Raw genomic sequence first — 144179 nt, forward strand, 5'->3', positions numbered from 1 at the left:
CTTGATCCCTATTATCAGATCTCCGATCTGAGTATCATGATGTGCAGTTTTGAGGTTTAAATATAGAAATGGACCCTAAATGGCTCTGAGCCAATAAACGAATACCCAGGAAATTGGCCCCTACTGTGACGCCAGTGCAATTACCAGGAGATGCACAGCAGGGGATTATGATGCCAAACATTCCTTAAACTAGCCCAATAAGCACTTTTTCACCAAAAAACAGGAGATAGATGTACCTAATCATATCCCAATTCAAGGATACACATGTGATAATGTTGCATAAACGTAAAGTATATAAATGTTTGCAATCCAATATGGGCCAAACGAAGAGGCCACAACTATTGTTTATGGTACCATACCGAACATCACATCAAAATATACACTCAACAACATAACCATTACTTGATGCGGTTGATAATGGTAGCAGCGTTTTAGGACCGAGCATCATATCGAAATAGACACTCAACAACATCACGATTACTAGTTGAGATAGTTAATTGTACCAGCATTTTGAGATCGAACATCATATCGAAACAGACACTCGTCAACATAAAAATAACTAGCTGAGATTGTTTATGGCTACAGTCTACCATGACGAAACATCATATCGATACAGACACTCATCGACATAAAATAACTAGATGAGATTGTTAATGGCTACAATCTACCATGACCAAACATCATATCAAAACAGACACTCATCAACATAACAATTACTGGCTAAGATTGTTAATGGCTACAGTCAACCATGACCAAACATTAAATCAAAACAGACACCCCATAGCATAACAATTTCTGACTAAGATTGTTAATGGCTACAGTCTACCATGACCAAACATAATATCAAACCAGACACTGAACAATTCCACGATTACTAGTTGCGATTGTTAATGGTACCAGTTTATTAGGACCAAACATCATATCAAAACAGACAGTTAACAACACCACGATTACTAGTTGAGGTAGTTGATGCTACCAGTTTATCAGGACCGAGCATAGTATTGAAACAGACACTTATCAACATAACGAATACTAGATGAGTTTTTTAATTGCACCAACCTATTAGGACTAAATACCATATCAAAACAGACACTCCATAGCATAACAATTTCTGGCTAAGATTGTTAATGGCTACAGTCTACCATGACCAAACATCATTTCAAAACTAACACTCATTAACATACCGATTACTCGCTGAGAGTGTTAATGGTACCATTATACTAGTAATAGGACCAAATGTTTTCTGCACGACTTTTTGTACATATTTGTAAGCATTACGTACATAAGAGAAGCAACGAAATTTAAGTAAGAAATATTTCGGCAATCACAGGGATGTCGGATGGAAAGGGTTAATTCACTTGAAACGAGTTATTCAATTATACACGTGATTGTTTCCAAATATCGGTTACGAAGCTACAAAGAAGATTGCCATGATGGGAGACACTGAGGTGATGGCTTGCCGCTCCGAGGATGATGGCGTAGAGGTGCAGGAAACAATACTTGTAGTGATCAAACAATTAGACAATTACCAGAAGCAGCACAGTTAATGAACAAAACAGATAACTGTTCACATAAAAGGAAATAAGCACTAAATGTACTTGCTACCTTTAAACAAAGTTATGAACAGGTTTTATATCCCTAAATATAATAACTTCAGGTCAAGCAAGCTTATTGTCTACGACATCGGTTGTGGAACGCTGGTATCACCTTACTTCGATGTTGATTGCGGACCACGGGTATAACCGTCAGTGCAGTTCACGCCGGAATGGTGGAGACGGACTGGCTGGGACGGACATTGGCCGGGAATTCCTAGACAACAAAATGTGGCAGCTAGCTATTCGTTTCCTTTAAAAGACCCATAGGTAAGTGACTGCTGTGCAATTATCAAAACTGGCATATAGCCAAACAAATTTACGTCGCACGGTATAAAAGTGGATCGACATTACGTAAGCGAGGTTTCACGTGTCTCTTTGCGACCGCTACATAATCGTTATTGCAAGGTCTTACAGCCTCCGCTTTAACACGCGTGGCATGAATTGAAACGGCACCTGTGTGACCTTTTGTAGCACCCTGATTCCAAACCGCGTCCTATACACTAACCCACTGAATCGTTTATTTACAAAGTAAAACAACCACGTCCGATGATACCAGTTTTACTGTTAGCAATTATTTATTTTTATATTGTCAATTATCATGTTTTATTAAACGAGAGCAAAGTTGACTCTCAGATCTTAACCTGGCAGACTGCCTTAACTCGGTAATGCCATAGACCTGAAAATTTAAACCCAATAACATTCTCTCAGATTTAAACTACTTTGCTGAATATAACCCACACTCCTAACCAGAAACATACTCAGACTCTGAATCGAAACTAACTTCCTAACTTCCTTTTTCAACCCACTAATAAGCTAATGATAAGTTTGTATACTTCCCAATTGACCCCAATTGCAGTTGACCATTCAGAACTGTTTCTCTTAATAGTTTAACGATATCATATGATACATTTCACATCACGTGACAATAATCAGTGTTTTACTGGCTATCGCCACAAAAAGGAGCTCAATAGTTTCAGTGACGTAAAATTTAACTAGACCAAGCCCCTTTAATATGATTCTAGTATACATGGTAATTAAACTATTTTCTGGACAGTACTTAAAATAGCCATTAGCGGTTGACCTTACCCGTAGCCGATTGATCTTCGATGGTACCAAGTAACGAATGAGTTTAACAACGGCAGGTCGTTTGATAATTATTATAGAAGTCTAAGGGTCATTCTTAGCATATGGTAAAGCGATTGTTCCATCTATTCTCAGAATATCTAATCGACTCCTGCCGGTAACTGTAATGAAACTCCAATGAAAATAAGAGCTATGGCATTTTAATCACTTAGAAGCTAAAGATAGGAATGATAACCTAAACAGAGATGAATTAATATTGGCAAGGGCCATTGTTTTACACTTTATTAAAACATGTATTGTTACGTTGGTAGTATGAGGACAGGGTTATCCCTACGTTAAAACCAGCTCGGGTCAAGGTCAACGTTAAGGCCCGGTCACACCGCAAGAACTTTGCTGGAGCGTTCCTGGAGCGGTGAAAAAAAATCATCACCGCTCGTTACCGTTCACCAGAAGTTGGCACCCGTTAAGGCATCGCCGTATACGCTCGGCCACCGCTTATGGTCCCTCCTACCGCTTTGAGCTGCACAAAATATTGCGAGCGGTGAGGAGCGGGCACTTTTCCGCTCCGGCAAAGTTCACCATAGCTCCAACAACGCCCAGTCAAAGTTTGGCACCGCTAGACGCAAGTTCGTGGACGCTTGGGTCCGCTAGGCCAACGCAGAAATCTTGAACGCTGGACCACCGCTGCTTCGCCAGCTTTGCCTGGGCGGTGATTAAACGTTGCACAAACTTTGGTGGAGCGGTTGTAAGCGTTTTACGAGCGGACACGGGATTGCTGGAACGGTGTCGGGCGTTAAGGCAGCGATCCATTGCGGTGATGAACTTTGGTTTGGCGTTAGTATGGAGGTGTCGGAGCGGGACCAGAATTTGGCTATATATACGGGGAGAAATGGACCAGGAGTCCATTTGGAATCGAGCTGCCGTTGAGTACAGACCTCATTCACATCGAATTTGCTCAAGGTTACAGTAAAACTGTACTACCATGGATGCTGAGAGACTTGCTATGATTGGTGCACTAGTCCTTTGCTGCTGCCTTTCCTTCTCCAGCCTTCCTCTTCTTTTGTCCACGTGGCATGATGAACTTCAACTATCGACTTCTATCAAAAATCTATCAGAACTTCTATCAAAGCGATCCGTTCAGCTCCGTAGTCAAAAGCGGTATGCCGCTAAACCAACTTTAAACCCCTGCCGAGCCAACGCCCGCATGCGCAGAACGCCGCTCTATCAACGCTCGCGTCACCGCTAAACCAACGCTCGCTACCGTTAAGCCAACGCTATAATAACGCCGGCTACAGCGGTGCACCACTAAGGCAACGCCCGTGTTTTCGATTTTTTCCCCATTTTGTGCGCGGTGACGAGCGTTGTCGAAATTCGGTCCCCTCTCCCTACCGTTCAAGGAACGCTCCAACAAAGTTCGGGCGGTGTGACCGGGCCTTTACTTAGAGGTAACGGTCATATGAGTACATTTCGAGTCCGCTCAATATCTCTTCAACCGCTTGAAGGGTTTTAGAATAACTTGCCACAAATATTCATAATTCTGAATCAATGTACAGAGTGAATGTTACAATCGCTTTGGCTCAAGGTCAAGGTCACTCGTAGTGGTCAAATGTCATATACTACTTTTCGTGTCCGCGCTATCGTTTGAATCCCATGAAGGATTTAAAATAACTTGCCATAAAATGTTCACCAAATTGAATCGGGTTGGTTTTGATTACTCAAACAATCGCCTGTGATTGATTGTTTGCCCTAGAAAATGTTTGCACTAAATTTACGAAAGTTTTGTAAATCGTGTTGTTTAACCGATCATTTTCAGCTCCACTTCAATTATTTAAAGGTAACACCAAATCCATAAATGGCAATAGTAAAATGTCTTTGTGAAGTTGATTGACGGCTCTCGCACCATTGGTATATAAACCGGACGTTTTGGCTCAAGCTATGCAATGTTTTATCACTTTAACAATTTTGATTTGTTAAAAATTGTTACTATGTGTCTGACCTTATATTGTCGGGTTTACCACTGGACCATCAGTTTGCCCGGTTTGACCACAGCGTGGATGGCAGCACAGACGGATTATATCCAACTAAACCAAAACCGTTACTACATCTTTTGTCATCGGATTAGGGAGTGTTTATGGAATTTGACTTACTTAGATTTGAACTGCCAAGGGTTTACAGGTAAACAATTAAGAAATATTAATTTATTCATTTACGATTTTTCTCTGATATATATATATATACACTTGCTTAAAGATATAATGGGAACAGTAAAAGCGATACAAAATAAAGTAAACCATGACGTTTATTTTCAGTGATTTAAATAACATGCGTAAACAGCATAAAAACGCATTTGCTTCAATTGCTCTATGCTAACGTTTGCGTCTTTATACAAAAGAAAACGCGTTTAATTATTAAATGAACAGTTGTAAGGATTTACAATTCAAACAAAATAAAATTGAAAGTGAAAATATCATTTATTACTTGATCAAATCAATAACAACTTTATAAATTATCATTATAACATGAGTTTCTACATAAATCATCATTAAATAATTAATGCTATTTGACCTTTCATAAATAGTCTCAAGTTCGTTTGGGTTTTCTTAGAGTAAAAACGTTTCTTTTGGTTTGTTTAATGATTTTAGTTTCATTTCTAAATAAAGTAGTTATGTTCTAATTTTCAATGACATAAAGATCAAGATCATGAATTACATAATTAGCCATACTTATCACCTTTTATTAAAGCAACTGTGCACCAGATGATCAATTTGCAAGAAAAAAAAGAAAAAAAGAAAAGCGTCGAAAACTGACATAAACTTGGCATCGATGTGTACAATGCATTGAAACTTACTAACTGAAGTACCACATAGTTTACAATTTATTTAATTTTAGCAGTTATTTCGTATTTTTCCATTAGAAAAGATTACTGGGTATGTCTCCTAGTAGTCTTTCTTGTGCGTGATTGGCTAGTTGGTGTTAACACGTGATATTACCAAGTTAGGTATATAGCTTAAATATACGACTCGAATGGAGAAAGCCTTCGTAGCACAGTGGATACAACACTAGACACAGGTTCGAATCCGGTCTCCGACACATTTTTTTACATGTTGGTACTTTTTTACAATTATGCTATCAAAGCGTTACACATTCTATTAAATTAAATAATTGTCCTGAGATTCGTTACAGAAAAAACAATTGTTGCAAATCTGGTGTACAGTCCCTTTAAATTAAAAAAGCATGTTTATATTGGAACTATTTCTCAAACTTATGCGTTGTGTACTTCAAATAACGGAATAGAAATCTGTTCACATTTTACTTAGCAACATGGGGATGTACTCGTGAATATTATAATACATTTTTTTCCTCCGTTCGTGCTTTTAATGCACGTTCATGTTGTGTGTTTTATATAAATTATTGCAAAAATATAATAAATATTTTATCTACTAAAACACTTATTAAGAGGCTTGTCGTCAGTAATCAGTACCCCAGTGCCTCTCTATGCAATAGTTTACTGGTCATTCTCCAATCTAAGGCAATTTTGTTTTGCTATTGACCGACATACGATTAAATAAGTGTGAGTTCATAATCCATAAACACCTTTTTCACAAGAACACTGATTTCATAATTGGTGATTAATAATGACAAAATGAGTTAATGCACTACATAATATATATGCTATTGGTTTGTATTGAAATATTATTATGATAAATTTACAACATATGCATCAATGAACACTACTTTTCCGACAAATGCCACTCAGAACTCAGTACTTTGTTTATTATAATTTTGCTTCTACTCAGAATTCCGACAGATGTCACTCAGAGCTCTGTTCTTTGTTTATGTATTGTTGCTTCTGCTCGGAATTCCGACAACTGACACAAACAACTCTGTTCTTTGTTTATTGTATTGTTTCTTTTACTCAGAATATCCGACAAATGCCACTCAGAGCTCTGTTCTCTGTTTATTCTCATAATTCACGTTCTCATACTCGACGTCTGGAAAGGGATCTGAAAATACGTTAAAATAAATTACAGATTAATATATGGGTGCACGATATCTTTGAATGATCTCCCGCTGGCCAATAATTCCCCGGGTATAGTATCACTCAATGACACCACGTGACCATATAATAACCTCTCAATAAGACCAAATATGGTGTTAAAATAACAAATATATGGGTATGATGAATATGGATTTCATTTTCGCCTCGTGACTGATCAATCAAATTACTAGTTCTCGTAATTTATTAATTAAAACCGCTGGACGTTTTATAAATTGTAAAATTATAATACTCATTATTACTGCAATACAAACATTATTTTACGAAGGTAACACATAAAGGTAGCACATTTGCAGTATGGTGTTTACAATGTGGTAATAAACTATGGCAAAATATAGTTTATGTACTTGAAATTTACAATATTAAAACAAACTATCACAACACATATATGCAATAATTACAAAAATTCTCATTTTACAACAGTCATTCATACTGGTAACGGGCTTTCATCATTCTCGTAAACAGAATCATTTCAGCCATAGGCTGGTCTGTCATAAGGTATTTTCCATATAAAGCTTTAAAAGTATTATACCAGAAATAATAAATGATGTTGGTTGTATACAGGTTTTCTGATAAAATTATGTTCCGAGCAAAGAATACCCAGCCCAACAAAATAAGGCAATAACATTTCATAAGCAACGCAAATGGAAGCGTATTTCATACACAGTATCGTAAGATCAAGACTTTAAGTTGAATACTAAACGAGTGTTTTAAAAAGAATTAAAAAAAATGTAGATCGGAATAAGCTTATAGTATATTGCAGTCGAAATATATAGTATAACAACCAATAATAAAGGATTGGAAAATCGGTCGTACGACACGATCGATAAGATGACCTCTATATGAGCAATACTCGAACAACAGACGGTTGCAATAGCGAATAAAATCACAACAGGAAACCCAAGATTTGAAAGGTAAACGAGCATTTAAATAAATGCATCAAGACTCAGAGTAAAATAGATGATACATATTATACAGACGAGAAAACATTCTAGAAGCTAAAACAATCTAAATTGGAACAAGTTGAAGACAATTGTTAGACTATGCAATTTCAAAATCAAGTTGTTGCAAATAAATATTCAGTAGGAAACAGAGTGTGTAGACTTTAACAATGCATATCTGTCGTTCAGTATAACAAAACTGTCCAAGGCTTCAATTCATTCAAGATATTTGATTCATTTTCAAGCAGGTAAAGATATTCGATGCACAGTAATGTGAAATTGTGTCGCCCGGTGGCCCAATATTTGTCATATGAAAGGGTGTGTGGATAATTTTTTTTGTAAATTACACACCGTTTTGACCTTGCAAGATAGAAAAAAATTATCATTTCACTCCCTATTTCATTTACAGAACTTAAATACCAACTGCCATACCTGTACGAGTAGTGTTCTTTCTGTCATTTATAGAACATATTATACATAAATATATTGGGCCGCCTAGCATCAAAAATGAACATAACGCCCAGTAGCATGACGAAAGGAAAATCGAATTTTTATATCGGATATCTTAATTCATTTCCATGCTTGTCAAGAGTTTGTTTACTTGCTCCTGCTTTCTTATCTGAAAAAGTCGTAATACTTCAATGACCATGTTTTAAATATCACAGTCTCGAATTGTTTAAAGAAATTTGTTTGCAGATGTTCGTTTACATAAAGCCTCTTTAAAAATCGAAACTTGGGTTACACTTGTTCATTTTCAAATCAAAACTTGAAATAATTTGGCTTCGATTTTGATTTAAAGCGGTGGTATTTGTAAACAGTATAAATAAAATAAATAAACTCAACAAAATTTAAGAATTATATAAACCAATTTTTATGACACTCTGTTATTTTAGCGCAATTGCACAGTCACAATTACAAGTAAAGTCATCGGCACTTAAATCAACAATCTAAAAAAAAATGTCAAAGAAATGCGGCGACCAAAACAGTTACGTTAAACCAATACCTGTATAGTAAATTAATGTCCTTTTTGTGTTTACATTGATGTTATACCGCTTTAAATACACGTTCTACATACCATTGATTTCACGAAAACTTGAATTTTAATCAATTATTAATAAAAATAAAGTTTACAACATTTGATGATAGGAGTAATCTTCCGGATACACGTCAGATCCGCTCCTACCCTCTGCAAACAAATCACTTTAATATTAGAAGCAGAATTGTATCTCCCAAATCGCCTCATATACTTGATTTTCCAGTTGCTTGGTAAAAGTAAGAAACTTGTCTGCCGTTTGCAACGTTCTGTATGATATGTACTGTTTAAAAGGATTCGTTAAAGTTGGTCGTAAAACATTGAAATAGCTTAGAAACGTATTTCTAAGCAACTGCTTAAGTTTTTGAAGTCGTATCTATATGTCCAACGGTGTAAGTGGTAAATGTGACCGCCTCTTACCAAAGAGGTTATGGGTTCGATCCCAAACCAGGAGTACTTTCTAATGAATTCCTCAAATCGGCACTGAACTGACTATTTGATAGGGAAAGGATCAGAGTTATTCACAACAGTTTTCAGCTGTTTTCACAGTCCGGCTCAATATTTATATAAACTAACGTGGTAATATAAACTAACGTGGTACGAGTATGTTGGAACCTAAAACATAACGAACATAAAAATAGGTGTTAAAGTACAGGAGCGATGGACAGCGTTGCCATTTTCATTTTTCACTTTTGCCATTAAGTGAGGAACCCTTCATCGGTGTCGGTTTCATCAATTTCTTTCATGTAGTTGTTCTAAAATTCTTATTACAAATGTGCTTTTAAGTTATAGTCATGACACTGACAAGAATAAAACACTCAATAATACATGTTACATAATTTACCGTATGCCTGGTTAGCGTACAGATCCTCCATCGACTCTGTAGTTTTCAGAGATTTATTCTTGTCCTCCAACATCCACTCAAAACAGTCGTGGATCAGGATGTACTGAGCCTGTAATAAACAAAGTTGGCGTTTAACCGACCGTACGACCAATTATTGTAAGATCAATAATTTGAATTGAAGACTGCCATAAGAACACTAACTGAATTGAAAGTATTATCTCCGAATTCAAACTAGGTGTGTCTTACATAATTAAAAAAACATTTTTTTTATCTGTTTCTAATAAAATAATATTTATACTTGGACAAACAGCTCGAATAGGGCAAGTACGATACGATGGTCCCACTTTTGGACTAAAGGTTCACGGTAAGGCTTATTATATGTCCAAAATAGATATATATACAGCTTCGTGCATGTGACCACTTACCTGCTTGCTCTTAAATGTAGAAAATCGTGATACTCTCTAGATTTGAGCAAACAAAATGCAGCCATTTCTTGAAAATTAAAATTATCTAATCCACTCGAACCTAATTCAGTTTTAAACTTATAAAAGGCAAAATCTAACTTCTGTCTGGACCATGTTGACTCTCTGTTCCCTCATTTCCATGACCATGTCAAAAATGTTGATGTGGTCATCGGAACTGAACTTGGGAGAGTTCAGATACTCTTGCAAGTGATCTATGGCGATGTAAGAGCCCGTCCTGCCTACGCCAGCACTGAAATATAAACATGAATGGAGGAGAGTATTACAACTATAGTCAAATAAATGCCATCATTAAATAACTCCAAGGGCAACAACTGTTAACTATATTCGAATGATTATACAAAGAGTTATTTTGAAAGTACAAAACTCTTAAAACATAAAGAAATAGATGTATAGATTTAAAACTGTAATTGACAGTAATGTTGTGTAGAACGATTTTCTGTTATTGTATGCATACACGATTCCCAACAACAGTGTAATGACAACAACTGGTAAGTGTTGATAAAAACTCATTAAACATGTTTTGTTTTAAAATTTGAAGACGATCCCTGAACACGAACGGTGATCATGTCAATGTTTATGACAATAAGAAGTTTGTCTCTTTTAACACAATGCTTACCTGCAATGGATAACCATAGGGCTGGTCATATCGTGGGGCACGTGACCTCGAACTGTGCGCACAAATTCGATGAAATTTTCAACTTCCACGGCAGCCGTAAAATCCATAAAGTCCAGGTAGTGGAATTGCAAAACTTTTCTAGTCTTCGTTAGCTAAAAATTTAATAAAGCAGTAATGCAGTGTACAATTGTTTAAGTAACAATGACGGCCTTAATGGCTCTCTTATATAGATGACTACATATCGGTATACAGCAGTCACGTTAACTCAATAAATTGCGCTTTGTTGGCCTTACTTTTTCCAATAATACGAGTAAAACAAGCAATCTCTTATCAAATACTATGCGTAAAAAATAATAATGCACATATCGCTCATCTGATATTCGACTATGGTCAGGGCATTTATTTTATTTCTATGATTTTAGCTAGTGACCTACTTTTTCCAACGTAAAAACCTACAAAAAACATTACGAAGATTTGATAAAGACAATCATTCTTGTTGTACGACTACAGTTAAACCCCCTGTTGAGTTAATAAGATTCGTCTTTGAGTTTACTTGTTACATTTTCAATAAATAAAAAGCACTATAATTGTTTTTTGGCCTCAACGTTATGATCATACACATGCATTCTAAATAGTTTTAGGACTGTTGAATAAAGATGGTACTAGAGTGTTAACAACTAAAAGCTTTTTAATGATTGTAGGGCAACAACTCGTAACCTACTGGGCATATTTGGCCGATAAACGAACTTGGGAAAGATCTTAGAAACAAATGTTTTTAATTGAGTCATGATGAGGATTGATAAACAATTAAGTGTGCTAAAGTGTAAACAAGGCTAGATATGGCATTCTTATCTGTTTCATTGCACAATCGAACTTGACCGCGATGTTGTTTTGATATACATGTATATTATATCTAAATACGATTGAAATTGGTGAATAAGTTAACCGCTAGAGTGATATGAATGTCTAAAATGGATGTTGTTTTATAAATCAAATGCAATTACACTAAAACTACAGTAAGATTTGCCCTAGTATCGAACTTATATTTTGTCAAATATATTGTGTCCAAAATTATTCAAGATTGATGAATACATGAATGTACTGTGTAAACAATGTTAAATATGTCATTTTTTTTGTTTTCGCCAAGTTCAATAATTCTTGACTAATAGTCAGAATTTGGCCCGTAGTCAAATTTAGGCGATATCTTAAGGTCATATTTTGTTTTAGATATGATTCGGAAAATTTGGAGGTATAAGAGTGTTGCCATGTTAAATTGGCATATATTTTTAATTTTTCGTGGGTAATTACCCTTGATCAACTTATCCTATTTGCCCCATAATCGAACTTGGCCGATATCCTGTGGTCATAAACATTGGATCAGTTTCTGAATAAAAAGCGATCAAAAAAGTGAAATAGAAAAATAGTAATGCTTGTCTTATATTATTATTATTATTATTATTATTATTATTATTATTATTATTATTATTATTATTATTATCATCATTACTTTAAAAAAAAAACATATTATTTTAAAAAAAAACTTGCAACATGGGGTGCATTACATCGCTGGCGTGAGAGATGCCGAAGATGTTGATATTGAACTTGTTCATGTTGGTTATCGAGGTCGGGTTGACCACAACATCTCCGTATTGCTTTGCCTCTTGGACAGTGTCCGGCCAGTACATCTCACATTTTACCTGTAGACAGAGAAATTCAATTGTTATCATTGTTAAAGCCATTTTTTTTCAGAACAGGCAAGTGTTCGAGAAAATGAAACTCGTCTTTGTGGTATGTAGTCGTCAACGTCGTAAGCCAGCGGGAACAATTTTATTGACCATCACTGGAAACCTGTTGGTACCTTGTTCCATTAGTATAACACACACGCACGCACGCACGCACGCACGCACGCACGCACGCACACACACACACACACACCATTAAAGCCACCACCATTTGCTTTTTGCTTTCATCATAAATGGTATATATTTTGTGTTAACGATTTCAAAGGTTTCTGTGAAATAAGCAGACCTATTTATTTAGAATGAACAATGTTTTTAATGTATCCGAGGTACAAATTAGCTTGTCATGTCATCCGACCATAGGCAATAATAATTAACGTGCATGCCTGGATAACCCATATAATTTTAGTATCCTTCAACAGCGTGTTACTTACTGATTTTTAATACGCTAATCAATAAACTTAAAGACATTTCAGATAAAGATATGATTTTTTGTGTGCTTATTTTAATATAAATCGGAAGTTTAATGGTCAATTTTCAGTGTTTAATTGTCAAAACAGCATGATGGCAATAGTTTTATCAGTTTTAATTTGAAATAATCTTCTACTACACTTTAATGACTTACAAAAATAATGGGGTCAGGAGGCAAATGATTGTACATATCATACTTAAGTACTTAATACAATGAAATATTCAGGGACAAGCCCAGTAGTCGAAAATTCAAAAATAAAATATGTTTAGGGCACAAGGCAAGGGCACAAACGACAATGAACTAGAGACACAAACATTGTTAACATCACATTCAGAAATACAGACACCAAAAGCAAACTTACACTACATACACAAGTACCAACACCACAAATTTATCATAAACATGAATGCAGCCAATGAGTACTGGCAGATATGAATAAATTCCAATACAAATAAATCCTTACTCTATTTCTCTCCTTGCATTGTGTTAACATGACGATCACCATGACGTTTTGTTCCCACACCATTCGCCAGAAGTCGTCGATTGTTCCGGGCAACGGACCTTGGGTTGCTATGAACTCCCGTTGATGGTGAAAGCCCTACAGCACATGGTGATTTTTAGATGACTCAAAGAAAAGTTATCGTTATGTTTTCATACAACTAAAAACTAAGAAGTCTTTGCTATTTCATTATAAGTTACAAAACAATAATTATCTAGTTTCAGAAGTTATAATTCTATATAAATTGTTGACAGAATAATGCAAAATAATGCTTAACCATCACCGATTTACTGCGTATAGCCATACAGTATGTTATAATATTAAGTATAAATATATACTTTATCTAACATCAACACATACGATTTTAAAAAGATAAACTAAAAAATGCCAACAAAGAACAAAGCATTTCTTCATGTTTTTTTTAAATATATATTTCAGAAGGTAGGTAAGAAGTAAATAAAACGCAAAGCATACCTATCCATGCAATAACGCTATTTTCAAAGTATATCACAATTTAACACTATTGGCTGATTATAAGCTTATATCTGGCATCCAAACATTTCGGAAGGACATGGATGTATACAGAATGTTATAGAGACATATACAAAAATATGTGCTTAATATAGGAGTTTTACCAACAGAACCTTTAAGACTTGAATACTGTCTACATAAAAATGCGTGTTTTTGATTTTTTAAAAATATTACAATTGGTGGCAAATGAACCGGAGTACTTGTGATTTTATAAATGAAGCATTCCAGTAATATAGTATTTACTCTTAGCCAGATGCAACCGAGACTAGAATAGCAGAGCTTTAAAGTCCACCAGTGTTTCAACTTACAGGCATATAGTTAGCATTAATATAGTCTGATTCTGGGTCATCGTCATCCAACTGTTGAAGTTTGACCCGGCTATGGTCGACTTGAGTTAGTAATAATATAACTTCGTTAGACAATAACGGTGCATGAGTGTTAAAGGTAAGGTAAACACAATTATCTACATATTTACTAAAATGACATAATTCACAAACGACATTTGCTCTAATACATGCACTTTGCTTGTATCACAATTACAATGGACAGGTTATAAATTGAATATAACATACTAGAGTAGGTACACAATAAGACTGTTGTTGGTACAGAGGTTATGGTACAGTCCAAATTTATTCTTCTTATTTCCAGCTAAGTGCTCGAAACCCACTTTGTGAATATATTTCTTTACAAATTTTAATAAAGCTCAGTGATTTCAAGGGTTATTGTCGTTTATTTGTATACAAATTGAAAATTTCATTCTTGACTAGTGACATGTTCAGTTGCTCTTTGCCAGAATACGTATTATATCACTTGCCAAATTATTTGTAGCATTTTAAGTAGATAGTGGATAATATGTATATCAGTTTTAACTCAACATTTTGTTAACAAACTTTAAGGTCCCGTATGAGAATAAATATCGTCGGAGCCAATTCGTATACGACTTATGTATAGTATATGCTTGCACCACATCACTAATATGTACCAACACGTTTAGAAACATACTCACTTTGTTCAAATAAACTAAAACAAACAGGGTGTTCGCACAACCAGTAATTTAAATTGTATAATAAATGTACTGAAGTCTTCACACCTATTTCTTTTCATCGGGAGATTTCTGATCTATGTAGGTATTACATGTGAAGGTTAATTCATTACTTACAGGGTAGAATGTTGACCCATCTGTTTTTGGGCTTGTTTGGTTCAAGGTTGGCAGCCTCGAAACCTGACCTCACTTCTATTTGACCCGCTCGTCGCTTTATCTCCTTCCATAAATAAAACATACAACATGTTAGCTGTCAAAGTAGTTATTGTGGTTGTAGTTGATAAGGCAACGTTTTAAGATGACATTAAGAACTTCAATAATTTAACGTAATTCAAATCTCTCTGTCGCTTAATCAACTAAAATAATATGACAATATAATGGTCAACCAAGTGATTCAGGGCTCAACGCATATAGGCAAAATACGATCCCCACATAGTGATTACATCTTAAATAAAACGAATGGTTTTTATATAGAAGAAATATAACTCTTACACAATTCGTCTCTTAAAATGTATATGAGCTTGATTGTGAAGACAGCTGTTTGCTTTTTTGAATTACTCTCGAGTCCGTGCAGAATCGAGTATTAGTAGCCATTAATAGACATCTTTACCGCGACACCAAGTCGACTCGGTGCTTAATAAATGTACTAGCATATACAGTCGTAACAAAGTGGCATGTACCTCGTACTGAACTGACAGGATGAGATGTGTGTCCCTGTGAAGATCAGCAAGGGCCTCGCTGTATGTTGCTATTGGAATGGATCTAAAATGAGTTAATTTTATAAGATCTTCAATTGGATAAACCATAAGTCAGTAGTACAAGATCAGTTAGTTTAAAACAAGCACTCGTATACAAGCATATATATGTAGCACAACAAAAAATATAACATACAGTACAACTTAACGAAATTATGGTTTGTGTTTTACTTGGTAGTGACCAAAATTCAATTAAAAAACGATTTTACTATTTTCATAATATTATTAAGCTATAAGTGTTCCAGAACATATTAGCCATATTCAAAGGTTACGATAATGCAATACACTGACAAAACAACAATATGTAATAACAGACTAGGACCTGTCGGGATCTGCAATCTCTTGAAGGGTTACTAGTTCATCTTCCTCGCCCCCTCCAATCATCCACTTAAGTCTGGAAGCATTAAAACAATGTTCAATGTAATATCTTTCACGGTCTTACTATAATCATATACATTTTCATCCGATGTATTTATGGTCCAGTATTTGGTTTTCTTTATACATGAGAATACACTATCTTAGCATTAGGTACTGCACCCAACGCCAGAGTCATTGGAATAATACACGAGCGTGTCAGCATAAATGCATGATTTCAAAAATAACGGTAAAGGCATGACTCTACTGATTTATCCATGTTGGCAAGGACACAGCTCAGTAACTAGCCTGTGATTGAAGTGAATATTGTTGTAATTTATCCGCATGATAGCTAAAGCACTGTTCAGACCTCACTCTACTGTTTCGATATGAGTGTTAATATAGACAAAAACAAAGAAAACACTTACAGACATGGTAAAAGAGACACATTACAAATTAATCTTTATTTCTTTGAACAATATGCAACTATATAAAACATATGAAACGCTAGTATACTCGCGGTCAATGAAAACGCACCAGAGAACATTCTTATCATAATATGACGTTGATGTGAAGTTTCATTAGAAAACATACAGTAAAATGAAGTTAATGCTATTCTGGAATGTAACTCCTGCAAAATGATGATTTTTACCACCTAAGACGTCGGGGGTAAAAAACTGAAATCCACAATTTCAATATCTAGTATGCCCGCCATTAGCATCTAGGACAGCTTGGTATCTGCGTCTCATACTACAAAAGCGACGTTGTACGCGGTACTGGGGGGAGTATTCCACACTCCTCCTGAAGCGCCTGCACAGACTCGGCCTCTTTGTTGATGACGTGACGTCCACTGTGTACCTGAAGTCCTAGCTGGTCTCAAATATGCTCAATGGGACTCAAGCCCGGAGAGAAGGCAGGCCATGACAACACATTGATGTTCTGACGTGTCATAAAGTCAGCGGACCCTTGTACTGCCAGGATATGCCGGTCAGACCATGACTGCCTCCTCCCCAGCAAGAGTGTTGTCTTACGCAACAGTCGGCGTACCTTACACACCGTCGACGCCATACCTCACGCTTACCATCAAGCATATCTATGCAAAATCAGGACTCGTCTGTGAATAAGACTTTTTTCCACTTGTTTAGCGTTCATCTTAGTTGTTGGCGGGACCACAATTGGCGGTTCCTTCGTCTTTCCGGCGTAACGACATTGCCCCTGAACGCAGCATATGCCCTTATCCCTGCAACCAGTAAACGTCGACGGACCTTTGATCGACTGATTCGTTGCTGATTAAATCCGCGTGTCACCCGGGCAGTCTGTACTGATGTCCAGAAGTGGTCTCGTAGATGGGAAAGGACAATATGATGGTCTTCTTGGAGAGACGTCACGTTCACGTCCTGGCTGCGGTCGATCTGTACATAGCCAGTTTCTTTGTGTCTTCTCACTAATCGCAATATAGTCACAATTCATCATTCGTGCATCCGCGTGGTACGACATACCACCGGCTACCATATCAATGTCTTCATGACTTTGTGCGTCACTCAAACGTCCCAAAGTGTAAACTATAGACAAACGTTTTACTAGCGTATTAACATTCTGGAGTTTAGGTATGTACTTATACAATGTATACATGCAGAAAATTCACAAATGACAATGCCTGAATTCGCTGTATATATCAATGTGAATACATTTTGGTGCGTTTTCATTGACCGCGAGTATATAAAATAACTATGCTGCATTTGCACAAAGCATAACACGCACAGTATGTGCTCTTTGAAGAAACGATGTAAATCAAAATAAAACAAACATTTATTCAGAAGTGTTCATAATGAATAGTCTATCGTTCATATTTTTATTGTTCAAACATATAACCACACTTACGGGTCAATTGCTCCTCGCCACCAAAGAACCAGAAACATACTGATGAGGATAAGGATGGCAATAAGAATGGGCAATGCAATCAAGGCCCCATCCACACCACCGTCATTCGAATCTTGGTGTGGTTGTTGGATTGTGAAAGGTCCATAGTGCTCGGACACAGTGCATAAATTGATCGCAGTGCAGGCATAAGCCTTAACCCTGTCAAAAGTAATTTTATTGGCATTACTGTGTACAGAAATTGTTTTTATAAATATAGACAGTGTGATCTAAATATGGGAAATCGTGTGTTAGCAATCTTTTAAATTTTTTAAATGTTCACGCCAAACCTATCTTTATGAAAACGGAAATTCGGGTAAATAAAAGCCATCTCAGGTCCTTTCACATTTGGCACCAGAAATGGGTTCTACCTAGAACTAGCTCAAACGTATGTCTATTTAGCTATCAGCTTTCGTCACAATCGTCGCATCTCCCCGCATACATTCAGATAATGAAGAATTTCCCTCTTTCTCTCGCAAAAAGAATAACGTAAAAACATAACTAAATAAAGGCTTGTCTCACTTATGAACAATGCGGTTTACCATAATTCTAATCCACTAGGAAGCGGTCCATTGCAGAACTCTTTAAAATCCGCTTTTGTGCAGGTTCTATTTTGTCCAACTTCTAGCCGAAATTTGCCTGGAAATAATGTTACACTGTTACATTTAAAAGCGAGTCGTAATAACTTTAGATATTGCAAACTTTTAAACGGAAAGAAAGAAAAAGTGAATAACAATATAACGACTTTACCGTTCACATTAGGCGTCAGGTTGAAATTGAATCTATAAGCACCCTGATGATTATTCGATGTAAAATTGCTCCAGCTTCCTAAACTCAAAACAGTGTTTCCATTTACTGAAAATAAATGAAATATTCTGCGTTAAAACATTAACATAACGCGACACAATCATTAACAAAGACAATCCACTTTGCTGTCTCAGTGGAATCAAATCTAAAACCCATTAAACATACCTATTTTGACTACATCTCGTCCGTTTCCTCCTACCATGCCATATTCCACTATCTTCCCTTGTTTTTCGTTCTTGAAGAAATCAGGATCAAGATTAAAAATCACCGATGACGAGGTGATCTCTAATTTCCTAAGATCGGAGTCCATTTTGGGGGGAGCTTTTCGATGAAAAGAAATAATTATGGCCCATTGAAACAAGAAAATGTTATAGTGATTGTTAATATACTGAAACAAATTTATATAAATGTGTACCAAAAATAATTTTAGTAAAAGAACGACAACTGTGAATATAATATGGAAAGCACGAGTAAAGTTTGTTTGTCATTATATTTCATAATAATCAAGACATTAGAATTAATGAACAATAAAACAAATGAATAAAAAATGTATTTAACACTGCTGAATCAATGACCGGATTTGCAATCCACCTGGTCGTGAACATACCACATATTCCCGTCGAAAATGTGTAATTTGCAGGCAATCCCTTAACCCCGTTTTTTCCAACTGCAAACAGCTGTAATCATAAATGAACATATCTTACCAATTGTGTATAAACATTTTTGGATCGGGTTAATATAGTTCCGAAAATTACATGACCCTAAACGTATCATAGGATCGCTTTTAGAGTAGTAATGCTATAAATAAATGTTCAATTTAAATTGTTCACTGGCCATTCAAGACAAAGGTGAACAGTTATGGCAATTAAAATTTCAGTTTCAAATATTGTTAATATTGACTCTATGATATGCTTTTACCGCAGAGAAGAGCACCAAGTGTTTGGCAGCATATTATCGCAAAAATAAATTAGTTTGTAATATATGATATTTTTTGTCAAATTATTGTCTTACAAATATTCTGGAAACTTAGTTAGGCATATAATTTAATAAAATGAATAGTCTGACCTGCCCCTGATATTTCCATTTAGCCTTGAGACCATTCTGTTCAAATGAAAAATTTCTGTTGTGTGGGTCAAATGGTTTAGGGGCGGAAACGTCATACGTGAACATCTCGTCATTAAGCTGTACATCATACTGTGTTATATTTGCGTGTCTGTCCAGGAGGTTGGGTTCGATCCAGGTAACACTGACTTTTGTGGCGTCACATGCGGGTGGTGTAAAATAAAAAATGACGTATAATGACGTCGGTGTTCCCGGGGCTGAAACAAAGCAGAAGTACGTTTCATTTCATTTCAGCATTATATATAAATACAATTACAATTGTGCCGTTATCTACATGTACAATTAAATACCTCAAATTTAACGAGCTTCCTTTAACATTATAAGCTCCTAGTAAATGAACATATTAAATTGAAATAACAAGTATACGGATTGCCATGAGGCTTAAAAGCTGCACTTTCACAGATTGACAGTTTTGACTTTTCCTTTTTATTTTTGGCAAAGAATAAGCCGATTTTTGCATCCATGCCTTTAAATCAATCATATGAGATAGCTCATAAAAACAGATTTCAATTGTTTTGAAAATGCCGAAAACCTCATTTTTTTAAAAACATAATTTTTTGAACGTAAATATGAAAACCGCGATCTTATCTTTTGTCGGCAGTCTTATAGCTCTGATGTCCAGACATAAACGCAAAAATGCTCATTCCGCGACAAAAATAAAGAAAGTTGTCAAAACGGTCAAAATTTGAGGGTGAAGCTCACATAATAAGTAAAAGTTAATCAAAATATAACATCCGCTGCAACTAAACTTTCACCAGATTATTTTCAGCAAAGTATGCGGATTACAGTTTTTAGGGTTTAATCTTTATATAAAGAAGAACTTACCAGTTGATCTTTTACAAACAATGCTCAAATATGGTTCTGATATACATACTTGATTCTTGTGTATAGAAATCCTCAGAGAGTGTTGGTTCACTGATCCCTCCCTTGGTTTCAGCAATGACCTCCACCTGGTACTGCCAAAATTCGCGGAGGTACTCTATCTCACATCCAGTGCTCGTGTAATCTGGCAAGTGTATTAAGCCCATGATGTTTTTAGTGTTTATATGTGTGTGTGTGTGTATATATATATATATATATATATATATATATATATATATATATATATATATACACACACACCGGTTTCGTTTGTAGCTCATCTGGGTAGATAGATAGATAGATAGATATCATTCCATAATGGTGGTCCTTTGAGATTGACAATTAACACCAGACCCTTTTTGTTCTCGAACAATCTTAAGCGTTACAAGATACTGGCAGTTCAATGACACTAATAGTATATACACCACTCTGCTCGTATTTCATTCAAAATAAAGCTACGCTAGATCCTCTTACGGACATTGATTTATATCTATATATGGTTTAATAAACGTTTTACCAGACTTTATTACCTGAATATTTAACTTGATGATAAAACGTGACAAGAGAAAATAAATAATTGGATTTTGAAATAAGGGTAAGCTGAACAAATTTCACTACAGGTGACATAGTTCGAAGAGATAAGAACATGCAACATAAACAAACCAGAAAGAGTATTAAAATGTTTTCATGTCAACATTCTTTTATTTAATTTTAAACTGAAAAGTATCATGTAATAGGGAAGTTTCAAGGTGATGTTTCATTTGGTTTAATTTCCGACTAAACTTCACGTCCACACGAATCCCACCAACTGGGTGGCATCTGTTGACATTTCGCCACTTTTTTTTTACTTCCCATTGTATGCGACAACATAAGAGACAAGTTAAATAGACAGTTCATATCACTTGAATTGAGGTAAAAGGGTGACTTTTGTAAAGACAGAATGTTTATATAACTGTGGAGGATATTTTGTAACTCACTGATATCTTTCTCTGAAAAGTTTTACAAACCACGGTTAATGTTGGATGTAGTCGCAATGGTAAACACTTCAGGGAATATTTACATAGCAGAAGTAGAACAATGATGAATGTTTTATGTTTAATAATTATGATCGTCTTAGAAAGCCTCCAAGTGCTTGCTTGTCAAGTGTTATAATGTAAAATAGTTCGTATACATTCACAAAAAGCCTTTCATGGTTCAAAGTAAAACACACAAAAAAAACAAGCAAAGGTGCATATCGATGGGTGAAAGCGAAAAGGTTCTATCTGCTTCGTTATTTAATGTCACTTAGAACCTTTTCGCATTCACCCCACGATATGCTCCAAACCCAACAAGGTATTTAATATAAGAATTATTCTTTGTTCTCACTGACCTTCAACTTCACACCGAGCAGTGTGTTTCTTTCCTAGTATCGTGCTCCTAGCGACTGCTGTGTAGTTGGTCGGACCTGGGTTTATTTCAGGAATCGTCCACGTCACGTTAATCGCGGTGGGCCCAATATTGCGTATTGTTACATGGCCCACAGGACCCGGTCCTGATGCAATGCATATACATACACTTTACGGTTTATAAGAAATTTCACACTATATGGGTACGTTTTATTAATTGTTTCAACCTTGCTATGATAAGGCAGCATCTTAAATGGAAGTTATTAATCACGTCTTATAATAAGGTCTTCAGTGAAAACTGCAGTTCAAAGAGAACTACAAGAGTACACTTATTACATGGCCCGAAGTGTGACCATGAGACTGTACACACAGAAATGAATCAGAGAGACTTTTGAAACACATACTTGTTTCAGCCGTTTGTTGCGTGATATTACTGGATGGCCCGGGTCCTGCAGCTGTAAACGGTATCACCCACATGCTGTAGTTTTCATAATGGTTAAGCCCGGATATAGTATAGTTCATCTCCTTTTGGTTGACAGCAATTCGCTTAGGCAGATCCCAACCACAGTTGTCACCATTTTTTACCTTTCAATTGTTATATATCATAAAATAAACGAATAAATAAAGTGAATGTATTGAAGCTAAAGGACTTACAACTTTGTATCACATATGCATGGATATGATTTGCTTATTAAAGTAGCTGAACAAAAATTAATTATTCAATAGACCATTTTAATCCCTATACTTGCACTTTTAAAAAGGATCACTAATATACATACTAAGCATTGATTATATTATCAACGCTCGTTTCATATGTTAAGCCAGTCGTTACATGGATGATTTAAATTGTTCACAGTACATTGTCCACAACACATCTGAAGTTAGTAAACGTAATCCTAATGCAATGGAAGAATGCCATTTTACTCAAACAGCTTTTTGAAAGTAAAACAATTTAATTATCACAAAATATTAATAAACGTAAATACCCCTTCTGAATCTGATTTGACGATGACACTGCACATGTGTACCCCTTTTTTCCAATGTAGCACGTACCCTATGATATCTCCATTCGGGATAGCTGGACGTGACCACATCAAGGTAATGGTTGTGTTGGTTGCCTGTGCGTACAGTCCAGTGACACTCTCGGGTGCTGTGGAAAATATTTAAAAACTTTATCATCATTAATATTATTATTATTATTATTATTATTATTATTATTATTATTATTATTAACAATATTATTATTACTATTATTATTATTATTATTATTATTATTATTATTATTAACAATATTATTATTATTATTAATACATGTGATTGTCTATAGTACTTAGCAACTTATAGATGCAGTCTCACAGATAAACCGTTTTTACAACTTTTTTATCTTTTGTCTTGAGAAGAGCAAATTTTTGCGTCAATATCTGCAAACCAATGATAAAAGATTGCTGATAAAAGATCAGATCGCAGATTGACAAAAAATAAAAAAAGTTGTCAAAACGTTCAATCTGTGAGAGTGCAGCTTTAATATGTATTTTCGAAATAAATAATTCCAATTATATTGTATACATGATTTATTTTGATAATGTCAATGAAACATATGTCTGTTGTAACCGCTTACAACTCAATTTTATAGATACGTACTTGATTCATTAGTTCTTGCGAGAGCAGAACTAGATCTTCCCGTGAACATCTGGTTAACAGCAGCAACAGAGAAGTTATAAAAGGCGCCTGGAAAAAAGATGTTAATGTAAACAATTAACGAATTACAGTATAAGATTATTTCAAAAATGTCCACTTAATTTTTAGTACGGCAACACTTGCGTTCACCGGTCAACTTTTTGTGACCTCCGTAGGAGGTGCTTCGCAAGTAAGACCTTGGCTATATGTTAATCACGAATTAAAATAGCGCGATAAATTTCTTGATCAACGCGAAAATTATGACAATTCTAATCGTAATTGCCACAAATAATAAAGTAGTGAAATAGGGATTATGTAAATATAAAGATTGATTATTATCTTCCGTGCGTTCATGCAGTATGTACGCTCGACTTCGATTTTGCAAATTATGCAAGAATCGCGCTGACGCTTCATGTATTTACAAAATCGCGGCCGACTTGCATTAACGCACGAAATAAAACTTTAAAAGAATACTAACTGTTATTGATTGTGTACTCATGTTTCATTCCATTTATAAACAACATATCTAAAGATGATTTTTTGACGTATTGGGTCATGTTGGGGTATTCACGTAAACAACAAAAACAAATGTTCAGCAAGCGATAGTACTTAAACAAAATTATAAGAATGTATAAAACTTAGATTAAGAAACCGTTTTAAAAATATGCATAAGTAGGGTTGAAGCACGAAACCACGCAAAACATAGATCGCTTTTTGCTCCTCAGGACTCATTTCACTGACGACGTCAAAAATATCAAACATAAAATATAACGCTCTAACCCTGCAGACAGTACCTGCAAACGGAAGTGACAAGTTGGTTTCAACGTTTCCAATCATGGCGATTTCCGGGTCTGTTTTGTTAGTGCAGTTTGTTCCGGAGTATGACTGGTCCCTATAGTGCTTGTAAAGATAGCACACCGTGTAGGCAGAGATCATCCCATTTGGGTGTTCAGGAGATTCCCAATTTAACTTTACATCCGTTTTACCTAGAACTTCAACTGTAAGGTTAAGTGGCTCACTTGGTTCTGAAATTCACAAAACAAATAAAAAAAGGTTTTCATGGAACAAAATTTGAAATAAAAACAAATCTGCTCTTGTTTCGAAACACGTTGAACTTGTGTTTTAATCAACACATGCGGTTTATTAAATAGCCGGAAATAAAGAAGTGATATTATAGTTGAAATTAATTATCGCTATGTTACCGATGTCTGGGAGTGTTATTGATCCATGTTGATTTTTATGTATTATATATTTATGACTGTGATAAAATATGAATGGGTTGAATTACTATTTCAATTAAATAATGTAAAATCAATCTGTAGTATTTACTATTTATGAATACTTTAAACACAATATCCTATGTATTACTAAAGTCTATAAAAATATCCATGTTTTCTTCATTTATTTAATACACAGTATTATAATTTGTTATTTGACATTTGTATTTATTAGGACTCATGTACAAGTCGAAAGAAAAACTTATGTCTGTCTGTCTGTCTGTCTGTCTGTCTGCCTGTCTGACCGTCCGTCCGTCCTTCTGTCTGTCTGTGTTGATATACTTTATAAATAACGAAGGTATGATTCAGATGTGTAACATTGACTTACTATTTTTTGTGTTAGTAACCGTGGTTGATCAATCAGAAACAACGTGAGATGGTAGAAAGAGTTATTTGTACAATTGGTTGTATACGATATTAAAAGCGATTTATATATTTGAAATAAAAACAAAAACAGATTGATTTAATCGAAAAAATACAGGTATATGATTGAAAAACAAATAAAAAATATACAAACCACTTGATTGCGTTGTAAATGTGTCCAATGTTGAAGCGCTAGATTTGTTCAAACTGTGTGCAACGATTGCTATATTGTATTCTGTCCCGGCTGTCAAATTGGTTACAGTTGTGAAATTCGCACCGTCAGATGTTTGGGTCGAAAAGACTTCCTCACCACCTGACTGTTTAACGTTGACAGAGTAATAATCCACACACCCTTCACTTGGGTCCCAACAAAGAGTTACATCTGGTGCCTCAAAAACTCCACAAAGAGTTGTGTTTAATTGTCCAGGGCTTTCAGGAACTAAACAAAAATAATAAAAAGTTAACAATTTAAAGAGGCTTGTTTTGCAAAACAATCTCAAACTCGATGATGCAAGTACAACATTGCAAAGGTAAAGCAAAATCAGTTATACCATTTACAGCAGACAATGAATAGTTCACAGTCTTTAAAACAGATATAAGCATCATGTCAAACCATTTATTACCAGCTTTTATCAACTTTTGTCTTCTACTCTTGCAAACTGTTACTTTATGTTTGTACAAATACTGAATACAAACAAGTACCTTAAAAATATTCATTACTATACCTAAAGAGGCAGAGGTAAGCACAAAGCCCTCAAATGTTCCACTTTGGACCTTCACTTTGACGGTATAGTTACATCCAGGTTCGAGACCAGCGCAGGTTGCATTTTTAGCCTGTCCTACATCACAATCGGCATTATTTGCAACAACTGTGACGTTTACTTGAGATTCTTGTATGGCTGGATTCTCCCATGACAGTGTGAATGAGGTTACATCTGTGCTAATTATGCTTATTTCCGTTGTGTTCAACACCGTCTCTGTAGTTAAGATAAAACTAAAACTGTTCAAAAACAACATACAAGCATACATCATGTACTATCATGTATATTATGATTAATGACTAGACTTCTGAGTTCTTATGTGACATATGTAAGAAACAAAATGAAACAAACCCGGCAATTGTAGGCGCCTGTTGTTCTATTGTATAGAAAATCAAACCCTTTTGTTTACTTCCTTCCTTAGTCAATTGTTAATTATTTCAAGTTTTCAAAGAAAATATAGTTTTAACTATAACTACACAATTTGAAAGCAAATTAAAGACTCTGCAAACCTCTAATTGTATTGCATTAACGCTTAGTACGTTGGAGCATGGCCCTTCAAAAAGGCGAGGCTTTACAATTTGAACTTTCAGAAAGGCGAGGCTTTACAATTCGATACAATTTTCACTGTCATAAACGTGAGGCTTTACAATTTGCTCATTAAAAGTGACTTTAAAAGTGACTATTGCGCATTTAAAAGGTAAAGGTTTCAAAATTACACTTTAAGACCGTAAAGGTTTCACAATCTGCCCTTCTTAGGAGGAAATATTTGAAAATTGCAGCTTTAAAAAGTAAAGCTTCACAATTTGCACTTCTCTACAGTGAAGCTTTACAACTTGGCATTTTAAGGATGAAGCTTCACACTTCGCACGTTTAGAAGGTATAGCCTAGTGTTTGGAATCGGACAGAAAAATTACTATCGATAATCGGTTAATGAAACCGATCAATGATTGATTATTAATCGATGCAATCATTATTTAATTATCTTTGGTCATTATATTTAAGACATACAGATACACTGCTAGCACCAGTTTTAAGCACCAATGTTCCCTTACAATATTGTTTGTAGATTTCTTTGTAGTAATTACATTATTATTCAGAACGCGACTATCTTTTAGTATTTATAAGTTATCAGTCAGTAACAAGTACAAAAAGCATTTGAATATTCTATATGTTTTACAAGAACAGTTTCTTTCAGAAAACTGAGAAAACTTAATTTTTACATGGTAATGCACCAGTCAATTGTAACCACGCCCCCCCCCCCCCCAGGTCCGGGGAATAGCGGGGATTTGACTTTCGTTCCAGCCAACCCCGGGTAAAATCCCCGCATTGCGGGGACGAACTGGTGGTAAAATCCCCGCCAAATACCCCCGCCCCAAGGGACCCTAGGTAAGACCCATTCCCTGCTATAATATATGCGAAGATAAAACCACCGCATTCACCCGGCACTGCGGGGACACCTGAAAGGTAAAAACACGGCCCATTTCCCCGGCTATCCCTGATAAACCCCCGGACCTGGGGGAGGGGGCGTGGTTACAATTGACTGGTGCATAAGAAGTAAACAGTAAAACGTTTTAAAAATAACTTTATAACCACAAACATGAGAAGTTGAGAACCAATCGTTTAGCAGTTAAATTACAAAGAAAATTGTAAACAGGTACTGTAGTGACTAACTGACTTGATAAGTATATGAGTACATAACTTATCATAGTAAGACCTTAACATTTCAACATAAACCATTCAACTTAAAAAGTGGTACGTTTAAGTCCGCTGCAAATAGATCGCGTAGTTATCTTATTTAGTAGTTAAAATTTATGACTTAACTCTTGGGAATCGTAATTATGTTTGCAATAATACACTTCACTGGCAATCAATTTAAACTGAGAGCAATGAATACAACTCTTAAACACTACAATTAATTAATGCTTTTATTCAAAAAAATACGGACTACTTCAACAGATATACCGGCATACATCCGAGGTTGTTTTTGAAAAAATGGCCGAGGAGCTCCGAATGCAACATAAACTAGCATTAACCAGAAATAAGTAAATTAGTCGGTAGCAGTTACATCCCTTGTTTCTATAATCGATAATAGAGAAGCATGTATTTTCCTTTTGATAAATGTGTAGCCACTTTTCCGCATTATTTCTTCCTTCTGATAGTTACAACCCACAGCCTGGTTATTGTAGTTATTAGTATACTGTTGTATAACCTTTTATCACATGTATGTATGTGCTAAGTGTACCAATAAACTTGTAAACTTGTAAACTTGATTGTTCAAATTTCACTATCGATTGTCGCCGACTAGGGCTCTTCCGATCAATTGTCGATTGCAATCGATCATCGGCACAACACTTGTATAGCCTAACAATTTGCATTTAAAAATGAGTAAGCCTTACATTTGTTCTTTAAAAATTAAGCGATGCATTAAAACTCGCTCTTTTAAAAAGTAAAACTTTTCAATTCAAACCTAATAGTGTATGTTAACCTTTGAACATGTGAAACAGCTCATGCCGGCATGAAATGTAAACCAATAAGTATCTTTAACTTACTGATCAATACCATTTACAGCATGCACATCGCCGGATACCTATGACTGCCACATTCCGTTTTACTCGACTATTTAGCAGAATGGAAAGTAGCTCGTATTCAACGATAGTATTCATGGCAAACAATATTATTTCTATTTTGCATATCTTATTAAATACGAGAATTTTGCATAGTTACCATTTAGACAAGCTGTGCTGTTGATCGGAAAGTGTCCCGTGCTGCACGTGCAAATTCCCTCGAAGCACACCACCTGTCCATCAACACCATCACCACACCACTCATTAGCCGAACTCTCATTACCATGCCCACTGCAGTTGCTCCCAATTGTTATTGCCGGTTCTGGCTTTTGGGTACCGTTAGTTGTGTCAGGTTGCGGAGTTGATACAATTATTGTTGAAGTTGCAGTTTGGTTTGTGTCGGGACTAGTTGTAGATGGTTTGGTTGAATTGGTTGAAGGCGCTTGTGTCATCGGTGTTTGTGTTGTTGTTGTTGCTGTAGGTGCGGGTGTATGTGTTGGCGCTAGTGTGGGCCGTGTTGTTGTTGGTGATGTAGCTGCCGTTGGTGTGGTTGTATCATTTGTCGAAACCTTAGTTGTCTCCGCGCTCTTTGTTGTTGCAGCCTCTAAAACCCGTACCTGTTCCAAGAGTGTTGGACATTCTGATATCAGATGATTTCCGGTAGCATCAGAATATGTAAATGTTTAAAAGCTACGTTATATGCGCTGAATTAAAGATAGACGGAATTTATTCTCTCTTTAAATATTTACGATTTTGTGATCGCTAGATATATATCATTTTGATCTTAAGTAATTTCTAATCTTAATGTAATATACATGTGTTTCCCTCCTTTCATTGTGATGTTAGACGTAAGGCTGACTAGATAATAATTGTTGACTTATTGTTCTCAAGTATTTCAAGTATAGGCACTTCAAATTCAATTCATTTTTCACAAGGGATTGCTTTACTACGGAAATAAATGTAGGATGTATAAACGTCCTCTCATAAATTACAGCCTGCACTGTTGCATTATGGTTATATTTCCTAAGTTTCAACACAAAGACTGTTGTCATAATTAGGTTGATTTGCTACTGTACAAATATATTTCCTTTTATGCTTTATAAAAACTTTTGTTTACTTTGATTATTTTATCTGTCTACTTAGCTGCGCTACGTTTCATTTCAAACTTATTCACACATTTACAATTTTACACTTCATAACTCTTTAATTTTATAATACTATTCACACTAATAAAAAAAATATATGATTCAACTCTTTGCTCATTGCATACTTTATTATTAATATTAGTTTGCACTATATTTGTTCTGGTGCTCTACAATGTATACTCTGTTCTATGTTCTAGTTTATATTTTTTTTTACTCTAAAATTACAACCTTATATCCATAAAAGTAAAACTATGTCATTTAATTTGTTACAAATTACAACCATCATTATCTATATTTACATTATAACTTTAATATATACGTTTATACATTGTTAACCAAATTGACAAACAAGTGCATCAGAGAAACCAGTAGCATACTTTAAAATGAGTATTGCATAATATTAAAGATGCACTCTTACACCCAAAAAAGATGTACCACAATCAAAACAATGGTTTTAATTTTCCGAAAAGGGTGAATAATTATCGAAAACAATGGTTCTTATGAAGGATACCGTGATTAATATGAAAGAAAGGTGCATTAAAACACGGTAATTCTGCTATATGATAGTTGATCACTGTAAATATTTTTGTCCAATATCCAAATGTTCTAAAGAAATCTTCATTTATCCTGGGTGATTTATGTCCTCAGAATTAAATTAAAATGAAATATTGAACTCCGGTGTGAGCACTTTCTATCTTTTCAAGAACACTTTCAAATTAACGCCAACACAAAGTTGAAATGAAACATTCTTATACTTCAAAATGTTCTAGCACTAATTGAAAATAAGCTAAAATGTAACACTTCCATTTTTGAAGAAAAAGAAAGGTTTTATGTAATAGGGCTTTCTTTTAAAAGTACATGTTATAGAAATGAATATTGAAAATAAGTATAACAATTGCATAACACAATGTTATGTAACACGATATGAATAATATGTACATGAAATATTAATTAACATATACTAATACCATTCAAACTAAAGGGACAAACGCGGAAGTCGAAATTATGAATAGAATTACCCTGTTTAGGGTATCTACTAAAATAACAGACTGAGCACTAATGAAACTGGTAACTAATGGTGATTCAACATACTATAATCGAGGCGATGAATATGCAGCTAAATTATGTATTATATGTTTAATTTCTAAATAACGTTCATGCAATAACAAAATTCCATCTCAGAAAACTTTGATGTGTGTAAGAAACTGAGGGGATTGTGAACACTGAATACAACAATTGGTGAATGTAAAGAAGTCAAATAAGCTTCAAAATGTTGAATATCAAAAACAAGAGCAATGCACTATTTATTCTATTGAAGAAGCTCTGGTGTATGTTTAACTGTGAAGAATGACAAACTGCATTCCCAATAATGTCACCTGGTTCAATGCAGGATCTGCACCAATGTCGCTGGCGTCTACAGCCATATTGTTTTCAAAACTCTGGCGCCAAGAGAACTGGTGAATTTTGCTTAAATGCATAGTTTAAGCCTTCTATAAGTGCCACCCCCACCCTACTGTGTATAGTACACAACCTCTGTTTATTGATCTTAATCTTCTTGCCTTGATCCCTTTTATTAGATCTTCAAACTGAGTATCCTGCTGTGCAGTTTTGGAAGTTTTATTATACGTCCCTGAGCCAATACACGAATACACAAGAAATTGGCCCCCTACCGTGACACCAGTGCAATTATCAGGAGATGCACAGCAGGGGATTATCATGCCAAACATTCCTTTCACTAATCCTTTAAGAAAGGATAATTTAACTTAATTTAGATTGAAAGCCATAGTCAATCAATATCATTTTTTGACAGTTGTCATTCTAAATAATCCTATATCAAGCAAAATTCAGGGTTCGGGAATTGAAAAGATTTTCAGATCTTCCATTAATATCAAGCAAATGAGTAGTCTTTTGTATTTAAGCATAGGCAAATCAGCAATTCAGCAATAGCCTTGACCTTGCCTTCTATATGTCTGACTTGACCCTGTCCCTCAACACTACTGAAATTACTGGTGCATGACGGAATTCACTTTTAAGCCCGTGTGTGTTACAAAAGCTGACAGCTACTTAGCTCTGTAAGTGGAACTTGCCAGAATCCGTCGAGAAGATCAAATTTAGTATAACACGTTGTCTATGCAATCATCCATTCTCGCTATAGGAAATGAGTTCATTTGGGTCACATAATTAACTTTATGGTGGTATGTGCACATGCAGTAACCAAATCTGAGGTTAAATGAATGTCATGGAGATGGACACTAACACATCCACACTCTACTCCCTGGATAAGGACACTCGTTCCAGATGAATTCTTCCTAGAAAATGGCACAGTATCTGCTCAAATAAGATGCTGAGAGCTCATGTATCTCTTTATATTTTAATAGAAGCAGCAGGTGGGTGTAGGTAGCACGGTACCTCAGTAAAAAGACATGACTATTTGCACCTAGTTTCGGCCAAATTGAGTATCAAATATAATTATATTACAGCAAATATGAAACAAAAGATATTGATTTAACCTTACAAATGAAATTTCAAACCCCAGAAGAGCCCCAAATTTATTTACGACCATCAAATAAAAAAGGAGAAACCATCAACATATTTTTTTTAAAAACACACAATTAAAACACATTAAAACATATTCACAGATCCTGGTGTTTTAAATGTCCACAGAAATAAATCCACATCAAATATTGAACAAAATATATGAGCACCATCTGTATATAACAAGATGTTCAGTGAAACTACCACAGAGAAATTCTCACAGATCAAAGCCACTGGTGAAACTGAAATTAAGTTCTATTTTATTCTCCTTCCAAGACCAAAGAAGTTTGCCAATATATACCAAAAAGGAATGTTCGAGAATATACTACAAAAATCCCCAAGAACTTGCTCTCGAATTCAATGAAAATCTTATTTATTTAAAAACTTCAATAGAAAACTCTAGAACATTTTAAACAAATTCTGATTAGTGCATTTTAAAAATGCAATGTAGGAAAAATAGGGTTTTTTTTTTTTCAAATGAATCATGGGCACCAATCAATAAAGCTAATAAATTAAACAATAAAATGCTGATTTAAAATACGTATACATGCAATCTACACTTTAGCCATTTTTAAAACTCTACACCTTATACATGTTTCAATACTTTAAACAAATATGAAGCATCTTAACTTGACACATGTTATACTACCATACACATTCTATGCTTGATTTCTCTATACGTAATAGTTGTTTAACTCCTCTATACGTTGTGTGCTTGATTGCTCTATACTTAATACTTGTTTTACTGCTCTGAACGTTGTAAGTTTAATAACTGTAGTGGTTATGCTTGTTTTACTTCTCTACACGTTGTATGCTTAATAACTCTAAAGGTTATGCTTGTTTTACTTCTCTACACGTTGTATGCTTGATAACTCTATACGTTATACTTGTTTGACTACTCTGCACGTTGTATGCCTGATAACTCTATACGTTATACTTGTTTGACTACTCTATGCGTTGTATGCTTGATAATTCTATACGTTATACTTGTTTGACTACTCTGCACGTTGTATGCTTGATAACTCTGTACGTTATACTTGTTTGACTACTCTGCGCGTTTTATGCTTGATAACTCTATACGTTATACTTGTTTAACTACTCTATATGTTGTATGTTTAAAAACTATATACATTATACTTATTCTACAACTCTACACGTTGTTAGCATGATAACTCTATACGATATACATTGTACTTGTTTTACTTCTCCACACGTTGTATGCTTGATAAAATTATACGTGGTACTTGTTTTACCACTCATACGTTGTATGCTTGATAGCTCTATACGTTATACTTGATTTACTACTCTACACGTTCTATGCTTGATTACTCTATATGTTTTACTTGTTTAACTACTCTACATGTTATATATACTTGATTAATATACACGTTATATATGTTTTACTCTTGTACACGTTATATCTTTGACTACGTTATACTTTATATATGTTTTTTCTACTCTACACGATATATCTATACACTTTTCACATATGTTACTACTCTACACTGCATACATTTGACTTCTGTGACATTAGACATGTTAGACTTTGATTTTTTTTTTTGCAAGTATCAAGTTCAGCATTTATTTCCCCTTAAATTCATAAGTATTTGGATTTTTAACAGCGTTGTCGTATCAATAACACAATAAAAACTACCGGGACAAGCCCAGAAATTTCAAAACTAAACCCTATTTAGAGGCACGAGATTAGAAATAACGTGGCTCCACTTAGCACTATGCCACATATTCTTCTTAAGTACGTTCACGTTTTTATGAAATTTACAGTAAAAAATCAATTTATATTTGCAAAAGCATACTTACATTAATTATAAGAGATTTTTTCTGGTCATTTTCTATCCAAAGCATGTACGTATGGGTAAGTCATGCATGGGCAGATCTGGAAGAATCTGTGATATAGGTAAATATATAGGTACTGTAAACGTTTAGTAAACATCGATTAATGAATGAAGGCTGTATTGTGTCCACAAGTTCAATTACAGCAATTTTTGCAAGTTCAAGAGCCATCATACATTTATGAACGGGCGGATGTGGATGGTATTCGAAATGAACCTAGGCTTAATCAATTTACAAAAATATTGGTAGAGATCGGCAAAGGATGCAGGCTACATATATATTGTGTTCACACGCCGTATTCTAGCTTTTTTTTTTACAATTTTCAGGGCCATAATCCAATCATGCATGTATGGATCTGGTGGTTTTCCAAAGGAACCTTAATTAAATCAATACCTTACTACTTTACAAGTTAAGTAAATATCGGATGTTAAATGGAGGCTGTAATATATTAGTAAGCTCAATTATTGCAATTTCGACTATATCAAGGGCAATAATCCACTCATCCATAAGCCGATTTGGGAACCGATTTGTCAGCAAAATCTAACTTACTGTCTAAGTTTTATGAAGATCGAATACGAAAAAGAGACTCTATCGAATTCACAAGCTGCATAGGAATCATGACAATTTGGAGGCCCATAATCCAGGCACACATGGGTGGATTTTACTAGAAAGAAACCGAGCTCTCATGGATAACTAACTGCTGTATAAGTTTGATTGAGATGCGATCAGAACTGATGATTGATCTTGTTCACATGAAGTTTTTGACGGAAGGACGTCCGGTCGAGGGGCAACGCGCCATTGCATATGCTATCTGGCCTATGGCCAGCAGAGCTTAAAATATAGATACCTGAATAAATAAATATGCAATGCTAAACTGAATTCTTCAGCAAATACAACATTTCATAATGTTTGCTTTTAGTCTCAGTACATTTATATCCATATATTAAAATAAACATTAAGGCAATTTGCATGTGTATTTCTTGCATATTAAACTACTTCCATCAAATATCGTGGATTATGTTTGCAATGAGCATCGCCAGGCGCGTAGCTAGGGCCAATTTGGGATTACGCAGATCGACGCCCCCCCCACCTCTTTAAGTTTTTATTTCAAATTCGTTTTTTTTTTTGTATAACAAAAACTTCGACCTGTCAAAATTTCATTACGCGCCTGATCGCCTCTCTTACAGGCAACTATAAAGAAATGATGTGATTGAATTGTTACAGGCACTTGATATATTAGCTTTAGGTCAGGAAATTGACATTCAATGTACAACATTTGGATTAGTATGTTTCCGTTTTCATGGAAATTGAAACAGTAAATCAAAACATGTTTGCATCCATTTATGTACGATAACCTAAGACAAAAGCGTAATTAAACTTTTCATAAGGTACTGATTTAATTTTACTGAACTCAGTCTCAAATTTATACCGCTTTCGTCGACTAAATAAGTATACTACAACACAATATATGAAAATACTAGCTGTTAAATTGTAAGATAAACCACACAATTAACCATTAATTTCAGGAACCAACAATAATGATAAAAAGGGTATAAAAATGAACTGAACTGAAGTAGCCCCGTTATCCGTGTCATCCAGTTCATTAACTTCTATCTCCGACTAACACTTCTCCTTTCAGTTTCACATTCACGTGACCAAGCCACTCTGTTTAGTGCGCACACACTTTGAAAACATCGCTGTTAAAATAATGCTGTACTATGTATATTTTTGGAATGGAATTCAAAAATGAAATGTTTTAAAAAAGAACATATACACTTTAATCCAGTAAATATGAATGTGTAAAAATAATGGTTTACATTTGCAATGATTGTGATTTGTCAATAATTATGAGTCGTTTGTATGTAAGTGCGAACACCAACTAAGTTAGAGTTCATTTGGGCGTTCTACAGTAAATGGTGCTAGCTTTTTCGGCCTGCAGCATCGCTGCGCTCGCTCCATTTTATGTAGATTGCCATAATGAACTTTAATATATTCTGAAAACCGGGAATCGTCCTCATAGAAATGATTGTGGTTTCTGAAGGTAGCTCCAACAGGTTGTGTGCGCATAGTGTAGGGTTTTTTTGGCCCCAGGACAGACCCTTGCGGTACACCGTAATTCTAAGCACTGGTAGTGATAGCTTGCTGTCTGATAGCGGTCGCTGTCATTCATGCGAGGGGTTTGCCTATATTTTGTTATTAGTTTGGTCTCAAAATTGGGTAACATGAGATTGGGGTAGGCGCGATTGGACGTCCCGTATGAAGCGTTAAAAAAATATAGCTATAAATGATTTAAAGAACCATTTCAAAGCATTCTGAAAGTCAAAACTCAGCGCAATAACAACACACTAAAACAGTAAAAAGTGCATGTATATACATACTTTTAGCCTTCCATTTTTTCATGATTTCGACTGTTGGCACTTGCCAATTGAGGGGAACCAATATTGATTTGTACGCCAGAGCGTGATGGAATATGCTTAGGTATGCCCCTGAACAGTGTTGGATCAACATGAATGTGCAATAAACAATTAGAAAATTCAGGGCCAAATCTAGCCGCCACAACAATTCCTAGTTGAGATTATTGTACCAGCCTACCACGAACAAACATCATATCAAAGCAGACACTTATCAACATTACAATTACTAGTTACGATTTTTAATGGTAACAGCATTTTAGGACCGAACATCATATCGAAACAGACACTGAACAACATAACAATTACTAGTTGCGATTGTTAATGGTACCAGCCTATAAGGACCGAGCATCATATCGAAACAGACACTCATCAACATAACGATTACTAGCTGAAATAGTTAATGGTACCAGTTTATTAGGACCGAACATCATATCGAAACAGACACTCATCAACATAACAATAACTAGCTGAGATTGTTAATGGCTACAGTCTACCATGACCAAACATCATATCAAAACAGACACTCATCAACATAACAATAACTAATGGTACCATTATACTAGTAATAAGACCAAATGTTTTCTGCACTTTTTGTACATATTTGTAAGCATTACGTACATAAGAGAAGCAACGAAATTTAAGTAAGCAATATTTCGGCAATCACAGGGATGTCGGCTTGAAAGTGTTTGTTCACTTGAAACGAATTATTCAATTATACACGTGATTGTTTCCAAATATCGGTTACGAAGCTACACAGTTGATTGCCATGATGGGAGACACTGAGGTGATGGCTTGCCACTCCGAGGACGGTGTCATAGAGGTGCAGGAAACAATACTTGTAGTTATCAAACAATGAGAAAAATTACCAGAAACAGCACATCTTTGGTTAGACTCAAATGCATGTTACCGTCAGTGCAGTTCACGCCGTAATGGTGGAGACGGACTGGCTGGGACGGACATTGGCCGGGAATTTCTAGACAACATGTAGCAGCTATTCGTATCCTTTAATAGACTCATAAGTAAGTGACTGATGTGCAATAATCAAAACTGATGTAAGCAAGGTTCCATGTGTCTCTTTGCGACCGCGCTATAATCATTATTGCAACGTCTTACAGCCTCTGCTTCACAACGCTTGGCATGAATTAAGACGGCACCTGTGATACCTTTAAGTAACTGTGCGCCATCCGTTAAGGTCGGTAACGACCATGAAAGGTTTGAGGAAGTGCGTAGGGCTATGTATGTAGAACTGAATAAATGTATTGTTACGTTGGCAGTATGAGGTCAGGGTTATCCCTACGTTACAACCAGCTCGGGTCCAGGTCAACGTTACTCGTAGAGGTCAACGGTCATATGACTACATTTAGAGTCCGCTCAATATCTCTTCAACAGCTTGAAGGGTTTTGAAATAACTTGCCACACATATTCATCATACTAATTCAATGTGCAGAGCGAATGTTACACCCACTTTGGTTCAAGGTCAAGGTCGCACGTCAAATGTTGTATACTACTTTTCGTGTCTGCGCTATCCTTTGAATCCCTTGAATGATTAAAACAACTTGCCATGAATTGTTCACCAAATTGAGACGCTTTGGTTTTGATTACACAAACAACCGCCTGTGCTAGATTGTTGCCCTAGAAAATGTTTGCACTAAACTTACGAAAGTTTTGTAAATCGTATTGTTTAATCGATCATTTTCAGCTCTACTTCTACACCAAAGTTACACCAAATTCATAAATGGCAATAGTAAAATGTCTTTGTGTAGTTGATTGACGACTCGCACCATTGATATATAAACCGGACGTTTTGGCTCAAGCTATGCAATGTTTTATCATTTCAACAATTTTGATTTAAATTTTTAGTTTTAATGTCAAGATTTTGTTTATTTTTCAAGAAATTCATTGCTTTTTCATTCATTAACGTTATCTGCATTGATCAAATTTGGAAAAATTATAATTTTTGGGGAAAAATTGACATATTTTCACAAGTGGAAACAGCCTTAAGAAGGCAGTATATTGCACCAAAAAATCACAGTTAACGTTTGCTTCCAATGTTCTAATCTTACGTTTCTATTTGTATTCATACAAAAGATAACACATATGATTACAACATTTATTGTTTATGAGATTTTATTAATTATACAAAATAAAACTCACAGTGATAATATAATTTCTTACTCACTCCATGAAATTACAAGACTTATGTCCTGCGCCCGGTGTATTGTGTCGTGTTTACCGCACGTTGGTGTTATATTTTTTATATTAATTGTTGTAAAAATATTTCACATTGATAAAAGTCATATAATTAAACACCTAGATAAGATTTGTCGGTCAGTTGTCAGAACTATTTCCCGTTGGTCTTGGAAGAACCAAGCATTCTCGTGCCCTCGGCCAGACGTCAATGTAATAGCGCGCTGGTCGAATAAAAAAATGACTATTGACTGACAAGCGATTAAATAAGTGTTCCTTCATCAAATTTTCAACTTTGCACCTCTCTAATAGTAATTTTTCTCCACGTGCCAACGTATGTACTGAATCATTGTATTGTTTGTTGAACTCCGAATTCCGCCCATTGGCGCCCAAAGACCAGTTCTTTGCTAATTCATGTTCGCATACTCAACAGGATATCGGTCTGAAAATACATTGAAATAATTTAACATTAATATATTGTCATGCTGCATCATTGCGTGATAAGACCCAATACAGGCTGATAATGGCCCGAGGATATATCACTCAATGGCACCACTTGGCCATATTATAACCTCTAAGTATATTATAATGTTAAAATAACAAACGCAGGTAATTATGTATATATATTATACAAGCGCGTAGCTGACTGTACGCAAATACGCAGTTGCGTAATGAAAGTTTGACAGGACGAAGAAGTTGCAATAACAAAAGCCCCAATTTCGAAATAAAAACCGAAGGAGGGTAGGGGGTGAAAGGGTTAAAATATCCCACACCTACCCACAAGGCATCGATCTTCGTAATCCCAAATAGGCCTTAGTTACGCGCCTGCAAAAAAGCTGTCATTTTCACATCATGAAACTAGTACACGTAAGTCAATAATAATAATAGTCATAATAATAATAATAATAATAATAATAATAATAATAATAATAATAATAATAATAATAATGTTGATTATGTCTAGTGTAATCATTTGAATACACCATACTTTAGTATAACAATACTAAACAATTAAGTTTAAAACAACTTACTCGTATATATATGCATACATCAACAAGACAATAAATGACATATTTTACATATAAGCTTAACGAAATCAAAGTGTGTGTTTCACTCGGAGTGACCTTAAAACAATAGCAACACGATTTTATTCATTTCCGGTATAAGCAAGTTTTGTTCAATAACATATAATTCATATTCACGGGTTAAAGGCTTTTCAATACACAAGATACAAAAATGTGCAACAGCAGACAAACGACCTGTCGGGCTCTGCAATCTCTTGATATGTGTCTTGTTCCTGTTCTTCCTCGCCTACTCCAAGCACTTGTTTCTTCCACTTCCACTGAAGCCTGGAAGCATTTACAAAATTATCAATTTTGGTCACGCACTTGTTATAAGTATACACATTTTCGTCGGTTATATTTATGATACAGCATTTGTTAATCTTTATACATCAAATTCTAAGGTCTAAGTAATAGAAAGAAAACAATAACTATTAGTTACAGCACCCAAACCCCGAGTTATTGAAATAAAGCACGTGCGCTTCAGCACGAGTGTATAATTTCAATTACGAGGGTACTGGGTGACGGAACTGATTTGTACTATGTTATCAACGACAAAGCTCAATAAATTCAATAAATAGTGTGTAGTATAAGTGAATAGCATTGTCATTTATCAGCACAATAGTAATAGCACTGTTGAGCTCCGCCTCTTGATTTTGTTTCGACATGTTTTTTTTAATGTTTAGGCCACTACTTTTATATAAATTGGTTTACAAAACCGGCGGGTCTAATTTTCCGAAAAGTACAAAAAAAATAAAAAATGAATTTCACTATTTTTTCAAAATTATTTTCCCGACCGTATTGATTTTGGTGCGAAACGAAAGAAAAACGCACAGATAAGAGTACAAATGCAGTAGATCTCGACTGGTTTGTTGTTCCGTGGCCGTATTTGCCAATTTATAGTGATAGCATGTGAGCCAGTCAACTGTTATGGCAGCCCCGATGGCAATGGCGGAATTGACGATAGCAGTCATTCTTTGTATGAAATAATTAATTAAAATATGCAGGAGTTGTTAAAATAACAATAGCAATAAACATTGGCAAATTTAACAGCCGACACAAACAATAACTGTCACGTGATTGTTGTTATTCCCCGCCAATTTAGGTCATGAAAATATTGTTGTTTATGGATAAAAAATAAAATTGTCAGCGGCTGCCATCAAATTAGTAGACACAAATATCTGCAAATTATGTGTGAGAAAAACATTTTATAACATTTTATGGTTAAATATCAAATAACAGTGCACTAAGTGTGAGTGGTGAAATCGAAAGTAAAATTTCTAAGTTGACACCGGTGACCTAGTTTCACAAGTTCGGTCGATGGTGTTTATGGATTTGAAATCACAAAATGGTTTGGAAATACTTGTTATTGAGTCAATGTAAAGCTTGTGTTTATTCTTGATTACATGTTTATTCATGTTTGGGTTAATAGTAGAGTAAAAACAATGAAAGAGTTGAACACATGTCTCAATGACATTTTAATACTAATGTCAGGAGTTGTGTGCAAAACATTTAGATAAAACAACACGGAAAACTATTTTGAATAAGTCCATTTCAATTTGTAATGAACTTGATATTTCACTATAAATGAGATTTGTTGTTGTAACCAAGGAATACTCTTTAAAATGAAAAATAAACAAGCATGAAGTATAGATGCCCTGTGAACTCGTGTATAAACAAAATGGCGGAGTTGGGAGAAGATGAAAATATCCGTTGCATAATTATGGATTTCTCTGTTACTACCATTGGTACATAAAGTTAAGTCACATGCTAGATTTATTATTTTGTTATGTGATTTTTATGTACTGATGTGGTAATTTGCTGCAAGATTTGAATTTGAAATGGATTTGGTGAACATCCCATGGTAAATATCCCGGTCCGAAAATACCCGAACTTAGCATGGATCGGGTTACACACAACTAGGAGCCACCATCGATGGTAAAGGTTATTAAAACTCAAATCTAGGTCTAGTCTGGTTTTTAGTTTTTCAGGAATTGCTTTCATAATGTTAAAGCTCAAATGTCTTCATAAAATGTTACTTCCTTATTTACAAAATTGGTAATTATTTCACTTTATTGGCATTTTCCAATATTGAAATAACTGAAACAATGTTTAGAAAATATTATGTATTGTTTTAATACATTGCAATTTTTTGTATTTTAATGCGTAAAATTGCCTCTTTTTTCAATTTAATATTGTTCTTGTTCAGTTTAGTGTTCTGCATTCACTTTTGCTTTAGCATACCCTTGAAGCTTAACAAATGTCTTGCTGAGTGATATTCAATGTATCTTTGATAAAAAGTGTAGTTTATACATGTAAACATGTTTTATAGTCAATTTCATTGATGTTTTATATGCACAGTATGTAAGATTTAAACTGTGTTTAATTAGAACTTTGAAACTTTGAGTGTATTAAAACATGCATTAATAGCAGTTTAAAAATTTAAAATGTCATGTAAATGATATAAATTTTCAATGTTTTTATGTTGTTGTCTGATTTTTACCCTTTAAGAGTATGTTTTGTGACTTTTTTCCTTTTTTTTTTCTTTTTTTTTTTCGACCGCCTGGTGGACATTTTTTCCAAAAATTCTTGTAAACCAAAAAATAAAAAAGGAGTGTCCATAGAAAAAAAACACACTTTCAAACGTGGGAAAAGAGACGAAATAAACTTGAGATGATGAAAAATATGAAACTATATGAAACATAAATATACAACTACTATATACTATAACTTTAATAAAAGTTATAAACAATTATAATGCGTAAGTGTTACACGTATATTATGTGGCTTTTGTAGAAACAAAGGCATTTAAATGAAGCATTCTAGTTTAAAACAAAACTTAACAAAACAAACACTTTATTCAAAATTGTACACATTGCGTCTACCATATATAATTTTAAAACATTCAATCACACTTACGGGTCAATTGCTCCTCGCCACCAAAGAACCAGAAACATACTGATGAGGATAAGGATGGCAATAAGAATGGGCAATGCAATCAAGCCCCCATCCACACCACTGGCATTCGAATCTTGGTGTGGTTGTTGGATTGTGAAAGGTCCATAGTGCTCGGACACAGTGCATGCAACCCTTGTGCAGGCATAGGCCTTTACCCTGTCAATGGTAATTCAATTGACATAACTGTGAACACGAATCGTATAAGAATTGTATCAATAATTATTTATACAGTCACCATAGAGATAAAATATATACATGCTCGATAGATGGTATGAGACGTGGATTAAGATCTCTGAAACAAAACTGCGTTTATTTTTACCCCAAACCTATATACGTTGGGGTTACATCATTACAGTCATGACCGGCCAAATGACGTATTGTGAAAGACATGTCATCTCAGTATTGTCACCAGTGCTGGTCACTTCCCAGAAATCTGACGTAAGCGTGATTCTATTATCTGTATAAATAGCTTTTGTGGAGAAAACTTTCTCTCGCTAAAAGAAAGACGCATACACTAAACTAAACGTAACCATGTCAAAATTGCGTTTAGTTCCGTTTACCATAGTTCTAATCCACTAGGAAGCGGCCCATTGCAAAAATTTTCAAGATCGTGTTTTCTGCAGTTTTTATTTTGTCCAACCTCTAGCCGAAGTTTACCTATTATGAAAAAATGGACAATCATTGAAACATCTAATAGCGAGTTCAAATTATTTAGAATATTTCAAACTTTTCAAAGGAAAGAGACAAAGTGTATACCATTCACAATCGGTGCCAAGTTGAAGGTGAATCTATAAGCACCCTGGTTGTTATTTGATGTAAAATTGCTCCAGCTTCCTACATTCATAACATCGTTTCCATATACTGAAAATAAATGAAATATTCTGCATTAAAACAATTACTGAAAGCGACACAGATCATAACGTTGATTTTTTTCTTAATGCTGTTTAAATAAAATATTATATCGTCTTTTTAATCTCTCTAATCAAATACTATCAACTTTACTGTGTCAGTGGCGTCATCTTTAAAAATCGTTTCAAAAACCCTTAAACATACCTTTTTTTACCACATCTCGTCCATTTCCTCCTACCATTCCATACTTCACTATCTCCCCTTGTATTTTGTTTGTGAAGAAATTAGGATCAAGGTCAACAATGGCCGATGACGAGGTAATCTCTAATATCTCAATGTGAGAGTCCATTCTTGGGGGAGCTTTTCCGTGAAAAAGTAAAATTGAAATACGTAAACGTTTAGGTTATTAATAGATTCAAAACAATGTGTGTACGAAATAGTAGCATGAATGAATATCAAATGTGAAATTACGATTGAAGTTTTTTTTTCTATAATTCACCAAAAGTAAGTAAATGGAGTTAAAGAGGCAAAATAATGAATGCAAAAATAATCATCATCTTTAAAAACATGACCGGAGCTTCAGTCCAGCTGCTCTTGTACTTACCGCATTCCTCCGTCCAAAATGCTTGGTAAGCAGGCTTTCCCTTGACCCCATTTCTTCCAACTGCATATAGCTGGAATCATAACTGAATAATTGTTACTAAGTATATATGATACGCCTTTCATTTTATGTGTGAAATTAACTTATAAACATTTATATACCGTTGAAACTAAATTATCCGCTGACCATTTAAGACCAAGTTTAGGCGATTAAAAATTCAATTTTAAATATGAACTATTTTGACTTTACGATAAGCTGGCGTGCACTAGTCGTTTAAAAAGACGCCCACAACGAAATTTCGCAAATAAAAATCATTAGTCAATACATAACTGACAAATATTCACAGACGTTTAGACGCTAGGTGAGGAATACAACAAATTGAATAAAATATAGTCTGACCTGCCACTGGTATACCCGATTAGCCTTGAGACCTCCATACACCAATGAAAACTGACTGTTGTGTCTGGAAAATGGTTTAGGGTCATCAACGGTATACGTGAACACATCGTGATTATGTTGCTCCGTCTGTACAACATACTGTGTGATATTGGCATTTCTGTTCAGGAGGTTGGGTTCGCTCCAGGTAACTGTGACCTTTGTGGCGTCACATACGTTTGTCAGATCTTTTAAAAGTTGTACTTGAAATGACGTCGGTGTCCCTGGGGCTAAAACGAAACAAAATTACATTTCATTTCAATTCAGGTTCGTTTACATACAATTTGAATCGTACCGATAAATACATGTATAATGTTATACCACATACCACAGACGTTACAAGCTTTGCGATATTAATATCATCGTAAATATACATATCACATTGAAATTTCAATTGTGGCTCTTTAAGTTATAAGTCTAAGAGTATCAAAATATTTAATCAGCTCGAACTAAACTTGTTCAAGGTTCTTTTCAGAAAATAATGCAAACTACTTTCATTTAAGCTTTGATCTTTATATAAAGATTAACATTTCAGTTAACATTTTGCGAAAACAATGTTTGGCAAAGTTGATTTTGAAATACATACTTGATTCTTCGGTATAGAAAGGCTGAGAGAGTTTTGTTACACTGATCCCTCCCTTGGTTTCTGCAATGACCTTCACCTGGTACTGCCAAAATTCGCGGAGGCTCTCTATCTCACATCCAGTGCTCGTGTAATCTGGAAAATGTATTACGCCCATGGTGTGTTATATGTATACAGGATTCTAGAATTGTGGTAATTTGGAATTCACAATTTACACCAAGTCCCAATTTCTCCAACACAAACAAACTCCATCGTAAGATGCTTAAGAATGTTATTTCTCAGGCTACATTTCATACTAAATATGTATATTTCAAAACCAAAAATAGTTAATCGCAATATTGATGAATATAATTTCGTTTAACTGTCTCAATACTTCCAATAAAATATTTCACAATTTATACAAACACGAAAATAGCGTGCGTAGCCTGATCTTGTTATAAGGAAATTAAGTTATGAAAGAAGCCTTTTTGTTTTTGATTGAGACTGTTCACGAATCAAAATGGTAGGCACCACTGCACGATTTTGAACATCCCATATTCTATTTCAAGAACAGATAAGCTAAGCGCTCTTAAGGGCGGCCTTACTTTACAATCACTAAGGATTACATCAACGTATGGCCATATAGTAGCATTTAAATATTGAGCTTTGTGATAATAACATGACAACACGAGTCAATGATTCGATTATAAACAATGTAGAGCATAACAAGTGCCATAGTGCGAAATGATAAGAACATGCACCATAAACAAAAAAGTTAGTGTATACAAATATTTCCAAGTCAACATGCTTGTAGGTAGTTGATAGTTGTCGTTTCTTATACATTGTAAAGCGTGTTTACCAAGGCGACATTTTCATTTGTTTTATTACAGTCTATACTTCTTGTCCATTCTTATGATATTATTAGTTCTTTCAACATCCTTGTATGGATAAAACAATTGAAGAGATTTGTTAAATAAAAAAATCATATCACATGAATTGAGTGAAAATGCAACTTTATTAAGAAGACAATATTGGAAGACGTGGAGGATATTTTGTAACTCACTGGCATCTTTCTCTGAAATATTTTTAACCACGGTTAACGCTGGTTATATACAGTAACAATGGAAATATCACAATGAACGATTACCAGGCAAAATACAAATAATTTTTTTTTTTTTTTTTTTTTTTTTTAATTATTATCATCTTGGAAAGTCTCTATTTGTTTAAACCAAAAAGAGTGATAATGTAACAGCGTGTGCCTACATACGCAAAAAGGCCTTCATGGTACGAAAGTTATCACAAACTACAACTTTTCATATATATATTTATTTTTTTGTGATCTCACTGACCTTCCACTTCACACCGAGCAGTGTGTTCCAGTCCTGGTATCGTGCTCCTAGCGACCGCTGTGTAGTTGGTTGGACCTGGTTTGATTTCAGGAATCGTCCATGCCACGTTTATCGCGGTTGACCCAATATCGCGTATTGTCAAATTACCCACTGGGCCCAGGCCTGATGTAATTAATATACGTATAGTTTCTTTATTGTTTGTATGTTTTTTTCATGATAGATCAGTGCTTAAATGTTTAATTTAGGTGTACATACTTTTATTATTTTAGTTTATTCAGTTAAGCTACGATTGGGCGAAATGGTCTATGGAATTTGTTAATATTATGTTATAGATAACGGATATCTCCAGTACAAGGTATTCTACAATGGTAAACAAGACTTAAGATCTTAATTATGACCAACAGACTGTTGACACAGAAATGAATCAGAGAACGATGAAAGCATATACTTGTTTCAAGTGTTCGTTGTTTTAGTTCACTGAAATCTCCTCCTCCTGCAGCTGTAAATGGCATCAACCACAGATCATAGTCTTTAAAATGTTCAAGCGCGGTAATGGTGTAGTTCACGTCCACTTGGTTTAGATCAATTGGCTCAGGCAGTTCCGAACCACAGCTTTCACCATGGGGTACCTGTAAAGAGTTAATTATCATAACGTAAATGCTTATATGTGCTAGCGGAATAAACTTAGCGTTCATGCCAAGACATACTTCGATCAAGGATATTTTAATTTGAAAATTGACACATATTGTAAGGACTTACTCCTTTGTATCACAAGTTTATTGATCATTTACTTAAATACGCTGAATATAAACTGCTTATAGGCTAGTATTCGTTATATGTCAGTCATTTGTAAAGAAAGTAAACGCATTAAACAAGAACTTGTAACATTAATTATACCATTAACTCCCCTTCTCACGTTATAATCTTTAATATGCATCTGAAACCACCGGGTACATGGACGAGTTGCATTTTACATGGTACATCGTCCCCATCACTCGTACTCATTATACAATAGAAGAATGCCATTTTACCCGGACGGTTTGATTGATTCAGATATTAATATGGAACATGTTTATTACAATTTTGAAAATCCAATTAGTCTTTCCATACTTACCCAGGTCGATTGTGTATCTGCTTTGATAACGACCAAGCACCTCTTTCCCCCTTTTTCCCATTGAAGCTCATACTTTATGATATCTCCATTCGGGACAGCTGGACGTGACCACATCAAGGTAATGGTTGTGTTGGTTGCCTGTGAGTACAGTCCAGTGACACGCCCGGGTGCTGTGGAATAAAACATACGTTTATTATTATTATTATCATTATTATTATTAGTATGTGTATTATTATTATTATTATTATTATTATTATTATTATTATTATTATTATTATTATTATTATTATTATTATTATTGAATAATTTTAAAAACTCTGAGTAGGCCAAAATATATCCATAGCCGAATGTTTTCGAAACATTTGTGTTTTGTTTTCACATTAAATTACATGTTAGGTATATTTGAAAGAAAGAACTCAAATTGTATTGCATACATTAATTCAATGGCGATATCAATTATACATATTTTTGTACTAAATATAACAGATACTTACTTGATTCGTGAGTTCTTGCGTCAACAAATACAGATTTTCCTGTGAACATTTCGTTAAGAGCAGCAACAGAAAAGGTATAAAATGTACCTGAAATAAGTGATTCAGCAATTAACGAAATTGTAATACATTGTTTAAATTACTGTTGTATTCTTAACATAATACAACGAAAACTACAGGGACAAACCCAGTAGACGAAACCATGTCATTTATAAATATAATATTTAAACATATATATGTGATATCGTCTGAGGACATATATTTTGGTTACAAACAACGGTAACCGAAGAGGATGATAGGCTTCCAAACGAAACGGATAACAAAGTGTAAAATTAAATAAAGAACCGTTTTGAAAATATGTAAAAAAGTATAATTGCTTGCTTATGAAGCACGAAACTGCACGACAATTATATATATCAAAAAATATTTATTACTCCATCCATGCAGACATTACCTGCAAAAGGCAGTGACAAGTTAAGTTCAAAGTAGTTTCCAATCATGTCAACTTCCGACACTGATTTGTAAGTGCAGTTTGTTTTTGAGTATAGCTAGTCCATAAAGTGCTTGGAACCATAGCACATACACATAAAACATAACCCTCTATCGAAGCAAACAGTACCTGCAAAAGGAAGTGACAAGTTTGTTTTAAAGTGGTTTCCATTCACGTCCATTTCCGGCGCTGTTTTGTTAGTGCAGTTTGTTTCGGAGTATGACTGGTCCCAATAGTGCTTGTAAGCAAAGCACAACGTGTAGGCAGAAATCACCCCATTTGGGTGTTTAGGAGATTCCCAATTTAACTTTACTTCCGTTTTTCCGAGAACTTTAACTGAGAGGTTTAGTTGCTGGCTTGGTTCTGAAATTCACAAAACCAATAAATAAGGTTTTCATGGAACTGAATTGAAAATTAAACCAATATCTGCTTTTGTATCGAAACACTTTGAATTTGTGATTTAATCAACACATGTGGTTTATAAAATAGCCGGAAATAAATAAGTAACATTATAGTGGAAATTAGTTATCGCAATGTTACCAATGTCTGGATGTGATATTGGTCCAAGTTGGTGTTTATAGATTTTGTGTACTATATATGCATGTAATCAAATATGAATTTGTTAAAAAATGCTATTTTAATTAAGTAATGAATCCGTAGTATTTACTATTTATGCATACTTTAAACACGCTATCCTACTTATCACTAAAGTCTATAAATATATTCATGTTTTCTACATGTAGTTGATACACAGTGTTGTCATTTATTAGGAACCATGTACTAGTCGAAAACAAAACTTGCGTTTGTCTGTCCTTCCGTCCGCGCCCGCCCGTTTGTCTGTCTGTTTGTCTGTGTTGATTTACTTTATAAATAACGATGGTATGATTCAGATGTATAACAATGATTTACCATTTTATTTGTGTTAGTTACCTTTGTTGATCAATCACGAACAACGTGAGATGGAAGAAAGGGCTATTTGTTGAATTAGTTGTATATGATATTAAAACCGAGTTATATGTTTGAAATAAAAACACATTGATTTAATCGTAAATATGGAAGTTGCGATTAAAAAACGATTTCAAAAATATACAAACCACTTGGTTGCGTTATAAATGTGTCCAATGTTGAAGCGCTAGATTGGTTAAAACTGTGTGCAAAGATTGTTATATTGTATTCTGTCCCGGCTGTCAAATTGGTGACTTTTGTGAAATTCGCACCGTCAGATGTTTGGGTCGAAAAGACTACCTCACCACCTGACTGTGTAACGTATACATAGTAATAATCCACACACCCTTCACTTGGGTCCCAACATAAAGTGACATCTGGTGCCTCAAAAACTCCACAAAGAGTAGTGTTTAATTTTCCAGGACTAGCAGGAACTAAACAAACACGAAGTAAATTAAGCATTCTGTTCTTGAAAAACAAATTTAATCATGTGGAGACTAGTGATGCAGGGTGCAAATTCAGTGGTGCAAGTACAATAGCTAATCAGTGAAACACAAATAATAATTACTTTTACAACAGACAGTTGAAATTTCCCAGTCTTTAAAACCAGCCATCAGCATTCGCGACTCTGCTTATTTGTGCTCTAATTGAGTGTCAAAACTATGCATGATCAGCGTCTATGAACTGTTGGATTCTACTATAATTGCTAAATGTTAAGTTATGTTTGTACATAATATCAAAAACAATGAACATACAACTCTTTGATATAATACCTAAAGAGGCAGAGGTAAGCACAGAGCCCTCAAAAGTTCCTCTTTGGACATTCACTTTGACGGTATAGTTACATCCAGGGTCGAGATCAGCGCAGGTTGCATTTCTAGCCTGTCCTAGAATACAAGTGTATTCCTCACCACCATCGACATTATTTGCAACAACTGTGACGTTTACTGGAGATTCGTGTATGTCTGAATTCAGCTCCCAGAAAAGCGTCAATGACCTTTCATCTGTACTGACTATGTGAATTCCAGTTTGGTTCAACTCTGTAGTAAAAATTAAACTAACACTATTTAAAAACATCATACATGCAAACATCATGTAGTATCTTGAAAATAATGATTAATGACTAGACGTATGCGTGTTGTATGACAAATAAAAGGAACATAATGCAACTTCCTGCAATTGTAAGCACCAGTTCCAGTTTTTCTATTGTTCAGAAAGTCAAACCCTAGTGTGTACTTCCTCCTTCCGTCCATTTTTCACTGAATATGTAGTAAACGTTTTTTTTTTTACTTTAACAACACAACTTGAAAATTAAACGACTATTAAGATCTCTAATATTTATTTCCTTACATCAACAATTTGTATTTTGGAACTTGGAAATGTGAGGCATGAAATTTTGCATTTATAAAAGATGCGGCTTCACTTTAAGCGCCTTTACACTGAAAAGCTTTACAAAGGTGAAGCTTTACAATTTCCTCTTTTAAAATGTAAAATATTGCAGTGTAAACTTAATTGTGTATGCTTGCCTTTGAACTAGTTCAAAAACAAATGCAAGCATGAAATGTATAGAAAAAAGTATCCATAAGCTTACTAACCAACAGTTACCATTTACAGTATCCCAATCGTCAGATACAAACGACTGCAACAATCCAGAAGTATGCATAGGTTATAAACCATGATCATTGAATAGTAAGCATTTAGACAAGCTGTACTTTTGATATCCTGCTGCACGTGCATGTTTCCTCGCTACACTCCCCCTGTCCAGTAACACAATATTTTCAACAATTCTTACCATGATCACAGCAGTTACTCTATTACTTTTTATGTAGAATGATGCTGACGTGATTATTCGTGATGTCGATGTGTTGGCCTGGATTGATTTTGATTCCAAAATTTGGTTTTTAGTCAGTATTACTGGTGATGTTGTAGATGCGGGTGTATGTGTAGGCGCTTGTATAGACAGTATTACTGGTGATGTTGTAGATGCGGGTGTATGTGTAGTCTCTTTTGTAGTCAGTATTACTGGTGATGCTGTAGATGCGGTTGTATGTGTAGGTGCGTGTGTTGTCAGTATTACTGGTGATGTTATAGATCCGGGTGTATGTGTAGGCGCTTATGTAGTCAGTATTACTGGTAATGTTGTAGATGCGGGTGAACGTGTATGAGCTTGTATTCTCGGTATTACTGGTGATGTTGTAGATGCGGGTGTATGGATAAGCGCTCTAACTGTCGGTATAAATGGTGATGTTGTAGATGCGGGTGTATATGTAGGCACTGGTGTTGTCAATGTTACTGGTGATGTTGTAGATGCAGGTGTATGTGTAGGCGCTTATATAGTCAGTATTACTGGTGATGTTGTAGATGCGGGTGTATGTGTAGGCACTGGTGTTGTCCGTATTACTGGTGATGTTGTAGATGCGGGTGTATGTGTAGGCACTGGTGATGTCGGTATTACTGGTGATGTTGTAGATGCCTGTGTATGTGTAGTCGCTGGTGTTGTCAGTATTACTGGTGATGTTGTAAATGCGGGTGTGTGTGTAGGCGCTGGTATTGTCGGTATTACTCTTGATGTTGTAGATGCGGGTGTATGTGTAGGCACTGGTGTTGTCAGTATTACTGGTGATGTTGTAGATGCGGGTGTATGTGTAGGCACTGGTGTTGTCAGTATTACTCGTGATGTTATAGATGCGGGTGTATGTGTAGGCGCTGGTGTTGTCAGTATTACTGGTGATGTTGTAGATGCGGGTGTATGTGTAGGTGCGTGTGATGTCAGTATAACTGGTGATGTTATAGATCCGGGTGTATGTGTAGGCGCTTATGTAGTCAGTATTACTGGTAATGTTGTAGATGCGGGTGAACGTGTATGCGCTTGTATTCTCGGTATTACTGGTGATGTTGTAGATGCGGGTATATGGATAAGCTCTCTAACTGTCGGTTTAACTGGTGATGTTGTAGATGCGGGTGTATTTGTAGGCGCTGGTGTTGTCAATGTTACTGGTGATGTTGTAGATGCGGGTGTATGTGTAGGCGCTTATAAAGTCAGTATTACTGGTAATGTTGTAGATGCGGGTGTAGGTTTAAGCGCTGGTGTTGTCGGTATTACTGGTGATGTTGTAGATGCGGGTGTATGTGTAGGCACTGGTGTTGTCGGTATTACTGGTGATGTTGTAGATGCCTGTGTATGTGTGGGCGCTGGTGTTGTCAGTATTACTGATGATGTTGTAGATGCGGGTGTATGTGTAGGCGCTGGTGTTGTCGGTATTACTGGTGATGTTGTAGATGCGGGTGTATGTGTAGGCACTGGTGTTGTCTTTATTGCTGGTGATGTTGTAGATGCAGGTGTATGTGTGGGCGCTGGTGCTGTCAGTATAACTCGTGATGTTGTAGATGCGGGTGTATGTGTAGGCACTGGTGTTGTCAGTATTACTCGTAATGTTGTAGATGCGGGTGTATGTGTAGGCGCTGGTGTTGTCAGTATTACTTGTGATGTTGTAGATGCGGGTGTGTGTGTAGGCGCTGATATTGTCGGCATTACTCGTGATGTTGTAGATGCGGGTGTATGTGTAGGCACTGGTGTTGTCAGTATTACTGGTGATGTTGTAGATGCGGATGTATGTGTAGGCACTGGTGTTGTCAGTATTACTCGTGATGTTATAGATGCGGGTGTATGTGTAGGCGCTGGTGTTGTCAGTATTACTGTTGATGTTGTAAATGCGGGTGTATGTGTCGGTGCGTGTGATGTCAGTATTACTGGTGATGTTATAGATCCGGGTGTATGTGTAGGCGCTTATGTAGTCAGTATTACTGGTAATGTTGTAGATGCAGGTGAACGTGTATGCGATTGTATTCTCGGTATTACTGGTGATGTTGTAGATGCGGGTGTATGGATAAGCTCTCTAACTGTCGGTATAACTGGTGATGTTGTAGATGCGGGTGTATTTGTAGGCACTGGTGTTGTCAGTGTTACTGGTGATGTTATAGATGCGGGTGTATGTGTAGGCGCTTATATAGTCAGTATTACTGGTGATGTTGTAGATGCGGGTGTATGTGTAAACGCTGGTGTTGTCGGTATTACTGGTGATGTTGTAGATGTGGGTGTATGTGTAGGCACTGGTGTTGTCGGTATTAATGGTGATGTTGTAGATGCCTGTGTATGTGTAGTCGCTGGTGTTGTCAGTATTACTGGTGACGTTTTAGATGCGGGTGTGTGTGTGTAGGCGCTGGTATTGTCGGTATTACTCGTGATGTTGTAGATGCGGGTGTATGTGTAGGCACTTGTGTTGTTAGTATTACTGGTGATTTTGTAGATGCGGATGTATGTGTAGGCACTGGTGTTGTCAGTATTACTCGTGATGTTATAGATGCGGGTGTATGTGTAGGCGCTGGTGTTGTCCGTATTACTGGTGATGTTGTAGATGCGGGTGTATGTGTAGGTCCGTGTGATGTCAGTATTACTGGTGATGTTATAGATCCGGGTGTATGTGTACGCGCTTATGTAGTCAGTATTACTGGTAATGTTGTAGATGCGGGTGAACGTGTATGCGCTTGTATTCTCGGTATTACTGGTGATGTTGTAGATGCGGGTGTATGGATAAGCTCTCTAACTGTCGGTATAACTGGTGATGTTGTAGATGCGGGTGTATTTGTAGGCACTGGTGTTGTCAATGTTACTGGTGATGTTGTAGATGCGGGTGTATGTGTAGGCGCTTATATAGTCAGTATTACTGGTAATGTTGTAGATGCGGGTGTATGTGTAAACGCTGGTGTTGTCGGTATTACTGGTGATGTTGTAGATGCGTGTGTATATGTAGGCGCTGGTGTTGTCAGTATTACTGGTTATGTTGTAGATGCGGGTGTATGTGTATGTGCGTGGGTTGTCAGTATTACTGGTGATGTTATAGATCCGGGTGTATGTGTAGGCGCTTATGTAGTCAGTATAACTGGTAATGCTGTAGATGCGGGTGAACGTGTATGCGCTTGTATTCTCGGTATTACTGGTGATGTTGTAGATGCGGGTGTATGGATAAGCGATCTAACTGTCGGTATAACTGGTGATATTGTAGATGCGGGTGTATTTGTAGGCACTGGTGTTGTCAATGTTACTGGTGATGTTGTAGATGCGGGTGTATGTGTAGGCGCTTATATAGTCAGTATTACTGGTAATGTTGTAGATGCGGGTGTATGTGTAGGCACTGGTGTTGTCGGTATTACTGGTGATGTTGTAGATGCGGGTGTATGTGTAGGCACTGGTGTTGTCGTTATTACTGGTGATGTTGTAGATGCCTGTGTATGTGTGGGCGCTGGTGTTGTCAGTATTACTGGTGATGTTGTAGATGCGGGTGTATGTATAGGTACTGGTGTTGTCAGTATTACTGGTGATGTTGTAGATGCGGGTGTATGGATAAGCGCTCTAACTGTCGGTATTACTGGTGATGTTGTAGATGCGGGTGTATTTGAAGGCATTGGTGTTGTCAGTGTTACTGGTGAGGTTGTAGATGCTGGTGTATGTGTAGACGCTTATATAGTCAGTATTACTGGTAATGTTGTAGATGCGGGTGTATGTGCAAGCGCTTATATAGTCAGTATTACTGGTAATGTTGTAGATGCCTGTGTATGTGTAGGCACTGGTGTTGTCGGTATTACTGGTGATGTTGTAGATGCGGGTGTATGTGTAGGCACTGGTGGTGTCGGTATTACTGGTGATGTTGTAGATGCCTGTGTATGTGTGGGCGCTGGTGTTGTCAGTATTACTGGTGATGTTGTAGATGCGGGTGTATGTATAGGTACTGGTGTTGTCAGTATTACTGGTGATGTTGTAGATGCGGGTGTATGGATAAGCGCTCTAACTGTCGGTATTACTGGTGATGTTGTAGATGCGGGTGTATTTGAAGGCACTGGTGTTGTCAGTGTAACTGGTGATGTTGTAGATGCTGGTGTATGTGTAGACGCTTATATAGTCAGTATTACTGGTGATGTTGTAGATGCGGGTGTATGGATAAGCGCTCTAACTGTCGGTATTACTGGTGATGTTATAGATGCGGGTGTATTTGAAGGCACTGGTGTTGTCAGTGTTACCGGTGATGTTGTAGATGCTGGTGTATGTGTAGACGCTTATATAGTCAGTATTACTGGTAATGTTGAAGATGCGGGTGTATGTGCAAGCGCTGGTGTTGTCGGTATTACTGGTGATGTTGTAGATGCGAGTGTATGTGTAGGCACTGGTGTTGTCGGTATTACTGGTGATGATGTAGATGCCTGTGTATGTGGAGGCGCTGGTGTTGTCAGTATTACTCGTGATGTTGTAGATGCGGGTGTATGTGTAGGCACTGGTGTTGTCAGTATTACTGGTGATGTTGTAGATGCGGGTGTTTGTGTAGGCACTGGTGTTGTCAGTATTACTGGTAATGTTGTAGATGCGGGTGTATGTGTAGGCGCTGGTGTTGTCAGTATTACAGGTAATGTTGTAGAGGCGAGTGTATTTGTTTGCGCTGGTGTTATCAGTTTTACTGGTGATGTTGTAGATGCGGGTGTATTTTTAGGCGCTGGTGTTGTCAGTATTACTGAGGATGTTGTAGATGCAGGTGTATGTGAAGGCGCTTGTGTTGTCAGTAGTACTGGTGATGTTGTAGATGCGAGTGTATGTGTAGGCGCTGTTGTTGTTAGCATTTCTCGTGATGTTGTAGATGCGGGTAAATGTGTAGGCACTGGTGTTGTCAGTATTACTGGTGATGTTGTAGATGCGGGTATATGTGTTAGCGCTGGTTTTGTCAGTATTACTGGTGATGTTGTAGATGCGGGTGTATGTGAAGGCACTGGTGTTGTCAGTATTTTAGGTGAAGTTGTAGATAGGGGTGTATGTGTTAGCGCTGGTGTTGTCGGTATTACTGGTGATGTTGTAGATGCGGGTGTATGTGTAGGCACTGGTGTTGTCAGTATTACTGGTGATGTTGTAGATGCGGTTGTATGTGTAAGCGCTCTAATTGTCGGTATTTCTGGTGATGCTGTAGATGCGGGTGTATGTGTAGGCACTGGTGTTGCCGGCATTACTGGTGATGTTGTAGATGCGGGTGTATGTGTAAGCGCTCTAACTGTCGGTATTTCTGGTGATGTTGTAGATGCGGGTGTATGTGAAGGCGCTGGTTCTGTCGGCATTATTGGGATGTTGTAGATGTGGGTGTATGTGTAGGCGCTCTAACTGTCGGTATTACTGGTGATGTTGTAAATGCGGGTGTATGTGTAGGCACTGGTGTTGTCATGTTGCTGAATAAGTTGGTGTGGTTGTATCATGTAATTTAGTCCGTGATATGTTAAGTTGCAGCCTCCTAAACTGCATGTGTTCAAAGAGGGTTGGAAATCTTAATATCGAAATATTTCCGAAACAAAGATGATTGACGAATTTATTGGAAATATCCACGATTTTGTGACCGCTAAATCTTTTTATCATGTTGTTTTTTAGTAATTTTTTAAACTTTTCTTGTTTCCAGTATGATATAAGACGCCACAATGACCAGATAATAATTGAAGTTCGTTATAGCATCTCAAGTATATGCACCTCAAGTGTTATTCATTTTTCATAAGGGATGGCTTTAACACGGAAATAAATTTAAGTGTGGTTAAAGTCCTCTTCTTCCAGCCGTGTTCATTAATTACAACATTTTTTGGTTAATTGGTTTATGAAAATTGTTCCTAGGCTTCAACACAAGCCCGTTGTTATTATTCTTCTTCTTTCATATGCTGAGCTGGGCTCTCAATAGAACTAAGGCCAACGAGACTGCGTTGTGGTAGCGAACTTTATGTCTCAAAAATGTTTAAATTTATATACAAATTTGTGTTTCACTGTTGTTTAGGTGGCAGGCTTCTCAATCGAGAGATCTTTGAAGATATCCAGTGTAGGAACCGATTCTGATCTGGTTGGCAGGAGGTTCCAGTCATTCACAGTTCTTTAATGAAGGTGTAAGGTTGATTTGCTGTTTAACATGTATATTCGATTTCGTTTACTTTGCTTAGTTTATATGTCTTCACCGCCTAACGTTTCATAACTAAGATACGATTATGAAATTATACAAATCATTATTTACATCTTTCCACAATAAAATTGCTTTACATTCAAATTACTATTAATACTTGCACTGAAGAAAACTATTTTACTCTTCTTTACACATTACATACATATTTGGACTGAATGTTTAGGTAGCTACTGTACACTTTATGTACTCATTTTCAAATTAACTGGTGCAGAAAAAACCCAAATGTAAGTGTTGGCGTAAACAAATTGATACAATTATAAACTATCTATATATTTTAATATTTAAAAAAAAATAAACTAACAGAAGGTAACGCCATTTCAAGACTTCCAGCGTCGGTATAGGCCAGGAAAATTTACCGGAATATTGGTGATCTATACTGCTGTTAAGAGAATGTAATAAAATGACAAGGGTAATGTTTGATATTCCAGATTGTATACTTTGGAGACCGCCTGTGTTCCCATGCATTTCCAGTCACGACCCTTACTAACTTGGACCTGATTCTGGTGTTGAAAGAGATGGAAGCGGAGTCCCCATGACAACACGCACCACTACTGGGAACCGTAGGAACGCGAAAGGTCAATAGTTTGGAAGGTACGAGGATTTGCTCATATATTGTTGAAAAAATCAGTAATCGGCTTAAGTATTCAATCCGATATCAAAGGGGCTGTCTCACGTATGATAAAATAGCGAACAAAAACGCCAGAAAATTGTCGAAAACTGACATAAACTTGGCATCGATGTGTACAATGCATTGAAACTTACTAACTGAAGTACCACATAGTTTACAATTTAATTAAGTTTAGCAGTTATTTCGTATTTTTCCATTTAAAAAGATTACTGGGTATGTCTACCAGGTAGAATTCATTCCTTATGCGTGATTGGCTAGTCGGTGTTATCACGTGATATTACCGAGGTAGGTGTATAGCTTAATTATGTCACCCAATTAGAGTATGCCTTTGTATCTCAGTGAGTAGGACGCTGGCCTTCAATTTTGGCGACGCGGTTTCGAACCCGGTCTCCGACACAATTTTTTTTATACATTTTGGTACTTTTTTTAACAACTATGATATCAAAGCGTAACACATTCTATTAGATAAATTCGTTAGACACAGTCCCTTTAAAATGGCTAACGGGTGTTTTGTAATGAGTTTCAAAGCACTTGTTAATATTTTGCAATTAGGTATAGTTAAACAAGTCATCATTTGAACATTTCTTAAATGCTCTGATCTGATTTCGAGGGCTTTGGCTGGACAATATTTTGCCAGTGTAGATATTCCACAAAAATGCTCGTGTATTCTTCGGCGTCCATACAGTGAAATTTATTGCAGCAAATTAAAGTTAAATTTTCAGCCACATATCTATTCCGGTTAATCTAACAGAAGAAATACAAGTATGCTTCAGTTGCTCTATACTTACGTTTGTATTTGTATTTATGCAAAAGAATTCGCATATGATTATAACATTTATTACTTTGAAGATCTTATCATTTATACAAAATAGAAATCATAGTAATAATATTACGTTAGCAACTCAATAACAACTTTATTAGTTATCCATTGAAATCAACAGTCAATAAATAATGCTATTTGACCGTTCATCAATAGTCCACAAGTTTCTTATGTGTGAAAGATTTAATAAATTGTTTTGGATTATTTCATATTTTTTTACTTTGCTCAATAAGATAATATAGCAAGTATTTTCTTATTTGCTAAAATAAAGAGTTAGATCCGAAATAACATAATTAGCCTTGCTTTACAACTTTTATCTTATTGAAGAATCACAAATGAATGAATTTCAAATTTACTGGGTAGTTACTTATGTAACGAAACAAATATGTGTTCTACAAACATTCTATATTTACTTAGCAACAAGAGGAGACACTCTAGAATATTAGAGGTACATGTACACTGTTTCACTTTCGTATATTGTTATATATGGTGATTATATAGTTTAATATTTCACAATGTTAATGTGAAGTAATAAAAATAAAACTTATTGAAGGCCTTGTCGGTCAGTTTTCAGTAGACATTGGAAGTGGAAGTACCAAGTAAGCTCTTGCCCTCAGACCAACGGCCGCAGGGCTATAGTTCACTTGTCCTTACCAAAACTCGGGCAAATAATATTTGGCGATTGACCGACAAGCGATTCAATACTAGTTCACGGGTCAAAACCGAACAATACATAAATCCCAAACGCCTGTATAAACACGCATTCATTTACAATGACACACAATTTGACGATCAAAATCATTACAGACGCTTAACAAAATACTTGAATGGGAAGTTTTCGACTTTCTAAAAAAAACATTCATTGTTCAACCCGCTTAAAGGTCCAAATATAGCATGTGGGGAAATGACGTCATATGACGCGTGCACATCTTTGCTCTCGGTTATGTTGGCCTGCGTTTGAAATATTTATAAATAAAATCATGCCAGATCTTAGATTTAAATTGCTTTCATGAATCGAGTGTTAAGAAAATCAAAGTAAAGAAATTACAACTTGGCACATATAAAGTGGTAAATTAAAAAAACAAAAACATTGTTAATAGTAAGAAAGTCGTGTTCTTTCGCAACGTTGACTTTTGGCAGGTTATTACCAATCAAGTGTTTTATGTGTTTGATTTGCATTTCAGCTCAATACTGTTGTGAAAAACTACAGAAACAAGCTCAGTAGCCAACAGTTTAAACATAAACCTCGTTTAATGGCATTGGGTAAACGCCAAAGAAATAGAACTTACAAACAAAAACACAAACAAGAAACATGGAACAACAACACAAACTCCACAAACAGCACAGAGCATATATACTATAGATAAAAATCTAGGTATATTTAGCAAGGATTGTTAGGTACCGCCTTAGAACGGTCAGTAAAATGTAAATTTACTGGGAACTAAAAACCAGTATACGTTCACAAACCTCACTATTATCCCAGCACCTGAATAAAGAAAAAATCGTAAAAGGTAAATCTTATCAAACACTTTTCTGTTTCTGTATACTTTTGTCAAATTTTAGTCATAGTATTTTATAGAGGTGTAAAATTTAAAAACAACAACAACCCTTTTTATGTTTTCGGGGTTTGTGTCCTTTATAGCATACATTGAAGGGTCATTTTCTCTCTATGAAACGAACGACTTTCGACATACAAATAATAAAATTGTGAGCCTGTACAACAAAAAATCTCTAAGATGAAAGTAAAAACCTCATTAAGTGTTTGGATTTGTGCCCTCAACCAGTTGGTGTTTATCAATAAACCTAACATGAGTTCCAACATGAACACTGATGTCATATATGTTTATCAATAATAACACCAATTGGTTTGCATTGAAATATAATATGATCAATATAGAATAAACCCATTATCATCCACGAACACTGTATTTCAATAAGCCACACACGCACCCACGCGCAGACACACGCACACGCAAACACACTTAATAAGAACACATATTGCCTTTGAATTAAAACAGTCTTAGAACAGCTTACATATGTACTGTATCATTGTAGTGTTCTCAGATTTGCGTCAATTGCCACTCAGAGCGCTGTTCTTTGCTGATCTGAAAATACGTTTTTATGATTTATTTATTTATTTATATTTTTACCGATGACATTATTCAACCACGGTGTATCAGTATATCATTTACAATGATTTCTTAAACTATTACACAATATAGATAAATCAATGTACTTATAACGAAAAAAACAATCATCACAAATCCTCATTTTGCAAAAAATGAAGTCATAAAAGAAACGAGCATTCATCACTTGCAGTATTTCATGCATCGCTATAGTAAATTACTGGTCAGTCATAAAGTATTTTCAATACATTGCTTTTAAGGTATTATCTGGGGCCAAACTTAATCTTAGTTGTTTCACTGCACGATCGTTATATATTTCACCGAGTTAGCGTTAAAAATTATGTTTCACGAATGGCTTAGCCATGAGCGAAATATTAACTTTTGGAGTTTACGAGGTGAATTATGTTGCTTTCTTTCACTGAAAGAAACATTTTTTCTTTTTTATTATATTCGAAGGATTCGTTAATGCTGGACGTAAAAAATTGAAATAGCTTAGAGATGTATTTCTAAGAAACTACTTAAGTTTTTTAAAGTCGTATCTATATGTCCTTAAAAGCCAATAAGAATGGTAAATGTGTCCGCCTCTCACCAAAGAGGTTATGGGTTCGATTTCAAACCATGAGTACTTTCTTATGAATCCTCAAAAAAGACACGGTACAGTTTTACTTAGAAAACGGATCAGAGTGATTGATACGTTCATCTGTCTGTAGAGCCGAGCTTAATAAATTTGTATAAACTAACGTTGAACGAGCATGTTAGAAGCTAGAAATAAAAATAGTGAATTAACGATGGAATTGATCCACAGCGTTGTAATTCCTTTAACACCATTGTCGTAGGTTAAAAACCCTATATCGGCATGAATTTCATCCATTGATTTCATTTAGTTGTTGTTATTATCTTATTAGAAATATGCTTTTAAATGAAAACCATGACACAATACAAGAAAAACACTTGACTATACACGTAAAACACGATATTACCGTATGCCAGTTTTGCCATCGTTTGTGTAGTTTGCAGTGATGTTTTCTTGTCCTCCAACATCCTCTCAAAACAGTCATGGATTAGGATGTACTGAGACTGTAATAAACAAAGTTGGCGTTTAACCGATCGTATACGACCAAATATTGTAAGATCAATAATTTGAATTGAAGACTGCCATAAAAACACTAATGAATTGAAAGTATTACCTCCACATTCAAACTAGGTGTGCCTTACGTAAACGAAAAACAATCTTTTAATCTGTTTCTTATAAAATTATATTAATACTTGGACAAACAGCTCGAAAAGGGCCAGTACGATACGATGGTCCCAATTTGGGTCTAAAGATCAACGCTAAGGCTTATGGTATGGTCCTACAAAATAGATTTATATATATATATAGCTTTATGGATGTGACCACATACCTGCTTGCTCGTAATCTTGATACTGCAATCAAAATGCAGCCATTTCTTGAAAATTGAGATAATCTTAGCCACCCAAATCTAAATTTATTACATTTAAAACTTATAAAAGGCAAACCACTAACTTCTGTCTGGACCATGTTGACTCTCTGTTCCCTCATTTCCATGACCATGTCGAAAATGTTGATGCGGTCATCGAAACTGAACGTGGGAGAGTTCAGATACTCTTGCAAGCGATCTATGGCGATATAAGAGCCCGTCCTGCCTACGCCAGCACTAAAATATAAACATGAATGTAGGAGGATATTACAACTATAGTCTCATAAATGGTATCATTACATGACTACAATGCCAACAACTGTAAAGCACATTTGAATGGTTATATAAAGAGTTCCTTTGTAAGTACAACCCCCATCAAAAATATGAAAACAGATATCTGGATTTGAGACTGTAGTTGACAGAACTGTTGTGTAGAACGTAGTCCAGTTATATGACTCCAACGGATGAATGTTTTTTTAAACAATTGTCTGTAATCATATGCAAGCACGTTTCCATACGACATTGAAATATCTGGTAAGTGTTGATATGAATTAATTTAACGTAAATTTTGTTTTAAATTGGAAGACGAACACTAAACACGAATGCTTATCTATCATGTCAATGTTAATTACAATGAAAAGTTTGTTGTTTGTTTGTTTGCTTCTTTTACCATAATGCTTACCTGCAATGAATTACCATAGGGCTGGTCATTTCGTGGGGCACGTGACCTCGGACGGTGCGTACAAATTCGATGAAATTATCAACTTCCACGGCAGCCGTGAAATCCATAAAGTCCAGGTAGTGGAATTGCAGAACTTTCCTAATCTTCGTTACCTATAAATGTTATAATGCAATGATGCAATTTATATTTGTTCGAGAAACATTAACGGCGTGTATGGACCTGTTATGTAAATGACTTCACCTAAGTTTACTACAGTCACGTTAACGCTATCATTCACGATTTATTGGTCTACATTCTGAGAATAAAACCAGCAATCTTCTTCGACAAATATTTTGGATAAAAAAATATTAAGGTGATCATCTGATATATAGAACCGTAGTCATGGCATTTTTAGTGACCGTAAGATAATTTTCGCTAGTATCATACTTTTTCACCTGACAAGACCATCATTCTGATGCTAGGATTGAAGAGTTAAACCCTCTTTTGAGTTCGAAAGATTTTTCTATGAAATTACTTGTTGCATTTTCAATAAATCAAGGGCACATTACTCTTGACTTACAATTGTGATTTGGCTTATGCTAGAACTGAGCCTAAATCTTATGATCATGCATATTCTAGATAAATATGATTAAGATTGGAACATAAATTAAGCCGCTAGAGTGATTTGAATGTCTACTATGGACGTTTTATAAACAAAGTGTAATAACTCTTGAACTACAGTCAGATTTGACCAATTGTCCTGCTTATATTTAAGTCATATATATTCGCTCTAAAATGATAAAGGATTGGTGTATACAGGAATGTGCTACTGTGTAAACAATTTTAAATATGGCATTCCTTTTGGTTGCATAAATCAAGTTCAATAATTCTTCTTTAATTGTCAGATTTGGCCGAGAGATGTAACAGTTTTACATTTTGTTTGACATACAAATTGCCTTTTTTAAATAAATCAAAGGCAATTGTACTTAAACAACTAATTCGATTCGGATCATAATCAAACATTGCCGAGATCTTGTGTATTATCATTATTATTATTATTATTATTATTATTATTATTATTATTATTATTATTATAATTGCAAGCATTACATCGGTGGCGTGCGAGATGTCGAAGATGTTGATGTTAAACTTGTTCATGTTGGTTATCGAGGTCGGGTTGACCACAACATTTCCGTACTGCTTTGGCTCTTGGACAGTGTCCGGCCAGTACATCTCACATTTCACCTGTAGATAGAGACATTTAAAATTGTTTTCATTCTTAAAGCCATTCTTTTATAACAGGCGCCTGTTTGAGATAAAAAGTCGAGTTTGTGCCATAGCCATGTTGTCGTTAACGTCATCAGCACGAGTAAACGTTCTTGTTATCCATCACTTGAAACCTTTTGGTTCTTTGTTTCATAATTTCAACCAATATGTATATTTGTTTGTCATAACTTGTAACCTGTTAGTTCAATATTACAACACACATATATAGAGAAGACGTATGTATGAAGTTATCTCCCTTGTGCGGTTGGAACGGTCTTATTTAGACGAGATGTTGACATTTTTAATACAAACAGTGAACAACTTATAACAGAAATGAATATGGTAAAACTAAAAACAATAGCCACTGTACAAAGTTTGTAATTAACCATATCCAAATAACCTCTTTCATCTAAAACCTTCATTTGCCTTTTACTCTCATTAAAGTAAGTATGTTTTTGGTGTTAACAATTTACAAAGTTTGTGTAAAATAATCAGACTGGGTCATTGTGAATGCATAATGCTTTTAATGTATCCGATGCACAAATAAGCTTTTCATGTTATTCAACCATTGGCAATAATAATTAACGTGCATGCCTGTAGCACCCATGTAATTTTGTTAGCATTAAATAGAGTGTTGCTTACTTTTGCACCAGTCAATTGTAACCATGCCCCCCAGGTCCGGGGATAAACCGGGGGTAGCCGGGGAAATGGGCCATGTTTTTACCTTTCAGGTGACTCCGCAGTACCGGGTGAATGCGGTGTTTTTTTCTTCGCGCAAAATATGGCGGAGAATTTGCCTTACCTAGGCTCCCTGGGGTGCGGGGGCATTTGGCGGGGATTTGACCATCAGTTCGTCCCCGCAGGGCGGAGATTTTACGCGGGGTTGGCTGGACCGAAAGTCAAAGTCCCCGCTATTCCCCGGACCTGGGGGGGGGGGGGCGTGGTTACAATTGACTGGTGCATTATTTCTAATAAGATGAATCAATAATCTTTACATTATATATACAGTTATGCTCTTTTGTATTTTGTATTTTTATTTCAACTTAAATCGGAAGTTGCATAATCGTTTTTCAAAGTCTTAATGTCAAAACAGAGTGTTTGCAATGGTATTGTTGGTATGAATTTAAATATTATTTTACTACACTTAAAAACCTTTTAAATAATTTCGGGTCAGTAGGCATTAAAATGTCATATTAGTGTACATCGGAAACATAAATGCAGCCAATGAGTGCTGGAAGATATATATAAACTCCAATACAAAAAAGTCTGTAATGTAACGTACTTTGTTTCCCTCCTTGCATTGTGTTAACATTACGATCATCATGACGTTCTGTTCCCACACCATTCGCCAGAAGTCGTCGATCGTTCCTGGTAACGGACCTTGGGTTGCTATGTACTCCCGTTGATAATGAAAGCCCTACAACATATGTCAATTAGTAAATGACTCAAAGAGTGATAATCATTATTGGATCAATTAATTCAAAACTTAAAGTACTGTGATATTTCATTAAAGTAACATTAACGATTCACTACTAGTTTCAGAAAAATAATGACCTGGGTTTCTATAATTCTGAAAAAAAATTGACAGAAAGATGCAAATGCATAGATACATTTTATTCCCCCAGTAATGGAGAGCATGCATTGATTACACGCAGTACTTAGCATACATCCCATCTATGCGTCCAACGCCATTTTGACTATAAGACTCCTTCACTGTTGGCTTATAATAAGCTTATACCTAACAGCTAAGCATTTCGGAATGATATATGTATTCCCTCTGTTCTTGCTTACAAGTATTCTAAATACATGCTTAATATAGGATTTAGAACTTTACAAGCGAAACCTCTAAGACTAATATACTGTCTACATACAAGGCGTGCTTTAGAAATCTTCACACTTGACAATTGATGGCATATTTTCTGGATAATGTATATTTTTTATATGAAGCATTTATGTGAACTAGTTTGTACTCTAGGCAAGATGCAACCAAGACTAGACTAGCAGCGTGATTACAGTTTACCAGCGTTTTAACTTACAGACAAATAGTTAGCATTGATATAGTCTGATTCGGGGCAATCGTCATCCAACTGTTGAAGTTTTACCCGGCTATGGTCGACTTGATTTAGTAATAATATAACTTTGTTAGACAATGGCGGTGCATTAGTGTTAAACGTGAAGTTAATAAAAGTATCTACATTAACACTGAAAGACATATTCCCGAATCATATTTAATCTAAAACACTGTCTAATTAAAGTCCAAATTGATTTTTCTTATTTTCGGTTTAGGATCGAATTCCATGTACGTTGAATATATTTACTTACAATTTGAATAACGCTCACTGACTGTTTCTTTGTATACAATTTAATTCTTGTCAAGTTGCTTGTACAGTAGCGCTAAGCAAGAATTCAAGAATACGTCTTCTTTCATTTGCAAAAATATTGATAGCATTTTAAGTAGATAGTGGCTACTACTTGTATCAGTCTAGACTTACCATTGTGTTTACAGATTTCGAAGTTCTTATATAAGAATAAATAACGTCGGAGCAGTTTAGTATACAACTATATGTATGCATTTATCATAATTGCAGCCCAACCCTTATATGTACCCAGACTCACATACTCACTTTGTATAAATAAACTCAAACAAACAGGGTGTTGAATCAAACCAGCAAATTTAATTGTGAAAATAATTCATGTAATCGGAATGTTTTTTGAAGCTCATTTCTATAAATATTACTTACAGGGCAGAATATTGGCCCATCTGTTTTTGGACTTGTTAGGATCAAGTTTGGCAGCCGCGAAGGCGGCCTTCAGTCCTATCTGATCCGCTCGTCGCTTTATCTCCTTTAAACAATAAAACATATTACATGTTAGCATTTAAATTCGTTCATGTGGTTGTAGTTAATAAGGCAACGTAATAAGATGACATTTAGAGGTTCAATACTTGAACAAATAATTCATTAATACAATAAAACTACATGGATACGCTCAGTAATCGAAATATAAATAACAATAAACCCTGTTTTGGGGCTCACGGCAAGGTGCTAAACGATAATGAACTAGAGACACAAACAATTTAAAACAACACACACAGATGCAAACACCACAAACAGTCCGCACACTCATCAAAATTGCTTTTAATGATTGGATTACGGTCAGTGAAACAAGGTTTCTATGGAACCCTATAAGATGACAACATAATGTGCATTCAGGCGACACAGGGTTCAACGTATATGGGCAAAATACTTTCAGCACTTATTTCATACATCTTTGTCAGAACGATTTGATTCAATATCAAACAGGGAGGTAGAACAACTCTGAATCTCTGAATTGAATTGAAAGAAAATGCAATAAAACTAGAGGATACTACTCTATCAAAACGTGTCTCTTCTAATGTACTCGTATATGAGATGGATTGTGAAGACATCTTTTTGTTTATATGAATTGCACTCGGTTCCGTGCAGTATCCTGTATAAGTAACCATGAACAGACATCTCTACCGCGAGACCAAGGTTTCTTGGTGCTAAATAGAAGTTCTTGCACATGCGTTCATGCTCAAAGTGGCGCGTACCTCATACTGAGCTGCCAGGATGAGATGTGTGTCCCTGTGAAGGTCAGCAAGGGCCTCGTTGTATGTTGCTATTGGAATGGATCTAAAAAGATTCTGTGTTTTTCAAGTTTCTTATATTCTATTGTAACGGTGTGAGGACTTCAGTTGAACAAACAATTATTCAGTTTAACAAGACTAAACAAGTTAGGTTTCAAACAAATACTCGTATACATGCATATATCAGTAGCACAACAAATCATATACTATACATTACAGCTAACCGAAAATCAAATACAATTACTCATTTCCATATTAACCTATCGTTCCCAAGTATAAAGCCCATATTCATGGGCTACAGACTTTATAATACACTGACAAAACAACAATAAGCAACATGTATGGACCTGTTCGGCTCTACAATCTCTTGAAGTGTTTCCTGTTCTTCAAATTCCTCGCCCTTTCTCAGCAGTTGTTTTTTCCACTGAAGTCTGGAAGCATTTACAACATTATTGATTTGATCGTCCTTTTACGCTATTACGTTATTTTCATAATCCAGCATTTGGTATTATTTACACATCGTGACATAATGTCTAAATAATGGTAGTTGCATCCAAACCCCAGTTGTTGAAATAATACATGGGCGCTTCAGCATAATTGCATAATTTCGAAAACGACGGTTAAGCAGTTTACGCTACTGATTTTACCATGTTAAAATGGACAAAGTTCAATAACTAGTGTGCAGTATAAATGAATAGCATTGTAATGTATCCGTTAGATTTTTAAATCACTGTTTAACTCCCCTCTTGTTACAATTTCGACATTAGTGTTAATGTAAAGTTCGAAACAAAGGTAATACTTTTAATTAAGATAAAAGATACATTAAACGAATTGATCTGTAATTATCTGAACAATACGAAACTGAAAAAAAAGTACATATACAATAACTGTATTATTTAACTATACTAGAAATTACATACAAAACCTATACTAGAAATTTCATACACAACCTATACTAGAATTTTCATACAAAACCTATACTAGAAATTACATACAAAACCTATACTATAACTTTACTAGAAGATATATACAACAACTATACTAGAAGGTATATACAAAAACTGTACTAGAAGGTACAAATAATTTACTAGTACTAGAAGTTTTATGCTAAAACTATACAAGAAGGTATATACAAATCTATATTAAATTGCATATACAATCCCTATACTAGAAGTTTTAAACAATAACTAAAGTAGAAGATATATACAAAAACTATACAAGAAGTTATATACAAAAACTATACTATAGCATCTAAACAATGTATATACTAGAAGGATTAAACAATAACTAAACAAGAAGTTATATACAAAACTATACTACAGCATATAAACAATGAATATACTTGAAGGTTTAAACAATAACTAAACTAGAAGGTATATACAATAACTATACTAGACGTTATATACAATAACTATACTAGAGCGTATAAACAATGTATATACTAGAAGGTTTAAACAATAACTAAACAAGAAGGTATATACAAAAACAATTCTAGACGTTATATACAATAACTATACTAGAAGGTTTATATAAACACTATATTGGTAGTTATATACATAACTTAACTAGAAGTTATATACAATAACTATACTAGAAGGCTTATACGAAATCTATATGAGAAGTTCTATACCATAGCTATAGTAGAAGGTATATAGAAAGACTATACTTGAAGGTACACGCACAAACAATTCTAGAATGTATTTACAACTACTATACTTTAAGGTAGATACAAAAAACTATACTATACTAGAATATATACAATAACTAGTTTAGAAGGAATTTACAAAAACTTCACTAGAAGTTATACACAATATCTTAACTTGAATTAATACAATAACTATGCTGCCAACGCAAAGCGTGTTATACGTATACCACGTGATATGTGTAAAAACAATCATATTTATACGAAAAAAGTCATTTGAATGCAACAATGAAATAAAAACAAACAAACACAATGTACAATTTTCTTGTACACAATGATTCACACCTTTCATATACACTTTTTTAAACCATTCAATCACACTTACGGGTCAATTGCTCCTCGCCACCAAAGAACCAGAAACATACAGATGAGGATAAAGATGGCAATAAGAATTGGCAATGCAATCAAGGCCCCATCCACATCACCATTCGAATCTTGGTGTGGTTGTTGGATTGTAAATGGTCCATAGTGCTCGGACACAGTGCATGCAACGTTCGTGCAGGCATAAGCCTTTACCCTGTCAAAAGTAAGTGTATGAACATTACAATGAAAATGAATATCATAATGCATTATCCGGGTAAATAAATTATGTGCATGTCCTCTCGAAAATGGCAACAGTAATGATTTCTACCCAGCTCTCAGCTTTCGTTGCAGACGCGACTTCTCCCCGTATATATCGATGAAATGAAGAATTTCCCTACTTTCCGTTAAATAAATGCGTATAACTAAACTAAATAAGGACTGGTCACTTATGTTTAATTCGGTTTACCATAATTCTAATCCACTAGGAAGCGGCCCATTGCAAAAATCTTTAAGATCCTCTTTTCTGCAGTTTCTATTCTTTCCAACCTCAACTTGAAGTTTACCTATTGGAAAGGAATAGTCAAATTTTGGAAACATTGTTACAATTAAAAGCGATTCTAAAAGGTGCACTCTTACTCCCAGATAAGATTTACCACAATTAATAATTTTGTTTTAATATTCCAAAAAGATGAATAAATGTCGGTAACAATGATTCTTATAAAGGATACCGAATTTAATTTGAAATAAATGAGCATAAAACACGGTATTTCTACCTTATGAGACTATAATAGACCACAGTGAATCTTTTAGCATCCAACAATCATTTAATATTTTTTGCGTTTTCTGCTATTAAATACACGGTTGCAATCTTGTCAGTAATTAATAGTTTCCATAAATGCATTAATTAGAATGTTGTTTAAGGTTTACCAGTCAAAATTTATGTTTGTTATACATGTGTATTCATTGACTTTAAATAAGAGTGTCACTTTAAGTGTTTTGAATATTGCAAATTTTTAAAATGAAAGAAACAAACATAAGACTATACCATTCACAATGGGTATCAGGTTGAACGTGAATCTATAAGCACCCTGGTGGTTATAAGATGTAAAATTGCTCCAGCTGCCTAGGCTCAAAACAGTGTTTCTATTTACTGAAAAGCAAATGAAATATTTTGCATTTAAATATATGCTCAACGCAATACAAATCATTACATATGGATTTTTGTTAAGTGCTGTAAAATTTAAAATATTGTGTGGTATTGTCATCACTCTTAACAAAGAATAACTTTACTATGTCAAAACTCCCTTAAATATACCTTTTTTGACCACATCCCGTACATTTCCTCCTACCATTCCATACTTCACTATCTTCCCTTGTATTTCGTTCTTGAAGAAATTAGGATCAAGATTAAAAATCACCGATGACGAGGTGATCTCTAATTTCTCAATATGAGAGTCCATTTTGGGGGGAGCTTTAATATGAAAAATAAAAATATTCAAATTGAAACAAGAAAATGTTTATGTTATTATTGATGGACTGAAAAATGTACAAGACATTACCATGAATAGATATTAGAAAAATACAACAGTGAATCTAATATGAAAAAAAATCAAGTTTGTTTTTCTTTATATTTCATCATGATTTAGTTAATTTAGTTTAGGAGCCATAAAACAAACGCATGAAAAGGTAATCAACATTGTTGAACCTGAACTTACCGCATTCTTCCGTCCAAAATACCTTGTTTTCAGGCCTTCCTCTGACCCCATTTCTTCCAACAGCATATAGCTGTAATAATATGTACCAAATGTTTATTAAATGTTCACCAGGCCATTATAGCTCTGAAAATCACATGTCTTTAAACGTATCATACGACAGCTTTTTCTAGTATTGATGCTATATGTAATTGCTCAAAATAATTGTTCACTGGCCAATTAAAACAAAGATTAAAAGTTATGGCAGTTTAAAATTTAGTTTTAAATGTGGATTATTTTGACTTTACGATCTGCTGGCTTACGATCGCCACAAAGAAGGGCACTAGATGTTCCACAACATGTTCTCGCAAAAATGATTTCGTTTATAATATACATGTATTTACTTCTTTGTCAAATCCTTAACTTACAAATATTTACATTATTCTAGACACTAAGATACGAATACAATCCAATAAAATAAACAGTCTGACCTGCCATTGATGTCCCCAGTTAGCGGTGAGACCTGTATGTTCCAATGAAAACTTTCTGTTGTTAAACGCAAATGGTTGAGGGTTATCAACGGTAAATGTGAACACCTCGGTCTTACGCAACTCCCTCATGACAACATAACGTGTGATATTGGCATTTCTGTCTTGGAGGTTGGGTTCGCTCCAGGTAACATTGATCTTTGTTGCGTCACAGGTGTTTTTTAAATCAGTGAATTTGATAACGTTAAATGATGTCGGTTTTCCTGGGGCTAAAACAAATTCAGAAATCCATTTCATTTGATTCATAATTATATCGGCATAATATCAAACACAATTAAATTCGGGCCAATAAATCCGTTCAATTTACGTAGGAGCTTTGAAATAATATGATTAGATTAACATTGACCCTTTACATAATAATCATAAGCTAATCAAAAAGTCTAATCAACTTCAATTAAACTTTAACCAGATTATTTTCAGCAAATATGCGGGGTACTTTCATTAAGGTTTGATCTTAGTATGAAGGATAACATTCCAGTTGACATTTTGCAAAATAATGTTTAAAGCTGCACTCTCACAGATAGACAGTATTGACATTTATTTTAGTTTTTGTCTTAGAATCAGCTGATTTTGATATTAATGCCTTCAATACCATCATATAAGGTAATATTTTCACTTTATTCAGTATTGTTGGGATAAGAGTGAGGTTGTGCACGCACACTGGTTTAAACACCCAGTAATTTTACATTTTACTGACCGTTCCAAATCGGGACCAAACAATCCTTGATAAACTCGCCTCTTTCTAAATAGCATACATGCTCTGTGTTATTTGCCGAGTTTTGGGCTGTTGTTCCATGTTTCTTGTTTGTGATTTTCTGTTATTGTGTTCTATGTCTTTGGCGTTTACCTTGTGCCATTAAACCGGGTTTATGTTTAAACTTTTGGCTACTGAGCTTGTTTCTATAGTTTTTCATATACATATTGTATTATTGGTTTCAAGCATTTACGCAAAATTGGCTCATTCCAAAACAAAAAAAAAATATAAAAAAATGTCAAAACGGTCAATCTGTGAGAGTGCAGCTTTAAATATGATTCTGACATACATACTTGATTCTTGTGTAAAGAAAGGCTCAGAGATTGTTGGTTCACTGATCCCTCCCCTGGTTTTTGCAATGACCTCAACCTTATACCTCCAAAATTCGTGGAGATTCTCGATCACACATCCAGTGGTCGTGTAATCTGTGAAGTGTATTACACCCATGGTGTTGTATGTGCACATATGATTCATAAATGGTATTCACAATTGACACCAAACCCAATTTTCGCTAAAAAGCTTAACATGCCAAAGTATTATTTCATTAAGCTACATTTCATACTTTAATATGAGGTTTTAAAACAGAATAAAAGTTCATCGCGATAATCTTAAATATAACTTTGTTTATTAATTTCAAAACTCTCACGAAAGGAAGAATATTTCACGATTTGGAGCTCAATTTAATTCTAAAATAAAGAAACAAAGATGTTTCAAAAAATTGTAGTCAGATGTATGGAAGAATCCTTCTGGTTTTGATTGAGACTGTTTACCAGTGCAGCACTGTGCACGACCTATATTCTATTTCAAGAACTGCTACACTTAATCCACATAATCGGACATGAATTGAAAGATTTAATCAACGTATTGCAAGATTTTCTGCATTAAATATTGAGCTTGGTGGTTATAACATAACTGAACGAAATACATTATTATTGGATTTTGAAATAATGAAAGCTGAACATTCTTAATGAGAGTAGGCAAAGTTCGGCGATATAAGAACATGCAAAATAAACAAAACCGTTAGTGGAAAAAAATATGTTCATGTCCACATGCTTTATTAAAACTGTTAATTAAGAAAACAGATTGCAATAGGGTAGTTGAAAGGTGACGTTTACCATCTTTTACATCGCGTTTTTAAAACAATGACCATTTTATTTGTTCATTTTGTTTTGTTTGTTATTTGTTTGATATAATCGGCTTTTTCAAACACGATTGTCACTTGATGGTGGCATCCGTAACTATTCCGCCATGGTTGCACTTACCTTATAGGGACAAAACAAGAGAAGAAACACGTCAAATAGACAGTTTATATCACATGAATTGAGTTAAAAGGGCGACTTTCATAAAGACAGAATGTTTACATGACTGCCGAGGATATTTTCAAACTCACTGGTATCTTTCTCTGAAATGTTTTACAACCCTGGTTAATGCTGGATGTAGTCGCAATGTACACATTACAGGGAAATTAACATGGCAAAAGTAATTATATAATGAATGTTTTGTGTATTATATTTATGATCTTTGAAAGCGGATTTTCTTGAAATCGACAAGAGTAATAAGTTAAAAGCAAGCGCAAACATTCGTGAAATGCACTTTATGACCAAGAACCAAAGAAAATTGTATCTGCTCCAAACCCAAAAAGGCTTTTAAATACAGAAATAATTTATTCTTTGTTCTCGCTTACCTTCAACTTCACACCGAGCAGTGTGTTCCTGTCTAGGTATCATGCTCCAAGCGACCGCTGTGTAGTTGGTTGGATCTGGGTTTATTTCAGGAATCGTCCATGTCACGTTTATCGCCGTTGACTCAATATCGCGTATTGTTACATTGCCCACAGGGCCCGGTCCTGATGCAATGCATATAAATACCGTTTATTGTTTGTCAGTATATTCATACTAAATGGGTTTCTATTTTTTCTTCCAGCTTAAATTAATACATTGTTTACCATTTTCAAAATATACTCCAAGTGATTTAACGTATCTTGACGTAAACTTTATGTAATGCATAATATTCCTTATATTACTTTTTGATTTGCCAATCCACAGCCCTTGGGCTTTTCCCTACCTAATTTAAGTCCAAACTGATCGATTATATCAAAAACAATTGGTATTTCATTGTGATTTAAACATTTTAAACATTTACTTGTTTCAATTGTTCGTTGTGTGATATTACTGGAAGGCCCTCGTCCTGTAGTTGTAAACGGCGTCACCAATAGCTCATACTCTTCATTATGTTCAAGTCTGTATATGGTATAGCGCATGTTCTCTTGGTTGACACGAATTGGATCAGGCGTTGGCGAAAAACAGTTGTCATCATAGGGTTCCTGTCAAATGTTACTTATCATTAACTAAATTAATAAAGTTCCAGTGCAGATATTTTATGTTAGTCTCAATAGAATCTAAGAATGATGTCGTTAATCGGGTAACATACAAAACGGAGATCTTTATCTGATAATCATTCCTTCAATAGGCAATGAATAGCGGGTCATTTGATACCGATATTTGTCATCTGATAATATCCCGGTATCACTGTAAAGTGATACCGGGTGCCGGCACCACCCTACTTTCAGATTGAGATTACCTCTGATGTCAGTGGGTCAAAGGTCAAGGATGGTGTGATCGTAACCTGAAAATACACAGTTTCCTATCAATAATTGAAAAACTCTTCTTAGGCATAGGGACCTCGAACTTGGTAGAGGTCCCTCATACATGACCAGCGCTCTAACTATTTTGAGATCAAAGGTGACCTTGAGCTAAAATTCTGATTTCTTTCAATAACTGAAGAATGCTTGTATCCTTAAATTTGGTATGCTAGATAACTTCATCTGCTTCCTTTTAGTCATGTTTCAACAACACTGGCGGCGTCTTTAATGCTTTGCATAAAAAATTGTCTTGTTAATAGCTGACCTATGCTGTGAATATGGTCTATGATGTTTTACCATTATATTACCTAAAGTTTGATATTGAATACCAACCAGGCCAAAACATACTGGACCAAACAAAAGCACCGTGCAATGATGTTAGATTTGAAAATGGACACAGGTTTTAAGGACTTACCCCTTTGGATCACATGGATATGGTATGTATGTAAGAAACTAAACATCCATTGATTAATCAATAGAACAATTAAAGCTTAGATTCGTTGCATTCACATTTTCCCAACTGAACAAGAATTTGTAGCATCGATTACATTATCTTCTCTCTTCATTTTTATAAACATCTTAAAGGCGCACGAAATAGGTTGATGTAAAACTCTGTTTTTCATTTTAATGCATTATCATGATAGCTGCTCAAATATAAAAAAATATTAGCCTTAATCAAAGTTTTGTTTAATTAATAACTACCTGACCACAAATTCCCCAATTAAAAAAGCGTTACACTATTTTTTTCTAGTACCTAAATCAGATGCATTTTTGTGTTTTGATAAATTAAGTCAAATGATAAATTAAGTCACATGGATGATTCAAACGTACTCCTTATACAACGGAAGAGTACCATTTTACTCGAACACCTATATTGTACATGGATGATTCAAACGTACTCCTTATACAACGGAAGAGTACCATTTTACTCGAACACCTATATTGTACATGGATGATTCAAACGTACTCCTTATACAACGGAAGAGTACCATTTTACTCGAACACCTATATTGTACATGGATGATTCAAACGTTCTCCTTATACAACGGAAGAGTACCATTTTACTCGAACACCTATATTGTACATGGATGATTCAAACGTATTCCTTATACAACGGAAGAGTACCATTTTACTCGAACACCTATATTGTACATGGATGATTCAAACGTACTCCTTATACAACGGAAGAGTACCATTTTACTCGAACACCTATATTGTACATGGATGATTCAAACGTACTCCTTATACAACGGAAGAGTACCATTTTACTCGAACACCTATATTGTACATGGATGATTCAAACGTACTCCTTATACAACGGAAGAGTACCATTTTACTCGAACACCTATATTGTACATGGATGATTCAAACGTACTCCTTATACAACGGAAGAGTACCATTTTACTCGAACACCTATATTGTACATGGATGATTCAAACGTACTCCTTATACAACGGAAGAGTACCATTTTACTCGAACACCTATATTGTACATGGATGATTCAAACGTATTCCTTATACAACGGAAGAGTACCATTTTACTCGAACACCTATATTGTACATGGATGATTCAAACGTATTCCTTATACAACGGAAGAGTACCATTTTACTCGAACACCTATATTGTACATGGATGATTCAAACGTACTCCTTATACAACGGAAGAGTACCATTTTACTCGAACACCTATATTGTACATGGATGATTCAAACGTACTCCTTATACAACGGAACAGTACCATTTTACTCGAACAGCTATATTAAATATCAAACATAATTTGATTATAATAACAAATTAAAAACAAATCCAAGTATTTCCCGTACTTCCCTGGCTAAATAGGTACGCTTGTATGTTGAGATGAAAACGTCGCAGTTGACTTCTCCTTTAATCCACTGAAGCTGGTACCTTTCAATATCACCATTCGGGACACCTGGACGTGACCAGATCACGGTAATGGTTGTGTTTGTTGCCTGTGCGTACAGTCCAGTGACACTCTCGGGTGCTGTGGGGTGGGGGTGGGGGTAAAGAGATACTTCTGTTATCATGCAATCAAAGTAGGTCACAAAATACCCTTGTCCAAACATTTTCGATACATATGTTTGGTGTAAACCTTAGCCACTTAAAAGAAATAATTCCAATTATATTGTATATATCAATTTTATGGTGTTGTCAATGATACATATGTCTTTTACAGTAAAACTGCGGTCGTTCAAACAGGCGGTCAGTCGAGGTCGAAGCTTAGTCCCGACCATTATTCCGATTTTCATATAAAATATACTGACGCTGGATCGAAACCTAAATAAGTACATAATAGGTGTCGAAGTAAACTGACGACAAATGCATTGTAAAACATGCATTACATACTAAAATGGGTCGTTCAAAACATCGGATCACTCGAGGTTTTAGCTCGGTTCCCGGCGTCCGCAAGCGATCGCAGTTTTTCTGTAAATCCGCATACAACTTAAAGTTAAATGCACTTACTCGATTCATAAGTTCTTCTTGCAACGGAAACCACTCTTCCCGTAAACATCTCGTTAACAGCAGCAACAGAAAATGTAAAAAATGCACCTGAAAAAAGGTGAGTTAATTATCGATTACTGTATAATATCGTATGCTCACTATTCTTAAGTGTGGATTCTTGTTTCATGTCAGTTTTTAAAATTATATTTGAATATTAGTATATGACGTCATTGCTCATGGTGGGGTATTCATCTGAACAACAAAAACAAATGTTTTGCAAGAGATAAGGTTACATTTATTTCATAACAATGTGTAAAAATAAATTAAAGAACCATTGAAATAACAGTAAATAGGTACGAGAAACAAAACCTCGCAACAATTCAAAAGATCGCTTTTTTCTTCAACATAACTAATTTTTGCTAACGACGACAAAAATATCAAACATAAAAGATAAGGGTCTATCCCAGTAGACAGTACCTGTAAACGGAAGTGACAATCTGGTTTCAAAGTGGTTCCCAGTCATGTCCATTTCCGACGCTGTTTTGTTAGTGCAGTTTGTTTCGGAGTATGACTGGTCCCAATAGTGCTTGTAAGCAAAGCACACCGTGTAGGCAGAAATCACCCCATTTGGGAATTTGGGGGTATCCCACTTTAAGTTAACCGTTTTACCAAGAACTACAACTTCCACGTTTAATGGCTCACTCGGTTCTGAAATTAAATAAAACTATTAAATAATGTGTTCATGGAGCACAATTTGAAATTCAAACAGGTATGCTTTGTAATCGAAACACCTTGAATGTTTGTTTTAATCAAAACATGTGGTTTATTGAAATGCCATCACATGAGAGTGGAAATAAATTATCGATGAGTTACGGTATGTTGTTGGTCCCAGTATGTTTATAGATCTCAGTATGTTTAAAGATGTAGTTGGTGTGGTTGTATCATATGTCGTCGCCTCAGTTGACTCTCTTGTAGGTGCAGCCTCTAAAACCTGTATCTGTTCCAAGAGGATTTGACATTTTTTATAACAGATGAATTATAATCATTTACGATTTTGTGATCATTAAAATATATCCATTCATGTTCTCAAGTAATTTCTTAGCTTAATAAAATTTACCCTTGGTTCTTCCATCCATTATGATGTAAGACGTTAAACTGACTAGATCCTACTTCTTGTTCTCAATATCATTTCAAGTATAGGCACTTCAAATGTTATTCATTTTCACAAGCGATTGCTTTAATACAAGAATAACTTTTTGTTTGTTTAAAGTCCTCCTTAGCAAACATGTTCATAAGCTACAGCATGCATTGCTTAATTACAATTATATTTCAAAGGTTACAACACTACTCCGTTATCATGTTTAGGTTGATTTTCTGTTATACAACTAGTCGCTTGTTATGCTTTATAGACATGTTTGTTTGCGTTCTTTACTTCATATGTATACGTTACCGCCTTACGTTTCACAATGACTTTACCATTTAAAACTTCATAATTGCTCGAAATAAAACATAACACTACATATTGTTCTGCTGCACTACCATGTTCATTCTGTACTTTTGTCTACACTATATTTGCTTTACTATAATAATACTTCTTTACATTCATAAAAGAAAATCTATATGATCAACTTCGTTAAAAATTACAAACTTTATAACTAATACCTTTTAAAAGCAATATAAGCATTACTAATTTAACCAACAACATTTGTTTACAACCAGTTAACAAGAACACCCCTTAAATAAGTAAAGCTTAAATTATAAATTTTAATTAGAATGAGGATATTGTCCCTAATCCAAAAGTTCCCAAAATACATTCTCAAAACCTGGTGTTTTTAATGTCCACTAAACTAAATTTTCATTAAATATTGAAAACACTGTATGAGCATAATACGTGAATTTCTATATCAAACAACTCATTCAGAGACCTCCGACAACGCTTGAACTGAAATCCTTTTAGAACAGTTATGAATGTTCTAGCACTGGTGAACCTTTTCAGAAACTTTAATTTTACAATTATTCCAAGATGAGATAGGTTTGCCCTTAATCACAAAACAATAATCTTCAAGAACTCCCTCAAACTCTACAAAGTTCACTTAATAATTCTTGGTCACCGATCAAGAAAATAGACGGTGCAAATTTAAAATCAAATACAAATAACAATACCCTACACTCTATACTACACACCTTAGAATACTGTAAACTGTTAACATATTATCTACACGTTATATATCTGATCATATACTACTTAATACATAAGTTAATACTATATCCGTGTTACATCTGACCAGTTGATAACTGTTTTACTTCTCTACTCGTTCCTCACTTGACTACTACACACTTTATACATGTGTTACTACCATTAACCACTCTAGACTTTATACATGTCTTCGTACTCGACACGTTATATATATGATCAGATAACACTTTATACATGACTTAATACTCGAAACGTTATATATCGGATCACAAAACACTTTGACATGACTTCATACTCGACACGTTATATATGTGATCACATAACACTTTATCCCTCTCTTTATGCTTGACACGTTATATATCTGATCACATAACACTTTATACATGTCTTCGTATTCGACACGTTATATATATGATCACATAACACTTTATACATGACTTCATACTCGAAACGTTATATATCGGATCACAAAACACTTTGACATGACTTCATACTCGACACGTTATATATGTGATCACATAACACTTTATCCCTCTCTTTATGCTTGACACGTTATATATATGACCACATAACACTTTATACCTGTCTTCACACTCGACATGTTATATATCTGATCACATAACACTTTATACATGATTTCATACTCGACATGTTATATATCTGATCACATAACACTTTATACATGATTTCATACTCGGCACGTTATATATCTGATCACATAACAACTTTTACAGGATTTCATACTCGACACGTTATATATATGATTACATAACACTTTATACATGATTTAGTACTCGACACTTTATATATCTGATCACATGACACTTTATACATGATTTCGTACTTGACACGTTATATATCTGATCACATAACACTTTATACATGATGTCATATTCGACACGTTATATATCTTATCACATAACACTTTATACATGATTTCATACTCGACACGTTATATATCGGATCCCATAACACTTTATATCTGTCTACATACTCGGCAAGTTATATATCGGATCCCATAACACTTTATACGTGTCTTCTAACTCGACACGTTATATATCTGATCACATAACACTTTATACATGATTTCATACTCGACACGTTATATTTCTGATCACATAACACTTTATACGTGTCTTCTAACTCGACACGTTATATATCTGATCACATAACACTTTATACATGATTTCATACTCGACACGTTATATTTCTGATCACATAAGACTTGATACATGATTTCATACTCGACAAGTTATATATCTGATCACATAACACTTGATACATGATTTCATACTTGACACGTTATATATCAGGTCACATAACACTTTAAACATTTTTTTTTTAATTCTATATTTGCTCTCACCCTTTATGGTTCCGTTTTTCCCGTATATCCCATATTGGGTCACCTACTAACCCCGTAACTTATAATACCTTTATACCTATATACCTTATGCTATACACCTGATATTTTTATTCTACACTATATTCAAACATTATCACCCTAAATTTTATACTATCTATATTCATTTTTACTCTAAAATTTACACTATATACATATACACTATTTCACAAAGTTTTATACATTTTATATCATTCTCCATTTTATACATGTTTGACCACTCTACACGCAATAGATGTTTAATTTATCTATACTTTATTTATTATTTACTAATCTACACATTATATACACGACTATTGTTTAATTTGTGCAGGTGTCACTACTCTACGCGTTATATTATTTATCATTGTACACTATATACATGTATTTTACACAAAACTTTACTCATGTTTAATAATTCAAAATTTGTTTATAGTTAACACTTAAAACATGTTTTACTACTGCTCTCTCTATACATGTTTTACTACTCTACATTATATACAATGTTTACTACTCTTCACTTGTTTTACATGTTTTACAACTCTACATTGTATACAGGTTTTACTATTCTATACTGTATACATGTTTTACTACTCTACACTATATACATGCTTTACTACTTTATACAGTATACATATTTTACTACTCTACCATTTATACAGGTTTTACTACTCTTTACTATATACATGTTTTTCTACTTTACACTTCAAACATGTGTTACTACTCTATACTATATACATGTTTTACTACTCTTCACTTTATACATGTTTTACTACTTTTCACTTTATTCATGATTTACCACTCTATACTGTATACATGTTTTACTACACTACACTTTATACATGTTTTACTACTCTACACTGTATATTTGTTTTACTACTCTATACTGTATACATGTTTTATAACTCTATAATGTATACATGTTTTTTTCTACTCTACACTGTATCCATGTTTTACTACTTTATACTATATACATGTTTTACTATGTTTTACCATTCTTTATTGTATACAAGTTTTACCACTTTTTACCACTTTATAATGTTAACATGTTTACTTCTCTATACTATATAGATGTTTTACTTCTCTACACTGTTTACATCTTTTACTACTCTATACTTTATACATGTTGCACTATTCTATATTATATACATGTTTTACTACTCTACACTTTATCCATGTTTTACTACTCTACACTGTATACATGTATTACTTCTCTATACTGTATACATGTTTTACTACTCTACATTGTATGCATGCTTTACTACTCTACACTGTATCCATGTTTTACTACTCTAAACTGTATACATGTTTTATTACTCTATAATGTATACATGTTTTACTACTCTATACTATATACATGTTTTACAACTCTACACTGCATGCGTGTTTAAATACTCTACATTGTATACATGTTTAACTACTCTACACTGTATATTTGTTTTACTACTCTATACTGTATACATGTTTTACTACTCTTCATTTTATACATGTTTTACTAATCAACACTGTATACATGTTTTACTACTCTTCATTTGATACATGTTTTACTACTCTTCACTGTATCCATGTTTTACTACTCTACACGTACTGTATACATGTTTAACTACTCTACACTTTACATGTTTTACTACTCTATACTGTATACATGTTTTACTACAATACACTTTATACATGTTTTACTACTCTACACTGTATTCATGTTTTACTATCTACACTGTATATTTGTATTACTACTCTATACTGTATAAATGTTTTATTACTCAATAATGTATACATGTTTTACTACTCTACACTGTATGCATGTTTTACTACTCTACACTGTATACATGTTTTACTACTATTCATTTTATACATGTTTTACTACTCTTCACTGTATCCATGTTTTACTACTCTACACGTACTGTATACATGTTTTACTACTCTACACTTTACATAATTTACTACTCTATTCTGTATACATGTTTTACTACTCTACACTGTATACATGTTTTACTACTCTACACTGTATACATGTTTTACTACTCTATACTGTATACATGTTTTACTACTCTACACTTTATACATGACTACTCTACGTTTAGCTACTCGTTAATTTGTGTCTGTTATTGCTTCACACTTTATACATCATTTACTCCTCTGTAGGTTTTTTACTTCGATACTCTTCGCCTTTTATATGTTTAACCGACTCCTTTAAGTATGTTGTACTACGTTATATAAATGAACAATAGTGTAGAGTATTAAAACATGTAAAATGTATACTTGTAATAACTAAATACTCTACACGTTATTTACCTGATTAAATTACACTTTATACATGTTAACAAACTAGACTGGGCTACGAAACACTTTATACATGTTTTACCATTTGACTACTTTATATGTTATGTACTGATCTTCTCAGTACTTCACGCATTTATAACTACACTACACATTTTACGTTTTCAATTTTCTACACGTTATTAGTTGAATATTTTTATACTTTATACATGCGTTATGCTCTTCACATAATATTTTTGACTACTACATATTTTAATACTCTAAACGTTATATACTCGACTACTCTACATTTTAAACATATTTCACTATTTTACATTAAACATATATTTTCATACTCATATACTTGTAATAACTTCTTTACACTTTGTACATATTTCACTACTTAACAGATTATATACTTGACTTCTTTACACTTTATAAATGTTTAAATACTCAATACTTAATACATGTATTACTACTCTGAACTTTATATAGATCACTACTCTATACTTTATACACGTTTTACTACTCTGCACTTTATATAGTTCACTACTCTATACTTTATACATGTTTTACTACTCTGCACTTTATATAGTTCACTACTCTATACTTTATACATGTTTTACTACTCTGCACTTTATATAGTTCACTAATCTATACTTTATACACGTTTTACTACTCTGCACTTTATATAGTTCACTACTCTATACTTAATACATGTTTTACTACTCTGCCCTTTATATAGTTCACTACTTTACACTTTATTTACGTTTTTCTCCTCTACACTTTGTATGTGAATAAAAATACTCCGAGCTCCGTACTACATTCTGTACATTCGACTTACAATTGAACGTATAATATATATCTGTTTTGAAGATTTGCTTTTAATTTTCTCTTTATACTTGCTTGATTTCTTATTTCTTTTTTATTATTATACACTCTGCTACAGAACCAGAAATGGCTATTTATCATCTATATCATGTTATTGATGTTTAAATACTTCGTCAAACAGCCCCGCATGATCGCTTTGTTTTAACTGCGGAATAAAAGGCATTTTAGGGCAAAACAATGCTTATTTTCAGAATTTCTTAACAGCCTTTGAACCAAATCAGCAGTATGTTAAACCATTTTTAGGTCTGTATGACTTGTATCTGTTTAACAAAACCTGTTAATAATAACTATTATATTGCAAATAAGGACGAAACATTTGACGGACCATTGTAAATCTCAAAGTTATGATACAATGATTGCCAGTATCGTCGAACTATCAAACATATCTACTAGCATTCAATTCACTTTCAATTGACAAGTATATGGTTTTGTAACAGCGTTTTCTTAACAAGTTCCATAGGTTCACTTAGCCCCATATGTCAAGTATTCTTTGTGGGCATACATATTATTAAATTAATAATAAAATAAAGTTAATCAATCAATCTTCATTTGCAGAAACATACTTACATTGATTATAAGAACTGCTAGGTGCACGATTAACACCTGGGAATACGTCCACTGGCTTCGTTTGAAGGCATTCATCTGAAAAATGTCGGTAATACAACATCAAATGCAAAATGAGTGGGTAAAGACGCTCTTCAACATCATGATCTGAAGAATCAATATCATAGATTTCTCAAACAAATACAATAGTTAATACAGTTTGTATGCAGTCTAAGTAAGTTTATATTCATCGATTAAAATGTGACCATTGGAATAAACCTACAGGAAAGTTACATGTCTAATTTTGCATATTGAACTCATTCCCACTTTATAAACAAAGCTCATTTTTTGCAATTTGCATCATCCTTAAAAACATCATCTCTATGCGCACAGCTAAAAACACTTAAAGGCAACAATAAAAAGTGGGGATAATCACTTGATCAGTAGGTTTAGGTCAGGAAATCGACATTTTCAATGAAAAAAAATTTGGATTCAGGATATGATAAGTATGAATCCGTTTTCATGAAAATATTTTAATTTAAGATTTCAACAGTACATCCAAACACATTTTCATCAATTAATGTATGATTACATAAGACAGTAATGTTAGTAACCTTGTCATTAGGTATTGCTTCAATTGAATTGAAATTAGTCCGCCGTGGTCGAATAAGTATACTGCATACTATCATAAACATAGTATATGAAAATACTAGCTGTTAAATTATATAGAATAAAACCCACAGTAGATCTTTAAAGTGACACTCTTATTCAAAATCAATATTTATATAATATATAACATAGTGACATACAGATGTATTACAAACATAAGTTATAAGTGATAAATTTTAGCTACTTACTAAATAATGCATTTATGGAAAATATTAAATACTGATAACAATATTGTGACCGTGTATTTAATAGCTGAAAACGCAAATTTTTTAACGATTGGTAAGATAAGTTGAGTTTTGTGCTAATCGATTTACTGTCATATATTATCGTCTCTTACGGTGGAAATACCGTGTCTGTTGCATCTTTCTTTCAAATGAAACTCGGTATTTTTCATAAGAAGCATTTTTTTCGATATTTATTCATACTTATTTGGTATATCAAACATTTGTATTCATTGTGGAAAATCTTATTTGGGAGTAAGAGCGCATCTTTAAATTCATAAACCAACAATTATACAGCCATGAAGAAAAAAAATCGTATTTAAATGAACTTACCATAACAAAAGTCTCTTCTAAAACAAGTTAATAAACAACTTCCATCGCTCCGACTTTCAGTTCCTTCTTCTTTCTTTCAAAGTCACGTGACCACGCAAGGCTGTTAAGTGCGCACGCATAATAAACAAACGTTGCTTTTTTAAGTACAGTTCTATGTATATTTTTGTAATTCAAAAACAAAATGTATAAAAGACGAATATAATCACTTAAATCCAGTGAATTTAATTGTGTTAAAATATATGGTTTACATTTGCAAAGACTGTGATTAATTATAACTAATTTGTATGCTTCTCATTTAATTACAAATACATTGCAGTCAATTTCAACCATTCATTCGTCAGACACTGTAAGTGTTCAAAACCTATAACGTTGAGTATTGCACACTGAAATTTCTGAAAAGGAAACATTGTCACATTGACACTCCATCTCTTCGAACAGCATGAGAATGCATGTATTGATCACTATTCCTTAAACTTATCAGTCGATTCAAGCACACATCGTTATCTCGGTAACTTAAAGCGGGTTAATTATATCGTTTCCGTTTTTCGTAGTTACCTTCTTAAAAGTTAATAAACAAAAAGACAAAATACTGTTATAATAAGGCTCTCTCTAGCCTTATGAGTACCAAACATGGGGAGGGAAACAGTCCTTTCAAATGGTGCATAATCCGTATTTGGGTATGTACGTTCTTGTTTCCAGAGGCATACTTAAATGTCATTAAATTATTTAATACATGTTAAAGGACTAGCTTAAGCCTTCTATAATTTCCCCCATCCCCAAATATGTGTACGGTACACAACCTCTGTGTATTGATCTTAATTTACTTGCCTTGATCCCTCTTATCAGATCTCCGATCTGAGTATCATGATGTGCAGTTTTGAGGTTTAAATATAGAAATGGACCCTAAATGGCTCTGAGCCAATAAACGAATACCCAGGAAATTGGCCCCTACTCTGACGCCAGTGCAATTACCAGGAGATGCACAGCAGGGGATTATGATGCCAAACATTCCTTAAACTAGCCCAATAAGCACTTTTTCACCAAAAAAACAGGAGATAGATGTACCTAATCATATCCCAATTCAAGGATACACATGCGATAATGTTGAATAAACGTAAAGTATATAAATGTTTGCAATCCAATATGGGCCAAACGAAGAGGCCATAACTATTGTTTATGGTACCATACCGAACATCACATCAAAATATACACTCAACAACATAACCATTACTTGATGCGGTTGATAATGGTAGCAGCGTTTTAGGACCGAACAACATATCGAAATAGACACTCAACAACATCACGATTACTAGTTGAGATAGTCAATGGTACCAGTTTATAAGGACCGAGCATCATATCGAAATAGACACTCAACAACATAACGATTACTAATTGAGATAGTCAATGGTACCAGTTTATAAGGACCGAGCATCATATCGAAATAGACACTCAACAACATCACGATTACTAGTTGAGATAGTTAATTGTACCAGCATTTTGAGATCGAACATCATATCGAAACAGACACTCGTCAACATAAAAATAACTAGCTGAGATTGTTTATGGCTACAGTCTACCATGACGAAACATCATATCGATACAGACACTCATCGACATAAAATAACTAGATGAGATTGTTAATGGCTACAATCTACCATGACCAAACATCATATCAAAACTAACACTCATCATCATAACGATTACTAGCTGAGATTGTTAATGGCTACAGTCTACCATGACCAAACATTATATCAAAACAGACACTCATCATCATAACGATTACTAGCTGAGATTGTTAATGGCTACAGTCTACCGTGAGCAAACATAATATCAAACCAGACACTGAACAATTCCACGATTACTAGTTGCGATTGTTAATGGTACCAGTTTATTAGGACCAAACATCATATTAAAACAGACAGTTAAAAACACCACGATTACTAGTTGAGGTAGTTGATGCTACCAGTTTATCAGGACCGAGCATAGTATTGAAACAGACACTTATCAACATAACGAATACTAGCTGAGATTGTTAATGGCACCAACCTATTAGGACTAAATACCATATCAAAACAGACACTCCATAGCATAACAATTTCTGGCTAAGATTGTTAATGGCTACAGTCTACCATGACCAAACATCATTTCAAAACTAACACTCATTAACATAACGATTACTCGCTGAGAGTGTTAATGGTACCATTATACTAGTAATAGGACCAAATGTTTTCTGCACGCCTTTTGTACATATTTGTAAGCATTACGTACATAAGAGAAGCAACGAAATGTAAGTAAGAAATATTTCGGCAACACAGGGATGTCGGATGGAAAGGGTTTATTCACTTGAAACGAGTTATTTTATTATACACGTGATTGTTTCCAAGTATCGGTTACGAAGCTACAAAAAAGATTGTCATAATGGGAGACACTAAGGTGATGGCTTGCCGCTCCGAGGACGGTGCCGTAGAGGTGCAGGCAACAATATTGTAGTTATCAAACAATTAGACAATTACCAGAAGCAGCACAGTTAATGAACAAAACAGATAACTGTTCACATACAAGGAAATATGCACTAAATGTACTTGCTACCTTTAAACAAATGAACAGATTTTATATCCCTAAATATAATAAGGTCAGATCGAGCAAGCTCACTGTCTACGAAGTCGGTTGTGGAACGCTGGTATCACCTTACTACGATCTTGGTTGCGGAACACGGGTATAACCGTCAGTGCAGTTCACGCCGGAATGGTGGAGACGGACTGGCTGGGACGGACATTGGCCGGGAATTCCTAGACAAAAAAATGTGGCAGCTTGCTATTCGTTTCCTTTAAAAGACCCATAGGTAAGTGACTGCTGTGCAATTATCAAAACTGGCATATAGCCAAACAAATTTACGTCGTACGGTATAAAAGCGGATCGACATTACGTAAACGAGGTTTCACGTGTCTCTGCCATAATCGTTATTGCAAGGTCTTACAGCCTCCGCTTTAACACGCGTGGCATGAATTGAAACGGCACCTGTGTGACCTTTTGTAGCACCCTGATTCCAAACCGCGTCCTATACACTAACCCACTGAATCGTTTATTTACAAAATAAAACAACCACGTCCGATGATACCAGTTTTATTGTTAGCAATTATTTATTTTTAAATTGTCAATTATCATGTTTTATTAAACGAGATTAAAGTTGACTCTCAGATCTTAACCTGGCAGACTGCCTTAACTCGGTAATGCAATAGACCTGAAAATTTAAACCCAATAACATTCTCTCAGATTTATACTACTTTGCTGAATATAACCCACACTCCTAACCAGAAACATACTCAGACTCTGAATCGAAACTGACTTCCTAACTTCCTTTTTAAACCCACTAATAAGCTACTGATAAGTTTGTATACTTCCCAATTGACCCCAATTGCAGTTGACCATTCAGAACTGTTTCTCTTAATAGTTTAACGATATCATATGATACATTACACATCACGTGACAATAATCAGCGTTTTACTGGCTATCGCCACAAAAAGGAGCTGAATAGTTTCAGTGACGTAAAATTTAACTATACCAAGCCCCTTTAATATGATTTTAGTATACATGGTAATTAAACTATTTTCTGGACAGTACTCAAAATAGCCATTAGCGGTTGACCTTACCCGTAGCCGATTGATCTTCGATGGTACCAAGTAACGAATGAGTTTAACAAAGGCAGGTCCTTTGATAATTATTATAGAAGTCTAAGTGTCATTCTTAGCATATGGTAAAGCGATTGTTCCATCTATTCTCAGAATATCTAATCGACTCCTGCCGGTAACGGTAATGAAGCTCCAATGAAAATAAGAGCTATGGCATTTTAACCACTTAGAAGCTAAAGATAGGAATGATAACCTAAACGGAGATGAATTAATATTGGCAAGGGCCATTGTTGTACACTTTACTAAAACATGTATTATTACGTTGGCAGTATGAGGACAGGGTTATCCCTACGTTAAAACCAGCTCGGGTCAAGGTGAACGTTACTTAGAGGTAACGGTCATATGAGTACATTTCGAGTCCGCTCAATATCTCTTCAACCGCTTGAAAGGTTTTAGAATAACTTGCCACAAATATTCATAATACTGAATCAATGTACAGAGTGAAGGTTACAATCGCTTTGGCTCAAGGTCAAGTTCGCGTGTAGAGGTCAAATGTCATATGCTACTTTTCGTGTCCGCGCTATCCTTTGAATCCCTTGAATGATATAAAATAACTTGCCATAAAATGTTCACCAAATTGAATCGGTTTGGTTTTGATTACTCAAACAATCGCCTGTGATTAATTGTTTGCCCTAGAAAATGTTTGCACTAAATTTACGAAAGTTTTGTAAATCGTGTTGTTTAACCGATCATTTTCAGCTCCACTTCAATTATTAAAAGGTAACACCAAATTCATAAATGGCAATAGTAAAATGTCTTTGTGAAGTTGATTGACGGCTCTCGCACCATTTTGGCTCAAGCTATGCAATGTTTTATCACTTTAACAATTTTGATTTGTTAAAAATTGTTACTATGTGTCTGACCGGGTGTACCACTGGACCATCAGTTTGCCGGGCTTGACCACAGCGTGTATGGCAGCACAGACGGATTATATCAAACTAAACCAAAACCGTTACTACATCTTTTGTTATCGGATTAGGGAGTATTTATGGAATTTGACTTACTAGTACGATTTGAACTGCCAAGGGTTTACAGGTAAACAATTAAGAAATATTAATTTATTCATTTACGATTTTTCTCTGATATAAATACACTTGCTTAAAGATATAATGGGAACAGTAAAAGCGATACAAAAATAAAGTAAACCAGGATATTTATTTTCAGTGATTTAAATAACATGCGTAAACAGCATAAAAACGCATTTGCTTCAATTGCTCTAGGCTAACGTTTGCGTCTTTGTACAAAGAAAACGCGTTTAATTATTACATTAACAGTTGTAAGGATTTACAATTCAAACAAAATAAAATTGAAAGTGAAAATATCATTTATTACTTGATCAAATCAATAACAACTTTATAAATTATCATTATAACATGATTTTCTACATAAATCATCATTAAATAATTAATGCTATTTGACCTTTCATAAATAGTCTCAAGTTCGTTTGGGTTTTCTTAGAGTAAAAGCGTTTCTTTTGGTTTGTTTAATGATTTTAGTTTCATTTCTAAATAAAGTAGTTATGTTCTAATTTTCAATGACACAAAGATAAAGATCATAAATTACATAATTAGCCATACTTATCACCTTTTATTAAAGCAACTGTGCACCAGATGATCAATTTGCAAGAAAAAAAGAAAAGTGTCGAAAACTGACATAAACTTGGTATTAATGTATACAATGCATTGAAACTTACTATCTGAAGTACCACATAGTTTACAATTTATTTAATTTTAGCAGTTATTTCGTATTTTTCCAATAAAAAGATTACTGGGTATGTCTACCTAATAGTATTCATTCCTTATGCGTGATTGCTTAGTCGATGTTATCACGTGATATTACCAAGTTAGGTATATAGCTTAAATATACCACCCGAATGGAGAAAGTGGATACAACACAGGACTGCAATTTTGGTGACACAGGTTTGAATCCGGTCTCCGACACATTTTTTTTTTACATTTTGGCACTTTTTTACAATTATGATATCAAAGCGTTGCACATTCTATTAAATAATTGTCCTGAGATTCATTACAGAAAAAAAAACTTGTTTTGTTGCAAATCTGGTGTACAGTCCCTTTAAATTAAAAAAAACATGTTTATATTGGAACTATTTCTCAAACTTATGCGTTGTGTACTTCAAATAACGGAATAGAAATCTGTTCACATTTTACTTAGTAACATGGGGATTTACTCGTGAATATTACAATACATTTTTTCCTCCGTTCGTACACTTTGTATTGCTTTTAATGCACGTTCATGTTGTGTGTATTATATAAATTATTGCCAAAATATAATAAATATTTCATCTAATAAAACACTTATTAAGAGGCTTGTCGTCAGCAATCAGTACCCCAGTGCCTCTCTATGCCCAGCCGCTACGGAGCAATAGTTTACTGGTCATTCTCCTATCTAGGGCAAATTTATTTGGCTATTGACCGACAAACGATTAAATAAGTGTGAGTTCATAAATCCATAAACACCTTTTTCACAAGAACACTGATTTCATAATTGGTGATTAATAATGACAAAATGAGTTAATGCACTACATACTATTTATGGTATTGATTTGTATTGAAATATTATTATGATAAATTTACAACATATGCATCTATGAACACTTTTTTCCCGACAAATGCTACTCAGAACTCAGTACTTTGTTTATTATATTTTTACTTCTACTCAGAATTCCGACATATCCCACTCAGAGCTCTGTTCTTTGTTTTTATATTGTTGCTTCTGCTCGGAATTCCGACATCTGACACAAAGAACTCTATTCTTTGTTTATTGTATTGTTGCTTTTACTTAGAATATCCGACAAATGCCACTCAGAGCTCTTTTCTCTGTTTATTCTCATAATTCACGTTCTCATACTCGACGTCTGGAAAGGGATCTGAAAATGCGTTAAAATAAATTACAGATTAATATATGGGTACGCGATACCTTTTGAATGATAATATCTCCCGCTGGCCAATAATTCTCCGGGTGAATGACAATGACTCAATGACACCACGTGGCCGTATAATAACCTCTCGATAAGATCAAATATGGTGTTGAAATAACAAATATATGGGTATGATGAATATGGATTTCATTTTCGCCTCGTGACTGATCAATCAAATTATTAGTTCTCGTAATTTATTAATGAAAACCGCTGGTTGTAATATAATAATACTCATTATTATTGTAATACTATCATTATTTAACGAAGGTAACACATAAATATAGCACATTTGCAGTATAGTGTTTACAATGTGGTAAAAAACTATGGCAAAATATAGTTTATGTTATGTACTTGAAATTTACAATATTAAAACAAACTATCACAACACATATATGCAATAATTACAAAAATTCTCATTTTACAACAGTCATTCATAATAGTAACGGGCATTCATCATTATACCAGAAATAATAAATGATGTTGGTTGTATATAGGTTTTCTGATAAAATTATGTTCCGAGCAAAGAATACACAGCCCAACAAAATAAGGCAATAACGTTTCATAAGCAACGCAAATGGAAGGGTATTTCATACACAGCATCGTAAGATCAAGACTTTAAGTTTAATACTAAACGAGTGTTTTAAATAGAATGAAAAAAATGTAGATCGGAATAAGCTTAGAGTATATTGCAGACGAAATATATAGTATAACAACCAATAATAAAGGATGGGAAAATCGGTCGTACGACACGATCGATAAGATAACCTCTATATGAGCAATACTCGAACAAGAGACGGTTGCAATAGCGAATAAAATCACAACAGGAAACCCAAGATTTGAAAGGTAAACGAGCATTTAAATAAATGCATCAAGACTCGAGTAGTATAAATGATACATATTATACAGACGAGAAAACATTCTAGAAGCTAAGACAATCTAAATTGGAACAAGTTGAAGAGAATTGTTAGACTATGCAATTCAAAATCAAGTTGTTGCAAATAAATATTCAGTAGGAAACAAAGTGTGTAGACTTTAACAATGCATATCAGTCGTTCAGTATAACAAAACTACCCAAGGCTTCAATTCATTCAAGATATTTGATTCATTTCCAAGCAGATAAAGATATCCGATGCACAGTAATGTGAAATTGTGTCGCCCGGTGGCCCAATATTTGTTATCGTATGAAAGGGTATGTGGAGAACCTTGCAAGATAGAAAACTCTATCATTTCACTTCCTATTTCATTTACAGAACTAAAATACCAACTGCCAAACCTATACGAGTAGTGTACTTTCCGTCATTTATAGAACATATTATACATAATTATATTGGGCCGCCTAGCATTAAAAATTAACATAACGCCCAGAAGCATGACGAAAGGAAAATCGCATTTGTATATCGGATATCTTAATTTATTTCCATGCTTGTAAAGAGTTTGTTTACTTGCTCCTGCTTTCTTATCTGAAAAGGTCGTGAGACTTCAATGACCATGTTTTAAATATCACAGTCTCGAATTGTTTAAAGAAATTTGTTTGCAGATGTTCGTTTACATAAAGTCTCTTTAAAAATCGAAACTTGGGTTACACTTGTTCATTTTCAAATCAAAACTTGAAATAATTTGGCTTTGATTTTGACTAAAAGCGGTGGGATTTTTAAACAGTATAAATAAAATAAATAAACTCAACAAATTTTAAAAATTACATAAACCAATTTTTATGACACTATTTTAGCGCAATGGCACAGTCACAATTACAAGTAAAGTCATCGGCACTTAAATCAACACAAAATCTAATAAAAAAATGTCAAAGAAATGCGGCGACCAAAACAGTTACGTTAAACCAATACTTGTATAGTAAAATAATGTCCTTTTTGTGTTTACATTGATGTTATACCGCTTTAAATACACGTTCTACATACCATTGATTTCGCGAAAACTTGAATTTTAATCAATTATTAAAAAAAATAAAGTTTACAACATTTGATGATAGGAGTAATCTTCCGGATACACGTCAGATCCGCTCCTACCCTCTGCAAACAAATCACTTTAATATTAGAAGCAGGATTGTATCTCCCAAATTGCCTCATATACCTGATTTTCCAGTTGCTTGGTAAAAGTAAGAAACCTGTCTGCCGTTTGCAACGTTCTGTATGATATGTACTGTTTTAAAGGATTCGTTAAAGCTGGTCGTAAAACATTGAAATAGCTTTTTGAAGTCGTATCTATATTTCCAACAGTGTAAGTGGTAAATGTGACCGCCTCTTACCAAAGAGGTTATGGGTTCGATCCAAAACCAGGAATACTTTCTAATGAATTCCCCAAATCGGCACTGAACTGACTATTTGATAGGGAAAGGATCAGTTTTCTTCTGTTTTTACAGTCCGGCTCAATATTTATATAAACTAACGTGGTACGAGTATGTTGGAACCTAAAAAATAACGAACATAAAAAAGGGTGTTAAAGTATAGGAGCGATGGACAGCGTTGCCGTTTTCATTTTTCACTTTTGCCATTAAGTCAAGAACCCTTCATCCGTGTCGGTTTCATCCATTTCTTTCATGTAGTTGTTCTAAAAATCTTACTACAAATGTTATAGTCATGACATTAGTCAAGAAAAAACATCAATAATACATGTTACAAAATTTACCGTATGCCTGGTTAGCGTACAGCTCCTCCATCGACTCTGTAGTTTTCAGAGATTTCTTCTTGTCCTCCAACATCCTCTCAAAACAGTCGTGGATCAGGATGTACTGAGCCTGTAATAAACAAAGTTGGCGTTTAACCGACCGTACGACCAAATATTGTAGGCTCAATAATTTGAATTGAAGACTGCCATAAGAACACTAACTGAATTGAAAGTATTACCTCAGAATTCAAACTAGGCGTGTCTTACATAATCTGTTTCTTATATAATAATATTTATAGCTCGAAAAGGGCAAGTAGGATAAGGTTCACGCTAAGGCTTATTGTATGGTCCTACAAAATAGATATATATACAGCTTCATGCATGTGACCACGTACCTGCTTGCTCTTAAATGTTACAAAATCGTGAAATTCTTTAGATTTGAGCAAACAAAATGCAGCCATTTCTTGAAAATTGAAAGTAGCTCATCCACTCGAACATAATTCAGTTTTAAACTTATAAAAGTCAAAATACTGACTTCGGTCTGGACCATGTTGACCCTCTGTTTCCTCATTTTCATGACCATGTCAAAAATGTTGATGCGGTCATCGAAACTGAACTTGGGAGAGTTCAGATACTCTTGCAAGTGATCTATGGCGATGTAAGAGCCCGTCCTGCCTACGCCAGCACTGAAATATAAATTTTGAATGTAGGAGAATATGACAACTATAGTCAACTAAATGTTATCATTACATAACTGCAAGGCCAAAAAATGTTAACCATATTCGAATGTTTATACAAAGAGTAAGTACAAAACTCTTAAAACATATAGAAATAAATATATAGATTTAAAACTGTAATTGACAGTAATGTTTTGTTATTTTATGCATACACGATTCCTAACAACAGTGTAATGACAACAACTGGTAAGTGTTGATAAAAACTCATTAAACATATTCTGTTTTAAAATTGAATACGATCACTGAACAAGTATGGTGATCATGTCAATGTTTATGACAATGAGAAGTTTGTTTGTTTGTTTGTTTGTTTGTTTGTTTGTCTCTTTTACCACAATGCTTACCTGCAATGGATAAACATAGGACTGGTCACATCGTGGGGCACTTGACCTCGAACTGTGCGTACAAATTCGATGAAATGTTCAACTTCCACGGCAGCCGTGAAATCCATAAAGTCCAGGTAGTGGAATTGCAGAACTTTCCTAGTCTTCGTTAGCTAAAAATTTAATAAAGCAGTAATGCAGTGTACAATTGTTTAAGTAACACTGACGGCCTTAATGGTTCTGTTATATAGATGACTACATATCGGTATACAGCAGTAACGTTAACGCTATAAATCGCGCTTTGTTGGTCTTATTTTTTCCAATAATACGAATAAAACCAACAATCTCTTCATCAAACATTATGCGTAAACAAATAATAATGCACATATCGCTCATCTGATATTCGACTATGGTCAGGGCATTTATTTTGTGTCCTTAAGATATTTCTATGAATTTTGCTAGTGACCTACTTTTTCCAACGACAAAACCTATATAAAAACCTGACGAAGCGTTGATACGATTACAGTTAAACCCCCTGTTGAGTTCATAAGATTCGTCTCTGAGTTTACTTGTTACATTTTCAATAAATCATGGGCACATTTCTCTTGAACTATAAATGTTTTTGGCCTCAACGTTATGATCATACACATTCATTCTAAATAGTTTTAGGACTGTTGAATAAAGATGATACTAGAGTGATAACAACTAAAAGCTTTTTAATAATTGTAGGGCAACAACTCGTAACGTACTGGGCATATTTGGCCGATAAACGAACTTGGGAAAGATCTTAGAAACAAATGTTTTCATTTGAGTCATGATGAGGATTGATAAACAATTAAGTGTGCTAAAGTGTAAACAAGGCTAGATATGGCATTCTTATCTGTTTCATTGCACAATCGAACTTGACCGCGATGTTGTTTTGATATACATGTATATTATATCTAAATACGATTGAAATTGGTGAATAAGTTAACCGCTAGAGTGATATGAATGTCTAAAATGGATGTTGTTTTATAAATCAAATGCAATTACACTAAAACTACAGTAAGATTTGCCCTAGTATCGAACTTATATTTTGTCAAATATATTGTGTCCAAAACTATTCAAGATTGATGAATACATGAATGTACTGTGTTAACAATGTTAAATATGTCATTTTTTTGTTTTCGCCAAGTTCAATAATTCTTGACTAATAGTCAGAATTTGGCCCATAGTCAAATGTAGGCGATATCTTAGGGTCATATTTTGTTTTAGATATGATTCGGAAAATTTGGAGGTATAAGAGTCTTCCCATGTTAAATTGGCATATATTTTTAATTTTTCGTGGGTAATTTCCCTTGATCAACTTATCCTATTTGCCCCATAATCGAACTTGGCCGATATCCTGTGGTCATAGACATTGGATCACTTTCTGAATAAAAAGCGATCAAAAAAGTGAAATAGAAATATAGTAATGCTTGTCTTATATTATTATTATTATTATTATCATTACTTTTAAAAAAACATATTATTTAAAAAAAAAAAAACTTGCAACATGGGGTGCATTACATCGCTGGCGTGAGAGATGTCGAAGATGTTGATATTGAACTTGTTCATGTTGGTTATCGAGGTCGGGTTGACCACCAAATCTCCGTATTGCTTTGCCTCTTGAACAGTGTCCGGCCAGTACATCTCACATTTTACCTGTAGACAGAGAAATTCAATTGTTATCATTGTTAAAGCCATTCTTTCAGAACAGGCAAGTGTTCGAGAAAATGAAACTCGTCTTTGTGCTATGTAGTCGTCAACGTCGTAAGCCAGCGGGAACAATTTTATTGACCATCACTGGAAACATGTTGGTACTTTGTTCCATTAATATAACACGCACGCACGCCGCACACACACACACACACACACACACGCACACACACACACACACACACACACACACACACACCATTAAAGCCACCACCATTTGCTTTTTGCTTTCATCATAAATGGTATATATTTTGTGTTAACGATTTCAAAGGTTTCTGTGATATAAGCAGACCTGTTTATTTAGAATGAACAATGTTTTTAATGTATCCGAGGTACAAATTAGCTTTTCATGTCATCCGACCATAGGCAATAATAATTAACATGCATGCCTGGATAGCCCATATAATTTTAGTATCCTTCAAAAGCGTGTTACTTACTGATTTTTAATACTCTTATCAATAAAGACATTTCAGATAAAGATATGATTTTTTTGTGCTTATTTTAATTTAAATTGGAAGTTAAATGGTCAATTTTCAGTGTTTAATTGTCAAAACAGCTTGATGGCAATAGTTTTATCGGTTTTAATTTGAAATAATCTTCTTCTACACTTTAATGACTTACAAAAATAATGGGGTCAGGAGGCAAATGATTGTACATATCATACTTAAATACTTAATACAATGTAATATTCAGGGACAAGCCCAGTAGTGGAAAATTCAAAAAGTATGTTTAGGGCACAAGGCAAGGGCACAAACGACAATGAACTAGAGACACAAACATTGTTAACATCACATTCACAAAAACAGACACCAAAAGTAAATTTACACTACATACACAAGTACCAACACCACAAATTTATCATAAACATGAATGCAGCCAATGAGTATTGGCAGATATAAATAAATTCCAATACAAAAAATCCTTACTCTATTTCTCTCCTTGCATGGTGTTAACATTACGATCACCATGACGTTCTGTTCCCACACCATTCGCCAGAAGTCGTCGATTGTTCCGGGCAACGGACCTTGGGTTGCTATGAACTCCCGTTGATGGTGAAAGCCCTACAGCACATAGTGAATTTTAGATGACTCAAAGAAAAGTTATCGTTATGTTTTCATACAACTAAAAACTAAGAAGTATTTGCTATTTCATTATAAGTTACAAAACAATAATTATCTAGTTTCAGAAGTTATAATTCCATATAAATTGTTGACAGAATAATGCAAAATAATGCTTAACCATCACCGATTTACTGCGTATAGCCATATAGTATGTTATAATATTAAATATAAATATATACTTTATCTAACATCAACACGTACGATTTTAAAAAGATAAACTAAAAAATGCAAACAAAGAACAAAGCATTTCTTCATGTTTGTTTTCAATATTTATTTCAGAAGGTAGGTAAGAAGTAAATGAAACGCAAAGCATACCTATCCATGCAATCACACTATTTTCAAAGTATATCACATTTTAACACTATTGGCTGATTATAAGCTTATATCTGGCATCCAAACATTTCGGAAGGACATGGATGTATACAGAATGTTATAGAGACATATACAAAAATATGTGCTTAATATAGGCGTTTTACCAACAGAACCTTTAAGACTGGAATACTGTCTACATACAAATGCGTGTTTTTGATTGTTTAAAAATTACAATTGGTGGCAAATGAACCGGAGTACTTGTGATTCTATAAATGAAGCATTGCAGTAATATAGTATATACTCTAAGCAAGATGAACCGAGACTAGACTAGCAGAGCTTTAAAGTCCACCAGCGTTTCAACTTACAGGCATATAGTTAGCATTAATATAGTCTGATTCTGGGTTATCGTCATCACACTGTTGAAGTTTGACCCGGCTATGGTCGACTTGAGTTAGTAATAATATAACTTCGTTAGACAATAACGGTGCATGAGTGTTAAAGGTAAGGTAAAAACAATTATCTACATATTTACTAAAATGACATAATTCCCAAACGACATTTGATCTAATACGGGCACTTTGCTTGTATCACAATTACAATGGGCTGGTTATAAATTGAATAAAACATACGAGAGTAGGTACACAATTAGACTGTTGTTGGTACAGAGGTTATGGTACAGTCCAAATTAAATCTTCTTATTTCCAGCTAAGTGCTCGAAACCCACTTTGTGAATATATTTCTTTACTAATTTCAATAAAGCTCAGTGATTTCAAGGGTAATTGTCGTTTATTCGTATACAAATTGAAAATTTCATTCTTGACAAGTGACATGTTCAGTTGCTCTTTGCCAGAATACGTATTATATCACTTGCCAAATTATTTGTAGCATTTTATGTAGATAGTGGATAATATGTATATCAGTTTTCACCCAACATTGTGTTAACAAACTTTAAGGTCCCGTATGAGAATAAATATCGTCGGAGCCAATTCGTATACGATATGGTTTAAGCTTGCACCACATCACTAATATGCACCCACACGTTTAGAAACATATTCACTTTGTACAAATAAACTAAAACAAACAAGGTGTTCGCACAACCAGTAATTTAAATTGTAAAATAAATATAGTGAAGTTTTCACACCTATTTCTTTTCATCGGGACATTTCTCATCTATGTAGGTATTACATGTGAAGGTTAATTCATTACTTACAGGGTAGAATGTTGACCCATCTGTTTTTAGGCTTGTTTGGTTCAAGGTTGGCAGCCTCGAAGCCTGACCTCACTTCTATTTGACCCGCTCGTCGCTTTATCTCCTTCCATAAATAAAACATACAACATGTTAGCTGTCAGAGTAGTTATTGTGGTTGTAGTTGATAAGGAAACGTTGTAAGATGACATTAAGAACTTCAATACTTTAACGTAATTCAAATCTCTCTGTCGCTTAATCAATTAGAATAATATGACAATATAATGGTCAATCAAGTGATTCAGGGCACAACGCATATAGGCAAAATACGATCCCCACTTAGTGATTACATCTTAAATAAAACGAATGGTTTAAATATCGAAAATAACTCTAACACAGTTCGTCTCCTCAAATGTATATGAGCTGGATTGTGAAGACAGCTGTTTGCTTATATGAATTACTCTCGAGTTCGTGCAAAATCCAGTATAAGTAGCAATACGCGGACATCTTTACCGCGGAACCAAGTCGACTCGGTGCTATATTACAGTTCTAACATATACAGTCGTAACAAAAGTGGCATGTACCTCGTACTGCTCTGACAGGATGAGATTTGTGTCCCTGTGAAGATCAGCAAAGGCCTCGCTGTATGTTGCTATTGGAATGGATCTAAAATGAGTTATTTTTTTATGAGTTCTTCAATTGGATAAACCATGATTCAGTATAACAAGATCAGTTAGTTTAAAACAAGCACTCGTATACAAGGATATATATGTAGCACAACAAAAAATATAACACACAGTACAGTTTCATTCGGGAGTGACCAAAATGAATTTTTTACTATTTTCATAATATTATTAAGCTTCAAGTGTTCCATAACATATTATCCATATTCAAAGGTAACAACAATGCAATACACTGACAAAACAACAATATGTAATAACAGACAAGGACCTGTCGGGATCTGCAATCTCTTGAAGGGTTACTAGTTCATCTTCCTCGCCCCCTCCAATCAGTCGATTCATCCACTTAAGTCTGGAAGCATTAAAACATTGTTTAATGTAATATCTTTCACGGTCTTACAATAATCATATACATTTTCATCCGATGTATTTATGGTCCAGCATTTGGTTTTCTTTATACATCAGAATATACCGTCTACGCATTAGGTACTGCACCCAATGCCAGAGTCATTGGAATAATACACGAGCGCTTCAGCACAAATGCATGATTTCAAAAATGACGGTAAAGGGGTGACCCTACTGCTTTAACCATGTTGGCAAGGATATAGCCTAGTAACTAGAATGTTATTGAAGTGAATATTGTTGTAATTTATCCGCATGATAGCTAAAGCAATGTTTAGACCCCACTCTTGTTACCGTTTCGATATGAGTGTTAATATAGACAAAACAAAGAAAACACTTACAGATATGGTACAAGAGACACAGTACGAATTAATCTTTATTTCTTTGAACAATATGCAACTATTTGAAACATATGAAATACTAGTATACTCGCTGTCAATGAAAACGCACCAGAGAACATTCTTATCATAATTTGACGTTGATGTGAAGTCCCATTAGAAAACCTACAGTAAAATGAAGTTAAGGCTATTCTGAAATATAACACTTGCAAAATGATGATTTTTGGGTAATTTGATAATAATTGTAACACCTAAGGCGTCGGGGGTAAAATACTGAATTCCACAAACTAAATATCTAGTATGCCCGCCATTAGCATCTAGGACAGCTTGGCATCTGCGTCTCACACTACAAATGAGACGTTGTATGCGGTACTGGGGGGATTCCACTCCTGCACAAGTTCGGCCTTGTTGTTGATGACGTGACGTCCTCTGTGTACCTGACGTCCAAGCTGGTCCCAAAGATGCTCAATGGGACTCAAGTCCGGAGAGAAGGCAGGCCATGACAAAACATTGATGTTCTGACGTTCCATAAAGTCAGTAGTGAGTCTGGCTGAATGTGACAGTGTGTTGTCTTGTTGGAAAATGGTGACATCAGTGATCACGGTGATCTTGCAAGGAAGGCACCACGCATGGTTCTAGGATACCGTCAGATTTCCTTGCACTACCATTAACGATGCCTTGTAGAGCTAGGATATGCCTGCCCAGTTAATGACACTGCCTCCTCCCAGCTGGAGTGTTGTCTTACGCAACAGTCGGCGTACCTTACACCCCTTCGACGCCATACCTCACGCTTACCATCAAACATATCTATAAACATTCAGGACTCGTCTGTGAATAAAACTTCTTTCCACTGGTTAAGCGTACATCTTAGGTGTTGGCAAGACCACAATTGGCGGTTCCTTCGTCTTTCCGGCGTTACGCCGTTGCCCATGTACGCAGCTTATGACCTTATCCCTACAGCCAGTTAACGTCGACGGACCTTTGATCGGCTGATTTGTTGCTGATTGTATCCGCATGTCTCCCGGGAAGTCTGTACTGATGTCCGGAAGTGGTCTCGTAGATGGGAAAGGACAATATGATGGTCTTCTAGGAGAGACGTCACTCGTTGACGTCCTGAGCGCGGCCGATCTGCTTCATAACCAGTTTCTTCGTGTCTTCTCACTAATCGCAATATAGTAAAGTAAGAACAATTCATCATTCGTGCAACCGCGTGGTACAACATACCACCGGCTACCATACCAATGGCTTCATGACGTTGTGCGTCACTCAAACGTACCATTGTGTAAACTATAGACAAACGTTTTCCTAGCGTTTTAATATTCTGGAGTTTAGGTGTGTACTGATCCAATGTATACATCCAGCACATTCACAAATAACAATAATGCCATAAGTCGCTTTATATATTAATGTGTATACATTTTGGTGCGTTTTCATTGACCGCAAGTATATATAATAACTATGCTGCATTCGCACAAAGCATAACACGCACAATATGTGCTTTTTGCAGAAACGATGTAAATCAAAATAAGACAAACATTTTATTCAGAAGTGTACATAATTAATAGTCTATCATTTACATTATTAAAACATTTAATCACACTTACGGGTCAATTGCTCCTCGCCACCAACGAACCAGAAACACACTGATGAGGATAAGGATGGCAATAAGAATGGGCAATGCAATCAATGCTCCATCCACACCACCGTCATTCGAATCTTGGTGTGGTTGTTGGATTGTAAAAGGTCCATAGTGCTCGGACACAGTACATGCAACTCTCGTGCATGCGTAAGCCTTTACCCTGTCAAAAGTAACTGTAATGACATTACTATGAACAGGGATATCATAATGCATTATCCGGGTAAATAAAAGTATGCTCATTCAAAATTGGCACCAGTAATGATTTCTACCCAGAGTGGATTCAAACGTGATTCAATGTAGTGATCAGCTTTCGTTGCATTTCTCCCCGTATAAATGGATGAAATTAAGAATTTTCCAACTTTCCGTTAAATAAATGTGCATAACTAAACTAAATAAGGAGTGGTCACTTGTGTTAAATTCGGTTTACCATAACTCTAATCCACTAGGAAGCGGCCCATTGCAAAGATCTTCAAGATCCTCTTTTCTGCAGTTTCTATTCTTTCCGACCTCTAGCTGAAGTTTACCTAATGGAAAAGGAGTTGTCAAATTTTGGAAACATTGTTACAATTAATAGAGATTCTTAAGTATTGTAAATATTGCAAGCTTATCAAACGAAATAAACAAAACGGGAATGAAAACATAAAAAATCTACCATTCACAATCGGTATCAGGTTGAATGTGAATCTATAAGCACCCTGATGGTTATAAGATGTAAAATTGCTCCAGCTTCCAAGGGTCATAACAGTGTTTTCAGTTACAGAAAAGCAAATGAAATATTTGCATTTAAATATTTGCTCAACACAATACAAATCATTAGATATTGATTTTTGTTAAGTGCTGTAGAATTTGAACAGTGTGTGGTATTTCTATCACTATTAACAAAGAATAACTTTACTGTGTCAAAATAAAACCTTCAACATACCTTTTTTGACCACATCCCGTCCATTTCCTCCTACCATTCCATACTTCACTATCTTCCCTTGTATTTCGTTCTTGAAGAAATTAGGATCAAGATTAAAAATCACCGATGACGAGGTGATCTCTAATTTCTCAATATGAGAGTCCATTTTGGGGGGAGCTTTGATATGAAAAAGAAAAAGATTGAAATTGAAACAAGAAAATGTTTATGTTATTCTTAATGGAATGAAAAATGTACATGCCATTACCATGAATGAATATTGGAAAAACACAACAGTGAATTAAATAAGGAAAATCAAGTCTGTTTTTCTTTATATTTCATCATAATTAAGTTAATACAGTTAAAGAGCCATAAAACAAATGAATGAAAAGGTAATCAACATTGTTGAACCTGAACTTACCGCATTCTTCCGTCCAAAATACCTTGTTTTCAGGCCTTCCTCTGGCCCCATTTCTTCCAACTGCATATAGCTGTAATTATAAATAAACATTTGGTATCAAATATTTATTAATTCTTCACCAGGCCATTATAGCTCTGAAAATGTCTTTAGACGTATCATACGTCCAGTATTGATGCTATATAAAATTGCTCAAAATTAATTGTTCACTTGCCATTTAAAACAAAGGGTAAAAGTTATGGCAATTTAAAATTCAGTTTTAAATGCGGACTATTTTGACTTTACGATCTGCTGGTTTACGATCGTCACAAAAAAGGGCGCTAGAAGTTCCACAACATGTTCTCGCAAAAATGATTTCGTTTATAATATATGCATTATATGCATTTACTTCTTTGTCAAATCCTTTACTTACAAATATTTACATTAGTCTAGACACTAAGTTACGAGTTACGTATACAATCCCATAAAATAAACAGTCTGACCTGCCATTGATGTCCCCAGTTAGCGGTGAGACCTGTATGTTCCAATGAAAACTTCCTGTTGTTTAACTCAAATGGTAGAGGGCTATCAACGGTAAATGTGAACACCTCGGTCTTACGCAAATCCCTTATGACAACATAACGTGTGATATTGGCATTTCTGTCCTGGACGTTGGGTTCGCTCCAGGTAACATTGATCTTTGTTGCGTCACAGGCGTTTGTTATATCAGTAAATTTGATTACGTTAAATGATGTCGGTATTCCTGGGGCTAAAACAAATTCAGAAGTACATTTCATTTGATTCATAATAATATCGGCGTAATATCAAGCACAATTAAATTCGTGCCGAAAATCCAATTTACGTAGGAGCTTTGCATTTATGTGCTTAGGCCACTCCTTTTTTATTTTTTGGTTTACAAGAATTTTTGGAAAAAATGTCCACCAGGCGGTCGAAAAAAAAAGAAAAAAAAAGGAAAAAAGTCACAAAACATACTCTTAAAGGGTAAAAATCAGACAACAACATAAAAACATTGAAAATTTATATCATTTACATGACATTTTAAATTTTTAAACTGCTATTAATGCATGTTTTAATACACTCAAAGTTTCAAAGTTCTAATTAAACACAGTTTAAATTTTACATACTGTGCATATAAAACATCAATGAAATTGACTATAAAACATGTTTACATGTATAAACTACACTTTTTATCAAAGATACATTGAATATCACTCAGCAAGACATTTGTTAAGCTTCAAGGGTATGCTAAAGCAAAAGTGAATGCAGAACACTAAACTGAACAAGAACAATATTAAATTAAAAAAGAGGCAATTTTACGCATTAAAATACAAAAAATTGCAATGTATTAAAACAATACACAATATTTTCTAAACATTGTTTCAGTTATTTCAATATTGGAAAATGCCAATAAAGTGAAATAATTACCAATTTTGTAAATAAGGAAGTAACATTTTATGAAGACATTTGAGCTTTAACATTATGAAAGCAATTCCTGAAAAACTAAAAACCAAACTAGACCTAGATTTGAGTTTTAATAACCTTTACCATCGATGGTGGCTCCTAGTTGTGTGTAACCCGATCCATGCTAAGTTCGGATATTTTCGGACCGGGATATTTACCATGGGATGTTCACCAAATCCATTTCAAATTCAAATCTTGCAGCAAATTACCACATCAGTACATAAAAATCACATAACAAAATAATAAATCTAGCATGTGACTTAACTTTATGTACCAATGGTAGTAACAGAGAAATCCATAATTATGCATCGGATATTTTCATCTTCTCCCAACTCCGCCATTTTGTTTATACACGAGTTCACAGGGCATCTATACTTCATGCTTGTTTATTTTTCATTTTAAAGAGTATTCCTTGGTTACAACAACAAATCTCATTTATAGTGAAATATCAAGTTCATTACAAATTGAAATAGACTTATTCAAAATAGTTTTCCGTGTTGTTTTATCTAAATGTTTTGCACACAACTCCTGACATTAGTATTAAAATGTCATTGAGACATGTGTTCAACTCTTTCATTGTTTTTACTCTACTATTAACCCAAACATGAATAAACATGTAATCTAGAATAAACACAAGCTTTACATTGACTCAATAACAAGTATTTCCAAACCATTTTGTGATTTCAAATCCATAAACACCATCGACCGAACTTGTGAAACTAGGTCACCGGTGTCAACTTAGAAATTTTACTTTCGATTTCACCACTCACACTTAGTGCACTGTTATTTGATATTTAACCATAAAATGTTATAAAATGTTTTTCTCACACATAATTTGCAGATATTTGTGTCTACTAATTTGATGGCAGCCGCTGACAATTTTATTTTTTATCCATAAACAACAATATTTTCATGACCTAAATTGGCGGGGAATAACAACAATCACGTGACAGTTATTGTTTGTGTCGGCTGTTAAATTTGCCAATGTTTATTGCAATTGTTATTTTAACAACTCCTGCATATTTTAATTAATTATTTCATACAAAGAATGACTGTTATCGTCAATTCCGCCATTGCCATCGGCGCTGCCATAACAGTTGACTGGCTCACATGCTATCACTATAAATTGGCAAATACGGCCACGGAACAACAAACCAGTCGAGATCTACTGCATTCGTACTCTTATCTGTGCGTTTTTCTTTCGTTTCGCACCAAAATCAATACGGTCGGGAAAATAATTTTGAAAAAAATAGTGAAATTCATTTTTAATTTTTTTTTTTGTACTTTTCGGAAAATTAGACCCGCCGGTTTTGTAAACCAATTTATATAAAAGTAGTGGCCGTAGGAGCTTTGCATTTATGTGCTTAGGATCCTAGTAAATTACATTGAAATTATAAGTATACATAGTTTACTTTGACCCTTTAAAAAAATAAGCATATGCTAATCAAAAAGTTAAATTAACTCCAATTAAACTTTAACCAGATTATTTTCAGCAAATATGCGGGAAACTTTCTTTAAGGTTTGATCTTAGTATGAAGAATAACATACCAGTTGACATTTTGCAAAAAAAGTTTTTAAAGCTGCACTCTCACAGATAGACAGTTTTGACATTTTAATTAGCTTTTGTCTTAGAATCAGCTGATGTTGATGCAAATGCCTTCAATACCTCCATATTAGGTAACCCACAATAAAACAGATTCTTTGTTTGGAAACCTGTCGAAAATTTCATTGTTCTACTTAAGGCATTAGTAACGCTTTTAGCCTTAAAACATCGCTTTCCGATCGTAAATATGAAACACTGCGATCTGATCTTTTGTCAGCAGTCATATTAACTGCAACGTATCTTTGAAAAGTTTTTGCATTAGGTACTCAGAATTGTATTCCTTCGTCTGGAGATAGAGTTGGGATCTCTAATCATTGAAGAACTTGGGATTTACCTATTAGTTTTTTTATTATTTGTTTTATTATAAAGTTTCCTCAAGTTAATGCATACTTTGATAAGATTTACCTTTTATGTTTTACTTTAATCAGGATTGTTTGGATAAGAGTGAGGCTGTGCACACAAACTGGTTTAAACCCCCAGTACATTTACATCTTACTGACCATTCCAAGGCGGTAATTCGCTAGGCATGCAGACTTTTATAACCGTATCTCGGAAATCGCATCGTCAGATCGACATAACATTTTTAACCTTTGGTGAATTAATGCGTGCACAGGCGTATCAACTCCAGCGCGGTTAGAACTGCGGTGGTCACCGACCTAATTCGCATTAATATTTACATTGAAAATACCTAGTAAACAATCTGCTCTAATAGCTACGGACTGGGTTCTGCATATTAATTAGCTTGATATAAATAGCGCTGTAATGAGTTTTCAATCTATGTTATGCGGTTAATATAGTTCGAATAAGCTGCGTTTTGCGTAATATAACGCAATTGAAATTGTACAAAAAGCAATTATTTTAATATCGGCGAGTTCCAGAACGCAATATAAAAAGCAGAATACGCAAATAGTTTCAAAATGAACGCGTACTGAATCATCTACATTGTAGTTAAGAATAGAATGTGGGTCATCGCATATGTATTTGGCGTTTACCTTGTGCCATTAAACCGGGTTTATGTTTAAACTGTTGGCTACTGAGCTTGTTTCTGTAGTTTTTCATATAAATATTGTATCATTGGTTTCAAGCATTTACGCAAAAATTGGCTCATTCCTAAACAAAAAAATAAAACAAAAAATGTAAAAACGGTCAATCTGTGAGAGTGCATCTTTAAATGTGATTCTGACATACATACTTGATTCTTTGGTATAGAAAGGCTCAGAGAGTGTTGGTTCACTGATCCCTCCCTTCGTTTCTGCAATGACTTCCACCTCATACCCCCAAAATTCGCGGAGGGTCTCAATCTTACATCCAGTGCTCGTGTAATCTGGCAAGTGTTTTACGCCAATGATGTTTTAAGTGTTATGATATATATAACAGATATAATTAAATAAAAAAGTAACATCACATGGGTATTCTTTTCTTCAATACGCCGACCGGTTTCGCTTGTAGCTCTTCAGGGCTTATAATAAATGTGTAATGGCTACCCATGTATTGTTACTTTTTTATTTGATTTTATAGATTCTTGAACCGGCCCTTTACTATTTTATATATAACGGATTATATATATATATATTTAAACAAAAACATGATAATTATTGTCGATTGAAGCAATCTCATATTCTGTAAAGCTGTTATTTAGAACAAGACCAATTTGCTAGCGCCGGCAAGGCTGTATAATTATTCCCTTGAATACACTGTATCGGTACACCGGTCGGTTAACGGGTCATATAATGCAAACAATTACCGCGTGAATTGACACCTAGTGTGGTACGGGCCCGGTAATATTCATGCGTTTCCCAAATTGTATTATGCTCAGGAAGAGCGGGTGACAAGTTACATTAAATATTCACGAGTGAATGACAAAGCAATAATGTAGAAGAAGGAGCAAAATCTCCAATGTATCATCAAGTTGAAAAATAGGTAAGGAACGCTTTCAGTTAAAATTGATGTACAAATTCACGCCATTAAACTCATGTATTATTGACAACGTAACATAGCGTTTAAATAAATAGTTCCTATCTCATTATTGTCACATCGCCGGTTCTCATGTTATTGCATCGTTTAATTCGTTAAAACATACGTTTTTCAACTATTACATACATACGTATTCCTCTGCTAGCAAATGTTACAGTAAATGACAATTTGCAGTGTTGCGTCCGGAATTGGAAATCATACTTGAGACTGTTCGTTGTTATCATTGGCACTATACGTGAAAATTGATTAAAATTGATTTGGTAACTAGATCTAAATGATTAATAAATGCCAATGAATACAGTGTTAAGTTATAGTTACTTCACCCACAACCCGACTAAAGGAAATCATAAACGCGGGTTTCAGTGCGAGTGTATTATATTAATAACGAAGGTAGGGGTGACGTCACTGTTTTGTATCATGCTGACAAAGTTCAATAACAAACATGCGATATAAGTGAATAACGCTGCAATTTATCCGAATGCGAGTTACTGAACGATATAGCTCGGCATACTTATTATCGTTCCAATAACAAAATCGTGCACAATCTAGTATATGTTAGAATTACAGCTATATAAGTCTCATTTTGTTTAGTAATACCACTTAAACAACAAACAAAGATTTGCAGTTTTGTGTTTTAAGACACAACTAAGGCATTTTTTGGATAAAGCCTTAAAATTAACCAAGATCCTTTAAAAAAAGACGACCATGAATTTCAAACAATCACAAACCACACGAAAAATGTGGGTTTGAACATAATCAAGTGCTATGGTGTAAATAATGCATACCGATTGTGATCGAAAGTACATAATGAAGAAAAAAGTACATAATGCTTGACTATTATTTTCCTCCTCTATGCATCACAAGCCGTACTGACTGATAACAGAGTTTATCTTATAAATACTCTATTTATAGAGCAAATTAAGGACTTATAATAAGACTTAATTTAAAGAAGCACAGTATAATTTTGATATAATGTGACCCATATAATGTTGGTATAATGTGACCCATATAATGTTGGTATAATGTGACCCATATAATGTTGGTATAATGTGACCCATATAATGTTGGTATATTGTGATCCACATAATGTTGGTATAATGTGACCCATATAATGTTGGTATAATGTGACCCATATAATGTTGGTATATTGTGATCCATATAATGTTGGCATCGTTTACAAGGGTAATGCTCGATGACTACTAATACATTAATGACCGCAAAATCATCATAGATAAAAGTAGCTGAAGTAAGAGGGGTTTTTTATCTTTATTCGAACCGACATAGTACTTGAGATTGACTTGATTGCGTTCTTATCAGGCACGAATGCTTTATTTATTTCAATGTTTTAACATATTATTCTGTATCCTTTCCCCTTTCGTACGCATTTCGTTTCATTTTCAGCCTTTAATGTCTTTTAATCCGTTTCATTATATCATTTATATCATAGTAAAACATATAATGTTGCAATCTGACGTTCGATATTTCTTAAAATACATATAATAATCTAACCCAAATTATTCTTCAGGAATATTGATAAGACTTCAGAGACGAAGTATAGTGTTGATGCTGCAATTTTATTGATACTTTTGTTTCAAATGTTTTTTTTGTTCATAACATAGGAATTCTCTAAAGGAAGCGATGCAAACAATTACTAAGACTTTTTTTCAAAATAAAAATGTTTGTGTCTGAATCTATGTTGTGTTTAAATTCTAAGGAACAAGCTAACAAATAACGCCCACCTGTAATTTAAATGCTAGGGACAAGACAATATTTTACGAAGGAAAACAGATCAGTTTAAAATTTGACTCTGAATTAGTATTCTTCATCTTTTAATATCCAGTACGAACCATAAATAATTATTGGTTATTGTTGTTTATTGAACTACTAAAATGCAATGAAGTTCAAAAAGACAAACCCTTCGCTAAATTTAATATGGATGTCTCAAACACTTCTAAAATGTAAAATGCGTTAACTCAAACACTTCTAAAAGATAAATATGTAATACTTCAGACATTTCTCTAAATATGAAGAGTTTTCTAACAATCTCAAAAGGTATATTTTTAAATGCCTGCCTAGTATCAGATTATTATCATAGCTACAATTTTTTTTGAAAAGTATTTATGCTTTCACATTTGTAAAATATGCTGAGTGCTTCTTATTTCTGGTGTCACTCATGCAGGCTGAAGGAGTCTCATGATATGTCATTTGGTATTTATTGATTTTAAAGGAGCTGTTGAAAAAACAAGCCAGCTCATGCCTGCTGAAGAAGTCTCATGATATGCCATTTGGCTGGGTTGTTGAAAGGAAAAAGTTCCAATGATTTTCTGTAGCATACAAAGGCCACATCAATCAAGTTCTCCAGTTCAAAGCAGTGACCAAGTACATGTAGAGCTGTCTCTATATGACCGCACCCTCTACTCTCAACACTTACATAGTTGTATAACTTGTCTAGTGCTTCACGTTTTTTTACTTGTTTTCCCATCTGTCTAAATGTGAGATATTGCAGGTAGTACAGGAAGGGCCCTGAATCCATGATTGTCAGGCCTATCCAGTTTTCTCCTAATGGATGTCGTTGAGCATCTTCTGGACTGATTGTACCATGCATCTCATATACAAGGAGCTCAGGTATACAGCGTATTTCATGTGAATTAAAAATAACACTGCATGCAACATCTCCCTCTATCACTTCTAAAAAAGAAAGTTTATAAGCCTTTTTCAAAAACCTCTCGGTGGGCGCATGTTGCGCACGTCCGCCACACGGACACCACTGCAGCAGATCGGGATGCAGAAGCCTCTCGGTGTAGGACAACACAAATTCTGACATTTCGTATTGACTACTGCAGTACAACATGGATGCAAACTTCAATCTGCTGGAGGTGAGATCTGAGTCCAAGGAAGCCTCATACAAACGGCCAATGTCTCGTGGGGTGAGTTGGTTCCTTTGCAGACACGCGGAGGCCATCATGGTTGCAATATATTGGTATAGAAACCTTTCTGCATGCTGTATTTCTGATCTTACATTGCTTTCAGGTAGAATCTCCCGAACTCGTATGATATAGTTCCATATTTTTGAAACGTCTTGCATATGTTTCTTCATTTCCCAATATATATCAATTATTCCGAGAATGTTAGATTGGAAACAAATGTCAACTGTTCCTAGAATATTTTCGTTCCTGGTCCTGACAGCGCTGAAACCGCCACTGATCCTCTCCCCTATCTGGTCCATTTCTATCTGGTAAACATAGTCCAAAATATTGTCTATCATGTCAGACAGAACTGTACACAAGATAGGAAACTCCCATATTTTCAGTTTTCCCACAAACAGGTCAACTCCCGAGATCGTGTAATGCGGACAGAAACGAAGTTTGAACCACCGTTGAAGAGTTTTCAAGCAATATGTATCGCACTGCAGCAGGTTACGTTCCTGCCATATATCTGGAGGATATGTCTCTATGGTGAACAGTAAAGCCGTTTTGAAATGGAACGTGCTCAGTCTGTCACCAACTATGGGTTTGAAGAAAGACTTTCGTAAGATTTTAAGAAATGTATAAACCTGTATTTGCAAAATATTGAGATCAAACATGAGCAACCTTTCACTTAGTGACGTAGTGAATCTCCATTCCAGTTTTGACTGATCACTTTCAGCGTGTCCCTGGGGGACAAGGAATATTTCACACCGATGGGCCTTTGTGAGTATTTCAGGTCTCGGCCAGTGACCAGGCTTTGGTCTTGTAAATAGGAAATTGCATTCTAACAGACGTCAACTGCATCTAAACGCGACAATGTGATCAAACTCATTGACAGAACTTCGTGACGGCCCTTGTTTTCTAAAAAATCGACCAAAGACTTGTTTCAGTACACCATCCGCCCAAGTGTTTTTCAGTAGCAACCTGCCGTTCATGTCCACCTCTGCATCCAATTGTGCTGGTGCCATGTTTAGTGTTTCAGGCAATGGACTGTCACGCTTAAGTAACTGCAGACAGCAGTGCTGTGGCGGAGAATGTTCGTTCTTTATCATCAGAAGACACATCTTCCCTGGCTGCCAGTCTACCCAGTCAGTTATCACACTAAAAGTGTCCTCACAGACCAGTTCATCTAGGTCTGAATTCATGCCTAGAGTTGTTGTCGCTTCCGATTGGCTACCGAAGACAAAACATTGAGACCGACAATTATCTTTTATATTGTGGACTACCCTATTCATCTTTTCCTGTATCAGAAATGTCCTTCTCTTCCGGGCGACCAGATGTCTGGTCACGCCAATGTCACTCAGAACTCTGGACAATCTCAGGGACATCACATGTTGGCCTTCAGGGTCGCGGTCCATGGTCTGAAAATAAGCCAACGCAATCCTTTCGAGTAATTAATTAAGTCCAGTGCAATGTGTTCAAGCTATTAATGATATCGGTTAATGCAATTATTAATGTGTGCCGAAACAAACTACCAGAGCGTTGGCATACACAAGTGTGTTCATCCGTTTTTTTTAAATACTACTTGTAAACTGTCTTTCAGCAATTTTAGCCATAATAAGTGTGCCTTTAAACATGTTCGGCTCCTTAAATTGTACCCGTATGGTACCTGTGTTAGCAACTAACCATGTTCAGATATTTCGATTGTCCCTGTATTGTACATGTGTCAGCAACTTACCATGTTCACATACTTCGATTGGACCGGTGTTGTACCTGTGTTATCGACTTACCACGTTCGGCTAAAAGAATTGTCCCTGTATTCTACAGCTTATCATGTTCGGCTTCTGTGATTGTCCACGTATTGTACCTGTGTTAGCAACTTACCATGTTCAGCTATTGTGATTGTCCTCGTATTGTACCTGTGCTAGCAACTTACCATGTTCAGCTATTGTGATTGTCCACGTATTGTACCTGTGTTAGAAGTTTACCATGTTCGGCTACTGGGATAGTCCAAGTATTGTACCTGTGCTAGCAACTTACCATGTTCTGCTACTGGGATTGTCCACGTATTGTACCTGTGTTAGCAACTTACCATGTTCTGCTACTGGGATTTTTTCACGTATTGTACCTGTGTTAGCAAGTTACCATGTGATGCTGCTGGGATTGTCCAAGTATTGTACCTGTGCTAGCAACTTACCATGTTCGACTACCGGGATTGTCCACGTATTGTACCTGTGTTGGCAACTAACGATGTTCGGCTGCTGTGATTTTCCTCGTATTGTACCTGTGCTAGCAAGTTACTAGGTTCAGCTATTGCGATTGTCCTCGTATTGTACCTGTGTTAGCAACTTACCATGTGATGCTACTGTGATTGACCACGTATTGTACCTGTGTTAGCAACTTACCGTGTTCAGCTACTGTGATTGTCCACGTATTGTACCTGTGTTAGCAACCTACCATGTTCTGCTACTGTGATTGTCCACGTATTGTACCTGTGTTAGCAACTTACCATGTTCTGCTACTGTGATTGTCCACGTATTGTACCTGTGTTAGCAACTTACCGTGTTCAGCTACTGTGATTGTCCACGTATTGTACCTGTGCTAGCAACCTACCATGTTCTGCTACTGTGATTGTCCACGTATTGTACCTGTGTTAGCAACTTACCATGTTCTGCTACTGTGATTGTCCACGTATTGTACCTGTGTTAGCAACTTACCATGTTCTGCTACTGGGATTGTCCAAGTATTGTACCTGTGTTAGCAACTTACCATGTTCGGCTACTGGGATTGTCCACGTATTGTACCTGTGTTAGCAAGTTACCATGTGATGCTACTGGGATTGTCCAAGTATTGTACCTGTGTTAGCAACTTACCATGTTCGGCTACTGTGTTTGTCCACGTATTGTACCTGTGTTAGCAACCTACCATGTTCTGCTACTGTGATTTTCCACGTATTGTACCTGTGTTAGCAACTTACCATGTGATGCTACTGTGATTGTCCAAGTATTGTACCTGTGTTAGCAACTTACCATGTGATGCTACTGTGATTGTCCAAGTATTGTACCTGTGTTAGCAACTTACCATGTTCGGCTACTGGGATTTTCCACGTATTGTACCTGTGTTAGCAAGTTACCATGTGATGCTGCTGGGATTGTCCAAGTATTGTACCTATGTTAGCAACTTACCATGTTCGGCTACTGGGATTGTCCACGTATTGTACCTGTGTTAGCAACTAACCATGTTCGCCTACTGGGATTTTCCACGTAATGTACCTGTGTTAGCAAGTTACCATGTGATGCTACTGGGTTTGTCCAAGTATTGTACCTGTGTTAGCAACTTACCATGTTCTGCTACTGTGTTTGTCCCCGTATTGTACCTGTGTTAGCAACCTACCATGTTCTGCTACTGTGATTTTCCACGTATTGTACCTGTGTTAGCAACTTACCATGTGATGCTACTGGGATTACACGACTGGTTTTCAATCACCAGGTACAATAATCAACAACGAAATTTCATCTTCTATATTTCTATTTTAAGCTTTATTCGTCATGGTTAGAGGCGATTGGTTTTGCATCATAACGTACGTATGTTAAATGCCGATATGTTAAATAGTAAAATTATTTTTGGAAAACCACATTCATAACATTAGCAGTGACGTGACATTTATTTCATAAAATTATTCACAAAAGGAAAATTATTAATATGCACAAGCAGCAGGTATCCATACATTGTATTACATTAACAAGAATGTAACATCACATGGACGAATCGGCTTAGCAAGTTAACCTGTTTATACAGATATTTAAACAAATGGAGGACGAGACAGTACAGAAAGTTCACCTTTTTATATCGAGCGAGTCCATAACGTACACCTGTCAGATATAATATAAGTAAATTATATTAATTGCAAATATACATACTGAGAATTAAAAATCGAGCAAAAACAAACTGATTTTTACACTTAATTTTATAAGTTATATTTTTATAAGTCATTCTTGATACTGTTAAGTCCTGTTTTTTAATTTGGTACTAATATTTTATTGCGAAATGTTTTTTGTTCACCTTTAACTCTCATTATTGTCTAACATTATTCAAAAGCATAAATGAAAATGTGAACACATAGTTTAATGTATTTAAGAATACAGCTATGGCATAAATGCATGTTTCATAATGCTGATGCTATCATTTTTTTTATTTCTGACATCATCTTATATGTTTCTTTTGTTTATGCCACCAGTGGTTTGGCGAGACATGTAATTAATTTCCTATCTGAAAGTTGAGCCCATTCTTAATGTAAAATATTCTCTGGATTTTAATTTAGCTCTGCTAATTATGCATCATTGACTACGTTACACATGTACAATTTACCCCAATTTTACCCGTGCTAAATTGACTACGTTACATATGACAAAGTCACTCGATCATACAAAACTTAATTGACTACGTCACGCATGTAAAAATCCACTCAATCATACATAAATTAATAGACTACGTCAGGCATGTACAAATCCACTCAATCATACATAACTTAATTGACTACGTCAGGCATGTACAAATCCGCTCGATCATACATAAGTTAATTGACTACGTCAGGCATGTACACATCCACTCAATCATAAATAATTTAATTGACTACGTCAGGCATATACAAATCCACTCAATCATGCATAACTTTATTGACTACGTCAGGCATATACAAATCCACTCAATCATGCATAACTTAATAGACTACGTCAGGCATGTACAAATCCACTCAATAATGCATAACTTAATAGACTACGTCAGGCATGTACAAATCCACTCAATCATATATAACTTAATTGACTAAGTCAGGCATGTACAAATCCACTCAATCATACATAACTAAATTGACTACGACACGCATGTACCAATCCGTACAATCATACATTACTTAATTGAATACGTCAGGCATGTACAAATCCGCTCGATCATACATGACTTCATAGACTACGTCAGGCATGTTCATATCCGCTCGATCATACATGACTTAATTGACTACGTTAGGCATGTACAAATCCACTCAATCATACATAACTTAATTGACTACGTCACGAATGTAAAAATCCACTCAATCATACATAACTTAATTGACTACGTTACACATGTACAAATCCACTTAATCATACATAACTTAATAGACTACGTCAAGCATGTACAAATCCGCTCGATCATACATGACTTAATTGACTACGTCAGGCATGTACAAATCCACTCAATCATACATAACTTAATTGACTACGTCAGGCATGTAAAAATCCACACAATCATACATAACTTAATAGACTTCGTCAGGCATGTACAAATCCACTCAATCATACATAACTTAATTGACTACGTTACACATGTACAAATCCACTCAATCATGCATAACCTCATTCACTACGTTACACATGTACAAATCCACTCAATCATGCATAACTTCATTCACTACGTTACATATGTACAAATCCACTCAATCATACATAACATAATTGACTACGTCAGGCATGTAAAATTCCACTCAATCATGCATAACTTAATTCACTACGTTACCCATGTACAACTCCACTCAATCATGCTTAACTTAATTCACTACGTTACACATGTATAAATCCACTCAATCATCCATAACTGAATTGACTACGCCAGGCATGTACAAATCCAATCAATGATGCATAACTTAATTGACTACGTTACCCATGTACAAATCCACTCAATCATGCTTAACTTAATTGACTATGTTACACATGAACACATCCACTCAATCATCCATAACTGTATTGACTACGCCAGGCATGTACAAATCCAATCAATGATGCATAACTTAATTGACTACGTTACACATATATAGATTCACTGAAATATAATCATACACATGGACACATGTGGAATACAAACCTTCACTGTGAGGGAGCAAAAACAATCACGTGATCACCACAAATGCGAACGACCACGGAGAAATTGAGACAAAAAAACGTATGTTTTTGACGTTTTCTTTATTATCTTGAATCCAATTAAAAAACAAGACCTAGCCCATGGTACGGCACATAATTTCCGATTTCTTGTGGTATACTGTCTGATATTCTTGGTGTCGTAGTTTTTGAGAACATTCAATAACAAATTTGGAATCGAGGATGCAGACGACCACACATTTTGTATATCTTGCAAAAACAATGATAAAACTGCTAGTTTCAACTGGTTCTTTACGAAAAACACTTATTAAAGCAAATATATACCATTTAGAGTACCTTTGCAAGGGGTATTGATGTTTTGAAGGCAATATCAAAATATCAAATTTTGCGAACGACCACACTCGAGAATTTTAGGCGAACGACCACACTTTTTGAATTAAATTTGAAGGGGGTGCGAATAAAGCCTTCGTGATCTCAATTTTTTTTCGCAGGACCTTTGTATCCGCACAGGACGCACACACGTGTATAATCTTCTCGACAAATCCGACATGTCAACACCAGAATGTGACCGAGATTGTGCGGCATGCGTTTCGAGTCATTCGACCATTGTAAAGGAGATAATTGTCAAGTAAGATGCTGATAGAAGTCACTTTAGGATGTGTGTCTAGAATGAAAAGAAGTACTAGGGCAATTTTCGGATGCCAAGATCTAACGTACATTTAATAGGGCTAAAACCCACCCAAATCCCATGACACCTGTATCTCTAAGTACATGTATGTCAATCGTTAAACTTGCTAAAACACCAAATTTTGTATTGTAAGATGAAGAAAACATACATTTAATTTATCTCATCCACACAATTTCAGGGACCGTATGTTCGATATACGTTCGACGAAAAGTAAGAAGAGTGGTACAGTATGTCTGTATCGAAATTCATTACAAAAAGGGGCACTGGGTGTCAGAAGGGAAAAGGCGAGGAGAAATGATTGAAAAATGTAAGTTACATCCTAAATAGGATTCCTAAACATTCAATGTTGACTATCGATATGATCATATGGAACTTCTAATGCTACTGGGTAGTTCATTTATAGCCGGCGAATGACATGTGTAGTTATTACTCAATTACAAGTTGTTTCTGATTAAATATGTGTTGTGCCTTTATTCTTTATTGACACGTCACTTATATGGCAATAATCAGTGTTATTATATGGCAATAATAGTGAAGATTAATTAAATAAAACTGATAATTGATAACGTTTATTGTCTTTATTTTAAAACTACAAACGGATCACAGTAAACACAGAGTATAAATCACATCAATATGAAACAAAAATGTCCGCATTTGTTTGTGAAACAATCGCATTTATAAGATTGATATAGCATGTAATACTGATCAGGCTGTTTACATGTAAAACTTAAACATACAAATGTAATCACAGAGCAAATCACAAAAAGTGAAATGAATCACCTACAATAATCTTTTATGCTAACTATCGACTCAAAATAATACAAGAATTTACTAATGAAGTTCTGAAAAAAATCATCACAAAAATAAAATTAATCACAGTGCAATGATCTTTTATAATAAGAGCTGTCACAGAGACAGCGCGCTCAACTGTTCCGTCGCGTTTAAGTTTAGATTGCAAAGTTTTGGTATATGTGCAAAACCTTAACCAGAATCTTTTAGTCGAATAATAAAGGGCCATAATTTATATTTTATGCAAAATGGAGCTATCTTACTTGATTAAGTAAGTCTGTTGGATAGTTGGAAACGCCTGTCTGAAGTTTCAATGCAATACATGTATTTGCTAAGATAATGACTTAAAGGTGCTTACATGCAAAACCGTAACCAAAGTTTGACGCTAGGGTAAGTAGGATAGCTCTCGTTAGTCTTCGAATAGTCGAGCTAAAAACCCATCGCCTCAAACAAAAGCAAGAATTTACTAAAACAGTTCTGAAAATGCCTTCCTGGTTATGTACTTACGGCGATTACTTTTCAAAAACAAAATATTGTTAGAAAATACAATGTTTTCTAATAATATATGTGCTGTTTCGTGCTGCCGCAGTGTTGAAATGTTCGAAAGGACCTTGCCACAATATCTGCAAACCTGAGGTTGTCGACTCTCCATCTAAAAGATATACCATACACATTAACAAATAAAGTATTTGAAGCTTTATTCACACTCTTATCAAAATTAGATTAAAAAGTGTGGTCGTTCGCCTAAAATTCTCGAGTGTAGACGTTCGCATAATTTAATATTGTACGATTTCTTTCAAAAACATCATTTCGCCTTGAAAATGTATTGTAAATGGTATATATTTACTGTTTATATATCTTTTTGTAAAGAACCAGTTGAAATTAGCCGATTTATCATTGTATTTTTGCAAGATAAACAAAATGTGTGGTCGTCTGCATCGCCGATTCCAAATTGTTGTTGAATGTTCTCAAAAACTACAACATCAAGAATAACAGACAGTTTACCACATGAAAGCGGAAATCATGTGGTGTACCATGGGCTAGGTATTGTTTTAATTTGATTCAATTTAGTAAAGAAAATATACACAAACATACCTTTTGTTGTGTCAAGATCGCCGTGGTCGTACACATTTATGGTGACGTGCTCCCTCACAGTGAACCTTGGCAATTTTAATATAAAATCAGCACGTCATCAAAGTTTGACATATGGCATTTTGGAAACAAAGCACACATTCTAGTACTTATGACCAAGTATTCGTATTAAAATCTACATTTAACGCTAAAACACATCAACTATTTTGTACAATATGTTCAAATGAGTTTTCTAATATAAGGCGAATACTAATTTCTTTTTTAATGTTTTTCTCCGTATATGCAATAAAACATCGAAACGTGGACATTACATAATCTCAAACAAACGTTGAATTACCTTTATTAGGACTATATTATCAAAATGATTCAAGAATATTAAACCAGTTTAATAGTACAATGGAATCTGCGAGGACAAGACATGGAACCTAAAACTAATGACAACGCTTACCCACAATGAACTTGCATTGTCACTGATCGCTCCAAGGCGGTAACCCGAACATTGTGTATAACGATAAATAACTGAGTTTCTTTTATCTTTTGACATTGTGTATATCATATTTGTCTATAAGGCACTGATCCTTGAGCTTTCAATTACCGTTAACATAAATGGTTGTCTGCTTTGCCTTCCCCTGTAGTCTCCTTTATTGTGTTGCAATGATTTACTACAGCTGAACGGCTTGCAAATAAACTTAAGGCAATATTTATATGAAAAACTACAGAAACAAGTCGAGTAGTCGAAAGTTTAAACATAAACCCCGTTTAATGGCATAGGGTCAATGCCTCCATGAAACCCAAATAATACATGGTTTAAAATTTGATTGGGGTATTTTGGGTTCCTCCCCTAATTTAGGCTTTCGGGATGCATTTAGTTTGAAATTGTCTATTATGTTGTGTACTTTTCATATATAACGTAGAAATAATTACGTGAGTCAACATTTAATTGTTAGGGTCTTTGGCTTGAAGGCAACATTTTGCTTAAAATAAAGACTTAAATCAAAGATAACTTTTCTTTTACAACACCATTTTAAATAAAACAAAGGGCAGTCAATGCCGCGTAAAGAGCCCCGCTTTCGTTTTATTACCGAAATTTGATAAGGTGATTAGTTTCATCAAATACTTCGACAACCCTATTTCCAAAATAATGTTTTAACTGTGCTCCGTCAGACGGCCGTATTGTGAAACGGTTTGTCAAAGTGTACACACACTGACTTTGCGTGTTAGAAAGATTAAACATACCATTCAACAAATACGGAGTATGCTTAATTGAAGGCATTAAAGGCTTCCGTTCAAACTATAAGATCATTCCGTATATCATCTTGCGTGAATAGGTACGCCTTATGTTTTAGTGTGAAACACTTTCTGAAAGAATGTTTGGAGAATTTCAGGCATAGAAGATAACGGTATTTACGAGGGAACATCCAAAATAACACAGATGTTTACATCAAATCTCACATTTTGATAACTAACAAATAGTAATTTACATCAATGCTTATCGGAATCATAATGTTATCGAGTGATAAAAGTTCGAGAATAAATTGGTAAAATGAAATTAATTTATTTAAATAACCATGGTGACGCATACAGGCGCAGTCTAATTTCAAGCAGTTTTGCTTGGGTATTTTCACAAATTAAAATCACAATTCAGTATTAATGCAACGGCTCTACACTTAAATCCCACTTACAATCGATTTATAAGCGTATTCCCTAATAAATACATTACAATGTTTGTAGGAATAATACATAACATGAGAATAAAAAATTCATTTCGAAATGATTTTATTGAAAGAGAATTCTGTGAACGGAAAATTTAGGTATTAAAATAAGAATAATTATTTAAGGAATTCAGTTAATTGTATAAGAAATGAAAAACTCCATCATTTGAAAAATGATATGTGTACCATATAGATGGGTGATGATAGAAGTCGACAATTTTATAAGCTTGACATGAAAACAGAATGCTTTTAAATGCGTAATAAATTGCTGAATAAAAGCAATTAATTATTGTACGAGGGATGATCGGGAAGTTCGTTGACTATTGCTCAAAAAATAAAATAAATCGCTATATACTTAGAAAGCATATATATTTTTGAAGGTTGATATAATTTGTCCACGATGTAAAAATATTAGGTAAATATATTTAAAATTGAAAAAGTTACAGCAATTAACAATAACACAGTAAGGCGTACCCGGAGCACGTCAGAGTACAACAAGCGACGTCATGAAAACTTCAGAGATTCAGTCACACTTTTTCAACGTAATCACCACTGGTTTGAATGCATTTTATATGTCTTTGTAACCATTTAGTGTAGGTGTCGCTGAACCAGTCACTGTCGTATGACGAAACAACATTTTGCGTGCACATACGAAGCTTACTGGCGTCCTCAAACCGCACGCCTCGTAGCGCTGCCTTGATTTCCGGGAAAACTCTGAAATCCATAGGGGCAAGATCGGGACTGTAGGGTGGATGCTGAAGAATTTCAAAACCAAGCTGTTCCGTGTTGATTGCTTGTACAGACAATCTACCTTATTTTGAACCTTCCCTCGAACATGAAGTGCCATATAAAACCTGCCTGGCAGAATGGTCGTTTTTTTTTTTTAACTTTTCTGCACATTTTTGAAATCGCACCATAATGCTACAAGATCATGTAAAAAGAAAGATTATTCACAATATGCTTCTGCACAGCTAGTCCTACATCTTGCAGGGAAAGGTGACTGAAGGACTTATATCTGCCGGTTCTTTAACAACAGTGGAGACATTAAAATACAGTAAAAGAGCTAGGAGTAATTGCTTCCATCGATAATTGCCTGACCACGTGTTGTGTAAATGAACTTTCTTTTAGCCTTACAAACTCAAACAGCATCTAAGTAAACGAATGACTTTTAATAATTCTTTATCATTTGATGACATTATTCTTGTTTCTTTTGGACCTGGCATCTAAGGGAAACAAGAAAAAAGAACATCAAACTATATGTCATAAATCTTTTACAAACAATCAGTTTCTTATTCTATTTGTACTTATCAGACAGACATAATCATACCACTTCTCTTCTGTCTAGCATTAAGTATGGAAAGGTCATTGCAATATCGTCCTTCTTTCGAGCGGAATGTGCGAACAATGCTACACAATACATAATTCAAAGAAATAAGGAGAAGAGTATGGACGTAACTAGGCAAGACGGCGGTGAAAAATCTCTGAAACACTATAAAATTATTTAACCTCGGAGAATCATAATATATAGTTGTGATTTTTAAGCTGCATCCTCACAAATTGAGTGCTTTGACATTTGTCTTCACGTTTTAGCCTGAGCATCGTCTCAGATTTTTGCACCCAATTCAGTCATATCAGATAACTACAAACATATCTCAAAACTGCCGAAAATTTAAATTTTCTGAAAGCGTTAGTAACGCTTTTAGCCATAAGATATCAATGTTCGAACATAAATATGAAAAATTGCGAACTAGTATTTTGTCAGCAGTATTAAAACACTTGTTTCCAGACATTTAGGCTCAGTGCAAGACAAAATATGAAAAAAAAAGTTGTCCAAACGTTCAATCTGTGATAATGCAGCTTCAAACAATGGCTTTAAATAAAACTGTAAAAATCTCTTTGCAAGTCTTATTAGCACTCATGAATCTGTTGTCGACAATAAAGTTGAACAGATGAAGATAAACATTGCTACTTAATAAAATACTTATATCTAAAACTGAAGAGAATGTCAGTTATTTATCATCTGTATAGAAATCAAAGGTTGTTAGCAATATTTATACCTTTTTCACCCTGTACAGAAGGAGGATTATTAATGAGGTTTTTTAAAACATTTGGCATTGATAATATTTTAAAAACATTAAATAACTCCTTAGTGGATTTAAAACTGAGCAAAGTTTACGTTGACAACATAAAGTTTAATGTAAATGCAAGATATGTATCGCGTTATTAATACGTTTGTGTTTCTAGTTCTTTGTCATTATGGCCGTTGCCTTAAGCCTCTTCACAGTTTACCTTTTAATGTTCGACTACTGGTTTAAATGGTCTTATTGTACTTCATGAGCAATAGGAGGTCAGATAATTTTCACTACTTATATTACGCCTTGATAAGTATGCAAACATTTCTAATAACTAGAAATATGTCATTCATTTAAATAACTTTGATTATTTGAAAGTTTGTCTTAAGCTGTTACTGTTTAGATAATGTATGTTTGCATTTTAAGTTTAAATATGATTACATTTAAGTTCATTGGTTGTCGTCACCGGCAATTCCAAAAAGACACATAGATAATTGAAATCTTTCTGGCAAGGCGTAAATAAAGATATCTATCAATTGATCTATCCATCTATATTCATATTAATTTATATTTACATTTATATTTACCCATCTGTGTTATCTATCCATGTACATGCCAGTTAATTAATGTAAAGTGTAAAGACTTGTATGAAACAAAGTACGAGCAAGTTTTAATATGTTAATAGCACTATACAAATTATTGACTTTATATGACATTAACAACGTGGAACCTACTTCCGTGCGTACCAAACATGTAGATACACGTTATATCGGTTTGCCTATATGGATACCACATTCGTGCGTACCAACCATGTATATATCAATTATATCGGTTAGCCTTTATGGAACCCATATTCGTGCGCACCAACCATGTAGATGCAAGTTATATCCGTTTGCCTATATTGAACAAACCTCCGTGCGTACCAACCATGTAACGTACCAACCATGTAAATGCAAGTTATATCGCTTTGCCTATATGGAACCCACCTCCGCGCGTACCAACCATGTAAATGCAAGTTATATCGCTTTGCCTTTATGAAACTCACCTCCGAGCGTACCAACCATGTAGACGCAAGTTATATCGGTTCTCCTATATGGAACTCACCTCCGTGCGTACCAACCATGTAGACGCAAATTATATCGGTTCTCCTATATGGAACTCACCTCCGTGCGTACCAACCATGTAGATGCAAGTTATATCGGTTCTCCTATATGGAACTCACCTCCGTGCGTACCAACCCTGTAGACGCAAGTTATATCGGTTCTCCTATATAGAACTCACCTCCGTGCGTACCAACCATGTAGACGCAAGTTATATCGGTTTTCCTATATGGAACTCACTTCCGTGCGTACCAACCATGTAGATGAAAGTTATATCAGTTCTACTATATGGAACTCACCTCCGTGCGTACCAACCATGTAGATGCAAGTTATATCGGTTCTCCTATATGGAACTCACCTCCGTGCGTACCAACCATGTAGATGCAAGTTATATCGGTTCTCCTATATGGAACTCACCTCCGTGCGTACCAACCATGTAGACGCAAGATATATCGGTTTTCCTATATGGAACTCACCGCCGTGCGTACCAACCATGTAGACGCAAGTTATATCGGTTTTCCTATATGGAACTCACCTCCGTGCGTACCAACCATGTAGACGCAAGTTATATCGGTTTTCCTATATGGAACTCAACTCCGTGCGTACCAACCATGTAGACGCAAGTTATATCGGTTTTCCTATATGGAACTCAACTCCGTGGTACCAACCATGTAGACGCAAGTTATATCGGTTTTCCTATATGGAACTCAACTCCGTGCGTACCAACCATGTAGACGCAAGTTAAATCGGTTTTCCTATATGGAACTCAACTCCGTGCGTACCAACCATGTAGACGCAAGTTATATCGGTTTTCCTATATGGAACTCACCTCCGTGCGTACCAACCCTGTAGACGCAAGTTATATCGGTTCTCCTATATGGAACTCAACTCCGTGCGTACCAACCATGTAGACGCAAGTTATATCGGTTTTCCTATATGGAACTCACCGCCGTGCGTACCAACCATGTAGACGCAAGTTATATCGGTTCTCCTATATGGAACACACCTCCGTGCGTACCAACCATGTAACGTACCAACCATGTAAATGCAAGTTATATCGCTTTGCCTATATGGAACCCACCTCCGCGCGTACCAACCATGTAAATGCAAGTTATATCGCTTTGCCTTTATGGAAATCACCTCCGTGCGTACCAACCATGTAGACGCAAGTTATATCGGTTCTCCTATATGGAACTCACCTCCGTGCGTACCAACCATGTAGACGCAAGTTATATCGGTTTTCCTATATGGAACTCACCGCCGTGCGTACCAACCATGTAGACGCAAGTTATATCGGTTCTCCTATATGGAACTCACCTCCGTGCGTACCAACCATGTAGACGCAAGTTATATCGGTTTTCCTATATGGAACTCACCTCCGTGCGTACCAACCATGTAGATGAAAGTTATATCAGTTCTCCTATATGGAACTCACCTCCGTGCGTACCAACCATGTAGATGCAAGTTATATCGGTTCTCCTATATGGAACTCACCTTCGTGCGTACCAACCATGTTTATGCAAGTTATATCGGTTCTCCTATATGGAACTCACCTCCGTGCGTACCAACCATGTAGACGCAAGTTATTTCGGTTTTCCTATATGGAACTCACCGCCGTGCGTACCAACCATGTAGACGCAAGTTATATCGGTTTTCCTATATGGAACTCACCGACGTGCGTACCAACCATGTAGACGCAAGTTATATCGGTTTTCCTATATGGAACTCAACTCCGTGCGTACCAACCAGGTAGACGCAAGTTATATCGGTTCTCCTATATGGAACTCACCTCCGTGCGTACCAACCATGTAGACGCAAGTTATATCGGTTTTCCTACATGGAACTCAACTCCGTGCGTACCAACCATGTAGACGCAAGTTATATCGGTTTTCCTATATGGAACTCAACTCCGTGCGTACCAACCATGTAGACGCAAGTTATATCGGTTTTCCTATATGGAACTCACCGACGTGCGTACCAACCATGTAGACGCAAGTTATATCGGTTCTCCTATATGGAACTCAACTCCGTGCGTACCAACCATGTTGACGCAAGTTATATCGGTTTTCCTATATGGAACTCAACTCCGTGCGTACCAACCATGTAGACGCAAGTTATATCGGTTCTCCTATATGGAACTCAACTCCGTGCGTACCAACCATGTAGACGCAAGTTATATCGGTTCTCCTATATGGAACTCAACTCCGTGCGTACCAACCATGTATATGCAAGTTATATCGGTTCTCCTATATGGAACTCACCTCCGTGCGTACCAACCATGTAGACGCAAGTTATATCGGTTTTCCTATATGGAACTCACCGCCGTGCGTACCAACCATGTAGACGCAAGTTATATCGGTTTTCCTATATGGAACTCACCGCCGTGCGTACCAACCATGTAGACGCAAGTTATATCGGTTTTCCTATATGGAACTCACCGCCGTGCGTACCAACCATGTAGACGCAAGTTATATCGGTTTTCCTATATGGAACTCACCTCCGTGCGTACCAACCATGTAGACGCAAGTTATATCGGTTCTCCTATATGGAACTCAACTCCGTGCGTACCAACCATGTAGACGCAAGTTATATCGGTTCTCCTATATGGAACTCACCTCCGTGCGTACCAACCATGTAGACGCAAGTTATATCGGTTCTCCTATATGGAACTCACCTCCGTGCGTACCAACCATGTAGATGAAAGTTATAGCAGTTCTCCTATATGGAACTCACCTCCGTGTGTACCAACCATGTAGATGCAAGTTATATCGGTTCTCCTATATGGAACTCACCTCCGTGCGTACCAACCATGTAGACGCAAGTTATATCGGTTCTCCTATATGGAACTCACCTCCGTGCGTACCAACCATGTAGACGCAAGTTATATCGGTTTTCCTATATGGAACTCACCGCCGTGCGTACCAACCATGTAGACGCAAGTTATATCGGTTCTCCTATATGGAACTCACCTCCGTGCGTACCAACCATGTAGACGCAAGTTATATCGGTTTTCCTATATGGAACTCAACTCCGTGCGTACCAACCATGTAGACGCAAGTTATATCGGTTTTCCTATATGGAACTCAACTCCGTGTGTACCAACCATGTAGACGCAAGATATATCGGTTTTCCTATATGGAACTCACCGCCGTGCGTACCAACCATGTAGACGCAAGTTATATCGGTTTTCCTATATGGAACTCAACTCCGTGCGTACCAACCATGTTGACGCAAGTTATATCGGTTTTCCTATATGGAACTCACCGCCGTGCGTACCAACCATGTAGACGCAAGTTATATCGGTTCTCCTATATGGAACTCAACTCCGTGCGTACCAACCATGTAGACGCAAGTTATATCGGTTCTCCTATATGGAACTCAACTCCGTGCGTACCAACCATGTATATGCAAGTTATATCGGTTCTCCTATATGGAACTCACCTCCGTGCGTACCAACCATGTAGACGCAAGTTATATCGGTTTTCCTATATGGAACTCACCGCCGTGCGTACCAACCATGTAGACGCAAGTTATATCGGTTTTCCTATATGGAACTCACCGCCGTGCGTACCAACCATGTAGACGCAAGTTATATCGGTTTTCCTATATGGAACTCACCGCCGTGCGTACCAACCATGTAGACGCAAGTTATATCGGTTTTCCTATATGGAACTCACCGCCGTGCGTACCAACCATGTAGATGCAAGTTATATCGGTTCTCCTATATGGAACTCAACTCCGTGCGTACCAACCATGTAGACGCAAGTTATATCGGTTTTCCTATATGGAACTCACCGCCGTGCGTACCAACCCTGTAGACGCAAGTTATATCGGTTCTCCTATATGGAACTCAACTCCGTGCGTACCAACCATGTAGACGCAAGTTATATCGGTTTTCCTATATGGAACTCAACTCCGTGCGTACCAACCATGTAGATGCAAGTTATATCGGTTTTCCTATATGGAACTCACCGCCGTGCGTACCAACCATGTAGACGCAAGTTATATCGGTTTTCCTATATGGAACTCAACTCCGTGCGTACCAACCATGTAGATGCAAGTTATATCGGTTTTTCTATATGGAACTCACCTCCGTGCGTACCAACCCTGTAGACGCACGTTATATCGGTTTTCCTTTATGGATCTCACATCAGTCTGATTTATACTGTTGATGCAAGAATAATTACCGTGCTAGCATGTAAATCACTTCCGTCCCTACCTGTAATGTACATGCAATATTTATATGGAAAACTACAGAAGCAAGTCCAGATAACGAAAGTTTAAACGTAAACCCATTTTAATGGCTCACAGGGCAACGTTAATAACAAAGACTCGCAAAACAAAGATCCACCAACCAGAAACACGGACCCGCAAAACAAACATCCACCAACCAGAAACACGGACACGCAAAACAAACATCCACCAACCAGAAACACGGACCCGCAAAACAAACATCCACCAACCAGAAACACGGACCCGCAAAACAAAGATCCACAAACCAGAAACACGGACCCACAAAACAAAGATCCACAAACCAGAAACACGGACCCGCAAAACAAACATCTTCCAACCAAAAATACGGACCCGCAAAACAAACATCTTCCAACCAGAAACACGGACCCGAAAAACAAACATCCACAAACCAGAAACACGGACCCGCAAAACAAACATCCACAAACCAGAAACACGGACCCGCATAACAAACATCCACCAACCAGAAACACGGACCCGCAAAACAAACATCCACCAACCAGAAACACGGACCCGCATAACAAACATCCACAAACCAGAAACACGGACCCGCATAACAAACATCCACCAACCAGAAACACGGAACAATAAAACAAAACTGCACAATCATCACAGTACATATTATATATATATAACTAGTGGTGTTTATCAGAAAATACTTGGTACCGCCTTAAACCGGTCAGCAAAATGCAAATTTATTGATGGTTTACACTAGTTACTGGTCACAACCTTACACTTATCCAAAAAAATCAGAACAAAACGTAGATGGTCAACTTATCAAAGTATAAAAGCAGGAAAACGATTCAGAGTATCTAATGCAAACGTTTTGAATGTTTTAAGCAGTTTAAAGTTGAAACCATAAACCCCAACAAAGTAGGTAAATAAAAGATTTAAAACTGTGTTACCATAATGTTAATAATAAAAGAAAAAAAATCACCACTGTACCTACTCTTGGAATAAACAAGGAAAACATTATTATAAATAAAATCAAAATATTAATTTGCTAAAATGAGTATTATCATTCTGGACAGCATATTACCTACAAGGCGGATGTAAGCTGTATGGTACTCACCTCCATCCGTGATTATACCGGAAATGCAAGTTTAACACCATTACAGCATTGGGCTCTCATCGGTACGCATCTGTAATGTATATGCAATATATATAACCTCAACATCATGGATCTAACCTTCGTCCGTCCCTAAACCTTAGAATCAAGTTCTATCCATTTGGCAGCATGGGTCATCCCTCACCCCGAACATACCTTGAATGTAGATGCAAGCTATCTCACCTTGACATGATTGAACTCACTCACCTAAGATACAAGCATTTCAAGCATATGGTACAGGATCTACCGTACGCACCTTCAATGTAGATTATATTGCATTGGAATCATCTCCGTACCCTTCTTCAATGCAGAGTTAATCGATATCACCGGCACATTTCAACAAATAGTTAATTATCCATTCTAAATTGTTTTTTACAGAATATATGGATGTCATTCTGAAAATTACAATAATTTTAATTAATTTGAAAATTAATTAAATTGTATGTGTGCGAATTACTAAATTCCTTTAAGTAGAAATTACCATCAAGCTTGAATCCATAATAATATATTGGAACTGTTATGAGTGAATTAACATGCGTGAAATGGGCATTTATCTAAACGTTATGTGTATTGTCATTTTGTCAACTTGGAGTGGAATAAGGAGAGAGTGAAAAAGTAATGAGTGTAAAAAAGATTTAGCCGAGCTTACAAACCATTGAGATATACATACAACATTTTCACCGGTTGCTTCAAACAATGAATGTTAAACAAATGCGATCTCAAAGATATAGTCAAGCTAACAAACCATTCAGATAAACATACGACATGCTCACAGGTTGCAAAAAACAGACACTATTATCGCTAAAAACATTTTCAAATTTACATTTTTTGTCAGGAAAAAATATGATATACATAAAAAAGGATAAGAAACATAGGTTTAAAAGCTGTTTTTTTGGTACTAGGTTACATAACTTTTTAAGCTACAGATTGGACAAAAACGTTTGACGAACAGACGACTGACTGCAACGTGACCCCTATGTCTGATAAATAACGACATGTAATTTAAAGTAGCATTATTTGAGAATTGGCTAGTCTAACAATATAGTTTCTGTTATAATAAATAAAATATTTTTCTGAAAAAGGCTCTTAAAAATTAATTAAATGCAAAAATACCCAAATAGTTCAATACATTTAAAAAGAAGTTTATTTATACATGTCCATGTATGCTGCATTTATAATTATGCCTAGAAGGTCAATTCTTAGAAATACATTTTACCCAGTACATTCGGAAAACAAGTAACTTGAAAAGAATAGCGTTTACTAACCAGTGTGGATATTAGAGTTTAATCATATGTTCAATAAATACCTTAAGCTCTAGCCTACCTCATGTTTAAGACTACGTGTTGTTCCTTTACTTTTTAGCCTTTATGATACATTCATCGCCATATGTTGCTGTTTCGTTCCTTGATTTGTTTCTAGTCAGATATTTGTGCATAATTAATGCAATTCGACACTCGCCCTCCCTTGGTATTATTACAATTGAGAAAGGCAGAAACATTACCCCAAAAGCACCACCCTAGGTGTCACTTTACGTTGTAACAGTTTGCAAATTATATCGCCTGTTAATGTTGTCATCAATTCCGCCGCTGTACAAAAAAAATGACATGCGAGGAAATAATTACACATCTGTGCTGGCGCTTCAAGGATTATCCTGTGAAAAATGACATCTTTAAAGAACATGAGATTTCTCTAACGACATTAATTTTGATGAATAAACAAAACTTGTCATTGTTAAATAATATTTTCTTTTACGAAGAATATTAGTTGATCAGTTTCGACCATTGTACCCCTCGACAAGACAAATATATGTATGTGTGGTCCACTGTGGAGCTTCTCTTCTTTCATTTTCTGTACCAAGTACTTGACGAATACTTTACTGATTTCTCTAAGATGGAGTTACAGTCTTAACGTAGTATTTCTCTGGCCTAGAGATACATTGAGAGATACACAGTAAAATGTATCTTTGCTAAGATATTAGATAAGTTATCTAAGTTTTATATTGTATTGCCTGCTTCGACAATGCATGACCAGATTTCGTAGACACCATGGTTTCCTGAAACCCAGAGCTGCAATGATATTTGAAATGATTTTACCAAAAAAAAAACACAATTATGACGACTTAAACATTTCCATTTCACATAATTTAAATAACCCATGACTATGTAAATTATTGCAAACATATGCATGTTGTTGCATGCACAATAACTACTGCGCTCATTAGAAATACAGACGCCCTCGATATTGACTTTTTTGCACTATTTATAACGATTGTGTGGCAATTTGTTTGTCTAATGTAGACATGTGACTAGTAAAATGTTTTCATTGGTTCAATCGTTTTTGATATTTATATACGGATAATTCGGAGTCATGTCAATTGAAATTGCAATGCAATAATTTGCTTTTGACACAAGAAAAACAAAGGTTTCAAAAAATACAATATTGGTCCTATGAAGGTGTTTTTTGCTATGATAACAAGAAAGAATCTCATTCTCATATCTCTCATATACCAATAAGCTCACGTAATTGTTACATACGTCCTTGAATAAGTATCCGGGCATAACACCATAAGCAATTGACTTATGATGGTAAATTGCCTGTGTTTGAAACAAAGGGCAATTGATTTTGTTCATACACGACTACCTGTGCTAGGATACAAGGAAGGCCAGCATTTCAAAATACAAGATTGGCACGGAATTCACGAATGACTGCATCGTCCCTATAATGAGATGGCTTATTTGTTCAAACTTGATACATTTACGATTGTGCGATCTGTATGTGTTTGTTAATGATTATATTTCTCGTTCAGTGAAGTTTGAGCTCTTACCAGGTTTCTCCTACAAGGGTTTGGATATGTATATTTGACTGCTGGGCCTGACTCTGTAATTTTCATCGTATTATTGGACCACAATTTATATAAAAACAATGTGAACGTCTATTAATCCAATTAAAAAAATAACAGTCGATACGTTTTAGGAAGATCAACATACGAGTATAAGTGTTGTCACACATACATGACAAAAATACTAAAGGTGATCATAAATGCATGACATAAATACTAAGGTGATCAAATATAATTTTTTAAATACTAGAGGTGGTCACACATAAATGTTATACGTATTAAAAATGATCGAACATATATATGTCATAAATACTAAAGATTTCACTCATGTATGTCATAAATACTAGAGTTGATCACACATATATGGCATAAATACTTAAGGAGATGACACATATATGTTATCAGAACTTAAGGTGATGACACATATATGACATAAATATTAACGGTGAGAATACATAAATTGCATAAATACATAAGGTGATCACACTTAAAGTACATACATACTGTATGATCACACATATTTGACATATGTACTTACGGTGATCACACATATATGACATAAATACTTAAGGTGATCACACATATATGACATAAATACTTAAGGTGATCACACATATATGACATAAATACTTAAGGTGATCACACATATATGACATAAATACTTAAGGTGATCACACATATATGACATAAATATTTCAGGTGATCACACAAATATGTCATAAATACTTCAGGTAATCACACATACATGACATTAGAACTTAAGGTGTTAAGGCATAGTTGACTTAAGTATTTAAGTTGATTACAAATATATGACATAAATACCTTAAGTGATCATACATATTGGAAAGAATACTAGAAGTGAGTATTATTGTGATTGTATATGTTTATTTGATTTATAGAACACAAATAATATCAAAAAGCAAAGGAAGCGGATGATCATCAGTTGTTTCAGTGTTAGTTATTCATCTTTATATTGAGTGCGTTTGGGCTTACCGGTATACAAACAAAACAATTCGTTACTATAAAGTGAAAAAAATGTTGGCGTAAATAAATAATTGAGTCTACGGAAAATCAGTAATCCCAAAGAGGGTCCGTATTAGAGATAGCAAACATAAAGTCCAATGCCGTGATGTGTAGTATCAAATTATGAGAAAAAACAGCTCTCAAATACATTTTCCAATATTGTTCAAAATAAAAAGAGTGCTGCAATTATGGAAAGCAGTTTAGGTGAATTTTGCAACATGCAAAAGCGTTATTATTTATGGTAAAATTGATATGAAATGGCAGCAGAGTAGTAACGCAACACCAAAATTGAGTTTTTTTATACTTGTTTCAGATTGATCATAGCGATGGACAAATGCTCTGTCTGGGATCATGATGGCTTGCCTTGGATGAATCGTTCCATTTGTACAGAGTCATTTTCATATCCAAGACTTTTATTGTCCTGTCACACGAACGCTAGACTACCTATCATACACACATTTGCAAAATGTTTATTTTTTATTGAATGGTAACAGTTCCTATGTTAAATATAATATAGGCTGTAGTTTGAGCCTTTCTTAAAATTGAAATTGAACAGTTCCTGTGTTAAATATAATATAGGCTGTAGTTTGAGCCTTTCTTAAAATTAAAATTGAAATTGTGACTTTAAATATCTTTTTAAGAACAAATCTAATGTTTTGTTACGACAACATAGGTCATAAGCTTACAGAAAATTAAGAATGCCAAGTTTTCATACATAGATTAATGTCATAATCAAATTAAGAAAACTGAACGTGCTAATTTTATACTTTTCGTTCCAAAACAGACAAATGAAATGGCCATAATTATTTATACATATTCGTGAGTGGCTTACTGATTTACTGAATAAAATAACAGTGAATGCCAAGCTGGCTCTCTCAGCAGAAACCCTTAAATACAGACGAAATCTCAAATAAGTGATTAGAGATTTATTATTATTTTTATTTAAATGTTGTGTTCTTATGTTGTTTTAAACTTAAGCTGCACTTGTACAGAATCCGACATGTTTAGGACCTAGGCTGTCAAAATATACCATCAAAACGTTTCCATCGATGGAATGTGGCCGAGGTATCTTGTCCATATAGCCGGTGTAACATACGTGTGGTAGAGGGCAAGACGGGTAGCAGGTAGCTGCAGAAAATCAGTTTTTGAGATAGTAAGAAATTGTTATTCAACATGTGTTCAATTTTGAGGGGCATCCCAACAATTGATGCACATGAAAATACCATGTTTTCATTCGCATATCATCTAATAAAGTGGACTAAGTTGAATATTCCCTTTGTAAGAATCTGCCAGTGGCATACTTTAAAAAAGACATATTCCAGTACGCAACATTTTTTGTTACGCGTTAACATAACTATCAATGGCGAACATGGTTTTCGTAAAATACTTGCAGGGGCCATATTTTGAGTCGTGCTATAAAGACATGTATGAGCAATTTTTAAAAAAAAAACTATGTCGTTTATAATGTGAGGATAAAGACTAAACTACTCTTTTGGAATAACCACCATGGTAACGCATACTCGCCGAAGTCCAATTTGAAGGTATTTTGCAAGAGTCGAAGTCGTGAACTTGATCAGCCTCAAGTGCAAGCATAATTTCATATATTAAATACACGTTTTGCCTAATACGATATGTATTGGTTTTCGATATTTTGTATCTTCCCTCGTACACAGAGTACACTATTTGAACACGCATCGCATTGTTCAGTTCTTTACATGTGCACGAAATTAACATCGCATGATAATAAAAGCTACAAGAGTTTGTACACATAATTATTATTAGCAGTTCGTCTTTATTCGGTTACAACTGGCAGAGAAGGTGTATGAAGCAATTATAAAGCAACCGGTCTTTTCACAACAGTATGACATTAAAAATATATTGAAACCATTGGGCGTCCGCTCGGTCATGATGTATTAGGACCGACGCTTACCTGACCACATGGCGGGTAAATAAACATTCATTCAACAATACTAACTCAAACAACATCTAAATAAAATAAACGCGTGCGACAATTCTCATCACGTTCTGTCTTCTTTCTTGTTTCTCATGCATTCCGCGCAAGCCACAACATCAAACCATATTCCATTAAGGGTTGTTTTAATAGCAGAAGGGCTATGCATTTATTCATATATTATTTTCTAACAGACATAAATAAACCACATTCCCCCTGTCTAGCATAAAGTACTGTAAATCAAAACTATAATTATTCCTGAAACTTTTATACCTTAAGTATCTATTCTTGCTTGAGTTATCATTTAGAGTAGAGATTAAAGCATAAACCGCTGCCCTATAGTTAAAAGGTCATTTTGGAAGATCTGTCATGGCGGACGGTGCAATTTTTAGAGTTTGTTTTTCAAGTGGAGTGATTTTTCTTAGGAATGACTTGACCCCCCTTTTTATTGGCTTAAAAGGTAATTTAAAGCTTGTACTTTAAGAATATATGTGGTTATCATAGCCTGCATTCGCTCGAAATGCCTTTAAATGTTGTCTAAAAATTATAATTTTACATTGAATTATATAGGGAATAACAATGGTGGTGTGTAACCTTCAGGATTATAGCCATGATGGGTTCGGCAAAAGTTTGTGTCGACTTCCATAGCAGGCGATGGAGGAAACGTTCACTAAATACGAAATTTGGCGATTCAACGGTATATGAAACATACTGCCTGTAGTAGTGTATTTTAGAATAGCAATGTTCTACTTATTAATGTTTACTGTATTTTAAATATTCACGTGTAGCCTATATTGGGTGGTTTAACCATTTAGCGGTGTTTGTTTGTGTATTATTTAAGGTGACAATTGAATGTTGTTGTTGTTGTTTTATAACTTTTATTAGGGTATTAATGTTTCTTCTGCACTATGATAATATAAAATAGACAGTTTTTCATTTGTATTTACGTGTTTTGATGTAAAAACCACGATTGTTGTAGATAGTGTTGAGAATCGGATAGAAAAATACTATCGATTTTTAAGTTTATGAAACCGATCAATGATCGATTATTTATCGATTTAATCATTATTTAATAACCCTTGGTCATCATATTAAAGGCATGTGACAAACACAGTATATTCACCAGTTTTAAGCACCAATGTTCCCTTACAATATTGTTTGAACATTTCTTTGTATAAATTACAGTATTTATTCAGAATGCAACTATTCCGTTTACAAGTTACTATTACAGAACCTGAGACAACAGGATCTATTTTTTGTCTTACATTTAGGATTGTATATATATATATGTGTAAAATAAACACAAAGAAAGATATCAATTTCTTTTTAATAATCAGTCAGTAACAAGTACAAGAAGCAGTTGAATATTCTATAAGTTTTTTCAAGAACATAATTATTCAGAAAACTGAGAAAAAACTAAATCCTTACATGGTTAAAGTGAACGGTAACATGTTTTAAAAACACTTTTAAACCAAAAACATGACAAGTTGAGCAGTTAAATTACAAAGAAAATTTGTAATAAGGTACTGTAGTAACTTACTGACTTGATAAGAATATGACTAGATAACTTAACAGAGTAACACCTTAACATTTCAACATTGACTAACATTAACAAGAAAAAGAAAATTAGTCAGAAGCGGTTACGTCCCTTGTTTCTATAATCGATTGTTCAAATTTCACTATCGATTGTCGCCGACGTAGGCCTTTGCGATCAAATGTCCATTATAATCGATCATCGGCACAACACTAGTTGTAGATGTTTTGCATAAGTTCATAGACTAGAAAATTTACTACGCGAGCAGTATTTAAAGGACACAGGTTTAATCACGCGAGAAGTAATGATTGGACAGAGGGTTCAATATTTACGGCCTTGTCTGCTTTCTAAGCAGAGAAACAACATTATGCTAGATCGAATAAACACTACTATCTGGGTAGTTTCAACCCTAGGAGTAATGCATTCTGATTGAAAATTAAACTCATAGCAACGTCGTAGCAAGTGTTGGTCCATGGAGCATCGCGTTACGTACGGCCATTAAACACGGACAGCTAATACACTCGTCAACGAGGTTCAGAGAAGCTCTAATGGAGCTGAGCCGTAGAGGCTCCGAAACTCTTAGAGCATTGGCATCGACAAAACGATAATGGGGTTGCATTTGGAACGCACGCTAATGACTGTAGCAGTGGCTTGAGATCTGTTGCAGTCGATCAGGGATTGCTGTGAATGAGCTTCGTGGTAATCAAACCACAAGACAGTAAACCTTTCTGGTCTTGTGTATATATAACATAGTGTGAACTTCTGCAATTAAAGTCACAGAAACCTTACAGCCGACCGGTTTAACACCAAGATCATAGGGCTCGGCAGCTTCATGGCATAGGCGTAGCCACATGCTCTTGGCAAACATCTAAATTATAGTAGGTCTCGAAATTGCATCCTTTGTTAAGTATGATGAACTACCACACTTTAATATCGACGATAAGGCTCACCTATAAAAGAAAAATAATTAATTGAAAAGTATTGCCTTTGTCTTTAATAAGCAAGCAACCTTTTATTCTTAATCCGTATGTCTAGACATTTAAAGCCACGCAAACGTATATTACAAGTTTTTGAGGCATTATCACTTTCATGATATCCGTTGTGTTGACCTTTGTGCGAATTTTAAGAAAAAGTTACGAGATATTTCATCGATTTTTAAGCTCTGCCTAACAATAAGGTTTTATCATGTCATTGTCAGCCCCGACGCAGCAGCCGCCGCCGCTGACATACTTTTCCAGGCGGTCACCGCAACATTTAGGACAGCCTATGCGATCGATGTTTATTGTTCATTGGCGTTGTTTCTCGTTGGCATTGGGCATTGTGCCTCAAAACATGGTCCTGTCGTCGTTAATGTTCTTGTCCCTGTTTTTTCTTCTATTTAACCGTTTATCAAAATGATCATTCTTTCATATTAAGTAAGCCCTCGATAATTATGACCCAAAGATGTATAAGTGAACTTTAGATAGTAACATCGAGATTATTTTGATATTAAATTTATATTGTTTAACCATTATATTATATTAGAGTATCTTGACTATATGTAAATCGATATTACATATTATTTTATATCAATAGTATCATTCACTCGTCCATAAATGGACATACAGACAGATAAGAAAGGTTGATAACCTAATTGAAGGGTCGAATAATTCGCACTGTGAGTTGGAGCTCAGGAGAGAATGAAGAAACTATTCCTCGGTATGATATATTAACTTTTTTACTCAACGAACATAAATTTCCTTTACTTGAATGTAATTATCTATTGATTGGTTCTTATGTTTGACAAAATCTTAGAATGTTCTGCATGTAAATTGTTAAATCTTTAAAATTGCTTACTGTAATGTTTGTTGGAACTGAGCATATGTTATTCAAAACATTATATTTATTTACTATTTCCTGTACAGCCTTGTTGACCATTTCGCTGGTGCAGTGGGGAGAGTCAATCGGTAATGTTAATTAATATTTGTTTGAAATATCTAAACAATTAGTAATAGTGCATGTGTTTTATTTTTGGGCGATCCACGCCACGAGGCCATACGCTCCATCCAGAATTGGATGCAAAATTATTTGGTGTTCGACTCAATTTAACTGAAAATTTAATAGGTTGTCTTAAATGGGTGCGGTTGGTGTTTACGTCATGTAACTCAACTTAAAAATAAGTGTGTAAAGCGACCGGAATCAGGTTTTCTTAAATGGGTGCGGTTGGTGTTTACGTCATGTAACTCAACTTAAAAATGAATGTGTAAAGCGACCGGAATCTTTTAGTTTTGATTCAATTCAGAATATATCCACATGATGATAGATCAATTAAAAGAAGCATCAACAGAAAATAGACGATTAAAAATAAGTGACCGTCTCCACCATAAGAATCGGTATAAACGAAATTGAGCTACAGACAATTGGAGAGTTTCTCGACTGTCATTGGCGCACAATTAAGTAGGAACACAAATGGTCAACTTAATTATCTTTTATTGGCTACTTGGGTACTGCAACAGGCTTGTGGTGCCACAATAACATTGGTAACTATGTTGAGTATATTACTATGAACAGACGGTTTCTAATAGAGGCAATAAAGAATATTAAGTTTCATTTCGGCAAGGTTTACATTTATTCTTACTTAGCTATAGATTGGAACATAAAAAAAAACAACATATTTAAACTGTTCTTGATAAATGTACATAATATAACTCCATAATTCAATATCGTGGTCCATGCCGTACTCCAATAATATATATATACATATGTATTGCATGTACCTTTTCATGTATTTTGTGTACCGATTGTAAAAAACATCTTTGTTATAAGTCTTCTTTTAAAGGATTAATTCAAGATATCTATCTACCTTTGTCGTGGTGATTTAGTATATTTTCTTATAATACTATCGATATAGTTAAGGTTTAAAGTTATTGCAGAAAGTATAATGTATCCTTGTAGTGCGGGCATTATATTTACCGATGCGTTTATTTTTTCATAAACAGATGCAAATGCCTGTCAGTCTAGCCCGTGTGTGCATGGCTCCTGTTTTAGCGGACCGGCTGGTTACCTGTGCGTCTGTGATCACGGCTACACTGGCATTCACTGTGATTCGAGCATAGGTAAATCGAAAAAAAAACTTTGAAACATTATGTGTTAATGCGCATAAGCACTTGAAAAAACATAATAAGACTGAAAAACAACAATAATCTAAATAGCAAATTTAAAATATTTATTAAAAAAGAAGAGCAATCAGTGTTTAAACACAGCAGTAGTATGTTATAACAGGCTGCTTATACTTATGTATATCTTTGAACATACACTTCCTGGGCCGGTATTTATAAAACATCTTAAGTCTTTTCTTAACTTAAATAAATTTCTTAAAATTTTCATAGTCAAATGAAATGAGAAGTATAAGTGTTTTTAACGTAGAATATATATTTTGCATCAGATCAATGATGATTAATTATTTCAGATCGTATAAAGTAATAATATGAAAGCATAATGGAGATACTTCATGTAAGAAAATGACTGTTATGAAAAAGTTATGAAATGAAGATTTTTGAATACCGCCCCAGTATCAGATGCACTTTTACTCCCAGATAAATTTACCATAATTAATAATATTGTTATAATATTCCAAATATGATGACTAAATGTAGAAAACAATGGTGCTTATGAAGGATACCGAGTTTAATTGGAAAGAAATGAGCATAAAACATTATATTTCTACCTGATGGGACTAAAGAAGACCACAGTTAATCTTTTAGCATTGACCAATCATTTAATATTTTTGCGCCTTCTGCTTTTAAATACACGGTTACAATCTTGTAATAAGTATTTTGCATAAATGCATTATTCAGCAAGTAGTCAAAGGTCAAACAGTCAAAATTAATGTTTGTTATACACGTGTATGATTTAAGATTGTCACTTTAAATACATGTACCAACAACGGGGACAAGCGTAGGAACCTTAGATTGAACCAGGTGCTATATTCATTACAGGGCACGTTTTCATACAGATAGACGTTACATATTAACTGACCATACTGTTTGTTAGAGCTAAGAAGCATTCCTTATAAAGAATTTCATCTTGGAACACCTAAAAGTTGAAATGCCACCATGACCACGGTGCCTTTAAAATTCTAAAATGGCACAGTTGCTATCAAAGGTCAATATATCTTGACAAACCAGTGACCTACTTTCACCATTACGATAACACGTTCC

The 144179-nt window shown here is 35.0% G+C and overlaps 5 protein-coding genes across 9 annotated transcripts; all 5 read right to left on the reverse strand.

Moving 5' to 3' along the window:
• Positions 1-4959: 4959 nt before the first annotated feature.
• On the reverse strand, positions 4960-34284 carry LOC128238115 (phosphatidylinositol phosphatase PTPRQ-like). The gene is made up of 26 exons (XM_052953686.1): positions 34279-34284; positions 28941-29397; positions 26181-26432; positions 25610-25894; positions 24610-24840; positions 23780-23866; positions 23125-23288; positions 22543-22723; positions 22123-22284; positions 20767-20898; positions 19836-20089; positions 19378-19447; positions 18936-19091; positions 18714-18818; positions 18506-18602; positions 17928-18125; positions 16015-16086; positions 15618-15699; positions 15055-15157; positions 14204-14283; positions 13329-13463; positions 12217-12351; positions 10655-10806; positions 10117-10267; positions 9554-9662; positions 4960-6682 (listed from the first exon to the last, which is right to left on the reverse strand). Exons 2-26 carry the CDS (start codon positions 29230-29232, stop codon positions 6618-6620), a joined length of 3750 nt encoding a protein of 1249 aa, XP_052809646.1. The 5' UTR covers positions 29233-29397; positions 34279-34284; the 3' UTR covers positions 4960-6617.
• Positions 34285-38906: 4622 nt separating this feature from the next.
• Positions 38907-50846, reverse strand: LOC128239016 (phosphatidylinositol phosphatase PTPRQ-like). Of its 3 annotated transcripts, XM_052955427.1 has the most exons (17): positions 50541-50846; positions 49917-50201; positions 48952-49185; positions 48336-48422; positions 47842-48011; positions 47176-47356; positions 46728-46889; positions 45403-45534; positions 44781-45046; positions 44385-44454; positions 43985-44140; positions 43688-43792; positions 43492-43588; positions 42893-43087; positions 40172-40261; positions 39690-39737; positions 38907-39354 (listed from the first exon to the last, which is right to left on the reverse strand). In XM_052955427.1, exons 1-17 carry the CDS (start codon positions 50842-50844, stop codon positions 39339-39341), a joined length of 2598 nt encoding a protein of 865 aa, XP_052811387.1. In that variant the 5' UTR covers positions 50845-50846; the 3' UTR covers positions 38907-39338. The 3 variants fall into 3 exon arrangements, with proteins under 3 accessions (XP_052811387.1, XP_052811388.1, XP_052811389.1); XM_052955428.1 differs by lacking the exon at positions 39690-39737; XM_052955429.1 differs by lacking the exons at positions 38907-39354; positions 39690-39737; positions 40172-40261; positions 43492-43588 and having other exon boundaries at positions 42961-43087.
• Positions 50847-51989: 1143 nt separating this feature from the next.
• On the reverse strand, positions 51990-56919 carry LOC128238116 (mucin-2-like). The gene is made up of 6 exons (XM_052953687.1): positions 55897-56919; positions 55195-55609; positions 54925-55067; positions 53789-54367; positions 52851-53663; positions 51990-52691 (listed from the first exon to the last, which is right to left on the reverse strand). Exons 1-6 carry the CDS (start codon positions 56917-56919, stop codon positions 51990-51992), a joined length of 3675 nt encoding a protein of 1224 aa, XP_052809647.1.
• Positions 56920-59308: 2389 nt separating this feature from the next.
• LOC128236743 (tyrosine-protein phosphatase 10D-like) lies at positions 59309-87237 on the reverse strand. Of its 3 annotated transcripts, XM_052951827.1 has the most exons (27): positions 86928-87237; positions 85729-85803; positions 79313-79436; positions 78917-79147; positions 78461-78547; positions 77803-77981; positions 75920-75964; positions 75482-75662; positions 75024-75185; positions 73633-73764; positions 72529-72794; positions 72062-72131; positions 71662-71817; positions 71392-71496; positions 70813-70909; positions 70369-70560; positions 68689-68772; positions 68306-68387; positions 67476-67578; positions 66771-66850; positions 66017-66151; positions 64579-64713; positions 63490-63641; positions 62894-63044; positions 62349-62445; positions 61277-61347; positions 59311-60728 (listed from the first exon to the last, which is right to left on the reverse strand). In XM_052951827.1, the coding sequence occupies exons 1-26, from the start codon at positions 86928-86930 to the stop codon at positions 61325-61327; spliced, it is 3147 nt and encodes a 1048-aa protein (XP_052807787.1). In that variant the 5' UTR covers positions 86931-87237; the 3' UTR covers positions 59311-60728; positions 61277-61324. The 3 variants fall into 3 exon arrangements, with proteins under 3 accessions (XP_052807786.1, XP_052807788.1, XP_052807787.1); XM_052951826.1 differs by having other exon boundaries at positions 59309-61347; positions 86928-87236; XM_052951828.1 differs by lacking the exons at positions 85729-85803; positions 86928-87237 and adding an exon at positions 79557-79586 and having other exon boundaries at positions 59309-61347.
• Positions 87238-93439: 6202 nt separating this feature from the next.
• Positions 93440-105586, reverse strand: LOC128238117 (receptor-type tyrosine-protein phosphatase beta-like). Its single transcript, XM_052953688.1, has 13 exons — positions 105572-105586; positions 105077-105162; positions 104615-104809; positions 102542-102622; positions 102175-102256; positions 101615-101717; positions 100770-100849; positions 99898-100032; positions 98783-98917; positions 97256-97407; positions 96713-96863; positions 96199-96307; positions 93440-93504 (listed from the first exon to the last, which is right to left on the reverse strand). The coding sequence occupies exons 1-13, from the start codon at positions 105584-105586 to the stop codon at positions 93440-93442; spliced, it is 1389 nt and encodes a 462-aa protein (XP_052809648.1).
• Between the last annotated feature and the right edge of the window lie 38593 nt (positions 105587-144179).

This window comes from Mya arenaria, chromosome 6 (assembly GCF_026914265.1).
Source record: "Mya arenaria isolate MELC-2E11 chromosome 6, ASM2691426v1".
Taxonomy (NCBI): domain Eukaryota; kingdom Metazoa; phylum Mollusca; class Bivalvia; order Myida; family Myidae; genus Mya; species Mya arenaria.

What these genes read in the sequence shown, in the direction of transcription:
- LOC128236743 (XM_052951826.1), bottom strand. An exon ending in TAGCAGTTCTTATAATCAAT is followed by an intron (nt 79,437 to 85,728) that starts GTAAGTATGTTT and finishes CTCTTGGAACAG; the next exon opens with ATACAGGTTTTAGAGGCTGC. An exon ending in ATTTTGGACGGAAGAATGCG is followed by an intron (nt 71,818 to 72,061) that starts GTAAGTTCAGGT and finishes TTCATATTAAAG; the next exon opens with CTCCCCCCAAAATGGACTCT.
- LOC128238117 (XM_052953688.1), bottom strand. An exon ending in GAGATTGCAGATCCCGACAG is followed by an intron (nt 102,257 to 102,541) that starts GTCCTTGTCTGT and finishes AACTCATTTTAG; the next exon opens with ATCCATTCCAATAGCAACAT. An exon ending in CATGCAAGGAGAGAAATAGA is followed by an intron (nt 98,918 to 99,897) that starts GTAAGGATTTTT and finishes CTCTGTCTACAG; the next exon opens with GTAAAATGTGAGATGTACTG.
- LOC128239016 (XM_052955427.1), bottom strand. Translation starts at nt 50,844, where the DNA reads ATGTTTTTAAATAGTGTTAGTTTAATTTTTACTACAGAGTTGAACCAA. An exon ending in ATTTATAACGCAACCAAGTG is followed by an intron (nt 49,186 to 49,916) that starts GTTTGTATATTT and finishes TGTGAATTTCAG; the next exon opens with AACCAAGCCAGCAACTAAAC. An exon ending in CCTAGTGGATTAGAACTATG is followed by an intron (nt 43,088 to 43,491) that starts GTAAACGGAACT and finishes TACCATTGACAG; the next exon opens with GGTAAAGGCCTATGCCTGCA.
- LOC128238116 (XM_052953687.1), bottom strand. Translation starts at nt 56,919, where the DNA reads ATGCCGACAGAACCAGCGCCTTCACATACACCCGCATCTACAACATCA. An exon ending in CCGCATCTTCAACATTACCA is followed by an intron (nt 55,610 to 55,896) that starts GTAATACTGACT and finishes ACCGACAGTTAG; the next exon opens with AGCGCTTATCCATACACCCG. An exon ending in CCGCATCTACAACATCACCA is followed by an intron (nt 53,664 to 53,788) that starts GTAATACTGACT and finishes ACCGACAGTTAG; the next exon opens with AGAGCTTATCCATACACCCG.
- LOC128238115 (XM_052953686.1), bottom strand. Translation starts at nt 29,232, where the DNA reads ATGACACAAGCGCCTTCAACCAATTCAACCAAACCATCTACAACTAGT. An exon ending in CTTGTCACTTCCGTTTGCAG is followed by an intron (nt 23,867 to 24,609) that starts GTACTGTCTGCA and finishes TCTTTTTTCCAG; the next exon opens with GCGCCTTTTATAACTTCTCT. An exon ending in GCATCTCTCACGCCAGCGAT is followed by an intron (nt 10,807 to 12,216) that starts GTAATGCACCCC and finishes TTAAATTTTTAG; the next exon opens with CTAACGAAGACTAGAAAAGT.